At 33.2% G+C, this 144,179-nt stretch overlaps 4 protein-coding genes across 6 annotated transcripts; 3 read left to right on the forward strand and 1 right to left on the reverse strand.

Moving 5' to 3' along the window:
• Window positions 1–10,214: 10,214 nt before the first annotated feature.
• LOC142228858 (uncharacterized) lies at window positions 10,215–12,464 on the reverse strand. The gene is made up of 6 exons (XM_075299384.1): window positions 12,437–12,464; window positions 11,958–12,220; window positions 11,413–11,880; window positions 11,184–11,296; window positions 10,943–11,116; window positions 10,215–10,889 (listed from the first exon to the last, which is right to left on the reverse strand). The coding sequence occupies exons 1-6, from the start codon at window positions 12,462–12,464 to the stop codon at window positions 10,754–10,756; spliced, it is 1,182 nt and encodes a 393-aa protein (XP_075155499.1). The 3' UTR covers window positions 10,215–10,753.
• Window positions 12,465–18,423: 5,959 nt separating this feature from the next.
• Window positions 18,424–69,463, forward strand: LOC142229274 (uncharacterized). 3 transcript variants are annotated; one of them, XM_075299811.1, is made up of 3 exons: window positions 18,424–18,626; window positions 66,572–66,822; window positions 66,905–69,463. In XM_075299811.1, exons 2-3 carry the CDS (start codon window positions 66,682–66,684, stop codon window positions 69,305–69,307), a joined length of 2,544 nt encoding a protein of 847 aa, XP_075155926.1. In that variant the 5' UTR covers window positions 18,424–18,626; window positions 66,572–66,681; the 3' UTR covers window positions 69,308–69,463. The 3 variants fall into 3 exon arrangements, with proteins under 3 accessions (XP_075155926.1, XP_075155927.1, XP_075155928.1); XM_075299812.1 differs by lacking the exons at window positions 66,572–66,822; window positions 66,905–69,463 and adding exons at window positions 40,620–40,826; window positions 40,896–43,155 and having other exon boundaries at window positions 18,465–18,626; XM_075299813.1 differs by lacking the exons at window positions 18,424–18,626; window positions 66,572–66,822; window positions 66,905–69,463 and adding exons at window positions 27,762–28,062; window positions 40,620–40,826; window positions 40,896–43,155.
• A 7,406-nt stretch (window positions 69,464–76,869) lies between these two features.
• On the forward strand, window positions 76,870–100,696 carry LOC142230779 (uncharacterized). The gene is made up of 6 exons (XM_075301407.1): window positions 76,870–77,066; window positions 87,214–87,418; window positions 87,507–91,591; window positions 96,257–96,348; window positions 97,168–97,328; window positions 97,393–100,696. The coding sequence occupies exons 1-6, from the start codon at window positions 77,023–77,025 to the stop codon at window positions 100,447–100,449; spliced, it is 7,644 nt and encodes a 2,547-aa protein (XP_075157522.1). The 5' UTR covers window positions 76,870–77,022; the 3' UTR covers window positions 100,450–100,696.
• Window positions 100,697–107,435: 6,739 nt separating this feature from the next.
• LOC142229273 (uncharacterized) lies at window positions 107,436–112,572 on the forward strand. The gene is made up of 2 exons (XM_075299810.1): window positions 107,436–107,646; window positions 107,714–112,572. The coding sequence occupies exons 1-2, from the start codon at window positions 107,524–107,526 to the stop codon at window positions 112,382–112,384; spliced, it is 4,794 nt and encodes a 1,597-aa protein (XP_075155925.1). The 5' UTR covers window positions 107,436–107,523; the 3' UTR covers window positions 112,385–112,572.
• The last annotated feature ends 31,607 nt before the right edge of the window (window positions 112,573–144,179 follow it).

Genomic DNA, 144,179 nt, shown 5'->3' on the forward strand with positions numbered 1-144,179 from the left:
AATTTTATTTCTATGGAAAATTTTGTCATGATTTTTGTTCTGTAGAAAATTTTGTCAAAATTTTATTTCTATAAACTATTTTATCAAAAATTTAGTTTCAAAACAAATTTTGGAAATTTTTTTCGATTTTGTTTTTGCCATCATCGCTAGTGACAGAAAAAATTGCCAAACTATTATTATGTTATTGAAAAAAGAATTGGCCATTTTATTCTTATAGCAAAATTTATCAACATTTTTTGTTATAGAAAATTTTGTCAAAATATTTATTTCTGTAACAAATTTTGTAAAAATTTTATTTCTATGGAAAATTTTGTCATAATTTTTGTTCTATAAAAAATTTTGTGAAAATTTTATTTCTATAGAAAATTTTGCCAAAATTTTATTTCTATGGAAAATTTTGTCATGATTTTTGTTCTGTAGAAAATTTTGTCAAAATTTTATTTCTATAAACTATTTTATCAAAAATTTAGTTTCAAAACAAATTTTGTCAAAATTTTATTTCTATAGAAAATTTTGTCAAAATTTTATTATTATAGAAAAATTTGTCAAAATTTTATTCTTATAGAAAAATTGCAAAATTTTATTCTTATTGAAAATTTTGTCAAAATTTTAATTTCTGTACCAAATTTTGTAAAAATTTTATTTCTATAAAAAAATTTTGTCATAAGTTTAGTTCTATAGAAAATTTTGTCAACATTTTATTTCTATAGGATATTTTATCAACATTTTATTTTCAAAACAAATTTTGTCAAAATTTTATTTCTATAGAAAATTTTGTCAAAATTTTATTATTACAGAAAAATTTGTCAAAATTTTATTCTTATAGAAAAATTGCAAAATTTTATTCTTATTGAAAATTTTGTCAAAATTTTAATTTCTGTACCAAATTTTGTAAAAATTTTATTTCTATAAAAAAATTTTGTCATAATTTTAGTTCTATAGAAAATTTTGTCAAAATTTTATTTCTATAGGATATTTTATCAAAATTTTATTTCTTTAGAAAGTTTTATAAAAATTTTATTATTATAGCAAAATTTGTCAACATTTTCTTCTTATAGAAAAATTTATCATTTTAACATTTTATTGTTATAGAATTTTTTTCAAAATTTTTATTTCTGTAACCAATTTTGTAAAAATTTTCTTTCTATAAAAAATTTTATAAAAATTTTATTTCTATAAAAAATTTTGTAAAAATTTTATTTCTATAGAAAATTTTGCCAAATTTTTATTTCTATGGAAAATTTTGTCATAATTTTAGTTCTATAGAAAATTTTGTCAAAATTTTATTATTATAGAAATATTTGTCAAAATTTTTATTTCTGTAACAAATTTTTTAAAAATTTTATTTCTATAAAAAATTTTGTAAAAATTTTATTTCTATAGAAAATTTTGTCAAAATTTTATTTCTGTGGAAAATATTGTCAAAATTTTATTTCTATAAAAAATTTTATATAAATTTTATTTCTATAAAAAATTTTGTAAAAATTTTATTACTATAGAAAATTTTGCCAAAATTTTATTTCTATAGAAAATTATGTCAAATTTTTATTTCTATATAAAATTTTGTCAAAATTTTATTCCTATGGAAAATTTTGTCATAATTTAAGTTCTATAGAAAATTTTGTCAAAATTTTATTTCTATAGGATATTTTATCAACATTTTAGTTTCAAAACAAATTTTGTCAAAATTTTATTTCTATAGAAAATTTTATCAACATTTTATTATTATAGAAAAATTTGTCAAAATTTTATTTCTATGGAAAATTTTATGAAAATTGTATTTCTATAGAAAATTATGTCAAAATTTTATTTCTATAGGATATTTTATCAACATTTTAGTTTCAAAACAAATTTTGTCAAAATTTATTTCTATAGAAAATTTTGTCAAAATTGTATTTCTATAGAAAATTTTGTCAAAATTTTATTATTATAGAAAAATTTTGTAAAAATTTTATTGTCATAGAAAATTTTGCCAACATTTTATTTCTGTAGAAAATTTTGTCAAAATTTTATTTCTATAAAAAAATTTTATAAAAATTTTATTTCTATAAAAAATTTTGTAAAAATTTTATTGTCATAGAAAATTTTGCCAACATTTTATTTCTGTACAAAATTTTGTCAAAATTTTATTTCTATCGAAAATTTTCTCAAAACTTGTTTTCTGTAGAAATTTTTCCAAAATTTTATTTCTATAAAAATTTTTCCCAAATTTTATTTCTATAGAAAATTTTGTCAAAATGTTATTTCTATGGAAATTTTGTCATAATTTTAGTTCTATAGAAAATTTTGTCAAAATTTTATTATTATAGAAATATTTGTCAAAATTTTTATTTATGTAACAAATTTTTTAAAAATTTTATTTCTATAAAAAATTTTGTAAAAATTTTATTTCTATAGAAAATATTGGCAAAATTTAATGTCTATAGAAAATTTTGTCAAAATTTTATTTCTATAGTAAATTTTGTCAAAATTTTAGTTCTATAAAGACTTTTGAAAAAATTTTATTTCTATAAAAAATTTTGTAAAAATTTTATTTCTATAGAAAATTTTGTCAAGATTGTATTTCTACCAATTGTGGCAACCGTGGTTTCAATCCTTTGGACTTTTCCACAGAAAAATGTACAAGCCTCTCCACCCTAATGTTAGAACATCCATTTGTGTTTTATTTAAAATTGGCCAATCGTATTGTTGTTGTTGTTATAGTTAAGAGAAAGTGAAAGCTGTGTGTAAAGTTTGTTAATGTCTATTCTAATGCGTGATAGCGCGCGTGTATTTCCCACCATAGGGGGTACCTCTATGTCCGTCTATCAGCTCGTCTGCCCAATCAAGACTTCATATAGTGGGTGGTTGTCCATGAGCGCACATTTCCATTTCCGTTTTCGTTGTGTGTGTGTGTGTGAGTTTAATTTCAATAATAACATTACATGGGTGGTATGTGTGAGCACGCTTATACATTCACACATACATATTTATATATATGGGGATGTGTAGGCCTCTATTTATGCATGTGTATGCATTGTAAATTATTGTAATTTAGTTTAAAGTTTATGTTATGTTGAGAGTTTTCTGATAAAAATCATTTCAAAATACATATATGGTATGTAAGCGGATTACGAAAGGATTTCCATAGAGAATAGACTATTGCGAAAGTACGTAGGAAAACACATGGTCCATTCGAAACTATGGAATTTGAATATATGAGCATGTGTGTGGTGTAGTGAAAATATATGTGAGTGAAAGCCCAAAGGCTTGGTATAATCTCTCATCTCTCTTAGCGAATTTAAACTCTAATAGGTCTAATTTCCAGATATGGTTGATTTAATGACCCATCATACGGGCAACACAATTTTAAAAGCCAATTGAGATTCTTGTATTACAACGCATAGTCATGCAACGACTACGCAACCGTTAAAAGAAGTAATTTGTATTATTATAGCAAAAATATATAAACTTTATTTTAATTTTTACAAATGTGGGAAAATTATTCTTTTTTAATAATTTTTTGCTCACTTTAATGTTATTAACTAAGATTGAGAAAAAAAGTTTTTTTTTTTAATAAAGGGTGTTTTCTATGAGGGGTTTCTTAATATGAATCACTCTGTTGTCTGACAGCTGTTTTGACAGTTTAAAGTGACATTTCTATTCAGTATTGTTTGACAATCATCCTGAATAGGTTAAGTCCAGAACAACGCTTCCACATCGTATAAATTTATTTTCAAAAAAGTGTTCAATGTTTATAGAGCACTTCGTGAATTCAGTGTTGAGGCGTATTTTAGGTTGAATGAATATGTCAACAAACAAAATTGACGTATTTGGAGCAAAGATAATCCACACGCCGTTCAATAATTACCAATTAGAGTTGGTATTTATAGTTCCTTTAAGGGATCGCAAATTTTAGTTGAATGGGCGATCCCGCAATAGGAACTAGAACCTTTTTCTAGTTCCATTATTAATTTCGTTCGTCCTGCCAACATTTTTTTTTAATTTGACGCCAATTCTGAGAACCCCACAATATCGGAAACAGTCGTATACGATATCCAAAACTCGTCGCATAAGTGCCGTCACTATTGAGAAGTTGTACCACGCCAAGTTACTACAAACAAGTATATACAGCAGTAAGTTCGGCTACATCGGGAGATCGGTCTAATGGGGGCTATGCCAAAAACATGGAAAGATACATACAGTATTCAGCACATCTAATTGTAGTTCTAGAATCTAGATCCCAAATCGGAGGGCCGGTTTATAAGGGGGTATATCAAAAACAGTACCGATACACAATATATTCGGTACACCTCTTTATGGTCCTAGAATACCTCTAGATTTCCTATTTCAGGCAAATTTGATAAAAACTACGGATTCTAGAAGCCCAGGAAGTAAAATCGGGAGATCGGTCTATATGGGGGCTATATCAAAGCATGGTCGGATAATCACCATTTTCGGTACACCTCTTTATCGTCCTAGAATGCCTCTAGATATCCAATTACAGGCAAATTGGATAAAAACTACGGATTCTAGAAGCCCAAGAAGTAAAATCGGGAGATCGGTCTATATGGGGGCTACACCAAAACATGGACCGATACTCACCGTTTTCGGCACACTTTCAGGCAAATTAGATAAAAACTACGGATTCTAGAAGCCCAGCACCACAAATCGGGCGATCGGTCTATATGGGGGCTATACCAAAACATGGACCGATACTCACTATTTTCGGCACACCTCTTTATGGTCCCAGAATACCTTCATATTTTCAATTTCAGGCACATTGGATAAAAACTACGGATTCTAGAAGCCCAAGAAGTAAAATCGGGAGATCGGTCTATATGGGGGCTACACCAAAACATGGACCGATACTCACCGTTTTCGGCACACTTTCAGGCAAATTAGATAAAAACTACGGATTCTAGAAGCCCAGCACCACAAATCGGGCGATCGGTCTATATGGGGGCTATACCAAAACATGGACCGATACTCACTATTTTCGGCACACCTCTTTATGGTCCCAGAATACCTTCATATTTTCAATTTCAGGCACATTGGATAAAAACTACGGATTCTAGAAGCCCAAGAAGTAAAATCGGGAGATCGGTCTATATGGGGGCTACACCAAAACATGGACCGATACTCACCGTTTTCGGCACACTTTCAGGCAAATTAGATAAAAACTACGGATTCTAGAAGCCCAGCACCACAAATCGGGCGATCGGTCTATATGGGGGCTATACCAAAACATGGAACGATACTCACCGTTTTCGGCACACCTCTTTATGGTCCTAGAATACCTCTAGATATCCAAATTCAGGCAAATTGGATAAAAACTACGGATTCTAGTAGCCCAAGACCCCAAATTCGGGCGATCGGTTTATATGGGAGATATATCAAAACCTGGACCGAGATAGCACATCTTCAAACTTGTCCTGCGTGCGGACAAAAGACGATTCTGTGCCTAATTTCAGGACGATAGCTCTATTATTGAAGACTGTATCGTGATTACAACATACAGACAAACGGACATGCTTATATCGCCTTACAATTTCTCCCTGATCAAGAATGTATTTACTTTATTTAGTTGGAAATCGATATTTCGATGTGTTACAAACGGAATGACAAACTTATTATAACCTCATCACCATTTTATAGTGGTGGGTATAAAAAGTTTCGCATGAGTGTAATTATTACGTTTCTTTTTGATAAATTTAGAACGACGCCAATAAAAGCCCCTTCAAACTATTAGAAAAAGTGCATTTTAAGATAGTTGTAAAAGATCTATTGTGGTCAAGTAAAATACGATTGTTTCCCTGTCAAAATTTTAGGTTTTTTTCTGTGTTATCGATCCCATAAACACATGCAACAGTATCGATTATGCCTTCAGACTTAAGCGGACCTTAGACGGACGGATAAACACTACGACAGAGGTTCGCCTATTTGTTGTGTGTTCGTACCCTCACACTGCACGAACAATTATGATAACAACATGAAGAAATAAGAAGAAGCATAAACACAAACAATGAAGATGGACGAAAAGTTAGGTTTAAAGCCATTTTTTCAGTAAAAATGGAAGAAACAATAAAAATTCCAAGCTGAATTAGCGATCCCTCATTAATTTCATTGCAGAAATGCTTGTTTTAATTATGAAAATAAATTTGTTTTTGCTAATGTTTGGCGAACATCCCCTTACACGTGAAGATTTGTGCCTCCCAACCGGAAAAAATCAACGTTGTTTTGATTTTATGCCAACACGGCCCCGCAACACGCGAACATGGCCTTATACTAGCGGATTTGTCGCCGCAACGTGTTGTGTCGAAGGGTTTATCCGACCGTATAAGGTGCCCTTTATGCGCTTTACAGACTATCAGTTATTCCGGACGACAGTGCTCGTGTCGAATATATCCCATATATTGTGCACAATATAAGTTAAGTCCGAAGGCATAATCAATACTGCTGCATGTTTATGGGATCGATAACACATTTACCGATTATTTAGTCATCGCCGACAAGTCGCATCGATCCAACACACTGTAAGATTCCTTACACACACCGACATTCCTTCCGGAATAACTGATAGTCTGTAAAGCGCATTAAGCGGACCTTAGACGGTCGGATAAACACTCCGACAGAAGTTCGTCTATTTGTTGTGTGTTCGTTCAAGTTTTGCCCTTACACTGCACGAACAAATGTGATAACAACATGAAAAAATAAGAAGAAGCATAAACAAACAATGAAGTTGTATGAAGATTTATGGGTGAAACCATTTTTTACTGAAAAAATTGAAGAATATAATAAAAAAAAATCCTCGTATATGTGTCAAAACAATGATTCCTGAAGTAATCCACATTTAATGTATTACAAATTACATGATGAATTTCAAAATACTTGTCGCCTGGTTTTCCATTGATTGGAAGTAGATTTTTTCCACGTTTTTGCCACAATACTGGTTTAGATTTATATATTTATTTGATTTTTAACCAGAATTGGCGATCCATCACTAATTTCATTGCAGAAATGCCTGTTTTTAATGTAAAAATAAATTTGTCTTTGATAATGTTTGTCGAACATCCCCTTACACTCAATGATTTGTACCACCCAACAAGAAAAAATTAAAGTTGTTTTGATTTTATGCCAACACGTCCCCGCGACAACTGAACACGACCTTATACTATCGGATTTGTCGCCGCAACGTGTTGTGTCGCAGGGTTTATCCAACCATATAAGGTGCCCTTTAACTTATAACGTATGGGATATGTTCGACACGACCACTGCATGAGATATGTTCGACACGACGGATAAACTTATATGCCTGTATTCATAATAATTTATTAAAAGTTTATGGAAGGAATTTGTATGGTAATAGTAGGTTTAAAGTTGACGTTAACTTTTATGAATATGGGGGATAGTATGCAAGGCGCATAAAATTGTGAAAGGTATATTGGTGAACTATATTCGACTTTCCACATGGAATAAAGTAATAGTTTTTCAAATATTTTCCAGACACGCTGCCTCCATCAAGAATAAAAACTGATAGACGCTGGAACATCAGTCAAAAGGTTAATTTACACACCTTGCATCAATCCGTACATTGATGGAAGGGTTGATTTTTTTTTGTTTGCGGCAGACTATTCGAGCTTTTGATTTCAAACAGAAAAAATCAACCCTTCCATCACGGACGGATTGATGCGCTTTACAGACTATCAGTTATTCCGGACGGAATGTTGGTGTTTGTAAGGAATCTTACAGTGTCTCGGATCGACAAGACTTGTCGGCGATGACTAAATAATCGGTAAATGTGTTATCGATCCCATAAACATGCAGCACTATCGATTGTGCCTTCGGACTTAACTTATAATGTGCACAATATATAGGATATATTCGACACGAGTACTGTCGTCCGGAATAACTGATAATCTGTAAAGCGTATGACGCATGGTGTGTAATTCAACCTTAATTCTACCTAAATATAGCAGAATTGCAACTTATAAATCAACATAATCAATTTGTTAAGACAATGCTCAATTTGTTTTTATTCGTATAAATTTTATACCTCGAATAATTTATAAATTTTTATTCAAATTAATAAACATCTAAACAATCGTATTTTACTTGACCACAATGATTCTGTTACAACTATTTTAAAATGCACCCCTGCCAGCATTTCAAGGTTTGTTTTCATCGCTATCCTTTTCACGGACGCCCAACAGAAACGTTTGTCAAGATAATTCGCGATAATTCGAAAATTACAAAAACAAAATGTTTACAATCGTAATGGCGACTCATGTATGTATGTTTTCAGCACTGTCATTCCAGTAACTGTTATGTTCCCATTAATGTAATAAAGTACTTGGTTAGTGTTTCGATTTCATAGTGCACAATTTCTTTTATAAACGATTTCTTTTATAAACCAAAACCAACTGTAAGTATATTGTGAATATTGAAGTGTTTATTTTATACAAGTATAAGCAAAGAAAGCAATCTGGTGATATTTTAAACTAAAATTACAAAATTTGTGGTGTGCGTGTTCCAAAGAATAAAATTAAAAGAAATATCTTCCAGATGGAATTTACCTTTTCATCGTATTTTGTTCAAATGTATTTTATTAAGTGCCAATTGTTCATGGAAACAAAAGTTATAAAAAGTAAAAGACTAAAAATACAGCTTATAACATGAACTGATACACAACCAATATTTTCCCTTGTTTTATAAGTTAACACAAATTAAAAAGTTTGCATATTTCTTGTTGTTGTTATTTCATCAATTTCATGTAATACGCTTTGGTACATCAGCTTGTAGCCAGATCAAGGAACTCTGTGACTAAGGTGGGTGTGTCCAGAGCGATCTGGCGGTAAGTCGGGTTGGTTTAGCAGTACAAGAGAAAAGAAAACCTGCCAGCGTTCTGGCAGGTTTTTATGTTATTCCACTGCGTATCACTAGTTTGCGGTGTCCACACTGGCGCTGTATAGTTTACCACTGACCGGCCAATTGCCTTATAGGTAGCATAGTAAATTCAGTCTCTCTTTTGTTGGAGGTTTGGTCAATGGTGTGGCAGTAAGGACCTAAGGTTAATTTCATTTACATTTGACTTGACCCATAACAAGTTGTAGTAATCACACTTAATACTAGCCATGATAAAATTTAAAAGATATCAGTTTATCATAACATACCTGATCCCTCACCAACCTTTTTTAATAGTCCCATAGAAAAGGACCTATAACCTAAAATTTTGTAAATTAATAGTAATTTTGTTTTACTTAGAGCATGTGTTAAACCCTTTTCGTTTTAAGTCTTTCGTTGTTGTTAATAAAGTCAATAGATGGACAAAATTTCTAGTTTTTAAAATGTTTAAAAACCTAAAAACTAACTATATTGCAGTTCTCTAATATAATTAAAATACTCTGAATGCGACTAGCCAACAAAATGTTTGCAAAAATTTTGCTTGCTGTTATAACTTAATTTGAGAAAATTTTTAACAAATTGTTTTCTTATATTACAGATTAAGTTGTTCGCTTCATCCAAACTAAAGCATATTTTAGCGCAATTTCCTTGTTGTCATAACTTTATTAAAATATTAAATTCGAAAGCCGTTAATTTTACACAATTGGTAAGTACGATGTGTTTCATTTAGATTTTGTAAAGACTTAAGGTGTGTATTAAGGTCGAATTTAGCCGCTAAAAGCAAAAATAAATCTATAAAACAGAATAACATAACTTGTTTTTCAAATTTGATAATAACTTCAAGGTGAATGATATGAGGAAAAATTCATTCAGCGCGATAAAGCGAACTTAATACCGGCCTTTAAGTTGAACATGTTTGTATTCATGTATGTATGTATATAATATACATACCTATGAATATTGACAGTGGCAGCGAGAAGATATCAAAATTTTTTTGCCCAAAATGCAAGAGTTTGGCAAGCATGGCATGTGGTTTAAACAAGACGATATATATATCGTCTTGTTATATATATATCGTCTTGTTTAAACCACATGTCATGCTTGTTAAGCTCTTGCATTTTGGGTAAAAAAATTGGATATCTTCTCGCTGCCACTGCCAATATTCATAGGTATGTCCTGGCATTTGTAGCTTTTGCAATATGTCTGGTATTGTTTTCACTCCAAAATCGAAAATTTACATGTTCGTTGACGAAAAATGAGCTTTGTGCTGAACACAAATTTGAACTTCCTTACTTACTTTAATGAAGGTCGACGTATAAAAAGTTAGTAAATTAATTTTCCATTTATACATATATATTAAAAAATGATAAGTTTCATAAAACACGTGAAAATTGTTATTTTGCAAGTTGCGGTAGCTTGGATTACCAAATACTATTTACAAAGTAATACATTAAAGCATCAACATTGGGATTCGTATTTAGGTAAGGTGTGTGTGTGTAAAGTACATTATATATAATTTAACAGAGATATATCAACTTAAAAAGTATAGAAAATATTAAGTGTATAATTAAGGAAGCATTTCGATTAATAAACGAATAACTAAAATCTATATAATTTATTATTATTATTATGCATTAAAGTTCAAGTTTTCAATTCCGCCAAAATTAATCTATCAAAATAAGCAATGAAGCAAGAAACCAACATAAAACTATTCATTAGCCTGGTTGGATCTAATACGCCAATTATATTCGACCAATTATACAATTATATTGTGCCCTTATTTTACTAGGCTATGCCATCAAATGCATACTTGAACAAAGTAAATAAAAATAGGATTTGCGAAAGATTCGAGGCATCCAAAGAGTGAGAGTTACGATGTATGACCGTAGCCGCTGGGGGATTGTTTGTTGCAATTGTTGGCCACATTTGTTAGGCATAACATTCGATTGCTGTTGTATGTGATTAGCATAAATAGTGCGTAATGTAGAATCAATTGAAGTCGTGAACTGTTAAAAGCAAAAAAAATTAGTTTATAAAATCAAAATATTTTTACATTTACTTTTCTAAAGATGGTCTTTCTTTTGCAGTTTTTATGCGTTGAGAACCGTAGCCCGCTTGCGGTGGCTGCTGGTGTTGGACTTTAGCTATAGATGATTCATCTTTATTTTCATTATGAATACGGTTGCGATCATTGGGGGTGTTTTGCAAAATTTGACTGGGACAAGAGCCGGACCTGAAGATGTAACAAAAAGAAAAATTAAAGATTGTAATATTAACTTTATATGGGTAGAGAAAGTTACCTAACATGCACTGGAGTAATTGTTGATGTGAGTTGTTGTGTTCCGCTTTGTGATTGTTGGTGTTGCTGCTGCGTAGGTTTACTTGTGTTTGCTGTGGAATGCTGAAGCAGCCACTATTGCTGCCCCTGGCGAGTTTGATCTTGATTTTATGTGCGTTAAAAAGTTTTTTTCAATCCCGCCGAAGCGGATGATGTTGATGTCGATGATGATGATGAGGATGAAATACAACCTGTAGTTGTTGGCTTCTCTTTGAGGGCTTCTTTATCCGTGTTTCCTTTGAAGACAAATTTTGTTGTGGAATGTTTGAATTTCCAGTGCTTGCCCCCATATGATGTGGTGGTAGATCAGGCGGCAATGCTTGGGGAGGTGTTAAATTTGCCAAGGTAAGACGGGCGTTTATATTCTCCAAATCGTGACGCATTGAAGATGAATAATTTGATTGTTGTTGTAGTGTTGGATTACCGCTAAATGTGTGATTACTCATTTGCATATGGCTCGATATGGTGGCACAATTTGCAGGTGGAATTAACTTCCAACTATGCATTAGTTGCTGTTGATCCCTGGCTCTTAAGGGTGTCACATAGTTTCCCGGAAATATTCCACTCACATCTTTCCAATTCTTGCCTTTAAAGCAGCCATCCAAACATCTTTCAGTTACCATATAAACACAATCTTTTTTCAATTCCAATTCATCGTTCTTTCGTGGTTTGTATGGGTACAAAGCCAAATAGCCCCAAGGCAGGAAGGTGGGATGTTCTGTTGCACACACAAAACATTATGGCGCGGTGTTGATGCCGCAGTGTTTGATGCCTGCTGAGATTGATTTTGTTGCGGCGAAGTGTTTTGACTAATGTTAGCAGCTGATAAATGATGTTGTTGCTCTTGGGCTGCTGTAGTTTGACCTGTAGCCATTGAAGTACTTGGTCCCATTTCGGGTTCAAAGTCATTTGGAACACTTAAGATTTCAGCTGAATGTCGATTTGTGCTTTGCATAATATTTACGGCACTGTCATTATTTAATAAAGCATTTAGTGAACCTAATGAAAGAAATGGAAGCTTGTTAGATAAAATTTCTTCTAAGCCTTGGTGTCAACTTACCTGTACATAATTGATGGGAAAATTTCCTTCCACACCAACTTTCAATTGACCAACATTTTAACCGCATACATTGGGGAACAGACCTACTTATTAAATTTAACCATCGACAAATTTTCATAACTTTTGCTTCCTCCTTTCTTTCGTAAATATCATACCGAAATCCAAATAAATACTTTCATACATGTTTGAACCAAACATAATCAAATAAGAAGACGTGAAATGGGCATGTTGTTATTCTTTTTTCTCAAGAACCAGAGATTAGCCCCATACATGTTCGATAAGTAGTTACAACTTTTTTTCGGTTTCTCTTTTAATTTTGCATTCGTAACAAAATCTAATTCGCTTATTTTAGCAATTTTTTTAACTTTTAAAAGAACCAAAACACTTTATGAAACACTTTATTAATAATTTAGTGCAATCAACACAGAAATTTTCGGGAACTTTCGAGAAAATAGCAAAATAAAAATTGTCTACATCAAACCAGTAAGTAAGTATGGGGCTAATCTCTGGTTCTTGTCACTAACACTATCAAAGCCCAATTCATGTCTTCCTCTTTGATTGTCTTTGGTTTGAACATGAACTCATGCACCTATCGGCAAGAAAGAACAAGCGATATGTACATCTTGGGAAATAGATAATCTTTGGGCAACACCGCCAGTGAAACAAAACACGAAACGTACGTCAGTTGTCAGTTGTTTAAATCAACACAGATACTCCAAATACTCCAAATGGGATTTGGAGTATGCATATTTCCCTATAAACACGGGAATTCCAACTCCAAAAGGCTACAACAACAACACAGATGGGTAAAAATCACATTTTAAATAGAAACAGTCGTTTTCAACTGACATGTCCACAATTTATTTATTAACGGCAAGATTCTCATCCTCCGATTAATATTTAATCGGTTACTATTTTTTTTTGTATGGGATTTTATCGACACGATAAATAATAATAAGAGAAACTGGACCTAAGTATTTATTATACCCTCCACCATAGGATGGGGGTACATTAACTTTGTCATTCCGTTTGTAACACATCGAAATATTGCTCTAAGACCTCATAAAGTATATATATTCTGGGTCGAGGTGAAATTCTGAGTCGATCTGATCATGTCCGTCCGTCTGTTGAAATCACGCTAACTTCCGAACGAAACAAGCTGTCGACTTGAAACTTGGCACAAGTAGTTGTTATTGATGTAGGTCGGATGTTATTGAAAATGGGCCATATCGCACCACGTTTACGTATAGCCCACATACAAACGGACCCCTAAATTTGGCTTTCGGAGCTCTACGAGAAGCAAATTTCATCCGATCCGGCTGAAATTTGGTACTTTACTTTTAGTTAATTTTTTCTTCTATGAGAGGATGTAATTTCGTCAATTGCAGTTAAAAAGTACAACAGGCCATTAAAATTTCCGGGTTTTAACAACGCTTTGTGGAAATTTCAAAAAGTGGAGTAAAATTTAGTTCAATTTTCGTGCGAGGTAGTTCATTCTTCCTATAAAACAGCTCACTTTTTTTTCTGTGTAGTAAATTTTGTCAATATGTTATTTCTATAGAAAATTTTGTCAAAATGTTATTTCTATAGAAAATTTTGTCAACACTTTATTTCTATAACAAATTTTATCAAAATTTTATTTCTATAGAAAATTTTGTCAAAATTTTATTTCTATAGAAAATTTTATGAACATTTTTTTTCTATAGAGAATTTTGTACAAATTTCATTGCTATCGAAAATTTTGTCAAAATTTTATTTCAATAGAAAATTGTGTCAAACTGAATTATAAACGTATATAATCGGCCTTTTTTGTTTACCGCGGTTGGCCTAACTCACAATTTAGACGACGGTTCGATTGTGGATGGCAGTCTTTAGTACAAGTTTCTATGCAATCCATGGTGGAGGGTACATAAGATTCCTGACCGAACTTTCGGCCGTACATACTTGATTGTTATGGAATTTAATTTAAATTTTGCATTTTAAACTCCAATTTCTGCTTCGAAATATGACATTTTCTAAAACAAAAGAAAACACAGTGTTAAGGTGAGTATTAAGTTTGAGTTGAGCCACTGAAATCGGTTACTTTTCTCTAATATTACATTGTATTTACTGATTCGTTTTCGATTTTAGCGGCTAAACTCGAACTTAAACTCGGAAATGTTGGTATTTTGACCCTTTTTACCTAAATCAGAAAAACATATATGTACATGGAAGCTATATCTAAATCCAAACCGATTTCAGTCAAATTTGGCACACATAGTTACAAAGCTAATTCTACTCCCTGTGCAAAAATTCAAATTAATCGGAGAAAAAAAATTGTCTCTGTTGTCATATGACTGCAAATCGTGTGAAAGCTATATATGGGAGCTATATCTAAATCTGAACCGATTTCAATAAAATTTAGCACACTTGACTTAACTATTAATTGTACTCCTAGTGCAAAATTTCAACCAAATTGCGGTAAAACTCTGGCTTCTAGGTCCGTATAAATGCATATCGGGCGAAAGATATGTATGGGAGCTATATCTAAATCTGAACCGATTTCAATCAAATTTTGCACTCTTGACTATACTACCAATTGTACTCCTAGTGCAAATTTCAACCAAATTGGGGTAAAACACTGGCTTTAATGGCCGTATAAATTCATATGGGACGAAAGATATATATGGGAGTTATATCTAACTCTGAACCGATTTCAAAAAAAATTGGCACACTAGACTATACTACCAATTGTACTCCTAGTGCAAAATTTCAACCAAATTGGGGTAAAACTCTGGCTTCTAAGCCGCATAAGTTCATATCGGACGAAATATATATATGAGAGCTATATCTAAATCTGAACCGATTTAAAAAAAAAATTGGCACACTAGACTATACTACCAATTGTACTCCTAGTGCAAAATTTCAACCAAATTGGGGTAAAACTCTGTCTTCTAAGCCGCATAAGTTCATATCGGACGAAATATATATATATGGGAGCTATATCTAAATCTGAACCGATTTCAATAAAATTTTGCACATTTCACTATACTACCGATTGTACTCCTAGTGCAAAATTTCAACCAAATTGGGGTAAAACTCTGGCTTCTAGGGCCGTATAAGTGCATATCGGGCGAAATATATATATGGGAGCTATATCTAAATCTGAACCGATTCCTTCGAAAATCAATAGGGTTCTATTCTGACCAAAAACACATACTTGTGTCGATTGGGCTTAAACTGCGACCTAATCCTTTGATTACAAAAATGTGTTCACGGATAGACGGACATGGCTATATCGACTCAGAAGCCCACCCTAAGCATTTTTGTCAACGACGCCATGTGTCTATCTCGTCTCCTTCTGGGTGTTGCAAACATATGCACTAACTTATAATACCCTGTTCCACAGTGTGGCGCAGGGTATAAAAATTTAAATTTGTTTAATCATATCATGTGGAATTGCTAAAATATTTTAGTAAAACTTTTCTACTATAAACCTACATTCTCTTTTTAGGTGTAGTTTTTGTAGCGATAATATTAATTTATTTAATATTTATGCATTTTCAGAAAAATTTAATACAACGTGTTGGGGGAAGTGATATGCCTTCCTTTATGCGAGCCGCAATTAAATCTGGATAAGCGACAAACTAGCAGTAAATCTAACATGGCGTGGAACGCCAACTAAACCAAGTATACAAAATTTCGTTTCATTCAAAATAATTAAAGGTTTGTTGATTACTCTTTTTACTTAAAAACGTACTAATGTTTTGCTTTCTTACTTAGATATCTGCAACTTAAAATATACACATTGTACAATCACGGACATCAACAGAGTATGTCAGCAGCATGTTCTTCATGCGAGAGATCGCTTAATTAGCCGTAAAAACAAAAATTAAAGCAAATTTTTCAAAACGTCAAATCATGGTCCATTTCGATTCGTATATTTAGCAGTATTGATGCTGCTTGATAAATTCGTTTTTAAAAATTATATACATTTCAATAAAAATCTCATTATCATATTATATGCTACAGCCTTAACGTGAGTATTAAGTTCGAGTTTAGCCGTTCTGCCATTAGCCATTTTGTCAAATGACTTTTCTTTAATAACCAATTTTAAAGAATATAAACTTTACGAAAAGTTGTTTTGGACTGTTCCCCATCAAGTTATAATAAGATTTGCATCTAATAGTTATAACTTTATTATTTTTTACTGATTTGCTTTTGATTTTAGCGGCTAAACTTGAACTTAATACCCATATTTAGAAGAAATCTAGAAGTACAAATAATATTTAATTTAAGTACTGGTACACCGTTATGTTCAACGTGAGTTTATTCGTATAAATTGCAATAAATCTATTTTTATTCAAATTAATAAAAATCAAAACAATCGTTTTACTTGACCATAACGACTCCTTTTCAATTCCCCTAAAATTCACTTTTTAGACCCTTTTTAAACTCACCTAAACGATCCTTTCTAGCGGACCTTGTCTAACACTTTGAAGGGGCTCCTGTTGGCGTCGTTATAAATTGATTAAAAAAGACACCTAATAATTGCACTCATGCGAAACCTTTTTGTAGTAACTTTTACGTGGAACAACTTCTCAATAGTGACGGCGCTTTTCCGACGAGTTTTTGATATCGTATACGATTGTTTTCGACGTGGTGGAGATTCCCAGAAGTGTCGTCAAATTCCAAAAATGTTGGCAGGGACTTTGTCTAACATTTTGAAAGGGCTCTAATTGGCGTCGTTCTAAATGTATCTAAAAATGCACCTAATAATGGCACTCATGTGATGCTTTTTTGAAGTAGCTTGGTACAACTTCTCAATAGTGACGGTTCTTTTGCGACGAGTTTTGGATATCGTTAACGACTGTTTTCGACGTGGTGGGGATTCTCTGCAGTGCCTACAAATTCAAAATATGTTGGCAGGGGTTTGACATTTTGGAGAGTAGGCTTGCCACTAAAAAATACCAAAGTAATCTCAAGACGGCGCTTCTTGAGAAATGGATCAAGATTCTGCAGGCCAATATTAGTTAAATCGAAAAGATCTAAAGTAATTGAAAGAAAAAATAATGTTATTATAATATAACACTTTACTTTTGAACATTATAAACAATCAATTCTAAACAAAGTATTTGACAACAAACCATTTTTATTGTACAACTAATTCCAAGGCATATTAATTAAAGGTAAAGTCACGAGCAAACGTGTGTACACCCCATGATATTTAGAAAGTCAAACTAAAATGGCAGGTCACTTAAGTTGACATTTTGTGTATGTGTAGTGTTGTTGTATTGTAATATTTATGTACACAAAGAATGTAAACAAACCTACTAAACGTAAACAAAGCCTTTGACAAGATGAATGTCGATATTAGTCACCTGATTGCATGACTTTACCTCTTTAAGGCCGGTATGCACCTCTAGCGAAAAATTTCATTCCCATAAGATATGCATTGCTATTTATGCTAACGAAATTTTCGGTAGCGTTCAATTTCGTAAGCTGGTACGCACCTCTAATGAAAATAACAGGGTTGTCAAAAGCATATTTTGGCAGCAAACATATAATTTATTACAATCATTGTGTGCGTACAAGTTTTAAAAGGTCTGTAAATAATAAACAATTTATTTGAGGAATATTTGGAACATATATTAACAATTTTTAAAAGCGATTAGCTGGTTTAAAATTTGTTGTACACAGCCCTGTTTTTTTGTTGTAGACTTAAATAAATTTTTGCTACCGAAAATTTCGCTAGAGGTGCATACCGGCCTTTAATATGCCTTGAACTAATTCATTCTGTTGCAAAGTCGCTGAAACGCTGTCACTTGTTGCTTGCAATCGCTTTCGCATGGGGTTTCGATTGTGTTTGCCTTATGTGAAGACGGTAACAGTGCTGCCACGTTTTCATTTCAGTCGATTCTTTTGACATTGCATAGTGTTGGTCGATATACCAAGAAGTTCTCTCGCGGTTTCAGCAAAGTAAAGTGCGAAAAAAATATGGTAGAAATGTTTAAATATAAACAATTTATGGAAAAATTACACGTTTGATTGCAATTTCATACAAAGTGAGTAAAATTTAATGAATATTTCATCAATATTTGTAGTTATGGGTGATGGCTATATTTCAATAGTCGAGAAGAGTGTAGTGGAAGCTTTGCTTGGGTTCCAAATACAGAAGCCGTTTGGATAAAATTTTAACGGCGTTGTTAAATGCTAGCCGAAGACGGCTTACTACAAATTACAATTGGAGTAAAGTTTTGGTCCGTAGAAATTCCTTTAATAACTTTTAACAAATGTAAGGGTATACAAAATTCTAATGCTGTTGGCGTTATTTAAAATAGATCAAGGATTTTCTATGTAATTTTGGTATGTATAGTTTTAGTATATTACTCCATTTCTACCAACAATATGTAGTTGATGTTAGTTATCTACGTAATTGATGTGGGGATATGAAGTCGACCAAAAACCAAATGGTTATTTGAGAAACTTGTATTGTGCCATAACCTCCATCGGTTTCACTTCCTTTTGTAATAACGTGATTGACTTCTTTTGTTTTTTGGTATCTATCGTCTTAACAGGATAAAATTTGGGTATATTTCAATCGATAGATGTTATACGTATCCAAGGGTATCCTTTTCTCCCCCTTCACAATAAATTAAAAAAGTTTATTCTTTGGCAAATAATGGGAAGAATCTCGCGTTTTAGAAAGGTGTACAATTTAGTAGCGCAAAAAAAAAACGTTTTGACGAGATTCCCCAAACATAAGTACTAGTAAGATCGCCATTCTCATTGGCCAAATAATGTTGAAGTTTCTCATTAGTGCATACAATGAGCACAATATGCAGACTACAAATATGGCATGTTGTTGCATTGAACAAATTGCATTAGAAGATAATTAATAATTCCTCGAAAAAAAATTTCGATTTTGTTTTTGCCATCATCGCTAGTGACAGAAAAAATTGCCAAACTATTATTATGTTATTGAAAAAAGAATTGGCCAACTAATATCTTGGGAGGCATAACACAAAACATTAAAAAACGCTGGCCGATGATCTTCTTGGAATACTATGCCACTCATTAGATCACAGAAAGTAGATATATTGAGTGGTGAGCAGTTGCAAGATTGCTCCGGCCCTCAAAGCCCGACCACCGCCCATAGTATCGGGCAAAAGAGACCTTCTACATCAGACCTAAATAGGTTTGACCCATCTAATATCACGAAATTGCAACCACCTCACTTTTATATAGCAAGGGCTACATGGAATGTATCATCTTTTCGCTTGCCCAGCAAAACCTACCCAACTCATCAGATCACATTAAACGTAGTCGCAGAGTTCCTCGATCTGTACACAAGCTGATGTACCATAACCGCAACACAAAAATGGACACAACACAACAAACGTTACAACAACAGCCATCATTGCAGTCGGGTCTACGACCCGGGGCGTACACAGGGTCTAAGGACTGCAAACACGTATTTGGAATATGTTTATTTCCTGAAAAACTCAAAGATACAAACAGCACCAAATGGCTACAACAACAATAGAATCGATATTCAACCCCATTCATCAATTAGGGGTAAAAGTTAATAAAAATGTGGACAACGTAAGCAGTGATGAAAAGTTTACCATGCTAAAAATTTGCATCAAAGTCAGATGAACTACTGCTGGATAGGTCCAAAATTCTGACAGGGAGGAAACTCGGCACCTGAGAAAATAGTTTTCGGTTAATTACTCAAGTGGGAGGGCACGTTCTGAACGAAAACCGTCTGGCTGTGTGTATTTCAGTATTCCAGAATATGATTTCTTTTTATCATTCACGTTTTGTGAACAAATGAGACGACAACCTTGAGGAGACAGGACAACCTGTTGCCCTATAAAGAATATTATTTCCAGATATCGAAAGGTATATATTTCTTCTGAGTAGAGAATTTCAGAATGTAGGCCTACAAAATATTGACTCGCCTCCGATAGGTCTCAACAGCTAAACAATTAGCTTCCACTACGTTCTTCACAGTATTGAAATATTAGCAGCTTCACCCATAAAATATACAATAGATCTTAAGTCATACAGTGGGTGTCAAAGTAATAGAAAACTTTGCAAATAAAAAAATCACAAAATAATAATTAACATTTTTTGCACTTAAATAAAATCAATTTATAGATAAGGCAAATTTCTCCTACATTACAAGTGGGGTCGATTTTGGACAACATAATTTGATTATTTATATATATTTTCTGCTAAATCAGCAAATTTTTTATGCTAAAGACATAGAAATACTTTTTAAAGCTACTAAACATTATAAATTGTATTCATAATTAAATCTCATTTTACATATGAAGCTTTATTTTTTTAATTTATCGACTAAACTAGAACTTAGTTCCGTAGGTAATAAATAAAAGAATATATTATATGTGGAAAAAAATACGCCTATAAGAAAGTTCAGAAAAACACCAGGCTGTTTGATTTTTTTTTTAACAATTTGCAATCACGCCAGACGACAATCCCTTCACAAAAGGGTTTTCCTAGGTTAGGTTAGGTTGTAGAGGTGACATCAATGTTCTTGTATTGATGCCCACTTAGACCAGTATAGGTCCATTGTGATCCCTCGATGTGATTTTTCAATCTTTCTCCTTCCGATGCGGCCGCATTGTCCCAGAAACTTCCACCTGCTCGTTCTGGTTATGGTATCCTATAAAAAAAGCCACTATACCGTGTTAATTTTTATTGTCGCCATTATAATAAATTTCTATTATTTTTGGCAATAGGCTAAATACAGGGCAAGGCTGTGGAGCCAGAGACGCAGTTGGACTCTTGTAGTCGAAGTCTGTAGATTTTGCTGGAGTCGGAGCTGTAGTTGTATAAATTTTACACAACTCAAAAAAAAAAAAAAAAAAAACAAAATTTGAAAAACCTTTTTTGTAACTAAACAAATAGTTGCACAAATTAGATTCCAGTAAAGTCGACAATCGCACAACGAAAACGAAGTCGCGAAATAAAGCATTCCCTACTCCCCATATCGAAAATAGGTTTCATACCTATTGATATGGTTGAAATTTTATGGTGTTCTAAAAATGGTGGTGGTAAAATGCTGAAGTTTGTCGCTGTGCACAAAAAAAAGCGTTTTCTGTGTGGCACATAAATACAGATGGCAAAAAAATATGTATTTATATCTGTCCATTTTGGAACCCTCCATGATAGAATTGCCATTGTAGTGCTATTAGAATGAGAATTAGTTACATTTCCCAGAGTCGACTTCGGAGTCGAAAGCAAATGCGAGCAAAATTGGCCCAGATACAGGAAAATAAAATAGGCGAAATAGCAGGAATCGAAAGAACAGAAATTAGAGATATCGGACGCTACAAGTATGTTGGTAGGTTATGGAGGGGAGCCACCGTGGTGCAATGGTTAGAATGCCCCTCTTGCATACACAAGGTCGCGGGTTCGATTCCTGCTTCGACCGAACACCAAAAAGTTTTTCAGCGGTGGATTATCCCACCTCAGTAACGCTGGTGACATATCTAAGGGTTTCAAAGCTTCTCTAAGTGGTTTCACAGAAAGTGGAACGCCGTTCGGACTCGGCTATAAAAAGCAGGTCCCTTGTCATTGAGCTTAACATTGAATAGGGCAGCACTCAGTGATAAGAGAGAAGTTCACCAATGTGGTATCACAATGGACTGAACAGTCTAAGTGAGCCTGATACATCGGGCTGCCACCTAACCTATGTTAACCTAACCTAACCTAGGTTATGGAGATTGACACGAATCCGTGCAAGTAAGTCAAGCTGTCCTGTCAAATAGCGATAATCATAACATGGAAATTGTTTTATGCAATCAAAGAGATTAATCATTTGTTCAAAGATCCAGAAGATCAAAAACCATGATTAGTAATTATTAACATAAACAAAAGAATAAGGCTATGGTCACGCTAGGCAAATATTTGACCAAAATGAGTTGTTGTAAACATTTTACCAGAACCATTTTCCAAGTATCTGGATACGGTTTTTGAAAAATAATCCTACCATGATAGTATATATCAAATATGAGTTCACAATGTTTGCTGTGGTAACGGATTCTTTTTTGATTTATGTCAAATATTTGCCTAGTGTGACCAAAGCATAAGTCAAGCTGTCCTGTGAAATAGCGATAATCATAACATAGAAATTGTTTTATACTTAGCCATACTTACCACATCGAATCGAACATATAAAGGGTCAAATCCTAATTTGCATCTTCTATAATAATCCTACTTGCAGATTTTTTTTCCTTGAGGTCTGATCATTTTGTTTAATACTGTCTCTTATAAACTGATTCGACTTCTCGAGAATTTAAATGGTTTGTTTTAATTAGAGATTCTAATAACAATCAAAACAACAACTTTGGGCCTTTTTACTTCGATTAGTCGAAAACGTGACCAAAGCATAAGTCAAGCTGTCCTGTGAAATAGCGATAATCATAACATAGAAATTGTTTTATACTTAGCCATACTTACCACATCCAAGGCCGTAGCCAGGATTTTAATTCGGGGGGGGTTCAACTTTAAAAAAAAAATATTCATATAATCTCATGTGTAGAAAATTTTATTTATGCATAGGTATGTATACAATATTTTTATACCAACCACCATAGAATGGTGACGGGGGTATAATAAGTTTGTCATTCCGTTTGTAACACATCGAAATATCGATTTCCGACTATATAATGTATATATATTCTTGATCAGGGAGAAGTTCTAAGACGATATAACGATGTCCGTCTGTCTGTCCGTCTGTTGTAATCACGCTACAGTCTTCAATAATGAAGCAATCGTACTGAAATTTTGCACAAACTCGTCTTTTGTCTGCAGGCAGGTCAAGTTCGAAGATGGGCTATATCGGTCCAGGTTTTGATATAGTCCCCATATAAACCGACCTCCCGATTTGGGGTCTTGGGCTTATAGAAATCGTAGTTTTTATCCAATTTGCCTGAAATTTGAAACCTAGAGGTATTTTATGACCATAAAGAGGTGTGCCAAAAATGGTGATTATCGGTCCATGTTTTGGTATAGCCCCATGTTTTGGTATAAACCGCAGTTTTTATTCAATTTACCTGAAATTGGAAATTTAGAGGTATTGTAGGACCACAAATACGTGTGCCAAAAATTGTGAGTATCGATCCATATTTTGGTATAGCCCCCATATAAACCGATCTCCCGATTTTACTTCTTGGGATTATAGAAACCGCAGTTTTTATTCAATTTACCTGAAATTGGAAATTTAGAGGTATTGTAGGACCACAAATACGTGTGCCAAAAATTGTGTGTATCGGTCCATGTTTTGGTATGGTCCCCATATAAAACGACCTCCCGATTTTGGGTCTTGGGCTTATAGAAACCGTAGTTTTTATCCAATTTGTCTGAAATTGGAAATCTAGAGGTATTTTAGGACCATAAAGAGGTGTGCTGAAAATGGTGAGTATCGGTCCATATTTTGGTATAGCCCCCATATAGACCGATTTCCCGATTTTACTTCTTGGGCTTCTAGAATCCAAAGTTTTTATCCTATTTGCCTGAAATTGGAAATCTAGAGGTATTTTCGGGTCATAAAGAGGTGTGCCGAAAACGGTGAGTATCGGTCCATATTTTAGTATAGCCCCCATAAGAACGATCTCCCGATTTAACTCCTTGGGTTTCTAGAAACCGTAGTTTTTATCTGATTTGCCTGAAATTGTAAATATTCTGGTATTTTAGGCTCACAAAAACGTGTATCGGATTAAGTTTTTATCGATCCATTTGGCCTCCATATAGACCGACTTCACTTCTTGAGGGTGTAGAAGGCGCACTGATCATGAAAATTGCTTGTAACTCAATGTAAAATTTCCAGATTTTACTTCTACAGATTTAAGATTGCAAATCAAGACTTTATTTTATAATTTTCTTGCACACTTAGAAGAGATGTTAATGATTCCTTTAAAACTCAAACACAAATGGTTCTTATAAATCCAGAATCTGATATAGTCCTCATAGGTGAAATCTTTAAATTTATCTTCGGGAATATCCTCAAGTCCTCAAGCCCTCCTGAAATTTCAAAGGAAACCCTAATATTTGGTTCATGGGGGTGGGTATTTAAGATTCGGCCCGGCCGAACTTAGTGCTGTATATACTTGTTATAATATTAAATTGAGCCGACGGGCTTTTTGGGCAGCAAATAAATCAATGACTTCTTCAGTCGACACATTTATTCGGCGATGAACCGACATTAATGCCAATCCTTTGAGTCTACTCTCGCTAGTCGAATTTCTAAGATACATTTTTAATCTCTTCATTGTTGAAAATGAACGTTCGGATGAGCACGTAGTAACTGCAGGGATGGAAAATGCAGTACTATAGTACTTTTTCAAACCTTTTTCACCCCGGTCAATACCGTAGTACCCCCGCGAGTCGATATCAGATTTATGGTACAATAGCTTTGACAAAATATTTTAATATTTTGAGAAAGTCTTTATCAACCTTATTTGCTAATAGTATTTTACAAATATGGCAAAACAGACATGTTCATGTGGGAAGAAAATCTCGATTTTGTAAAAGACATAGTCAAAAACAGGATTTTATTGAACTTCAAGAAAGTTTTAGTCGAAAAAAGAATGGGATTCTATATTATCGATTTTTTATTTCGCTAGAAATAGTTGTCAACATTTTATTTCTATATAGAATTTTTGCAAAATTTTATTTTTATAGAAAATTTTGTCAAAATTTTATTTCAATTGAAAATTTTGTAAAAATTTTATTTCTATAGGAAATTTTTGCAAAATTTTATTTCTATAGAAAATTTTGCCAAAATTTTATTTTCTTTAAAATTCAGTCTCTTGACAATAATCTTCCAGTGACATTTTTGTTGAAATTTAGTAAAAAGTACCTTTCCGCTCAAAAAATACCTTTTTTGTACTTTCTTAAAAATTGTATTTTCCATCCCTGAGTAACTGGCAAAGTGACCAAAATTTTTAAAAGAATATGCACGTTTGGAAAAATCTCTATTGCTTCCATCGCTGAATTAGGCAGGTTCTTTTCGCAGGTTTTGAGCCATTTCATTTACACATGTGTGTTTGGCTGTTTCGTTGTTGTTGCTACGGCCAAACAAAGCGAGTCATGTTCACAAAAAGAACAACAAACACACATAAAAAGCAGAAATACATTTTCCAAAAATGAAATTTGTGGTGCGAGAACAAAAATAATTTGTTTTTTTTTCGACCGTCGTTTGACGGGCTTTTCAACTAGTATTCTATGATTTGTGCAAGTTTTATTGGGAAGCGTTTTTCAAAATAAAACCTCCAGCTTTTCTTCAACATCTTCGATAAGATTTTTCTATGCAGCTAAACATACATTTTTATTAATATAAAAATATTCATTCATTTCGGGGGGGGTTTGATCCCCCTCATCCCCCCCCCTGAATACGGCCTTGACCACATCGAATCGAACATATAAAGGGTCAAATCCTAATTTGCATCTTCTATAATAATCCTACTTGCAAATTTTTTTTCCTTGAGGTCTGATCATTTTTTTTAATACTGTCTCTTATAAACTGATTCGACTTCTCGAGAATTTAAATGGTTTGTTTTAATTAGAGATTCTAATAACAATCAAAACAACAACTTTGGGCCTTTTTACTTCGATTAGTCGAAAATGTGGACTAGAAATAAAATTTTGGCAAAATTTTCTATAGAAATAAAATTTTGACAAAATTTTCTATAGAAATAAAATTTTGAAAATTTTTTTTTGTGGAAATAAAATTTTGAAAATTTTTTTTGTGGAAATAAAATTTTGACAAAATTGTCTATATAAATAAATTTTTGAAAAAAAAAATATGGAATTTATTTTATGCAATCAAAGAGATTAATTAATAATTTGTTCAAAGATCCAGAAGATCAAAAACCCTGCTTAGCAATTATTAATATGAACAAAAGGATAACTTGAAAAGTATTAAAAGCTATTATTTATTTTTTTATTTTATTGCCGAATGAAATCATTAAATTTTTTAGCATTCTAATATTTTTGTTTAGAGATTTTAGAAATATAAAACGAGATTTTTTTTAATGTTTTCCTAAATCTCATTTTATGATATATTTTTCCATAAGAATTTTCTAATGGATTTATCCTTATAAGAAAATTTAAATTAGAAAAACGTTGTGCTTTTTTCCGACTTCTTATACCTGTTGTATAGCTCGAGAAAAGAATTGGCAGTTGGCAAAAAAATTATAATCGGTCACTAATCGGCTTTCGGCGTGATGAGGCCGATAAACCGAAACCGAAGGCTTTTTATTTTTTATCTCAAATATCCACGTCTGTCGAACTCTAATCTGTTATCTATTGAATCCACCTTAATAATAAAACATTTTAATGTACTAATTAAAGGAAACGTATTAGATATTTATCTCTTTAAAAAATACCTTGATACCAGTGTTGCCAGGCGATTTTTGATTCTTCCCCCCCCAAATCTTAAGAAAAAAAAACCCTAAATTGGTCTAGGCTTTTTTTAAAAACCCCCAAAAAATTTAAGAATGTAAAAAGTAAAAAAGGGGTCCCAAATTTCGTGGAAAAATTCTGTAGTGATACACTTTAAAAATTAAATTTAACACAAATATATATACTGAAAGAAGAGTTTTCTTTTCTGAGAAACTAAATTTTAGACAAACTAAGTTTTCGTTTGATGCCAAAAAAAATCTTCTTTTGACGTAAAAAAAAAATAAAATTTGCTCTTTAAGAAAATACTTTATAACAAAAGAAAATTTTGTTTGTATAAAATTTCGTTCGTGAAGAAATTATTTTTTCTTTTGATGTAATAATAAAATATGATTGTTTTTAATTGTGTCAAATATTAAAAATGCCCTTTCAACAGAAGCGTTTAAAAAATATAACGAAAATAATGCTCCACTTTACTAAGATATTGTTTACACCCAAAAATCCCCCGAAATAAATGTTACCCCAAAAAATGCCCCCAACAGAAGCGTTTAAAAAATATAACGAAAATAATGCTCCACTTTATAAGGTCTAAGATATTGTTTGCACCCAAAAATCCCCCTAAATAAATGTTACCCCTAAAAATGCCCCTAAACGTGAAAAACCCCCTAAATTTGGGGGGCCCCTAATCTGGTAACACTGCTTGATACTTGCATATATATTCTCATTACTTTGTCACCCACTGAATCAGTAGTAATAAATTTCTAAAGCCAAGATTGTAAAAGCAACTCATAGAACCATTCAAAAAAACAGAAATCGATTATTGAATACAAGTCTACTATTGAGTGGCCAGATGCTATGTAAATTTGATAAGGGAGATACCATTGTTGGCATTAATCCATTACCGCTCTCTGTCCCCACCGGGAGGACACATGTTTAAAGTCAAAAAACTACGGTACCTACCAGTTATTTTTGTAATTGTAAATACACATATGATAGCTTTGTACTGCATGTCTGATCTATAAACAAAGACACGTGGTTGCATTTAATAAACAAGTGTCATATTCAGTGCGTTGGTTTTTTGTTATTGATTTGGATAACTTTCGTCAAATACTTTCAATAGTTTTATGTGTACCAAGTGATCTAAAATCCAGATTTTTTTGCATAGTGTGTAGATAAAAATGTTAAGTTTATTGTAATAAAAAAAGTTTAAACTTTTACTAGCAAGTAATGTTTTATTGGAGAATTTCATACTTCATTTGCCCAATGTCCCCACATGAGGACACCCCTTTTTCTAAAAAGTGAACAATAATAATATGCCTTTAATAAAAACTACAGTTGTAATAAAAAAAGATTAAAATTTTACTAGCAGGTAATTTTTTATTGAAGAATTTCATACTCAATCTGCCCAATGTCCCCACATGAGGACATCTCTTTTTGTAAAAAGTGAACAATAACCCAGCAAAAAACCCGTCACTAAAAAAGTAATGAACATGTTCTTTTTGGATCCGGAAGTGGTGCAAAATTGACGCAGAAGCGATGAATTTAACATGGGCTTATCATAGGACGGAAGTCCTCCATTTCAACAGCAGTTGCACTGAATTTGCATCACTTCTTTAGGTGTGATCCGAATTCAATGTTTTGGATGTAAATTAAAAAATTCTGTGATATTTTGTCAAATAAATATTTTTTTATAATTTTTTATAATTTTTAATGGAGTCTAACGCTTGTCGAAAACGTTTGACCCCACAATTTTTTCATATTGGATTTAGCATTATTTCGACAAAATTTAAATGATTTGTACCATTTTATGAATTCTTACTCTGTTTTTAACCTATTTGAAACATAAGAAGTCAAAATTAACCATTAAAAGAAAAACTCAACATATAAAAAATTGAATTAAAATAACTTTCTGGGTAATTAAAATAAAGAACATCGTTGGGTGTGCATCTTCTGGAAGTGCTTTTAAAGTTGTGCCTTTGGAAGAACTTCCAAATTTTTTTGCTGGGAATATTAATGGCCTAGAATCAAAAAACAAAGGGTGTGAAGTTAAAGTTGTTTTTAAAGTTGTTTTTAGCCAAGACACAAACCACCAGAAAAATTTTTAATTTTCACTTTTCAGCGAAAATTCGCACAAAATCAAACGAATTTCATCTTGATTTGTTGCTGTTTGACTAAAAGCAATAAAATATGAACACATTTTGTTAATTATTTTATATTTAGACCTTTAAACAATAGGGAGTTAAAACCCAAAAATACGACTAAGCTGTTCAAAGCTGATTTTGGCTATTTCTGATAGACTATAATGAACCAAAGGGGGTACACGTTGGTTACCCCAACTGAGGAGCGTACCCCAGTGAAAAGCCCATGGGCGTACGTAACCTGTGAGTGGAGAAATCAGGGGGGGGATTCAAATCAACTTTATGTCTATTTTTGAACGCATTATGAATACAATTTCTTTTAAATTTTAAAACCAGTAGACAGCCCAGACTGAGTAGAAAGCTACAGTTGCATTTCCATAACCGTAGCGTATTAAATTTTTAAAAGGGGGGCTAAGTAATTTTAGTAAAAATTTCGATATGGATTTTCGCCTATTTACACCTCACGACAACGAACTAAAGTGGGTATACGTAGGTAGCTGCACTCTTGGAGCATCCCCCAGTGAAAGCCCCATGGGCGTAGCTCATCTGTGAACGGAGAAAAGTCAAAGGGGGTAAAAGTACTTTTTGTTACAATTTCAACTATTTTCAACACCGATTTTCACCTATTTACACCCCACGACAACGAACTAAAGTGGGTATACGTAGGTAGCTGCACCCTTAGAGCATCCCCCAGTGAAAGCCCCATGGGCGTAGCTCATCTGTGAACGGAGAAAACACAATGGGGGTAAATGTTATATTTGTCACAATTTCAACACTGATTTTCGCCTACTTACACCCCACGACAATGAACTAAAGTGGGTATACGTAGATAGCTGCACTCTTGGAGCATCCCCCAGTGAAAGCCCCATGGGCGTAGCTCATCTGTGAACGGAGAAAAGTCAAAGGGGGTAAAAGTACTTTTTGTTATAATTTCAACTATTTTCAACACCGATTTTCACCTATTTACACCCCACGACAACGAACTAAAGTGGGTATACGTAGGTAGCTGCGCCCTTAGAGCATCCCCCAGTGAAAGCCCCATGGGCGTAGCTCATCTGTGAACGGAGAAAAGTCAAAGGGGGTAAAGTACTTTTTGTTATAATTTCAACTATTTTCAACACCGATTTTCACCTATTTACACCCCACGACAACGAACTAAAGTGGGTATACGTAGGTAGCTGCACCCCTAGAGCATCCCCCAGTGAAAGCCCCATGGGCGTAGCTCATCTGTGAACGGAGAAAAGTCAAAGGGGGTAAAAGTACTTTTTGTTACAATTTCAACTATTTTCAACACCGATTTTCACCTATTTACACCCCACGACAACGAACTAAAGTGGGTATACGTAGGTAGCTGCACCCTTAGAGCATCCCCCAGTGAAAGCCCCATGGGCGTAGCTCATCTGTGAACGGAGAAAACACAATGGGGGTAAATGTTATATTTGTCACAATTTCAACACTGATTTTCGCCTAGTTACACCCCACGACAACGAACTAAAGTGGGTATACGTAGATAGCTGCACTCTTGGAGCATCCCCCAGTGAAAGCCCCATGGGCGTAGCTCATCTGTGAACGGAGAAAAGTCAAAGGGGGTAAAAGTACTTTTTGTTACAATTTCAACTATTTTCAACACCGATTTTCACCTATTTACACCCCACGACAACGAACTAAAGTGGGTAGACGTCGGTAGCTGCTCCCTTGGAACATCCCCCATTGAAATCCCCATGGGCATACCTAATCTGTGAACGGAGGAAAGTCAAGGAGCGCTAAAATATTTTTTTAGTACTCTATAGCGGCAAATTTTTTTTAACAAAGGTTTCATATGTGTACCAGTAATATTCGTTTTCGCTTAGTCATGATTTTATCGAATCTATATATTATTATCCTTGAATCATTTATTTAAAAAATTTAAATATTTATTGTTGAAAGTTTAATATTTCTACTCGATCATTTTTGCTAACAAAGTTCGCGAACCGAACTGTTGTCACTAGAGTTCATACACGGTGTAGATGCCAAGTAAGAAGAAGATTATTAAAATTGCGCGCTTTTGATACTGCGTGTAGTTTAATATAACTTTAAACGTGAAAGACAAGGATGGCAATATAGAGTACCATGCCGCCCTTTTTTGTTTTGAAACATTTCAATATATCCAATGTGCAAAACAAGGACGGAGGTATAATTATAGCATTTTGCCGCCCTTTACCAACATTTTAATGCGAATGCCAACCCAGTAGAATAAATATACTTTATCTTTGCTAATGAAGCTAATATTGTAATATCGTTTATGTAGTTGTTGTTTATAGGACTTCTATTATGATACAACAAAATTTCATTAACAAAATAAGATATGCATCTTTTATGGGCAATGGTAATTTCGCACGATATTCGACAAATCTGTGGCGTCTGAACGACACACAGTAAATATTTGATTTCCAAAATTTTGTCTCGTTTAGTTGGCACCACTTTTCACATGATTGTAACCTAGGGCACAAACATGCAAAGATAATCGAATTCTATTGCAAAACACCAAAAAGCCCAAAAATATATATATTATTTCATGTATTCTACATAAAAAGCCATAAATACAAGTAATTGAATTTTATATGCAGAATTATTAGGACGCGCACATCGTTATACGGAGGCAAACATGTATATGAAGAAGCGTTCACATTACAAGATTATTTGTACAAAATTTTGGGGATGCCATATAATGAGCCGTCCAGATTATAAGTTTATTATAAGTTTATCCCGGATTTTTAAAATATTGCTGAAAACTCTTTTGTAATAGAGAAGGGATCTATTAAACTAACCGACATAATTAAAGACCCTATTTTGCATGAATGAAATTTTCTGCTCATAACGTCAATTTATTAGAGAAAACAAACAACCAAAAAATCTTCGTGGTTTACTTAACGATGTATTTATTGTTATCTGCACAGAAAATAACACAGCTAACGATTGTAAATATAGTTTAAAACGTCTACCGAATAGCTTTGATGTTATTTTTCTTGTTATCCCATCTTAACTATGCGATTCATCGTTAAAATTGAATACAGAATCCCACAGAATATTGACAATACTTTTAATTTATGTCCGATATCATAATCGATACTGCTACTTGTTAATGTGATCGACAACACATTTATCGATTTTTTAGTCATTCTGTACAACAACATTGCGTCCTGATAAACTTATTATCTGGACGCGGTATAATGCACATGGTATTTCCAAAAAGTTGTACAACTAATCATGTAATATGAACGCTTCTTCATATACATGTTTGCCTCCGTATAACGATGTGCGCGTGCTAATAATTCTGCATATAAAATTCAATTACTTGTATTTTTGGCTTTTTATGTACAATACATGAAATAAATATATATATATTTGGGCTTTTTGGTGTTTTGCAATAGAATTCGATTATCTTTGCATGTTTGTGCCCTAGGTTACAATCATGTTAAAAGTGGTGCCAACTAAACGAGACAAAATTTTGGAAATCAAATATTTACTGTGTGCCGTTCAGACGCCACAAATTTGTCGAATGTCGTGCGAAATTACCATTGCCCATAAAAAAATGCATATCTTATTTTGCTAATGAAATTTTGTTGAATCATAATAGAAGTCCTATACAAAACAACTACATAAACAATATTACAATATTAGCTTCATTAGCAAAGATAAAGTATATTTATTCTACTGGGTTGGCATTCGCATTAAAATGTTGGTAAAAGGCGGCAAAATGCTATAATTATACCTCCGTCCTTGTTTTGCACATTGGATATATTGAAATGTTTCAAAACAAAAAAGGGCGGCATGGTACCTATATTGCCATCCTTGTCTTTCACGTTTAAAGTTATATTAAACTACACGCAGTATCAAAAGCGCGCAATTTTAATAATCTTCTTCTTACTTGGCATCTACACCGTGTATGAACTCTAGTGACAATAGTTCGGTTCGCGAACTTTGTTAGCAAAAATGATCGAGTATAAATATTAAACTTTCAACAATAAATATTTAAATTTTTTAAATAAATGATTCAAGGATAATAATATATAGATTCGATAAAATCATGACTAAGCGAAAACGAATATTACTGGTACACATATGAAACCTTTGTTAAAAAAAATTTGCCGCTATAGAGTACTAAAAAAATATTTTAGCGCTCCTTGACTTTCCTCCGTTCACAGATTAGGTATGCCCATGGGGATTTCAATGGGGGATGTTCCAAGGGTGCAGCTACCGACGTCTACCCACTTTAGTTCGTTGTCGTGGGGTGTAACTAGGTGAAAATCGGTGTTGAAAATAGTTGAAATTGTAACAAAAAGTACTTTTACCCCCATTGACTTTTCTCCGTTCACAGATGAGCTACGCCCATGGGGCTTTCACTGGGGGATGCTCCAAGAGTGCAGCTATCTACGTATACCCACTTTAGTTCGTTGTCGTGGGGTGCAACTAGGCGAAAATCAGTGTTGAAATTGTGACAAATATAACATTTACCCCCATTGTGTTTTCTCCGTTCACAGATGAGCTACGCCCATGGGGCTTTCACTGGGGGATGCTCTAAGGGTGCAGCTACCTACGTATACCCACTTTAGTTCGTTGTCGTGGGGTGTAAATAGGTGAAAATCGGTGTTGAAAATAGTTGAAATTGTAACAAAAAGTACTTTTACCCCCTTTGACTTTTCTCCGTTCACAGATGAGCTACGCCCATGGGGCTTTCACTGGGGGATGCTCTAGGGGTGCAGCTACCTACGTATACCCACTTTAGTTCGTTGTCGTGGGGTGTAAATAGGTGAAAATCGGTGTTGAAAATAGTTGAAATTGTAACAAAAAGTACTTTTACCCCCTTTGACTTTTCTCCGTTCACATATGAGCTACGCCCATGGGGCTTTCACTGGGGGATGCTCCAAGAGTGCAGCTATCTACGTATACCCACTTTAGTTCGTTGTCGTGGGGTGCAACTAGGCGAAAATCAGTGTTGAAATTGTGACAAATATAACATTTACCCCCATTGTGTTTTCTCCGTTCACAGATGAGCTACGCCCATGGGGCTTTCACTGGGGGATGCTCTAAGGGCGCAGCTACCTACGTATACCCACTTTAGTTCGTTGTCGTGGGGTGTAAATAGGTGAAAATCGGTGTTGAAAATAGTTGAAATTATAACAAAAAGTACTTTACCCCCTTTGACTTTTCTCCGTTCACAGATGAGCTACGCCCATGGGGCTTTCACTGGGGGATGCTCCAAGAGTGCAGCTATCTACGTATACCCACTTTAGTTCGTTGTCGTGGGGTGTAACTAGGCGAAAATCAGTGTTGAAATTGTGACAAATATAACATTTACCCCCATTGTGTTTTCTCCGTTCACAGATGAGCTACGCCCATGGGGCTTTCACTGGGGGATGCTCTAAGGGTGCAGCTACCTACGTGTACCCACTTTAGTTCGTTGTCGTGGGGTGTAAATAGGTGAAAATCGGTGTTGAAAATAGTTGAAATTATAACAAAAAGTACTTTACCCCCTTTGACTTTTCTCCGTTCACAGATGAGCTACGCCCATGGGGCTTTCACTGGGGGATGCTCTAAGGGTGCAGCTACCTACGTATACCCACTTTAGTTCGTTGTCGTGGGGTGTAAATAGGTGAAAATCGGTGTTGAAAATAGTTGAAATTGTAACAAAAAGTACTTTTACCCCCTTTGACTTTTCTCCGTTCACAGATGAGCTACGCCCATGGGGCTTTCACTGGGGGATGCTCCAAGAGTGCAGCTACCTACGTATACCCACTTTAGTTCGTTGTCGTGAGGTGTAAATAGGCGAAAATCCATATCGAAATTTTTACTAAAATTACTTAGCCCCCCTTTTAAAATTTTAATACGCTACGGTTATGGAAATGCAACTGTAGCTTTCTACTCAGTCTGGGCTGTCTACTGGTTTTAAAATTTAAAAGAAATTGTATTCATAATGCGTTCAAAAATAGACATAAAGTTGATTTGAACACCCCCCCCCTGATTCCTCCTCTCACAGGTTACGTACGCCCATGGGCTTTTCACTGGGGTACGCTCCTCAGTTGGGGTAACCAACGTGTACCCCCTTTGGTTCATTATAGTCTATCAGAAATAGCCAAAATCAGCTTTGAACAGCTTAGTCGTATTTTTGGGTTTTAACTCCCTATTGTTTAAAGGTCTAAATATAAAATAATTAACAAAATGTGTTCATATTTTATTGCTTTTAGTCAAACAGCAACAAATCAAGATGAAATTCGTTTGATTTTGTGCGAATTTTCGCTGAAAAGTGAAAATTAAAAATTTTTCTGGTGGTTTGTGTCTTGGCTAAAAACAACTTTAAAAAACAACTTTAACTTCACACCCTTCAAAAAACACAGTTGTAGATTTTTCTGACTTTCTTATAGCTGTTAGAGCTCGCTGAAGATTCCGTTTTTATTCAATAAAATAAATTAATATGAAAGGAAACCTCTCGAAAATTTTTAATTTATTCATAAGAACATTGGCTTTGTAACCATCCGAATATTGTGGAATGCCGCCTTAGGTTTCAGACAAAAATATTCAGCTATAAACCGTTACCTACTGTACCCGCTTTAACGCCTAATTTTCATAGCGTCGTCATATGACGACAGAAACATTGGCATGTTCAATGCACCAGTGTACCGTTATCGCTGCACAGAAAAAAAAAATAAAAAAACAACAAGGGTATTCTTTGTTAATTGCGTCACCCATTTTCCGGAAACCTAAACCCGATATGACAATTTTTTTCCATATATATATACTAAAGGTAGCCTATATATGCTGTGTATCAAACATTATTATAATCGGATGATTATTTTATAACTCGGGAGAATACGGTTTAATACTAAAAAAAATCTTGTTGGATATTTGTTGCCTAATGTTTATTTTATTACTATGACAAATTATAAACCTTCATGCCTATGTCCTATAGAAATGTCATAGAATATGATATACAAAATTTAATTAAAAGATGTATATTCTTATTACTTTGTCACCCACTGAATCAGTAGTACTAATAAATTTCTAAAGCCAAGATTGAAAAAAAAAACATTACGATGAACCATTCTAAAAACCGGAATTCAATTATTGAATACAACTCCGATGCTATGTAAATTTGATAAAAAGGGATACCTTTGTTGACATGCAAAATAATTTCCCTATTGTTTATGGATATTCTGCTCGCAAATAATAAAGAGGGATATATTGCATATCTTACAATATGGAGAGAACTAATGATCATATCTAAGCGGGAAGGAAAATTGAAAATTATTTATTTGTGGAGTTATAATTTAAATTCGATTTTTTTCGAGATTTATATAATGTTTCTCTAAATTCCTATCACTTATTATAGAGAAGATTGAATTGAATTGAAAACTATTTATTGTATAATTGAATTGAAAATATTTATTGTATATCTATCTACGATCTTGTAATGATAAACCTGAAGAAATAAAACTGGTTATCTGAAAAAATTAAGGAACAATTTTATAATTTTGCGACAATTGCGTTAATTCTATTTTAATCTATGGAGTCAGAAGACTAGAAATTATCTTATGTACATCTAAGTGCAGAATGAGAAATTTAATATATACGAAATTCTGCATCTCAAAATATTTAAATGTGAACTGTGCACTTTGTAATTACATAGAAAAAAAATATATATATTTTGCATTTTATCACAAAATTAATCGATCCAATTAATTTTTAATTGTAATTTCTTCAATTACAGAAATTATAGTACCAATTAAAAATTTTAATGAAAACAAATTATTTTTGTTTCAATTAAAAATTTAATTGAATCAATTTTTATGAATCAGTAAAATGTTGGTGATATACGATGTGTGTTTAATAATTTTGCCACATCGAATCGAATATAAAGGGTGATTTGTTAAGAGCTTGATAACTTTTTTTAAAAAAAAAACGCATAAAATTTGCAAAATCTCATCGGTTCTTTATTTGAAACGTTAGATTGGTCCATGACATTTACTTTTTGAAGATAATTTCATTTAAATGTTGACCGCGGCTGCGTCTTAGGTGGTCCATTCGGAAAGTCCAATTTTGGGCAACTTTTTCGAGCATTTCGGCCGGAATAGCCCGAATTTCTTCGGAAATGTTGTCTTCCAAAGCTGGAATAGTTGCTGGCTTATTTCTGTAGACTTTAGACTTGACGTAGCCCCACAAAAAATAGTCTAAAGGCGTCAAATCGCACGATCTTGGTGGCCAACTTACCGGTCCATTTCTTGAGATGAATTGTTCTCCGAAGTTTTCCCTCAAAATGGCCATAGAATCGCGAGCTGTGTGGCATGTAGCGCCATCTTGTTGAAACCACATGTCAACCAAGTTCAGTTCTTCCATTTTTGGCAACAAAAAGTTTGTTAGCATCGAACGATAGCGATCGCCATTCACCGTAACGTTGCGTCCAACAGCATCTTTGAAAAAATACGGTCCAATGATTCCACCAGCGTACAAACCACACCAAACAGTGCATTTTTCGGGATGCATGGGCAGTTCTTGAACGGCTTCTGGTTGCTCTTCACTCCAAATGCGGCAATTTTGCTTATTTACGTAGCCATTCAACCAGAAATGAGCCTCATCGCTGAACAAAATTTGTCGATAAAAAAGCGGATTTTCTGCCAACTTTTCTAGGGCCCATTCACTGAAAATTCGACGTTGTGGCTCGTTAGTAAGTCTATTCATGATGAAATGTCAAAGCATACTGAGCATCTTTCTCTTTGACACCATGTCTGAAATCCCACGTGATCTGTCAAATACTAATGCATGAAAATCCTAACCTCAAAAGAATCACCCTTTATAAAGAGTATATTTTTTTGATCTGGGTAAAATTCTAAGGCTATGTAAACGCAAATTTTACTTGCTGAAATTTATTCTTTGATTGGAGTTTGGTCATTTTCTTGATACAGTACCATGTTGTAAGGCTACGTACTTACATCTTGAATAATAATCCTACTTGCAGAACATTTTCAGTCATTTTCTCCCTAGAGTCTGGTCAATTTTTTGATACGGTCCCATTTGAACCAATTCATCTTCTTGAGAATTAAAAATGGTTGGTTTTAATTAAAAATGGTAATAAGAATCAAAAATCAGTTTTGAGAGATTTTCAATATTTGCGAAAGTCGATTTCTCGATAGTTTCAAAATTTGAAAAAATCGACTATCCGATTTATTCCAAAAGTCAATTTTTCGACTTTTTAAAATATGTTTGCACTTTCGACTTTTGCAGTTATTTGTTAGTTGATATTAGACGTCGATGGAGAAATAATATTCTCCATATATATGTGTATCTGATGTAATAACCATCATCAAAGTTACTTTTAATTTTTGGTTTCTTATGTTCTAATCTAGTAGACCGAATAAGAAGTGATTTTGCACCAATTTACCTTGAATGAAATAATATTCATTTGGATCCAGTTGTTCATGTAATTAATTGTGTGGAGATGTTGGGGGTGTAATAATTACTTACGTCCGGTGTAATTTTCGCCATTTTACACTTATTTTAATATATTCACCATATATATTTTTTTAGCATCTAAATCCATTTCTATAAGAATTACTTAGATTTTCAGTTTTATACCAATATTTTTTTTTTATATAACACTCATATGGAATTTCTAGTAGCCGGATTATTTATTTAAAATTGTTATTTTTATAAATACACAAGCGTAATCCGGCCCGCTTCGCTGTGCCTCCCGAAGCATATTATCGTTAATTTAGTCAACCATATCTTTCGATCTGAAAACAAATTCGAAAAGATTTGAACTCTTTTAAAGAGTAGTATCAGGCACAAAAACTGAAGTATTGATTAATCACTCCATGGTTTCCACACATGTGTCTCGTACATTTCAAAAAAATCGGACTACTTTCTTTTTAATTTATATACAGAAATAGGGCGTTATGCAGATGTAAAACGGACCGGCTTAACAAACGACGGGCAGGGGGTGCTCCCTTTCAACCAATGTTTTGTTTTTTTAATTGTCCTGTATTCAAATCGTGAATTTCAAGCGTGGTTTGTCAAGGGGAGGTATACATCTCCTCAACATATCGCCCAATAAATCGGAAAAAGTAAAAGTACTTAAAAATTGACCATATTAACATTTGTTAAAGTGTTGGACACGGAGAACATACCTTTCCCAAACATATACCGGAAAATGAAGCTCTCTCTACGTTGCCTGTCAGCTTCATGTAACTTGAAGTTTTTTACCTAAAAAAGTCTGGAAGAAGCCTGTGGAAAAAATCATAAAAGTATGTACAGAGTTCCCATTTATCGGCAATCCTCTAGTTTATATTTTAAAAAAATCGGGCAAAAGGGAACCCCCCTTCCTTCGCTCCTCCCGACCAGATATCGTAAATTCACGTACCCTATATTCATTTCATCAACTACTCAACTTCACTATTCCCCTTCCCCAACCAGACATCAAAAAATCATGTTCCCTGTATAAATTTACTCATCCAATTCATGTAAATTTCAAGTAAATCGGAGATGGTTAAATTTTGCTCTATTTTTTTTAAAGGGACGTCACTTTCTCTGCAATTTCCAAGAAAATCTGTAAACCTTTCTTCATTGTGTGGGGCAAGGATAAGGTTCCCGTCCAAATACCCAAAAATCAAATACACCATATTGATTTTATAACCTTCCCCATACGGCCTTTGTAAATTTCAAGTAAACTTGAGAATTCCAGTTTTTTCAGTTTTAGAGGAGGTCTCCCTCCTCGTCCCAAAATCGAAAAATTATACAACGTATATTGTGTATACGTCCCAGAAAATCTCAAGCACATTGTAAGCCCAATTTTTAAACAGCAGGGCAAGGGAAGGCCCCTCTTCCCTTCCGAATATCACAAAATTAGATATCCATTATAATAATATAACCTACCCCACATCCTCTGTAAATTTCAAGTAAATTGGAAAAGTTTAATTGTTTGTACTTGAGGATAAAGGAGGTCTCCCTGTACCCTTTTAGTTTTCCCAGACCAAATGTTAAAAAATTATATGCCTCATATAAATTTCATAATCTCCAAGTTCTCCGTAAAATTTCAGTAAGTCGACAAATTTTAGTTTTTTCACTGTACTTTAAAAAAAGTCGGACAAAGAAGAGCAATTATAAAAACGGAATTCGATTATTGAATGCAAGTCTAATATTGAGTGGCAGTGGAAGAATTTCTTAAATCTTTTTATTTAGTCGTTACTGAATTAATAAAAACCCATAAAATCAATTTTTGCCCAGCAGTTAAATTTGCTTGTTAATGTGTTAAATTCGAACTAAGTCCGGTATTATGCTCGTTTTATCTCGCTGAAATGACAATTTTTGAGGGTTACTTTTCTGAAATATTTATTTCAAAGAAAATAAACGCTTTTAAATATTGCTTTGGATCATTCCCCATCAAGTTATAATAAAAAAATTTATTCTGCTTTTACAGATTTATTTTAGATTTTAGAGGCTAAACTCGAACTTAGTAACCAACTTTAGTATCACGGATATTAGCAAAAAAAAATTAAAAAAAATCATTTTATGTGCCATTAATTAATATTTCAATTTCAGTTACCAACTGAAAACTATTTTCTCGCGAATATAATGATGTTTGTTATCCTTTGAGAGGGCCTTGTTTGCATTCCATTTCCCATATGTTAGTATTCCTCGCCGTCGTTTTGCAATTGATTTAGTACAGTAGTGGCATTTCTTCGCCAACTTTTCTCTCTGTGACATAACTAAAAGATTGTCATAAAAAAAAAAAATCTAATACGTTTTCTGTTCGTTTCAGTTATTTCCTACTTCTACTAAAACAAAGAAAACAATTGCTTGCAAGCAAGGCTCTCGATAGAAGGTTCACCAGTTTTCCCCCTCTGCAAACATGTTTGAATTCTGTCGTCTTTGTATAAAAATGTGTACCGATCACCAAAAGCTCTCTGATGAAAACGGGCACCCAAATGAAGTCTATAACATAGCAGTGAAATATTTTTCTCCAATGGTAAGTTCAACCATTTGAGATGCAAAATTCCCAAATTGATGATGACCACCATATTCCAATGTTTTGCAGTTATTGAAAATGGATGATAAAACCCATGTCACAGTCATCTGTATAAAATGCTGGCATCATATTTTCGATTTTCATTCATTCCAAGAGTCGGTGCATGAGGCCCAAAGAAATCTTGCTGTGGTCAATAGGAGATCGCAAATGGCAGCTGCCTTAAGTGGTGATGATAATGGCGGTGGTGATATTAATTTAGCTTTGGATAATGTTGAGATTAAAATTGAAAAAGAAGAGGAAGAAGAAGGGGAACATTTGGTAACAACTCTTGGGGAAACTGTAAATGTAAATTCCACCACCAACAATTTTCCCCATACCACAATTTCTACTCCTGATAATAATTGTAAAGATATTTCTAATGCCGAAGATTTTGAATCTCTAGTAAGTCCCTACATGGTTCTAAAGTCCACTTATTCGAACAATAATACTTTGGAAATGGTCAAAATTAAAGATGAGCCCATGGATAGCATCAGTAATGCAGGCAATGATATGGCGGCTATTACACACAACGATGTAGATCATGAATCGAAAAAATTTGATGAATTGATAGAAATTCTTGGTGGTGTTGGGGGGGCAGAAGTTGATATTAAACCCAATTTGGAAGTAATTTCAGAGGAACAAATTTCTAATGATGGTGAAAAAACTTGGCAAGATTTTGTAAAACTCGAAGAAGAAAGTTTAACATGCGATATGGAATTTATTACCTCAGAATCAGAGTTCATTCTGGACCATACCAATGATTCAAATCCCAGTACATTTTCCAATCAAAATTCCAATCCCAAATTTCGCTCAGAAACTGACACGGACTCTGAAGGTGAGGCCACAAATTTCCACATTGAGGGTGGACGAACGCTGAAGCAAAGTTTAAGGCGGCCACAAACTGTGGAAGAATTCGATGAATTTATAAGTCAATGGAGGCCCACTTTGGAATGTCTGATATGCCATACAGTATGTCCCAGCTTTACCCTACTACAGGAGCATTTCAAAGAAACCCATTCCCCAGAGAAATGTTACATTGAGTGTTGTGAAAAGAAATTCTATTATCGCTATGAAATCGAGGAGCATGTCCTCTATCACATGGAGCCCAGAATATATAAATGTGAAGTATGTTACAAATGCTTTACGGTGAAAACTTCCCTGAAGGAACATCTATTGAAAACCCATTCGGGCCGACGTAAAGAGGACCCCTTTAAGTGTCCCACCTGCGGCAAGGCCCATCTGTGTAAAACCACTCTTCGACATCACATGAAATTCTTTTGCGGTAGTGAAAATCGTCGAAAAGATGGCAAACATGTCTGCAATGAATGTGGCAAATCCTATTTGGGTATCAAAGGCTTGAAGCGCCATATTAATTTCAAACATTTGGAACGTAAATCATTCAAATGTACCATTTGCGATAAGGCTTTCATAGATCAAATTGATTTGCGTGAGCATATGGATAGTCACACTGGGCAAAAATCCTTAACCTGTGCCTTTTGTCCAAAGAAATTTCAATATCGCACCGTTCTTTATCACCATTGTCTGCGGGAGCATCGGGCCGAGTACGAGGAGAAAAAACGAGAGAAGAAAGAGCAAATAGCCCAATATAAAAATTCACTTACATGTGCATTTTGTAATAAGCAATATGCCAAGGCCTCAAGTTTAAATACTCATGAGCGAGCGAAACATTTCGAAGAATATCAAAAGCGTAAAGAGAGTGGTATATTAAAATGTCGAATATTGTCAAGGCCCAGTTAGAGATATAAGGAAAAAACAAAAGAATTTGAATATGTATAAATTTTAGTTTATCTCCCTCCCCACCCTCACATCGATCGTAAGCTATGCTATAAATGATTGTATAAACAGGAAAATATCATGAAAAACAAAAACGAAGATTTGAATTATCAAAATGGCATAAAGTAATTTTGAGTTTTGTAGGAATTTACAAGAAATTCTTATTTTCTTCTATAAGGTCCTAATTTAAGGCATATTTTATTATCTTGGTATGCTATGATATTTAGCTTGCTCTATTATGTTACTATTCGGATTTACTTATTTCTACCTATTGTTTGGTAATTTTCTTTTTTTCGGATAAGTATTTTTACCTTAGTTTTCAAATAATTTGGGCTCTTATTAAAAGTCCTTTTTTTAAACAAACAAAAAATGAATATGAAAAATTCCATAGACTTTTGTCACAGTAAATTTAAGATGCGTTATTGTTTTTATAACCTATAGCTATAAGCTTTGCCTATTTTAAATAAAAAAAGTATTATAAAATCTTAATAAAAAAGAGTTTATCATTAATTAACAGCAGAAAACTTTTCGACTAAGACTTTTTTTTTTTTAAATTCGAAAAGTTACTTTTTTGTAATATTCAAAATCGATTAACCGATTTTACAAAATTGATCAACAATCGATTTTTGATGTTGGTCAAAATTTTGACCAATGGGATTTTAAGGAAAAAATTGTCATGAGACGAAAAACTAAGCATATGTTTCTATGATGATTCTGAGGTTGTTTCGGACGATATCATTTATTTGCAAAACAATTCGAAACGGGACACATGGTTACTAGGGTTTATTTCAGCCCGGAATTAAATCGCGACAATTCCTGGGATTTTCCGGAATTAAGATCAAGGGAATTTTTCTTATTAATTGTTTTATATAAAATATTGCTAACAATACTACAATTTTAGTTTTTATTGTCACTTGGTTGATTTAAATCAAATTGTATTTCTATAGAAAAAAAATTTTTTGAAAATTTTATAACTATAGAAAATTTTTGCAAAATTTTATTTCAATAGAAAATTTTGTTAAACATTTTATTTCTAAGGGAAATTTTGACAAAAATTTTATTTCTGAGGAAAATTTTGTCAAAATATTTATATCCATAGAAAATTTTGTCAAAATGTTTATATCTATAGAAAAATTTGTCAAAATTTTATTTCTATAGAAAATTTTATAAAAAATGTATTTTTTATATAAAATTTTGTCAAAATTTTATTTCTATAGAAAATATTGTCAAAATATATGTATAGAAAATTTTGTCAAAATTTTTATATCTATAGAAAATTTTGTCAAAATTTTATTTCTATAGAAAATTTTTTTCCAAAATTTTATTTCTATAGAAATCTTTTTCCAAAATTTTATTTCTATAGAAAATTTTAGTTCTATAGAAAATGTTGTCAAAATTTTATTTCTATAGAAAATTTTGCAAAATTTTTATATCTATAGAAAATTTTGTCAGAATTTTATGTCTACAGAATAAATTTCTCAAAATTTTTTATATTTATAGAAAATTTTGTCAAAATTTTGTTTCTATAGAAAAATTTCTGAAAATTTTATTTCTATAGAAAAATTTCTGAAAATTTTATTTCTATAGAAAAGTTTCTGAAAATTTTATTTCTATAGAAAATTTTCTGAAAATTTTATTTCTATAGAAAATTTTGTCACAATTTTATTTCTATAGAAAATTTTGCCAAAATTTTTATATCTATAGAAAATTTTGTCAAAATTTTATTTCTACAGAATAAATTTCTCAAAATTTTTTATATTTATAGAAAATTTTGTCAAAATTTTATTTCTATAGAAAATTTTCTGAAAATTTTATTTCTAAAGAAAATTTTGTCAACATTTTATTTCTACAGAAAAATTTTCTCAAAATTTTTATATTTATAGAAAATTTTGTCAAAATTTTTATATTTATAGAAAATTTTGTCAAAATTTTATTTCTATAGAAAATTTTCTGAAAATTTTATTTCTATAGAAAAGTTTCTGAAAATTTTATTTCTATAGAAAATTTTCTGAAAATTTTATTTCTATAGAAAAATTTCAGAAAATTTTATTTCTATAGAAAATTTTCTGACAATTTTATTTCTATAGAAAATTTTTCAAAATTTGTATACCTATAGAAAATTTTGTCAAAATTTTATTTCTATCGAAAATTTTGTCAAAATTTTATTTCTATAGAAAATTTTGTCACAATTTTATGTCAATATAAAATTTTGCCAAAATTTTTATATCTACCCGTGTAAAAATTGGGGGATCTGATTTGATATGGTTAGATCTGAGCCAAGATATGGTCAGATCTGAGCAGATCCGAAAAATGGTTATATCTGGTCAGATCTAAATACTATGAAATTGGATCTGATCAGATCTCAAAAATGAGACACATCTAATCAGATCTAATTTGATATAATTGTATATTATTTGATACAATTGTATCTTTCGAGATCTTTCAACACATAAAAGCCCATAGTTTGTATATAAAATGAGATTAATTGTTTTATTTAATAATACAGACAAAAAGTATGTGCATAATAAATATGTTTAATTTATATTGATCCATCAAAGCTATTTAAGAGTATTGACAGTTGAGTTATAGTGTTGTCCAAGGGTTTTTTCGTTTGTTTCTTCTGCTTTGGACTTAGACACGCGACTAAAGTATTACAGCGTTAAGGCAATCTGCAATGAAATTAAGTTAAAAACCAATTATTAAACAAATATAGGAATAAAAAAACTGTGGGAATATATTGAACTATGTAAGCAAGTATTAGTATTGTTTTGGATCATTCTTCTTTAAGTTGCAATAAAAATTGCCATATAATTTTATGTTGCTTTTAATACTCACATTTAAAGTGTATTCGGGATTAGGTTAGGTATAGCGATAGGCTGTTATTTTAGGCTCATACATACTATTCAGACCATCATGACATCGCAGTGATCAACATCTCATTTATCACTGACTGCTGCTCGATTCAATAATTAGCTCAATAACATGGGACCTCCTTGCTATAATCGAGTCCTATCGGCATTTCACGTTGCGCTGAAACAACTTAGAGAATCTTTGAAGCAGAAATGTCACCAACATTACTGCGAGGAGATAATCCACCGCCGAAAAAATTTTTGGTGTTGGTCGGAACTGGGATTGAACCCGTGACCTTTTGAATGCAAGGCGGGCATGTTAACCAGTACACCACTGAGGTTTCCTTTTTTTCCAAATCTAGAAAATAGTAAAACAATATGAAAATGACTACTAAGGAAATAACAAATACAATCTACTTACCTACATAATCTCCGCAACAAAGGAAACGATATACACTTTATCAAAGGAACACATTTAAAACAATTATATTAAATTTCTTAATTTTCTCAGCTAGTCTTGCGTTAAATTTGTTTGGAAGTGATGCCCCTGACGGCGTTGACATTTGACATAATGACATTGAGGTTGTTGTTAAAACTAATGGATCGTTGACACTAAAAACATGAAGCACTTTTATAATGTATAGAACCCATTTATTAGTACGTATGATAGATGAAACAAGAAGAAACTTTTGTTGTTTGAAATTTTAAATTAAATTTACTATATAAATATTAAAATCATCTTGACTAATGAGACTCATTTCACTTCGGTGCCTGCGTCACCTTCTTGCTTAGAAAACCAAGAAGGTATTGAAGCCCCCATCCTCAAGGTACGACTTTTTGGTGATCTGGGCAACGTTTACTTTGAAGGAAACGTTTCCCGCGATTAAAAATGTTTTAAATAAAATGTAAATTACTATCTCCGAGTGGGACATATATTAAAAAGGGCGACTTGTTCAGAAATGTTAGTGCATAATCAAAATATACTAAATGTTTTTTAATGTTTGAAGTTCTATTATTTAAACAAACTACTAACTTTTGGGCAGTATGTCTGTTATTCCAAACTAACAGATTGTACTTTCGCAGAAAAACTGCGAAAACAGCACTTTTTTGTTTACCAAAAAAATCAGCAGTCAATGTTTCCTACAGCAGTCTTTTTATATGAGTATATTTCAAAATAAAAATTCATTTTGTAATCTACTTAGGATACTAAATAATGCTTTGGATGAAAGGTTAATTAAACTCCAAACGCATGGGAACGACAAATACTAAATGAGTGTTTTGATGAAACCCACATTTTTCTTACTACTCGAGGTGTCAAATGGATACAAATATCTACACATCCCTTTTATATAAAAATACCAAAACTAATATCTATACAGTACAATTAATAAAGAAAGGCGTTTCTTTGCGAATTTTCAACAATTTATTTTTATTACTCTTTTTGACGTCAACCAGCAGTACGCGATAAAACATTTAAAAACTGGCGTTGTTCATTATATCCATTTCCAAAACTGACTGTTTTAGATTGTTAAACCATCTGAAGTGAAGGAGCTCAACCATGTTCTGAAACTCGAAAAACATGTTTATAAACTGCCAAATACTTTAAGATGTATTATGTAAGTTCGTTAATTAAACAAAAGTTATTTTTCCATCTGTAACTTTGTGTATATATCTCGAATAGTTTTTTAGACGTGTATTTCAAAAATCTTTTTAACTTGTTCATGATTTTTATTATATTTTGGACCTTATTTAACCCCATATATAGTCAGATATGATGTTATATCTACCATATCTTATTAGATATAGTGCTATATATGATCCTATCCAAGCATATATTATTAGATATGCCAGATATAATTAGATATTATACTATATATGATGAGATCTGCAATTATATCTAACCAGATCTAGCACCATATATAGCATATCTGTGCATATCTAATTATGTCTGAACCAATATCTGAACAGATCCAATTAGATCCAATTTGATATTATTAGATAGGATTGGATCCTCCAATTTTTACACGGGTATAGAAAATTTTGTCAAAATTTTATTTCTATAGAAAATTTTCTGAAAATTTTATTTCTATAGAAAAGTTTCTGAAAATTTTATTTCTATAGAAAATTTTATTTCTATAGAAAATTTTCTGAAAATTTTATTTCTATAGAAAATTTTCTGAAAATTTTATTTCTACAGAAAATTTTCTGAAAATTGTATTTCTACAGAAAATTTTCCGAAAATTTTATTTTGTAAAAAAATTTTGTCAACATTTTATTACTACACACAAAAAAAATTTTTTTGATTTCAATCACGAAAATCGCGGATTCAATCATTTTTTTAATTGAAATGTCTTCAATCACGAAAATGATAGTATCAATCACCCATTTTGATTGAAAACCAACACGATTTTTAATTAAAAATTTAATTGACTTTTGTCACGGAATCAATTAATTGTGTGATTGAATCAATTAAAAACGTGATTGATTTTTAACATAAAATTCAATCACAGTTTTAATTGAATCAATTAAAATTTTAATTAATTTCGCGACAAAAATCAATCAACTATTTGATTCATTCAATTAAATAATTAATTGAAATTGGCTATAAATTTCGATCAAAAAATTTATATATTGCGAACCCAAAATCGTATTTAGTTTTTTCCTTTTGAAATAAAAGAAAATATGTGTTTCTTATAAAACATATTTAATATTTTATTATTTTTTGAATTATGCAATAGACAAATAAATTTTGTTCTTGTCATTTGTGTTTTGTTCTAACATAACTTACAAATACAACTACTATCAATAACAACTATGTGACCCCACCGACTTCTCCCGCACAACAATATTCTCCGCCGCAGCATCTTACACCGAATATTGTTGTACCAGTTCCGGAGAGTGCATCATTTTTGCAATTTAATTGCAACGGGCTCCGTGGTAAGATTAGTGAGATCGTAGACTTTATGAATCGGAAAAGGATAAGGGTCGCGGCGATCCAGGAAACAAAGCTGAATCCCACCTGCAGCCTACGACATTGTGATGGGTACAATGTCCTACGGAAGGATCGCACAAGAAATGGAGGTGGTGGCCTGGCTTTCATATTACACCGTTCCGTGCAGTATAGACCTATCACGCTTGTGCTAGACACTAATGACCCGTACATGGAATGTATGGGGGTAGCAGTTAAGTGTGGGGCTGCCGAGATAGAGCTATACAATGTGTACATACCGCCGGTTGGTAGCTGTGCTCCTGGTTATAGCCCAAACATTGAGTGGTTGTTGAGCGGGCATAACCGATTGGTTCTAGGAGATTTTAATGCCCACCATGAACTCTGGCATTCTCTCCTGGGTAATGACCAGAGGGGCATAGCTTTGGCAGAGCAGATAGACGACTCCACATTTTGCACGGTGAACGAAGAGGCCCCCACGAGAATTATGGGTGACTGCAGCAGTTCGCCAGACTTATCGTTAGCATCGCCTGGTCTGATAAATGACGTCTCCTGGCAACCCGTCATTTCATTGGGTTCGGACCACCTCCCCATAATTCTCACCATCAACCGACCCTCCGATTTCATAACCTCTGAACGCCGGACGTTTATTAATCAAAAGAAAGCCAACTGGGAAGGCTTCAGAGAATACACCGATCGCCGCTTCAGTGAGCTCCCGTCCCCCTCACATGTTCATGTTGCCCAGAGGGAGTTCCGGGACATCATCAACGCAGCAGCCGCTCGCTTCATACCCGCTGGTCGAATTGCCCAGGTGAGGCCCAACTTCCCAGCCGAAGCGGCGGGACTCGCAGACGAGCGTGATGAACGCCGTCGTGCTAACCCTGCTGATCCTAGAATCAGAGAACTAAATCTAGAGATTAGTAAGATAGTCGACGAGCACAAGCGGAACACTTGGTTAGAGCACCTGAAGCAATGTAACTTAGGAACAGGAACTGGTAAATTGTGGTCAACAGTTAGAGCCCTCTCGAACCCCTCCACAAGGGATGATGGGATTTCAGTCACATTTGGCGACGTGACTGTGACTGATCCGAAGAGGTGCGCCAAATACTTCAACCGACAGTTTGTCGAGCATCCCGAGAGTGATAGAGCGAAAAGGAGAGCCACCCGTCGTGTACGTGGTCTCCGAGCCGATGACACACCACAATTTACTGCAGTCGAAGTTACCAATGTCATCAACAGCGCGAAACCATCTAAGGCGCTGGGCCCTGACGGAATTTCAATGCTAATGCTGAAGCATCTGGGAATACTGGGAGTTGAGTACCTGACCAGACTCGTCAATTTGTCTTTGGAATCACACATTATACCCGATGTCTGGAAAATGGGAAGGGTGATTCCACTACTGAAACCGGGCAAAGATTCGAGCAAAGGTGAATCGTACAGACCGATATCCCTTCTGTCGCCAGTAGCCAAGACACTTGAGGCATTACTCCTCCCCAGCCTTGTGGAGAATTTTCCAGCTGCCCACCATCAACATGGATTCCGTAAGGTACATAGTACGACAACAGCCTTACATGCCATTTCGACACATATTAATAAGGGACTTAACCAGCCCAGGCCGTGTCACAGGACGGTCCTCGTGGCGCTTGACCTATCGAAAGCATTCGATACGGTCAACCATGCCACATTATTTGAGGACATCGAGAATACGTCCCTACCGGCAGGAGCGAAGCGTTGGGTGCTGAATTATATGTGTGGACGCCAGTCGTACGTGGAATTCAGGGACAGAAAGTCAAGACCGCGTAGAGTTAAACAGGGAGTTCCCCAAGGTGGGGTGATATCTCCGGCACTGTTTAACCTCTACATGTCCTCGATTCCACCCCCTCCTGACGGCGTCGAGATTGTATCATATGCGGATGACTGTACAATCTTGGCATCTGGGCCCAATGTTGATGACATTTGCGATCGGTTGAACGTCTACATAGCTAATCTTACCAGTTATTTCACTGCGAGAAACTTGAGGATATCCCCCACCAAATCCTCAGCCACACTATTTACTACATGGACGGCAGAAGTGCGCAGGCAGTTGAATATCAGAGTCGATGGAGTAATAATTCCGACCACAAATTACCCCAAGATTCTTGGGGTCACATTCGACAGCCTTTTTAGGTCATCTGCCCATGCCACTGCAATTTGTAATAAGCTCCGTGGTAGAAACAAGGTCCTCAAGTCACTAGCCGGCAGTACCTGGGGTGCGGACAAAGAAACCTTGCTAACTACTTATAAGGCAATTGGCCGGTCAGTGGTAAACTATGCAGCGCCAGTGTGGACACCGCAGACCAGTGATACGCAGTGGAATAACATACAAACCTGCCAGAACGCTGCTCTTAGAACTGCGACTGGGTGTCTCCGCAGCACACCCCTGGATCACCTTTATGTGGAGACAAAGATCATCCCTGTGCGAAGACACAACTACATGTTGTCAAAGCAGTATCTCCTGGGTTGTTATCGCAGTAATCATCCAAACCACCATCTTATGGATACACAACCACCACCCAGGAACGTAAGGGTTGATATACATAATCTAGAGCGCGAGATCCAGTGCTATAAAAGAGAGCCTCTAGATCAAGCAGCGTACCAGGCAGGTTTGAACAGGATTCATGAGGATACTGTAGCTGAAGCGGTGAGAAGCTACAAGGTTAATCCTGTTCTTGGAGTCCGACCACCGCCCATAGCACCGGAGGAAAGAGACCTCCCACGGCAGACTAGGGTAGTTTTGGCCCAATTAAGATCAGGCAAGTGCAGCCGCCTCAATTCCTACTTATCGGTGATTGATAGCAGCGTAGCTGACGTTTGTCCAATTTGCAACCAAGGGCCACACGACACGCGTCATCTTTTCTCCTGCCCAGCCAAACCAACCCGACTTACCACCAGATCACTCTGGACACACCCCATCTTAGTCGCAGAGTTCCTTGATCTGCCAACAAGCTGATGTACCAAGCGTATAACATGAAATGGATGAGATCACAATAAACTGTTACAACAACAACAACAACTATAGGGTGAAAAAATAAATTATATAAATCATTATCTTCCTTATAATAATAACCATGTTAGCATGTTCCTTCTAATATGTAGATGCGCCTAGATTTCCAATAATTCAGCAGCCTGTAAGCTAAATTAGTTTTTCTGAAAGTAAACAGAATAATTCGAATTTAATTTTGTTCAATTAAAAGTTAATTTTGTCAAACATTACCTGCATAGAATATCAAGTTCAATTCTTAGTTCCAGGTTGCAGATTTATAATCTTCTTTTGCAGTTGTAGTCTTTTAGCATAAAAAGGTGTATTAAGGAGCTCGGTAATTTAATTTTAGTAACAATTCCTTTCCAAAATTTCCACACATTAAAATCGTCTATTAAAATTTGAACCAATCAAAGACAAAAATAATTGGAAAGCAATGTAATATTTGGTATTATATTGATGATACTTTGCAAATTCTGGAAATAGAAAAAAATATAAATGGAAAATACATATATTTATTATTATCGGATATTTTTCATATTTTTAAATCCAAAAGAAAGAACTTTTTTACCATTACATAATTCAGCTCATTAGTTTATATACCTACTTGGGTTCAAACTGAAAAAGACAGGTAAAACAAAAATGCAATTTAATGCCTACGCTACTTCGCAACTTCAAGGTGAATCTTCCAACAAACCCATACCGCTCTTGGTTTTAAGAAAACTAGGAGTGAAAAAAATTTATAATTTTAAAAGATCAATACGGTACCCACTTTTTTATTGCAAACATATTATTATATATTTGATAAAATGATGGAGTTGATGGGATTGATTGGTCAATTTCACGAAATAAAATTGGTCACTAAAAGAAATGAATAAAAAATATATTATTTTAGTCCGTTTAATGTAAACAGGCTTCAATGGAAAACGGTATTCACATTTCACAATTTTTTACCTTCAATAAACGTAGATTGTTTTCCATTTTTACAATACCACAAAACACAAACACAGGTAATTTCAAATACGTTCTGTCATATATTTTTTCAAACCTTTACCACGTGTCCGTTTGTTGTTGCACACTTTATTTATTTCAACCCTTTGCTATGATTTGTTGTTGCGTTCAAAATATTTATGCACACATTTTGAATGCAGCAGACAGAATGTCGCCAATCATGTTTTTCAATTTACGCGAAAAACAAAAACCCAACCGTTCGTTACGAGTTACTTCCACAGACTGATCTCTCCATCATACATTGTTGAATAAATACCCATTCTCTTGTTCTCTTTTCGCTCTTTCCATTGCTCAAAATTATTCAGTTTCAATCACAAAGGTGATTGGATCAATCACATATGTAATTGGAAACGGAAAAAAATTCAATCACGTTTGTAATTGAAAATTATTTCCGAATTGATTAACAAATTGATTGACTCAATTAATATTTTAATTGGAAACGTAACAAATATCAATCATTTTTTTAATTGGATTTTATTCGGATTTGATTAAATAATTAATTGAATCAATTAACATATTAATTGAATCCGTTTCCAAATTCAATTAAGTGTTTAATTGAAAAAATGTTGGTGATAATTTTTTGTGTGTACCCGTGTAAAAATTGGGGGATCTGATTTGATATGGTTAGATCTGAGCCAAGATATGGTCAGATCTGAGCAGATCCGAAAAATGGTTATATCTGGTCAGATCTAAATACTATGAAATTGGATCTGATCAGATCTCAAAAATGAGACACATCTAATCAGATCTAATTTGATATAATTGTATATTATTTGATACAATCGTATCTTTCGAGATCTTTCAACACATAAAAGCCCATAATTTGTATATAAAATGAGATCAATTGTTTTATTTAATAATACAGACAAAAAGTATGTGCATAATAAATATGTTTAATTTAAATTGATCCATCAAAGCTATTTAAGAGTATTGACAGTTGAGTTAGAGTGTTGTCCAAGGGTTTTTTCGTTTGTTTCTTCTGCTTTGGACTTAGACACGCGACTAAAGTATTACAGCGTTAAGGCAATCTGCAATGAAATTAAGTAAAAAAACAATTATTAAACAAATATAGGAATAAACAAATATGGGAATATATTGAACTATGTAAGCAAGTATTAGTATTGTTTTGGATCATTCTTCTTTGAGTTGCAATAAAAATTGCCATATAATTTTATGTTGCTTTTAATACTCACATTTAAAGTGTATTCGGGATTAGGTTAGGTATAGCGATAGGCTGTCATTTTAGGTTCATACATACTATTCAGACCATCATGACATCACAGTGATTAACATCTCACTTATCACTGACTGCTGCTCGATTCAATAATTAGCTCAATAACATGGGACCTCCTTGCTATAATCGAGTCCTATCGGCATTTCACGTTGCGCTGAAACAACTTAGAGAATCTTTGAAGCAGAAATGTCACCAACATTACTGCGAGGAGATAATCCACCGCGGAAATAATTTTTGGTGTTGGTCGGGCATGTTAACCAGTACACCACTGAGGTTTCCTTTTTTTCCAAATCTAGAAAATAGTAAAACAATATGAAAATGACTACTAAGGAAATAACAAATACAATCTACTTACTTACATAATCTCCGCAATAAAGGAAACGATATACACTTTATCAAAGGAACACATTTAAAACAATTATATTAAATTTCTTAATTTTCTCAGCTAGTCTGGCGTTAAATTTGTTTAGAAGTGATGCCCCTGACGGCGTTGACATTTGACATAATGACATTGAGGTTTAGACGTGCATTTCAAAAATCTTTTTAACTTATTCATGATTTTTTTATTATATTTTGGACCGTATTTAACCCCATATATAGTCAGATATGATGTTATATCTACCATATCTTATTAGATATAGTGCTATATATGGTCCTATCCAAGCATATATTATTAGATATGCCAGATATAATTAGATATTATACTATATATGATGAGATCTGCAATTATATCTAACCAGATCTAGCACCATATATAGCATATCTGTGCATATCTAATTATGTCTGAACCAATATCTGAACAGATCCAATTAGATCCAATTTGATATTATTAGATAGGATTGGATCCTCCAATTTTTACACGGGTACAGAAAAATTTTCTCAAAATTTTTATATTTATAGAAAATTTTGGCAAAATTTTATTTCTATAGAAAATTTTCTGAAAATTTTATTTCTATAGAAAATTTTCTGAAAATTTTTGTTCTATAGAAAATTTTGTCAAAATTTTATTTCTATAGAAAATTTTCTTAAAATATTATTTCTATAGAAAATTTTGTCAAAATTTTATTTCTACAGAAAAATTTTCTCAAAATTTTTATATTTATAGAAAATTTTGGCAAAATTTTATTTCTATAGAAAATTTTCTGAAAATTTTATTTCTATAGAAAATTTTCTGAAAATTTTAGTTCTATAGAAAATTTTGTCAAAATTTTTATATCTATAGAAAATTTTGTCAAATTTTTTATATCTATAAAAAATTTTGTCAAAATTTTATTTTTATAGAAAATTTTGTCAAAATTATATTTTGATAGAAAACTGGCATAACCCGCCCGTTTCGCTTGCCTCCCAAAGCATATTTTCGTTAACTTAAGTCAACCATATCGTTCGATCTGAAAACAAATTCAAAAAGATTTGAACTCTTTTAAAGAGTAGGGTCTGGGAAAGTCTGGCACAAAAACTGAAATACTGGTTAATCACTCCATGGTTTTCATACGTACTTTAAAAAAAAATCTGACTACTTGCTTTTTCGTATAAATTCTGTATAAATTTAGTCATCTTCTTCCAATTTCAAGTAAATCGGAGAAGTTTATATTATGCTCTATTTTTTCTCTGCAAATTCCAAAATCTGTAAACTTTCCTTCAAGTTTGTAGTGTGGGGCAAGGAGAAAGTTACCGTCCAAATACCCAAAAATCAAGTCCACTATATTGATTTCATAACCTTCCCCAACGGCCTTTGTAAATTTCAAGTAAAGTTGAGAATTCCAGTTTTTTTTTCAGTTTGAGAGGAGGTCTTCCTCCCCGTCCCATTATCGAAAAATAATATAACGTATATTGTGTCTCAGAAAATTTCAAGCAAATTATAAGGCCCATTTTATTTTTTCCACTGTACTTTAAAGGGGAGCCCCACTCCGCCCTATCGAAAAATAAAGTACTGTCCTTTGCATAGACACTCCTTCAACCCTCCCTGAAAACTTCAAGCAAATCGGATAACTTTGTTCCAAGGGTCGGCAAGGGGGAGTCCCCCTTCCCAGCCAAATATTAGAAAATTATTTATATAGAAAATTTTGTCAAAATGTTATTTCTGTAGAAAACGTTGTCAAAATTTTATTTCTATAGAAAATTTTGTCCAAATTTTATTTCTATAGAAAATTTTGTCAAAATTTTATTTCTATAGAAATTTTTGTCAAATTTTTATTTCTATAGAAAAATTTTCTTCAAATTTTAATTTCTATAGAAAATTTTGTCAAAATTTTTAAATCTATAGAAAATAGTTTCAAAATTTTTATATCTATAGAAAAATTTGTCAAAATTTTTATATCTATAGAAAATTTTGTCAAAATTTGTATATCTATAGAAAATTTTGTCAAAATGTTTATATCTATAGAAAATTTTGTCAAAATTTTTATATCTATAGAAAATATTGTCAAAATTTTTATATCTATAGAAAATTTTGTCAAAATTTTTATATCTATAGAAAATTTTATTTCTATAGAAAATTTTGTCAAAATTTTTACATCTATAGAAAAGTTTTGCCAAAATTTTATTCTATAAACAATTTTGTCAACATTTTATTTCTATAGAAAATTTTGTCAAATTTTTATATCTATAGAAAATTTTTACATCTATAGAAAAGTTTTGCCAAAATTTTAGTCAAAATTTTATTTCTAGAGGAAATTTTGTCAAAATTTTATTTCTATAGAAAATTTGGTCAAAATTTTATTTCTATAGAAAATTTGGTCAAAATTTTATTTCTATAGAAAATTCTGTCATTATGCGCAATGGCACAAGTATGTGTGCGATTGCGCATAGTTCCATGCAATTCCATCAGATCCAGGCGATTTTCAAGTTTCTAAAAATATTTAAAGGCCACATTATTCACATTATTCTGGATTTTGATATAATGTTCAAGGCAGTGGATGGTTATTGAGGCCTCATGGTAATGCCAGTTTATGATTTTGAGGTTAGATATCTCATCACTAGACAATGTCAGAAGGCTATTGAGTTGTGAGTTTCGCTCCCTTTGATCTTTCCATGAGATTTATAATTGCCAGATTTCCTCTTCTTTCTTCTTTCCATGAGATTTATAATTGCCACATTTCCTCTTCGACCAGAAAGAGACTAAAAATTAATGCAAATATATTTTCTGTTCATTTCAGTTTTCGTATATGAATAAAAATCGCAAAACATTTTGTCATTCCATGACATTATCCCCCCTCCCATTCATTGGTAAAAATATTTAATGCATTAGAAAAATGTCGAAAAAAATGCCTTGTCGGCTTTGTCTAAAAACTGGCTTTAGACTTTATCGTTCCCTATTTGACGGAGACGGACTAAGGACTGAAGTATTTGAATTGGTGGTTAAATATTTTACTCTGGAGGTGAGTTGAAATAAGCAAGGGCAGCAAGCAAAAAATCACAAACTCATCTTAAAATTCGTTCTATTAGTTTTTAGAAAACGAAAATGGAAAACATTTCACACGGATTTGTAAAAAATGCTGGGATCAAATTTATAAATTTCATGCATTCCATGAGCTAGTACTGCAAGCCCAAACTAAATTGAAAGAGAAGGAGATTATTGGGATTCCAGAGCAAAGGGAAAGAAGAAAGACTGAACAAAATGAAAAGAAAAGTATGGCTAATTTCCAAGAGAATGCAATTGGGAATATCTCTAATGATTTAGCTACCCAAGATAATTCGATGGATTTATCATTTACCGAAGAAAGTGTTAAATTGGAATTTTACGATGAAATTCCAGGAACTTCAATTGCATTGAGCTCTACAAGAACCGAGGGAAATAAATCTGGAGAAGATTTCATTGAATCTAATATGGAAATAAGTTTAGAATGTTCTAATGAAACGGAGTGCAAAGAAAAAAATCGTAGGATTTCTAGAGATCTAAGGAAGGCTAAAGGTAAAAATCAAATCATGCAACAAAAATTCAGCCTTAAACCATGTTATGCTAGAAGCGATTGCATTGTGGTAATAGATGATGAGGAGGATAATGACAAAGTTGTAGAAATTGATGATGGCCATGACAATACTGAAAAACGGGATACCGAAAAAGAGGGCATTGTGGCTATTGTTGAGAGTGAAGAGAATGAAGAGAAAGGAAATAATCAAAATGCCAATATTGTCAAATTCAATAAAGGCATATCTCATAATTCAACACCTTTACATGGGGAATTGGCCCAAAGAACTTCCAAAAGATGTCGTAGTGGGATCGATGGATTACCGGTTACAGAAAATAATCAAAAAAGGAAAAATACTAGATCCTGCAAGGAAAAAAGTGAAGTCGAAGACTGTGACAAGTCTAGCAAAAAACTACGTTTAACCAGTGGCTATGATTGTGAAGATTCCATTGAGATTCTTAATGAGGAAACAAAAGCTGATAATGCTAAAGAGGAAATCCAAAATACACATAAAAGAAAATTAAATTTAATCCATACGAATAATAAGGAAAACTCCAATGAAATTCTTGATGGGGAAGATAATAAAACCGAGAATGATTTTTTGGTGCAAGATAACACAAACCATGATACAACTGATCGAGATTCCTGTTGCAACACTGATTCAGATGATAAAGACATAACCGACCCAAATCTCCATAAAGACCAATTTGATAACTGTGAAGATATTAAATATGATGCTATGACAGAAGATGAAATTTCTTCAGATCTTAAAGACACCAAAAAGAAACGTATTTACAAACCCACCTATATTCATAAAATCAAACATCCCAAAACTGTAGAGGAATTTGATGATTTCATATCGAAATGGAGAGAAAATTTGGAATGTGTCATTTGCAATCAACCCTATTCGAAATTCTCTTTACTTCTGCAACATTTTTCCCAAGAGCATCCCGCAGATCAATGTTACATTTCATGTTGTCAACTTAGATTATATCATCGTTTCGAAATTGAAAATCACATTCACTATCACAATCAGCCCGATGCTTTCAAATGTCAAGTTTGTTGTAAATGCTTTGCCACTAAGAAATCATTGCGTGATCATCTTTTGCAATATCATGCTGGGAAATCCAATGAATTAGAATTTCAGTGTTCTTCGTGTCTATCCACGTTTAAACATAAAAGTTCTCTCAATGAACATCGTTATTATTTTTGCAAGCAGCGAGTAAAACAGAACTCCAAAGGACAATTTAAATGTGATCAATGTGAAAGATCCTATTGTTCCCTCAAAGTATTACGCAGGCATTGCAAAAACATTCACACTCAGGTGGAAAAATTGAAAAAATTTAAATGTTCGATATGTGATAAAACCTATGATCTAGGCCGTGATCTCCGGGATCACATACAAACCAAGCATAAAGGACAGCCCGCGGTAACCTGTTCATTTTGTCCGAAATCATATTCTCATAAATCTACTTTACATGCTCATATCATCAAGGAACATCATCAGCAATATGAGAATATAAAACGGCAGAAGGCTGATCGTAGTAATACCAAAATATCGTTTGCTTGTAACAAATGTTCAAATGTTTATCAAACCCGACTCGCTTTGGTGGAACATGAGGATGTGATGCATGCGGGAAAATTAAGATATCCTTGCAAGTTTTGTTCCAAAGAATATCGATATAGTTCAAATTTGTCGTTGCATGTGAAAAGAGCCCACAAAAATCAGGAGACAAAACGGGCAGAGAATAAGGAGAATACCAATTCAAATTAAAATACCAAAGGAAAAATATGTATAAAAACCAGAACAATATTAGTTTTAGGGCCGATTACTCAATATCTTGTTATTATTTATTTTGTAGCTAAAATAGCTGAATGTAGAGTAACACTGTGACGCAAAATTCAACTTTTTGACTCCAAACAAAAAATCACTTATCCCAGCCGAAAGTACTCGATGAGATGAGAAAAGTAATTTCTGGATTTTGCTAGAATGCTTGCCGTTCGTCTTTTATGAGGCTCTAAAATTTTGTTGCCAAATTCGATTTTGAGCACCTTTTTGCAATTTTCGTATGGCCATAGCTCGAAAAATGCTGCGAATTCATTTTTGATGTATTTAGCAAAGTTGTAGCTCTTAACTCGGCCATGCTGAATACATTAGTTCGGAACATTTTCATCTTCATGCTCAAAATCGCAAAATTTTCGAAAAAAAATTACCACTTTTAGACCGTTTTTTCCCGTTTTCCGACTTAACTCATAAAAGACGAACGGCAACCAATCTCGCCAAATCCAGAAATTACTTTTCTCCTCTCATCGATTACTTTCGGCTGGGATAAAAGATTTTTTGTTTGGTTTTTTTTTGTGTTGCACTGTGTAATCAAAAGCGGTGCATAAAACCCCGGTGGATCGGTTTATCTTCTTAAACCCATTGTTGGTTTTTCATGAAAAACCCATTTTTCAATGAACCGGTAGAACCGGCTTTCGATTTTTATATGTTCATTGTAAAAATGCCAAATTTATATAAATACATCTGGTTATTTTAATAATCAGAAATCGGTGCATAAAAACCGGTGGACCGATTCTTACGCCCATTGTTGGTTTTCATGAAAATTCCATTTCCTCGGTGGAACGGTAAAACCGGCTTTCGATTTTTATATTTTCATTGTAAAATTGCCAAGTTAATGCCAAATTTAGGTAAATACATCTGAGTATTTTAATAATCAAAAACCAGTGGACCGGTTTATCTTCTTAAAAGGAAAAAATTATAAAAACCAAAATAATACCAGTTTTAGGGCCGATTTCTCATTGTCTTGCTATTATTTATCTTGTCAGCAAAATAGCTAATACAAATATTGCACTAACAGTAAAGCCATCAAAAGCGGTACAAAAAACTGGTGTACCGGTTTATCTTCTTACACCCATTGTTGGTTTTCATGAAAATCCTATTTTCGGTGGACCGGTAAAACCGCCTTGTAAAATTCCATAGTTAATGTCAAATTTAGGTAAATACATCTGGATATTCTAATAATCACAACCTGGTGTTTAAAAACCAGAGGACCGCTTTACCTTCTTACACCGATTATCGGTTTTCATGAAAATCCCAAAAACCTGTCTTTATATTTTCTTTATAAAATTGCCAAGTTAATGCCAAATTTAAGCAATTACATCTGGGTATTTTAATAATAAAAAAAACGGTACTTAAAACCGGTGTTTTCATGAGAATCCCATTTTCGGTGGACCGGTAAAACCTACTTTCTGTCTTTATATTTTCGTTGTAAAAGTGGCAAGTTAATGCCAAATTTAGGCAAATACATATGGGTATTTTAATAATCAGAAAGCGGTGTTTAAAAACCAGTGGACCGCTTTATCTTCTTACACCGATTGTCGGTTTTCGTGAAAATCCCAAAATCTGTCTTTATATTTTCATTCTAAAATTGTCAAGTTAATGCCAAATTTAAGCAATTACATCTGGGTATTTTAATAATCAAAAACCGGTGCTTAAAAACCGATGTACCGGTTTATTTTCTTACACCGATAGTCAATTTTCATGAAAATCCCATTTCTTTATATTTTGCAAAATTGCCAAGTTAATGCCAAATTTAGAAATACATATGGGTATTTTAATAACCAAAAACCGGTGGACCGGTTTATCTTCTTACACCGATTATCGGTTTTCATGAAAATCCCATTTCTGTCTTCATATTTTCATTGTAAAATTGTCAAGTTATTGCCAAATTTAGGCAAATACATATGGGTATTTTAATAATCAAAAACCGGTGCTTAAAAACCGGTATACCGGTTTATTTTCTTACACCCATTGTCGGTTTTCATGAAAATCCCATTTTCGGTAGACCGGTAAAACCGGCTTTCTGTCTTTATATTTCCATTGTAAAATTGTCAAGTTAATGCCAAATTTAGGCAAATATATTTGGGTATTTTAAAAATCAAAAACCGGTGTACCGGTTTATCTTCTTACACTGATTGTAGGTTTTCGTGAATTCCCATTTTCGGTGGACCGGTAATACCGGCTTTAGGTTTTTATATTTTCATTGTAAAATTCCCAAGTTACAATTTTTTTTTTTTGAGACAATAAAATACGACTTTCTTTCAAAATTACGTGTTTTTACGAAAACTGATTGAACCCGTTACGACGGTTATCTGTTTCAAAAAACTATCGTCCACCTGTTTTGGAAAAGAGTCCGGGTTTTTAAAACCGAGAAAACCCGACTTTTTTTATCACTCTAACATGAGAAATTGCACACAAAAAATTTTTTTTCTGATTCAATCACGAAATTAATTGATCCAATTAATTTTTTAATTGAAATGTCTTCAATCACAGAAATGATAGTATCAATTAAAAAATTAATTGAAGTCAATTAATAAATTAATTGATCCAATTAAAAAATTAATTGATACTATTAATTTGTGTGATTGATTTTTATTTCAATTAAAAAATTTGTTGATTCAATTAAATTTTTAATAGAATATTTTTTAAAACTCAATTAAGAATTTAATTGGAAAAATTTTCCTGAATTTTTTTTCTGTGTGGCCATTCGTTTTTTTCTGTTATTTTGAATTAACAAGAAAATATATGAAGTACTACATTCCATATGATTGTTTGTATTTAAAGTTAGTTAATGTTATATGAAATTTGTAATACCGAGTATATAATTTATTTCTTTTAAAATTTAAAAAAAGTCTAAGGAAATTCTCTTAAGACATTGTTCCATTTATGACATTTTTGTGTTTTGTGGCTTAAATTAGCGAATTTCTGAATTCTAAAGGCAGCGATACCTTCGACAATTTAGAAAAAGTGTCGCAATTGGTGTCATTTGCAGCGAAAAGTGTGGCATTTATGTAAAAACTTCAATTAAGTGACACGGATTTTCATAAAGAATTACAGTTAAATGGCTGAAAGTCCATTCTCAAAAATACCAACCACTGAGATTAAGAAAAAGTATCACAGATGGTGTCATTTCCTATAAAAAGTACGGTATTTATTTGAAAAAAAAAAACGTACCATATATAGTCATTTGCAATGAATAAATGGCTGAATGTCCATTCTCTAATTACCAAAGGCACGCTGCTGAGCACTGAGTTTAATAAAAAGTGTCACAGTTGGTGTTATTTGCAAAAAGAAAGTATCGCATTTATTTGAAAACAGTGGCATACATTTTCATAAATAAAAATTCATCTTAGGTAGGTGTATTTCCATTTTCTAGCATGGTGATTATTTTCCTTTTGAAAATACATACATTTCATGCTTATTTGATTTACATATAAATATTTACCACAGCTGGAAACTGTAGGTAATTGATCGTCTTTTACCGTCAATTTCTCTTATGAGAAACAAATCTCTAATCAAAAATCATTTCATATATTTGGATTGGATATGGATTACTTTTTTTTGTAGAAAAAAAATTTTCTTATTATCTAATTTTTAATTTCCTCAAAATTTATGATAAAATCTATTTTTGTCTGCATATTTTTTTGTTTTGTTTATTAATGTACACTAAGTTTTTTGGTTTGTTTATTAAAATATATTTGAATATCAATTATAATAATGCCATAAAAGAAATTGTAGCCATATTTCCGTTACGATTTTTATTTTTGGTTTTGTGTAATGGTGTATTCTAAGGTTAGTTTTAGGCAAAGCTTAATAAGAATCTAATTTATGTTAATAAAATTGAAGAAATAAAAAAAGGTTTATATTCTAAGTTTAAGTCTTTAATTTTGGATATCACAATAGTGGGTATGGTATGGGTGGAAAACATTGGAGAAGTTGGCTTGCAGAAGCAATACTTTAAAGAAAAAACTAAAAACCAATACTCAATTGAACCAGCACATTTTTATTTTAGCAAATAAAAGTCTGACAAAATTTTTTACAGAAATACAATTTTGAAAAAATTTTATTTTAGCGAATAAAATTTTGGCACCAGTTTATATAGACATAAAATTTTGATAAAATTTTCTATAGACATAAAATTATGACAAAATTTTTTATAGAAAAAAAAATTTGACAAAACTTTCTATAGAAATAAAATTTTGACAAAATTTTCTATAGAAATAAAATTTTGACAAAATTTTCGATAGAAATAAAATTTTGAAAAAATTTTCTATAGTCATAAAATTTTGAAAAAATTTTCTATAGAAATAAAATTTTGACAAAATTTTCTTTAGAGATAAAAAATTGACAAAATTTTTTATAGAAATAAAATTTAGACAAAATTTTCTATAGAAATAAAATGTTGACAAAATTTTCTATAGAAATAAAATTTTGACAAAATTTGCTACAGAAATAAAATTTTGACAACATTTTCTACAGAAATACAATTTTGACAAAATTTTCTATAGAAATAAAATTTTGACAACATTTTCTATAGAAATAAAATTTTGACAAAATTTTCTATAGAAATAAAATTTTGATAAAATTTTCTATAGAAATAAAATTTTGACAAAATTTTCTACAGAAATAAAATTTTGACAAAATTAAATTTTGACAACATTTTCTACTAAAATACAATTTTGACAAAATTTTCTATAGAAATAAAATTTTGACAAAATTTTCTATATAAATAAAATTTTGACAAAATTTTCTATAGAAATACAATTTTGACAAAATTTTCTATAGAAATACAATTTTTACACCATTTATCTATAGAAATAAAATTTTTTATTTCTATAGAAAATTTTGTATAAATTGTATTTCTATAGAAAATTTTGTCAACATTTTATTTCTATAGAAAATTTTGTCAAAATTTTATTTTTATAGAAAATATCGTCAAAATTTTATTTCTATAGAAAATTTTTTCAAAGTTTATTTCTATAGAAAATTTTGTCAAAATTTTATTTCTATAGAAAATTTTCTCATAATTTTATTTCTATAGAAAATTTTGTCTAAAATTTATTTCTAAAGAAAATTTTACCAAACTTTATTTCTATAGAAAATTTTGTCAAATTTTATTTCTATAGAAAATTTTGTCAAAATTTTATTCTTATAGGAAATTTTTTCAAAATTTTATTTCTATAGAAAATATCGTCAAAATTTTATTTCTATAGAAAATTTTGTCAAAGTTTTATTTCTATAGAAAATTTTGTCAAAATTTTATTTCTATAGAAAATTTTCTCATAATTTTATTTCTATAGAAAATTCAAAATTTTATTTCTATAGAAAATTTTGTCAAAATTTTTATTTCTATAGAAAATTTTGTCAACATTTTATTTCTATAGAAAATTTTGTCAAAGTTTTATTTCTATAGAAAATTTTGTCAAAATTTTATTTCTATAGAAAATTTTCTCATAATTTTATTTCTATAGAAAATTCAAAATTTTATTTCTATAGAAAATTTTGTCAAAATTTTTATTTCTATAGAAAATTTTGTCAAAATTTTATTTCTGTAGAAAATTTTGTCAAAATTTTATTTCTATAGAAAATTCAAAATTTTATTTCTATAGAAAATTTTGTCAAAATTTTATTTCTATTGAAAATTTTGTCAAAATTTTATTTCTATAGAAAATTTTGTCACAATTTTATTTCTATAGAAAATTTTGTCAAAATTTTATTTCTATAGAAAATTTTTTCACAATTTTATTTCTATAGAAAATTTTGTCAAAATTTAATTTCTATAGAAAATTTTGTTCTATAGAAATAAAATTTTGACAAAATTTTCTATAAGAATAAAATTTTGAAAAATTTTCTATAGAAATAAAATTTTGACAAAATTTTCTATAGAAATAAAGTTTGGAAAAATGTTCTTTAGAAATAAATTTTTGACAAAATTTTCTATAGAAATAAAATTATGAGAAAATTTTCTATATAAATAAAACTTTGACAAAATTTTCTATAGAAATAAAATTTTGACAAAATTTTCTATAGAAATACAATTTGGACAAAATTTTCTATAGAAATACAATTTTTACACCATTTTCTATAGAAATAAAATTTTGACAACATTTTCTATAGAAATAAAATTTTGACAACATTTTCTATAGAAATAAAATTTTGACAAAATTTTCTATAGAAATAAAATTTTGAATTTTCTATAGAAATAAAATTTTGACAAATTTTTTTTTTATTTTATTATATTTATAATTTTGCCTAAATTTTATTTCTATAGAAAATTTTGTCAAAATGTTATTTCTATAGAAAATTTTGTCAAAATTTTATTTCTATAGAAAATTTTGTCAAAATTTTATTTCTATAGAAAATTTTTCCAAAATTTTATTTCTATAGAAAATTTTTCCAAAATTTTATTTCTATAGAAAATTTTGTCAAAATTTTATTTCTATAGAAAATTTTTCCAAACTTTATTTCTATAGGAAATTTTGTCAAAATTTTGTTTCTATAGAAAATTTTGTCAAATTTTTTTTTTTTTTTTGTCAAAATTTTATTTCTATAGGAAATTTTGTTTGTTTCAGCCAAACTACAACAGGCTTAACTGTAAGTGACTGATTTCATTTAACATTGACTGCATTTCCTTTTTCTGCAGACTCAGTGACTTCTTTCTTCTTTTCAGTACACTGTGCTTTTTTAGCAAATTTTTCTGCTGTGTATACCAACAAATTTCTTTGGGTGTAGAGTTACTGAAATATGTCTTTTCGTTATAAATTCTCTTTTAGATCATATTAATAAACTCGGGATTCACTTTTAATGTCTAGAAAAGACATTGAAAGTGAGTCCTCAATAAAGACATCGCCTAGTTCATGCAATGCAGTCTCAATAGACCGCCGATGCTGTGGGTATGGAGGTGGTTGTTATGAGGGCAATTTTGAATTAATACTAGTTTTAAAAAATGAATCAGGATGCAAGTTCTATGGTTAGTAGCCATTCTTCATATTCTTTAAGTGTTTATAGATTTTTCTTTCTTTTTTATTCTGTATCTGTAATTGTTGACACCTCACCTCCAAAAGATGTAGATCTACATGGTCCATTAATATTCTCTTCTAGGATTTTCTCTAGGATTAGGCCTGAACTACAAAAAGCTCAATATACAATCTCACAAGCTTAATATACAATCTCAAGACCTTTTGTAAACATCACAACGTAACGTAAACGACATGTCTTCGGTCTTAATAAATTACCAGTCAATTTGCTGTCGTCTGTGTATAAATATTAGCAATGATCATCGATGTCTCTATGATGAAACGGGAAAAACCAATGAAATTTACGAACTGATGACTAAATATTTTAATCCCGCAGTAAGTTGTTTTCAAAACGAAAAAAATATTCTAAAAGAAATGGATTCTACAGTCCGAATGTTGTTAACCTCAATGATTTCAGATGTTGAATATGGATTTGGATAAGGATCTTCGAAATATCTGCGAGGAGTGTTGGCATCATCTTGAAGAATTTCAAAATTTCCAAGATTGTGTTATTGAGGCACAAAAAATTAATACAAACAGCTTAGGGAAATTGATGAAACGAAATTTAGACGATCGTGAAGAAATTGTGAAATTGGAAAATGATTCTTCTAATGTCTGGGCTAGCTCTGGAAGTGGGGATCATTTTCATATTGAAGTGAAGTCAGAGAATAATGCATCTCCTTCAAAACATTTTGAAATTATTAGTGTCAATGAAGACATGGACTTGAATTCTCAAAAATCCACAATAAAAAAGGAACCTGAAGCCAATGAGGAGTATGAAGATAATGAGGATTATAAAGATCAGTCCAATAACGTATATGATAACTCCTTAGGAGCTGCTGATGAAGATGTTGCTGTTAATACTAAAATCGATGTCCCAAATAAGCAAATCTCTGGCAAAAGTCTAAATTCAACAGATTTTATCGATCAGGAAATCTCTGATGCTGTTGTATTAAATCGTAGAAAACCCAAGGATTTAAATTTGCCTACAACAAATGAAGAATCCGATAGATTAATAGCTGAATGGAAATCAAGCTTGGCATGTGATCTGTGTGGGAAGAGTTTAGCCAGCTTCTCTTTATTACAAAAACATTTTCTCCATGATCATCCCAATGAGGAGTGTCACATTTTATGTTGTAAACGAAAATTCTTTCACCGCTATGATATTGAAAAGCATGTGAGATTTCATCAAGCTCCTCCGGAATTAAGATGTGATGAATGTTGTGAATTTTATAGTCGATCATATAATGCGCGCCGCCATAAACAGGAAAAACATTCGGGCAAACCAAAATCAGCTGATCCTCAATATCCTTGCAAGGAATGTGGAAAAACGTATAAGGGTTCATATTTTCTGCAACGTCATATTGATTTTGTTCATGGCGAAAAGAAAGACAAAGCTTACCGGTGTAGAATTTGTGACAAAGATTTTATATGCGTTAGTAATTTGCGTTATCATTTGATGACGAAACATGAAACCGAACCCAATGAGTACATTTGTTCGGTGTGCTCTCAAGGATTCCATACTAACCCAGAGTTGAAGGATCACTACAAAAAGCAGCATTTTGGAGAAGAAAACCGAGATGATAAATCGCCAACTGTATATGGAAATTCTATGGAGCAACAAAAGGAGGAGGAAAATGTTGAGAAAGAAATTGGTTCTTTTGATCAACGTAGTACCAATTCACCAAATCTCTTGAAAGAATCTCTTCATAGCCCGAAATCTTGTGATGCAGACCAAGAATCTACCACCTTTATGTCACATGAGGTGAAATCGGAAACTCCTCTTGATCTGGGTGAAGATTTGGAATATGAAACTCATAACAATATAGAAGAAATGGAGGAGGCAAGTGATGATGAATCTCAATTTTCTACCTTGCCTCGCAGAGGACCCTTCCAACCCAAAACCCAAGAACAATTCTATAAATTCATGGCCCAATGGAAATTTCGTTTAGAATGCGATATCTGTCATCAGCTGCTTTCATCCTATTCCCAACTCGAGGAACATTTCAATCATTGCCATCCATCCGAGGAATGTTATATACAATGTTGTCAGCGTAAACTTCAACGTCGCTATGATATTGTGGAACATGTCCACTACCACAAAGCTCCACAGAAACTTAAATGTACGCTATGTTTTAGACCCTTTCGAAGTGTTGCTTGTGCCCGTGATCATAAATCCAAGCATCATAATACGAAAAAACCAAAATCCAATATCACCAGTCAGCGCACCGCCAGCAATCCTTCGCACACTGAAGGTCATCTTCAGTGTGAGATGTGTAAAAAGTTTTACAAAACTATGGAAAGTTTGCGAGCCCATCAACATAAAATGCATTCGGGAAGACCTTTGAAACCTTATAAATGTGAGATTTGTGACAAAACATTTGCCACAAATATGCGTTTGCAGGAACATATGGCCATACACACTGGCGAAACTATGCATAAATGCTCCTATTGTCCGATGACATTTACGTACAGTAGTGGTTTGTACATGCATATGCGGAAGAAACATGGCGAGGAATATGAAAAACGACAAAAAGAGAAAAAAATGAAAGGAAATGGTCCATTTAAATGTGCATTCTGTTCGAAAATTTTTCGAACTTATCGTAGTGTATGGACTCATACGAAACAAATTCATAAATCCAGTATTATACACAACGAGGAGCAGCATTCCAGCAGTGAACCCACAAGAGAAGCTAATGAAAGTAATATAAAGACGGAAATTGAAGATTCGCAGGACGAAGATATGTTGGAATCGCGAGATGATCAAGTCTTGGTTAAAACTGAGAAACAATGTGCAGAGGAAGAAATTTTGGATTATTAAAATGTTGGGATTATTACCACAAAAAGAGAGATATAAAACACTCGGATTTCCTCAAGACCTTTATCGTTTTAATATTTTTTTAAAAAAATATTGTAACTTTTTCCTAATTTAAAGTTTTAAGAAATATACCATTAAAGCCAGCAAATTATATTGAAATTAATTCCTGTTTATTTTTAAATGACAACATATTTACTCAATGTGCAGGTTTATTGGGACTGAATTGCATGAACTACCCAGCAAAAAAAAAATTGGAAGTTGTTCCACAAACATTTCTTTTAAGGAGCATTCCGGAATCCTCTATCAATATTTGTCCACTTCCAATGCAGTTCTTTTGGACAAGTCCACAAACGCATCCCGGGATCCCTATTGATTTTTTTTTCACTTTTGATGCAGTCCTTTTGGATGAGTCCAAAACAAAATCTTTTAAAGCGCATCCCTGGATACCATATCGAGTTTTTGTTCACTTCCGATGCAGTCCTTTTCGACAATTCTTTGAAAGCATGGAATTTTATAAAATAAAAATAAAATCATCCCCGCATGGATTTGAACCTGTGCCGTTTGACTTTTTCACATCCAAAAAAAAATTCCTTTAGAAATTAAATTTTGACAAAATTTTCTATAGAAAAAAAATTGATAAAATTTTCTATAAAAATAAACTTTTGACAAAATTTTCTATAGAAATAAATTGTTGACAAAATTTCTATAAAAAAAATTGACAAAATTTTCTATTGAAATACAATTTTGACAAAATTTTCTATAGAAATAACATTTTGCCAAAATTTTCTACAGAAATAAAATTCTGACAAAATTTTCTATAGAAATAAAATTTTGACAAAGTTTTCTAAAGAAATAAAATTTTGACAAAATTTCCTAAAGACATCCAATGTTGACAAAATTTTCTATAGAAATATAAAATTTTGACAAAATTTTCTATGCCAATAAAATTTTGGTAGATTATTTTTGGCTCGAGTGGCACTCGTGATTTTTCTGTGATTGGGATCGGTTTATTTGGGAGCTATATATAATATAGATCGATACTGACCAATTTTGGCATGGTTGTTATCGGCCATATACTAGCGAAATGTACCAAATTTCAACCGGATCGGATGCATTTTGTTCCTCCAAGAGGCTCCGCAAGCCAAATCTGCGGATCGGTTTATATGGGGGCTATATATAATTACGAACCGATGTGGACCAATTTTTACATGGTTGTTAGAGACCATATACCAACACCATGTACCAAATTTCAGCCGGATCGGATGAATTTTGCTCCTTCAAGAGGCTCCGGAGGTCAAATCTGCTGATATGGGGGCTATATATAATTATGAGCCGATATGGACCAATTTTTGCATGGTTTTTAGATACCATATGTTATACTAACACCATGTACTAAGTTTCAACCGGATCGGATGAATTTTGTTCCTCCAAGAGACTCCGGATGTCAAATCTGGGCATAGGTTTATATGGGGACTATATATAATTATGAACCGATATGGACCAATTCTGGCATCGTTGTTAGAGGCCATATACTAACACCACGTACCAAATTTCAACCGGATCGGATGAAATTTGCTTCTCTTTGAGGCTCCGCAAGCCAAATCTGGGGATCGGTTTATATGGGGGGCAATATATAATTATGTGGACCAATTTTTGCATGGTTGTTAGAGTGTGCTAAGGCATTCTGTTGTGATGGCAATAGACCCGGGTTCAATTCTGTTTATTTTTACATTCACACAAACAATTTTTTTCTGATACAATCACGAAATTAACTGATCCAATTAATTTTTCAATTGAAATGTCTTCAAATTCACAGAAATGATAGTATCAATTAAAAAATTAATTAAAAGTCAATTACAAAATGTATTGATCCAATTAAAAAATTAATTGATACTATTAATTTTTGTGATTGATTTTTATTTCAATTTAAAAAATTGTTGAATCAATTAAATTTTTAATTGAATATTTTTTTAAAATTCACTTATGACTTGAATTGGAAAAATGTTCGTCAAATTTTTTTCTGTATGTACCACACTGGCAAACTTCTCTCGATTAATGCCAAAGAATCTGCTTTTTATAGCCGGTGAAATCACTTAGAGAAGCTTTGAAACACTGAGAAACGTCACCAGCATTACTGAGAGGGGATAATCCACGGCAGAAAAAACGGTCGAAAGTAGGGTTAAACCCATCAACCTTGTACTAGAATGGCTTCGAAAAAGTACTTTTCTAAGCCAAAATGTACTTTATCACCTTTGTGCCCATTTTCGTTCTAGTACTAAGACCAATTTTTGCACAAATAACTATTATACCCACTCTGCAAACAAATATTTTCGTGATATTAAAGATTACGCAGCTTAAATTTTAGGATGCGCCATTTACAAAATATTAAGAACAAATTTCTTTAAAATAATGCAATTTTAATTAAAATAAAGTTTATAATCTTTGCTTCAAAAAAAAATGTTATTAAATTTAGGACACACATTTTGGAATTTCGCTTCCCTTCGTGTCTTCGAACTAACGCAAATTTTTTTTAAAGCCTGATATATCGCTAAAAAAATGTCTTTATTTTAAAGAAGCCTCATCTTTGGCTCGTTATGACTACCAAAATCCTTAAGCGAAGGTCAAAATATTTGGATTCAAGTAAAATTTTTTGAGTGAATATGAAAAGCTAGTAAATGATTCCACAATCCAATTCATCCTATTTTTCAAAAACCAATTGCGAAAAAAATCTTTATGGCCCATAAATATTTTCTTCTAGGCATAACAACGATAAATCTATTAAATAAAACAAAACCTAACCTAAAAGCTGTATGAAAATCTTAATTTCCCCCCAAAAAACGCCCGTTCGGTTGCTTAAGATTCAACGTTAGGATTTCCGGACAATACATGATGCTACAACAAAGAAATTGCTGTCGTTTATGCCTAAACACTTGTAACAATCATCGAAGTCTCTATGATGAAGCGGGAAAGGCCAATGAAACATATGAACTGATGAGAAAATATTTTACTCCCGCAGTAAGTCTTCATCCATATGACAAAATACCAAATCTCGGATGTAAATGACAATCTTCAATGCTTTCAGATGTTGAATATGGAATGGGAGAAAAAACTTGTGCAGATGTGTGTGGAATGCTGGAATCACATCAATGAATTTCATTTATTTCAAGAATCTGTTATTAAGGCCCAGAAGACCAATCGCATTAATGTGACTAAAGGACAGCAGATTGATAATGAAGATCAGAGAACTTATTTGTCTTTTGGTGAGGTTCAGGTGAAGACTGAAATTGAAACTTCTACCATGGATCAGTTGATAGAAGTGGCGCCCAATTCAGTTGGTAGAAGTGGCGCCCAACTTGAATCTGTGACCTCAGGATTCAACATAAAAACTGAAAACTGTGACGAAATCGTAAGGGATGATGACTTGGATGATTTTGGTCATCAGATAGAAAATTATGAAGAAGTCCCATCAGATCTTTTAAAAGGAATTTTGAAATTGGAAAATGATTTGTCCGATGCCTTAACAGATCAAAGAAGTGGCGAAGTCACATTTGCCATATCAATGATTGAAGAGGAAATGGAAACAACAACTGAGCAAACTCCTGAATCATACAACAATGCCCAACCAACTCTCGAAGAACTCGATGATCTAATTTTACTATGGCGACCAAATTTAGAGTGTGAAATTTGCAATGCATCCTCAGGCAGATATACCCTCTTGATCGAGCATTTTCGGCAACATCATCCCAGCGAGGCATGTCACATTTCATGTTGTTCCCTGAAACTTAGTCATCGCTATGAAATTTTAAAACATATACGTTATCACCAGACCCCTAAGAATCTTCGATGTGATGAATGTTTCGAAGTTTTCACAAGAAAATATACATTGACATGCCATAAAATGCAAATGCATTCGGTGACACCTGTAAGCTTTGAGTGTCCAAATTGTCCGGCTAGTTTTAAGACGGCATTATCATTGAAAAGACATATGAGTGGTAATTGTCATGGTATAAGAAACGAGGGCGAAGGAAACGAATTTTCTTGTAAAGAATGTCATCGTTCTTACAAGTCCATACATTCCCTGAAGAGACATTTTGATATGATTCACGGGAAGAAGAGTAGTCTGGCCCACAAGTGCAATGTTTGTGGTAGAATTTTTAAATATAGTGCTGATATTCGTAAACATATGCGTACGAAACATCCAAATGAAATGAATGAAAAGGGTTTGGAATATCTAGAGGAAGAGATTGAGGATCCAAGACGACATATTGAATATTCGCCATTGAATGTTGAGGAGGAGTCCACGATGGAAAAGGCCAAAGAAGATGATCGATCTTTAAGAACAAAACAGCCAAATAAAAAGGCCATGGAATATCTAGAGGAAGAGGTTGAGGATCCAAGACGATGTATGGAATATTCACCATTGAATGTTGAGGATGATTTAAGCGGAAAGGCTAAAGAATATAATCGATCTAAGCTTAGGAAACATCCAAATAAAAAGGCCATGGAATATCTAGAGGAAGAGATTGAGGATCCAAGACGATGTATGGAATATTCGCCATTGAATGTTGAGGAGGAGTCCAAGATGGAAAAGGCCAAAGAAGATGATCGATCTATACTTAGGAAACATCCAAATGAAGAGGCCTTGGAATATCTAGAGGAAGAGATTGAGGATCCAAGACGACATATTGAATATTCTCCACTGAATATTGAGGATGATTCAAGCGGAATGGTCAAAAAATATGATCGTTCCATGATTTCCTTGGAAGCAAAATCGGAAGCATCTTTTGAAGAGGGTTTTAGGGGATTTGAAAATGTATCAATGGCCGACGATGATGAAGAAAATGAAAAATCCTTAACTTCGTATGGTATTTGGGATACCAAAGAATGGCAAATGGATGAAACAGTAGATTCCCATGGGTGCCCAGAGGGTGATGAGTTATCCTTGGCTATCAGCCGCAATCCCTTGAAATCACCCATAGGGGATTCCCCTAATTTAGATCACAAACATTTGGCAGAAAAAATAAAAGATCTACAACCCAAAAGTCATGAAGATTTCGATTATCTTATAGCCCAATGGAGACCTAGTTTGGAGTGTCTAATTTGTGGTGAAACATTTTCGATTTTCTCCAGATTGGACAAGCATTTCATTGAGCAACATCCCTCGGATGAATGTCATCTTCTATGCTGTGAACTAAAGCTAAGACATCGTTATGAAATCGAAAAACACATACGTTATCATTGTGCTCCCGAGGATGCCCGATGTCATATATGTTTCAAAGTCTATCAACTGGAGTCCAGTGTCAAAGATCACATGGAAAAACTGCATGGAGTCAAACCGAGAAGAAAATGTAAGAAAATCAAATATAAAGATGAGGGGGAATTAGCTTGCAATAAATGCGAACGCTCCTTTAAATCGTACAATAGTTTGAGGCAACATCAATATCATTTTCATACCAAGAAGGCACCACGGCAGCAACATAAATGTTCGATTTGTGATAAATGTTTCAATACCGTATGTCGACTTCGCGAACATGAGGCTATGCATAAAGGCGAAGCCATATATGCATGTTCGCACTGTTCGCGCAAATTTGTTTACCAAACTGATATTATTCGTCATATGAAAAAATATCATGTCCTGGAATGGGAGAAGAGAGTGATGGATCGTAAACGTACGAGAGAAGTTAATCGGGAAAATTTCCGCTATCAATGTACTCTCTGTACCAAAGCCTATAGTATGCGGCAGAGTGTGCGGGTGCATATTAAACGAATCCATAAGAAAGAACCTCTAACGGTTCCCATTAGGATTGTCCATAAGAAGGAGATAGCGTCGGAACCTTCGGAACACAAAGTAAAGAAGAGAGAGCGCAAGGATTTTGCTTGTGGCAAATGCCAGAAGTCCTATAAAACCTATAACAGTCTAAGGCAACATAAATGTTTGTCTCATACCAGAAAAAAATCGAAACCTTACAACTGTTCTATTTGTGACAAAAATTTCAAAAGCATCGGTCTCCTCAAGGATCATGAGGCTATGCACAAGGGTCTGAGAATGCATAAATGCCAGTATTGCCCCAAAGAGTTTATCTATCGAACCGATGTTAGTCGTCACATAAGAAAACATCATCGTCAGGCCTGTAATGGACGTAAACAAGAAAAGGAGCATGAACGTAAAAATCTCTTTTATGGATGTTCATTGTGTTCAAAAGTCTATAGGCTAAAGCAAACCTTAAAAGTTCACATAAAGCGAAAACATGAGAATGAGACGCAATATTTGGCTATCAGACGGGATGAATCGGCCTCATCGTTTATTGTGGAAGATGAGGATGGTGGCGTTGGAGATGTAGATTCACATCAAGTACATGAGGATCCCTTAGCAGACTGTGATGCAGAGGACTCCTCCCTTTTGGAAACTCTACATGAATCGATTATCACAACGGATGATGCGGGAAATCGTAATGTTGATGAGTTTCCAAGGACTACCAGACGTAAAACTTTTGTCTATAAACCAAAATCATCTGAAGAATTTGATGATTTAGTCTCAAAATGGCGATCTCATTTGGAATGTCTGATTTGCCACCAAAGGGAATTTCTTAGGTACTCGCAATTATTAGATCACTATAGCCAGCAACATGCTGGAGAAGATTGTTATCTAGAATGTTGCCAGTTGAAATTGCAAGGACGTTTTAATATTGAGCATCATATTAATTATCACAATGCTTCGCCCGAAGAGAAATGCAATATTTGTTGTAAGGTATTTGCCACAATTTCCAATTGCAGAACTCATATGAGGAAAATGCATGGCAAAACTTTTAAAAAAGTAAAAAATGAAAGGCCTAGATATAAAACTCGAAACACCTCCAATGATATCAAACCAAAACATGAACTTGATGAGATGATAGCTGAATGGATACCCAATTTGAAATGTTCCATATGTTCGGAACTGTTTCCCAATTATTCCCTAATGCTTCAACATCAGACCCTTAAACATCCCTTACAAGAATGCTATATTTCATGTTGTCATCAAAAACTAAAAAATAATTATGAAATTGAACGGCATATTCAATATCATAAAGCTTCCGCCGAAGAAAAATGTACGATCTGTTACAAGGTATTTCCAAGTCCTGTCTACTTAAAAGAGCATATGACAAGAAAGCATAGTGGGCAACTTAAATCCCATAAAAAATCAAACCACATACACTACTGTGCAATATGCAAAAAATTCTTTAAGACAAAATTAAGTTTAAAATCCCATCAGTTTTTATATCATTCCCGAAAATTAAAAACAGAACATGCCAGTACATTTTCCCACAAAAATATCGAAAGTGTGACAATACATTCATGTTCCTATTGTCCTGAAACATTTAAGAATAAAATTGAACTAGATTGTCATCTAACACAATATCATGGTGAAGAAGCAAATAGCGAAAATTCCAAAATGTTGGCAAAAGAGGAAAATCAAAACAAGTTTAAAATTCGCCTTAAAGGCATCCCCAAGATAAAACTGCAAATTCAAAAGCCAAATAAGGATGATGAAGCAATGTAACAGAAACAAAAAATTGCAATACGAACCGTTTTTCCCACAATTAGAAATTAATGGGAAAAATTCAATGGAAGACTGGCAGAAACTCCGGCAAATTCAAACTATAGCTATCATAGAACCAAATAGAACATAAAATCCTCCAACAATTGGAGAATCCAATAACCTAAAATTAATCAAACTTATGGCCAATTTCTTATTAATACTTAACCGGAAGATAGATTTCAGGTTAGTATCTTTTTTGGATGGGATCCACTGTTTTATCGACACGATAAATAATACCAACACAGAAAATGCAAATCGGACCAAAATTGGTTCAAAAGACTTAATTTTTAAATTTGGTCCAATGGTCGGACCAAATGGAATTTAGTTCATTTTGGTTTACCCAATTGTGTTTGCTGCAGATTTTAGATCTTTTTGGATAATTTTAAAGGGTGATACGGTCAAAATTTGGTCAAGGGAAAACGCGTGTAAATCGGTGAAATCGTTTATTTAAAAAATCAAATTAAATTTCTTTTTCAAGTTCAATTAGTATAAAATTCAGGAAAAATATTCCGTTAGGTTTTCGCTTTTCCAAATCCGAATTGCCGGGCCTCACGCTTGACACCTGCCATCAGATTTTGTACTGCCACCTTGTCCACCTTCTTCGCCGCAGAAAGCCAGTTTGCCTTGAACTGCTGCTCGTCCTTAGCAGATTTTTTGGTCTTCTTTAGGTTCCGCTTGACAATAGCCCAGTATTTCTCAATTGGGCGGAGCTCTGGCGTGTTGGGAGGGTTCTTGTCATTGGGAACCACCTGCACGTTGTTGGCGGCGTACCACTCCATGGCCTTTTTACCGTAATGGCAAGATGCCAAATCCGGCCAAAACAGTACGGAACAACCGTGTTTCTTCAGGAAAGGCAGCAGACGTTTATTCAAACACTCTTTCACGTAAATTTCTTGGTTGACAGTCCCGGAAGCTATGAAAACGCTGCTTTTCAAGCCACAGGTACAGATGGCTTGCCAAACCAGATATTTCTTTGCGAACTTTGACAGTTTTATGTGCTTGAAAATATCTGCTACCTTTCCCCTTCCTTTTGCCGTATAAAACTCCTGTCCCGGAAGCTGCTTGTAGTCGGCTTTGACGTAGGTTTCGTCGTCCATTACCACGCAGTCAAACTTCGTCAGCATTGTCGGGGATCGCGCTTTGGCCGTCGTATTTTGTTTATCATCGCGATTTGGAGTCACTACCTTCTTGTAAGTCGATAGTCCGGCTCGTTTTTTGGCTCGATGCACGGTTGTAGACGATACACCCAGCTTATTTGCGGCATCTCGGAGAGAGAGGTTTGGGTTTCGCTTGAAACTACCGGCAACTCTCTTTGTCGTCTCAGCGGCTTCCGGTTTTCGATTTCCCCCCGATCCAGACTTCCTGGCTGTCGACGAACGTTCCCCAAACACTTTAATTACATTTGTAACGGTTGATTTTGCAACTTTTAGCGATTTTGCCAGCTTTGCGTGCGAGTAGCTCGGATTTTCGCGATGCACGAGCAAAATTTTGATACGCTGCTCTTCTTGCTTGGACGGCATTTTGACAACTGAAGAGTGAATTCCAAAATCAAAATAGGAGCAACATTCTACACACACACACCTTCAAAATGAGGGGTGTTAAGGTTTTAAATGCAAAATTGAAAGAAATACGTCAAGTTTATATTGACCAAATTTTGACCGTAACACCCTTTACCAAAACATAGTCCAATATAAACCAAATACCTGTCTCTTGACGGCTTAATATCACGTTTGCCTCTCAAAAAAATTTTGTTTTGTCAACATTTTATTTCTATAGAAAATTTTGTCAACATTTTATTTCTATAGACAATTTTGTCAACATTTTATTTCTATACAAAATTTTGTCAAAATTTATATATCTATAGAAAATTTTGTCACAATTTTTATATCTATAGAAAATTTTGTCAAAATTTTTATATCTATAGAAACTTTTGTCAAAATTTTTATATCTATAGAAAATTTTGTCAAAATTTTTATATCTATAGAAAATTTTGTTTAGTTTTGTCAAAATTTTAAATTCTATAGAAGATTTTATCAAAATTTTATTCCTATAGAATATTTTGTCAAAATTTTACTTTTATAGAAAATTTTCTCAAAATTTGTATATCTATAGAAAATTTTATCAAAATTTTATTTCTATAGAAAGTTTTATCAAAATTTTATTTCTATAGAAAATTTTGTCAAAATTTTATTTCTATAGAAAATTTTGTCAAAATTTTATTTCTATAGAAAATTTTGTCAAAATTGTATTTCTATAGAAAATTTTGGCAAAATTTTATTTCTATAGAAAATTTTGTCAAAATTTTTATATCTATAGAAAATTTTGTCAACATTTTATTTCTATATATCTATAGAAAATTTTGTTAAAATTTTTATATCTATAGAATTTTTTTTTCAAAATATTTATATCTATAGAAAATTTTGTCAAAATTTTATTTCTGTAGAAAATGTCAAAATTTTATTTCTGTAGAAAATTCTGTCAACATTTTTATATCTATAGAAAATTTTGTTAAAATTTTATTTCTATAGAAAATTTTGTCAAAATTTTATTTCTATAGAAAATTTTATCAATATTTTATTTCTATAGAAAATTTTATTTCTATAGAAAATTTTGTCAACATTTTATTTCTATAGAAAATTTTCTCAACATTTTTATATCTATAGAAAATTTTGTCAACATTTTTATATCTATAGAAAATTTTGTTAAAATTTTTATATCTATAGAAAATTTTGTCAAAATTTTTAAATCTATAGAAAATTTTGTCAAAATTGTTATATCTATAGACAATTTTGTCAACATTTGATTTCTATAGAAAATTTTGTCAAAATTTTATTTCTATAGAAGTTGGTAGATTTCTACCACCTGTGGCAGCCGTGCTTGAAAAAGTCGAAAACTTGAAACGTCAAAGTATCTATCCTCCCAAATTAAAGAAAGCGAAACTTTCTGCTGATTTTTTTTTTGTCCTTTCTGGTTTAATTCAGCTTTAACAAAACTAATATGTACACCGATAAATTACTTTTCACGACATTATTCTTCGAACTTGGAAATTTGGTCCGCTGGAGGGAAATTTGGTCCGATTTAAGAAAAAATTGGTGCAAAATAAAATTGCGTTGTGGCAACACTGATGCATAACATCAATTGAAACTTTATTGCAAAAGATGTTGATAGATAACATTTTGGTGTAACAAAGAATAACTAACTCGAGACACTTTGTACCGCAACATTTTAATCAGCATCATTTTTAGCAACAATGTTTCATATATTGTTGCCAACATAAACTGAAACTATGGGGAGTGCAATAGTTTCACTACTTTTCTCCATCTGTCTGGATACCATGACGAAAAAATAACCGGTCTTTTGTCTCAATCTCCGAATCATCGACTCCATTTGTTATCTTCCTCATAAGAAAACACAAAAACGCTGATCAGCCAGGTCTTGCGTCATCGATTGGAACTAGTGGTAATCAGAAGGAGCATTATCTAGCCTATACGACGGGTGGGATGCGAACTTTTCATTTGTTTTTAACGGGTTTTGCAGTCATAATACTCCGAAATGTCATGATATAACGAGATACCCGATAATAAAGCAAAGAGCAGGCAAACTAGAAAAAGAACCAAAAATATATCTACGATAGTTTTGTTACTTGGAATTTCATCAAAAAGATGTTTCTTATATAACAAAATTCAATATCGTATAGAAGCGTTCATTTTTCCCTAACTAAAAATACCCAATAAAGAATAAAATAAAAGGAATTTTAATTATGAATCATTTGTCTTCTCTTGAAATTTGTGCAGGTCACTGATGTTGATGTAACTCGAAATTTATATTGCTGATATTGCATACACAAAAGAAATGTTGCTTATAACATTTCATGTGAAAAAATTGAAATATCCCATAGTTTTACTTCAATTTGAATATATAACTTTAATCCAGAACATAGTAGGTTATATTCCAACTTCACAAGTTAGTATTTTATGTTCTCATTTTTATATTATATTGTTCAATTATATTTTATATTATATTAGAAAAATAAAAGCTCAATAAACTATTATAAAAATTAAAAAAAAAATGGTTCATTTTTAATACATAGGCGAGGGGGTTTGGAGTTCAAATTTAATCTATATTAATTTTGATGGTTTCTTGATGTTATTGATACAAAAGTAGAAAATAATATTTCCTTCTCAAATTTTTAATAGAAATAAAATTTTAATAAAATCTTCTATAGAAATAAAATTTTGATATAATTTTCTATAGATAAAATTTTGACAAAATTTTCTATAAAAATAAAATGTTTACAAAATTTTCTGTAGAAATAAAATGTTTACAAAATTTTCTGTAGAAATAAAATGTTTACATAATTTTCGATAGAAATAAAATTTTGACAAAATTTTCTATAGAAATAAAATTTTAACAAAATTTTCGATAAAATAAAATTTTTAAAATTTTTTTTTGTTGAAATAAAATTTTAACAAAATTTTTGATAGAAATAAAATTTTGACAAAATTTTTTGTAGAAATAAAATTTTGACAAAATTTTCTATAGAAATAAAATTTTGACAAAATTGTACCATAGAAATACAATTTTGACAACATTTTCTATAGAGAAATAAATTTATTTCTGTAGAAAATCTATAGAAATAAAATTTTGACAAAAATTCCTATAGAAATAAAATTTTGACATAATTTTCTATAGAATTTAAAATTTTGACAAAATTTTCTATAAAAATAAAATGTTTACAAAATTTTTCTATAGAAATAAAATGTTTACAAAGTTTTCTGTCGAAATAAAATGTTTACAAATTTTTCTATAGGAATACAATTTTGACAAAATTTTCTATAGAAATAAAATGTTTACAAAATTTTCTATAGAAATAAAATTTTGACAAAATTTTCTATAGAAATAAATTTTTGACAAAATTTTCTATAGAAAAAATTTTTAACAAAATTTTCGATAGCAATAAAATTTTGACAACATTTTCGATAGAAATAAAATTTTGACAAAATTTTCGATAGAAATAAAATTTTGACAAAATGTTTATATAGAAATAAAAATCAGAAAAACATATATATATAGGAGCTATATCGAAATCTGATCCGATTTCAATCAAATTTGGCACACATGACTATATTACTAATTGTACTCCTAGTGCAAAATTTCAACCAAATTGGGCCAAAACTCTGGCTTCTGGGGCCATATAAGTCCATATCGGGCGAAAAATATATATGGAAGCTATATCTAAATCTGAACCGATTTCAATCAAATTTTGCACACTTGACTATACTACCAATTGTACGCCGTGTGTAAAATGTTAAGCTAATCGGGATAAAACTCTGGTTTCTGGGTCCATATAAGTGCATATCAGGCGAAAGATATATATGGGAGCTATATCTAAATCTGAATCGATTTCAACCAAATTTGGCACGCATAGCTATAATGCTAAATCTACTCCCTGTGCAAAATTTCAACCAAATTGGGCCAAAACTCTGGCTTTTAGGACCATATTAGTCCATATCGGGCGAAAGATATATATGGGAGCTATATCTAAATCTGAACCGATTTCAATCAAATTTTGCACACTTGACTATACGACTAAGTGTTATGTTTGCACAAAATTTCAAGCAAATCTGTATAAAACTCTGGCTGCTGGGTCCATATTAGTGCATATCGGGCGAAAGATATATATGGGAGCTATATCTAAATCTGAACCGATTTCTTCCAAAATTCTTCTATTCTGACCCAAATTAGGGACATGTGCCAAATTTGAAGGCGATTGGACTTAAATTGCGACCTAGACTTTTATCACAAAAATGTGTTCACAGACAGACGGACGGACGGAAAGACGGACATGGTGATATCGACTCAGGGACCCACCCTGAGCATTATTGCCAAAGACACCATGTGTCGTCTCCTTCTGGGTGTTACAAACATATGCACTAACTTATAATACCCTGTTCCACAGTGTGGCGCAGGGTATAATTAATTGGGGTTTGCATTCAAAATCAATTAAATTTTTAATTGAATCAATTAAATTTTTAATTGAATCAATTAAAAAAATTAATTGAAAATTGCTAATGACATCAATTAATTTTTTAATCAAGGATTTTTTCTATGCCCAATTAAAACCGTGATTGATACTATCATGTTCGTGATTGAAGACATTTCAATTAAAAAATTAATTGGATCAATTAATTTCGTGATTGAATCAAAAAAATATGTGCCACTAACCATCTTCTGGGATTTTGTATCTACATAAAATACAAAAATTAAATTACTTTTAATGTTCACAAATCACAATATTATTTTAGATATAATATATTAAAAATAACTAACGTGAGTTCGTGTGATGCTGTTCGTTCTGCAAGTCACCGTACACTAAGCTTCGTTTGGGTCGATGCTTATTTATGATATGTCGATACATTCTCGCGCATTCTTCCGTGTCTTTTTTGAAATTCATTCTCTTGTCTTGAGAGAGATCTATTATATTAAGCATCTCAAGAGTGTATCTACGCCTATGATTATTCTCTTGAGCAAGTATCTCGACGTCTGTGAAGTTGGGCTTGTTTCTACAGCTTTAAGGTCTGATTTATGCGATTTATCTATAGAAATAAAATTTTGACAAAATTTTCTATAGAAATAAAATTTTGACAAAATTTTCTATAGAAATAAACTGAAAGTCATCGCAGAAGGAGAAGACTTGGTGAGAACTACAGATGACAAAGAAGAGCAAGAAATAGCAAGAACAAAGTTCACAACACTGATAGATGACCATTTACACAAGACAAACGTAAACAAAAGAGATAAACTTATACTAGGTACAGTGGCTCAGACGAAGAAATATTTGAAAGACAACAAGGATGTTTTAATATTAAGCGCGGATAAAGGTGGAAAAACTGTTGCTATGGACAGCAAAGAATACAAATCCAAAATGCATGCGATAATACACGACAAGTGTAGTTACAAACGGTTAAAAATTGATCCAACATAATATATGTAAAGAATATATTATATAAAGAAAACCTAATCTGCATCGAGGAAAAGAATAAATTGACGAGTAAAACTGCTATAGCCCCAAGGATTTACGGCCTTCCGAAGGTACACAAGGAAGGAACACCATTGAGACCAATTTGCTCATCGATCAATGCACCATCGTATAAGATGTGCAGATATATATCTAGTATCTAAGAACATCACCAAAGATTCAAAATACAATGTAAAAGACGCGATTGATTTTAAAACGAAGATTAAGAATGTAAGGCTAACAGATGGTGAAATCCTGATATCGTTTGATGTTGTATCACTGTTTCCCAGTATACCGGTAAACCTAGCCATTGCAATGATTGAGAAGAAATGGGACTTAATCAAAAATCATACAAAAATACCTCGTGATATTTTCAAGGAACTAGCACTATTTTGCATCAAAGACAGTAGGTACTTCAAATATGAAGATAAGACATATGAACAATTGAAAGGAATGCCAATGGGATCTCCAGCATCTCCAATAATTGCTGACATCATCATGGAAGAGCTATTAGACGTGTCCTTAAGCAAGACAACGAAACCTCGAATTATAACAAAATATGTGGACGACATATTTGCGATAGTAAAGAAAACCGACGTGAAAAGTACTCTTGACGCATTAAACTCATTCCACAGTCAAATACAATTTACAATGGAGTTAGAGAAGGATAACAAGCTACCATATCAGATAACAAGCTACATCAGATTTTGTACAGCCACCTTCTTCGCCGCAGAAAGCCAGTTTGCCTTGAACTGCTGCTCGTCCTTAGCAGTTTTTTTGGTCTTCTTTAGGTTCCGCTTGACAATAGCCCAGTATTTCTCAATTGGGCGGAGCTCTGGCGTGTTGGGAGGGTTCTTGTCCTTGGGAACAACCTGCACGTTGTTGGCGGCGTACCACTCCATGGCCTTTTTACCGTAATGGCAAGATGCCAAATCCGGCCAAAACAGTACGGAACAACCGTGTTTCTTCAGGAAAGGCAGCAGACGTTTATTCAAACACTCTTTCACGTAAATTTCTTGGTTGACAGTCCCGGAAGCTATGAAAATGCTGCTTTTCAAGCCACAGGTACAGATGGCTTGCCAAACCAGATATTTCTTTCCGAACTTTGACAGTTTTATGTGCTTGAAAATATCTGGTACCTTTCCCCTTCCTTTTGCCGTATAAAACTCCTGTCCCTTAAGCTGATTGTAGTCGGCTTTGACGTAGGTTTCGTCAGCATCGTCGGGGATCGCGCTTTGGCCGTCGTATTTTGTTTATCATCGCGATTTGGAGTCACTATCTTCTTGTAAGTCGATAGTCCGGCTCGTTTTTTGGCTCGATGCACGGTTGTAGACGATACACCCAGCTTATTTGCGGCATCTCGGAGAGAGAGGTTAGGGTTTTGCTTGAAACTACCGGCAACTCTCTTTGTCGTCTCAGCGGCTTCCGGTTTTCGATTTCCCCCCGATCCAGACTTCCAGGCTGTCGACAAATGTTCCCCAAACTCTTTAATTACATTTGTAACGGTTGATTTGGCAACTTTTAGCGATTTTGCCAGCTTTGCGTGCGAGTAGCTCGGATTTTCGCGATGCGCGAGCAAAATTTTGATACGCTGCTCTTCTTGCTTGGACGGCATTTTGACAACTGAAGAGTGAATTCCAGAATCAAAATAGGAGCAACATTCTACACACACACACCTTCAAAATGAGGGGTGTTCAGGTTTTTTAAATGCAAAATTGAAAGAAATACGTCAAGTTTATATTGACCAAATTTTGATCGTATCACCCTTTAAGTGATGCAGAATTCCACAAGGAGAATGAAATAAAGGGCGTTTTCGTTTCGCAAAAAATATGTTGCCCTGGTGTTACACTACTTTTTCCCTCACTGTATTTTCGCTCAAATAATAGTGTCATTCCAAAGTTATTGTTAATACATAATATTGCGAGGGATACAGGATCCAAAATCTATGACAGTGTCCTTTATATTTGGCAATCAATTTCACAATCGAAATCGCCAAAAGATAAGACAAATATTGACCACAAACGATTTTCCAATAGAATAATAAGCAGACTAATAAATCGCGTTAAAAATAAAACACTTGACGAAAACATTAAAAATAAGACAATTGAAGAGCCGGAACATAAAAAGGATAATGGAGACAAGTCCAACATATGCCCAATGGCATATGTTGGCACTACAATGACAAAACTTAAGACAAGACTTTCGTCGCATAAATCAGACCTTAAAGCTGTAGACAAATCAGTAGAGCAAAAAACAGCACTTGCAGCTCACTACAAGACACAAGCCCAACTTCACAGACGTCGAGATACTTGCTCAAGAGAATAATCATAGGCGTAAATACACTCTTGAGATGCTTAATATAATAGATCTCTCTCCTGACAAGAGAATGAATTTCAAAAAAGACACGGAAGAATGCGCGAGAATGTATCGACATATCATAAACAAGTATCGAGACAAACGAAGCTTAGTGTACGGTGACTTGCAGAACGAACAGTATCACATGAACTCACGTTAGTTATTTTCAATATATTATATCTAAAATAATATTGTGATTTGTGAACATTAAAAGTAATTTAATTTTTGTATTTTATGTAGATACAAAATCCCAGCAGATGGTTAGTGGCACTAACCGAAATATTGGAAATAAATATTAAAACAAATCAATAATCGATTGTTTCTATGACCTCAAGCCGAACAAAATTAATAATCAGAATAAACATAAAATAGGTCAACAACACTCAAAAATATTTTTAAGAAATAAAATTTTGACAAAATTTTCTATAGAAATAAAATGTTTACAAAATTTTGACAAAATGTATTTCTATAGAAATAAAATTTTGACAAAATTTCTATTTCTATAGAAATAAAATTTTGTAAAAAAAATGTTGACAAATTGTCTATAGAAATAAAATTTTGAGAAAATTTTCTATAGAAATAAAATTTTGCTTGTCTAATGTTTTAGATGTATTTCTGTCGGCATGAAGCGGAAAAGAATCCACTTGCCTTCTAATCCTTATATAATTTTATTAAATATAGAATACTGGTAACCTTTAAAATTTATAATTGATTTTGATTGATTAATGAAAGATTTTTATCAAGATATGGCCAATTAAGAGTTAATCATGCAAAAGAAAAATATTGAATTAATTGAACTAGTTGATACCCTCGTTTTAAGAATACCGCGTACTATTGTTCTTGGTGATTAAAATTAAAACTAAAAAAATTACAAATTATTAAAATATCCAGATCAGCCATAAAACAAAACTATGAAGTTCCAATAGATCTACATGATCCATTCATATTCTCTTTTAGGACCTTTACTAAAAATTCCCGAAAGAATTTCCTCGTTATCGATAAAAATATGGCATCAAAAAATCCGGAAATGATGCAAATCCAATCGAATCAATGTTGCAGGCTTTGTATAAGCCCAGATAAAAGTCTTCAAAGGAGTCTGTATGATGAAAAAGGCCATGCGAATGAAATCCATCAGCTGATGACCAAATATTTTACTTCCACAGTGAGTTCTAAAAAAAACACAAATAATAATTAGCCCAAAAAAAAAACAATAGCATCATTATCATGAATACAAACTTCAATGCTTTCAGATGCTAAATATGGAATGGGAGAAATATTTAACCTATATCTGTGAAGATTGCTGGCATACTCTGAATGACTTCAATATATTCCAAGAGTCCATAATAAAGGCACAAGAAGGACAACTGAAGGATTTGGAAAAAATTAGCGAAAGTGGTGGGCAAGTGCCACAGGAGGACTCTGGAAGACAATTGAGAAAGAGAAAGGGCATAGCTGCTGAAATTAACATTCCAGAAATTAGAAAACAACTTAAGGCTGCCTTGGCACAAAAAATTAAAGAGAATAGTGGAGATGGGAAATCAAAAGAAGCTATTGTTACTGTGAAATCTGAGAAATCTGTTACTGTGAAATCTGAGAAATCTGTTACTGTGAAATCTGAGAAATCTGATGAACAGCCAGAGACATACCATGAATTTGATAATTCCCATAACGAAGAAGAAATGTCATTGCAATCGTATGGTTCATGGAATTATCCACAGAATACAGAGTTGATTACTTGCGATCGTAACTATGAGGATTATAGCTCTGATGATGAAAAACCTTTGGCCTCTATGTTTTACGAAAGCTATATCATTGATGAAGAAATCGAAGATCCCAATGATGAAAGTTTACCAACCAATTCCCAAGAAACGCCCAAGAAATTAACAGTGGAGGAATTCGATGTACTTGTCAGTCAATGGAAATCATCTTTGGATTGTGAAATTTGTCACATGACTTTTCCACGATATTCATCGTTTATAGAACACTTTAAAGAGCAACATTCGCGAACAGAACGTTACATAATGTGCTGTGGAAAAAAACTTCGAAATCGTTATGAAGTGGGCCAGCATATAAGCTATCACAATGCCCCGGACGAGTTGCGCTGTGATATATGCTGTAAATGTTATCGTTTGGAGAAATTTCTCTTGAAACACAAGGCCTTTGTTCATTGTACGGAAAAATCACAACCAAAGACCTCCACCAATGTGGACAAGGAAGGAGAGGGAGGGGACAATCATAAGTGCGACAAATGTGAAAAATCTTTTAAAAATCGCACTAGCTTACTCACCCACTGTCGCCTGGTTCATGGGCCCAAGGCTCGTGAATGTCCCTATTGCGATAAATCATTTGCCTCTGGCACTGTATTACGTCAACATTTGGATATACACAAGGGAGAGAAGATTCACAAGTGCCCCTTTTGCTCAGAGGGATTTACCTGTAAGCCTTATTTGAGGAAACATGTTCGTCGTTATCATCCAGTCGAATTGAAGAAGAAAGAAGAAGAAATTCCCAATCAGAAATCCTACGTGCGTATACAGATGGGAGATACGACGGTATTTCAATGTAAATTTTGTCCCAAGCAATATGAGAGGAAATATTCGCTACATGCCCATGTTCATAGGTTACATCGTGGTGAGAAACCACCAGATAATGTGGGCCTAAAAATCGTACAAGTTAAAGCTAATGTCAGTGTTCCTGATTTACCATCATTTTCAGAGACAATGCAATCGTTTGGTACCGAGACATCAATGGATTTTCAGGAAGCTATGGAAATAACGGAAAATCCAGAGGCACCATCATCCCCATCCAAGAAGGGAGATGATGAAGGTCTGAAGAAAGCAGACAAAGTTATAGTGAAAACTGAAATTAATATACCAGAAATTGAACATGAACTTGAAACTTCCTTGAAATCTTTTGGAGATAATAAGAAAGAGCAAAAACTTCAAGCATGTCTCACAGAGACTAACTTAACATCTTTTGGTGATCAAAGGAAAGACCTTGAGAAGGAGGATAAAATCCTTGATATCGCTATAAAGCCACCGAGTATTACCATAAAATCAGAGACCCCTTTGGAGATCTATCAAAATAGTGAAGAACTTATTACCAAATATGATGATGACGATGATGACGAAATTTCGGAATCCTCAAAAATGGATCAAAATATTTCAATGGATGATGAGATGTCCTCACAATCTTATGGTTTAAGGAAAACCAATTCACGAAAATCCTATGAAGAATATAGTTCAGATGATGATATGCCTTTATCTGCTATGCTTACGGAAAATGATTCCAGAAATAAAGAAGCACTAGATTCAAATGATGAAAGTCATCCATCCCCTGTCGATCTTCCCAAAACTCTAACAATGGAGGAGTTCGATACCGCGGTAGCTCAATGGAAATCCGATTTACTATGTGAAATTTGTCCTGAGATTATTTCTAGCTATTCATTGCTTGAAGAACATTTTACAAAGGAACATTCCCCAGACGAGGGTCTTTCGATCAAATGTTGTGGCCAAAATCTACAAAATCGCCTTGAAGTGGGTCAACATATAAGCTATCACAATGCCCCTGCCCATCTACGATGTGACAATTGCTGTAAAGCGTACGATTTGGAAATTTCTCTGCGGAAACACAATTGCAGCAGTAGCGCTACAAATGAAAGTAAAGAACCCAAACGAAGAGGCAATCATGTATGCGACCTATGTCTGCATCATTTTAAAACTGAACGATCTTTCCTCACCCATCAACGCTTGGTCCATGGCATAAAAACTACTGAGTGTAATATTTGCCATAAAGTATTTTGCAATATGCAAGTATTGCGTCAACATTTGGCCATGCATAAGGGCGAAAGAACCCACAAATGTCCCAATTGTCCAAAGGCATTTACATGTAAAGCCTACTGGCGAAGACATCTGCGAAAATGTCGTAAACAAACCTGGGATCCCAGCGAAGAAGTCATATTAAGCAGACATCGGACATACATATGTGTCCGAGTAGATAAGAAAATCGTCTTCAAATGTAAATTTTGTAAATTTTTCTATGAGAGTAGACATTCCCTAAGAACGCATACAAGAAAGTATCATAGGGACCATATGGAAACACCTAAACCTAAAGTAACAAAGGAATCTGTGGGTAGTGATGATGATGCTGCCGAAGGGCCCGAAATGGATATTCCTGAAGATATGTTGTACAAATGTTGCTACTGTTCGAAAAGATTTGAGCTACGTTGTACCTTGTACAGCCATATCTCTCGATCTCACCATACATTGCTGCCGAAAATTTCCGAGTTTGCTTCAACTATAAAAGTTCCTTTAAGAGTAGATGGGCCCACAACCACCTACCAGGAAATGCATCGTTGCAAGGTATGTCGCCGAGAGTATAAGGATAAAACTCCCCTATTTATCCACATCAAACGTATCCATGCCGATAAATTTCAACCACAATGTGAGGGTCCAAAATTTCCTATTAGTTTTACAATATCAGCAGCCCAATTCATAGAAACCACATTGGATACATCGGGAAATAAAATATTCAAATGTAAATTGTGTTTCAAAGAGTATACAAGGAGATATTCTCTTTATACGCATATACAACGTAATCATAAAAACAATCTTAAAGCTAATCGATCTTCGATGCTGGCTAACAAAAACTCCATTGACCCCAATCCACAAGAAAAAGACGACATTGCTGATGCAGCAAAAGCAAATGAAAGCAGCGATTCATTAATGGTATCGAAGGATGGCGTTCTACCCGTGAAAGATAAAGAACCTCCTATAGTTAATACGGATATAGTATTTGATAGTGAAATGTTGGAAAACATTGATGACATGGCAGCCATTGGCAATGATTTCGATAATTGTGTAGCTCAATGGAAACCCGATTTGCAATGCGAAATATGCTTCACCACATTACCCATGTATTCATTATTAGCTCAACACTTTAAACTAAAACATCCCACAGTGGCATGCTATATTTTATGTTGTCAATTTAAATTGTATCATCAAACGGAAATTGAAGAACATATTGAATATCACAATGCTCTAACGAAACTTAAAGGTAAACGTGAAAATGAATTAGAAAACCCCGAAACGGAGTTACAAGCAACGAAAATTAAACAGGAAATTCCGGATGCTTCTAAATCTTATGATGATGACAATGATGGTATATATCAATCTCAAGACTTTACACCAGATAAATCGAAATCCTCTAACACAACATCAGCATCGTCATCACCAAACAGTCAACATGTGTGTTTTGAATGCAATAAATCCTTTAAATCACATGCATCTCTAAAACTCCATATTCATATATCTCACAAGGATAAAAAACCATTAATGTGAAATTGCCACAAAAAAAAAATTTAATACACAGCAGAGAGAATAATAAAAAAATCAAACATGAAGTGAATAAACTAAAAGGAAAAATATATTTTTTTGGTAATTGTAACAGATTAAAGCAGATTGATTAATTAATATTAGGGCTGTCACCCGGAATTTTTTATTTGAATCCCGGGATTTTTCGGCATCCCAAAAAAAAAAAATAATTCCAATTTGTTAAAATTGATAATATGTTGAATTAAACTAAACTAAAAAAATAGAATACAAAGCAGAAGGAATAAAAAAACAATCAAACATGAAGTGAAATAATTAATACAATAAAAGAAAAATATATATTTTTTGGTAATTGTAACAGATTAAAGCAGATTGATTAATTAATATTAGGGCTGTCATCCGGAATTTTTTATTTTGAATCCCGGGATTTTTCGGCATCCCAAAAAAAATAATTCCAATTTGTTAAAATTGTTAATATATTGAATTAAACTTAATTGGTGTAATGTACAACAAAATCTCGTGATCACGAAAAAATCCCGGAAAATCCAGGGATCCCGGGATTCTATATTTCGAAATCGATATGGAATGACATCGCTAATTAATATTCGGGATCACGAAAAAATCCCGGAAACTCCAGGGATCCCGGAATTCTATATTTTGAAATCGATCTCGAATGGCATCCCTAATTAATATTCGGGATCACGAAAAAATCCCGGAAACTCCAGGGATCCCGGGATTCTATATTTTGAAATCGATCTCGAATGGCATCCCTAATTAATATTAATATATGCCTGATATAGTAATCCTTGATCAGCAGTGAAAATTCGACGATTCAGTATGTTACCATAACGCGATAGAAGATGATTTTGAATAATTCATAAATACACACACACACGCACATAGAAACGAAAGCAGCAGTTTGAATTTCATATTCTTAATAATTCCAATTAATATTTAATATTATAAAATATATCAAATATATATAATTAATATTATATGCTTTATATATTCAATATTTTTATTACTTAAATATCTTTAGTCGCACATGAAAAATTATGCTTCAATGTATTTGTATTTGAAGTCAAAGGGATGCTTCTCTTCAATAAAGTTGTTCTAAGAAAGCGAAAATTGCATGTTTTATTATTCAAATTCGTGTCCTAAAATCATGGAGTTTTTATCCATGTTTCCAAAAATATAGGTAATATCATTCCGGGAATCTATGATAGATCTGAATCTGATTGAAATCTCAGTTTTAGACAAAAGACAGCAGGAACCCTTGACATGCAGGCTAAATGCTCAGTGTTTAAACTTCCGAAAATTTCAGCTTCAAAACTTTAGAAATAAATTTTGGCAATATTTTATATAGAAATAAATTTTTGGCAAAATTTGATAAAATTTTCTATAGAAATAAAATTTTGGCAAAATTTTCCATAGAAACAAAATTTTACCTAAATTTTCTATGGAAATAAAATTTTCGCAAAATTTTCTATAGAAATAAAATTTTCGCAAAATTTTCTATAGAAATAAAATTTTTACAAAATTTTCAATAGAAATAAAATTTTTACAAAATTTTCTATACCAATAAAATTTTGACAAAATTGTCTATACAAATAAAATTTTGACAAAATTTTCTATATAAAATAATAAATATAAAATAAAATTTTGATAAAATTTTCTATAGAAATAAAATTTTGACAAAATTTTCTATAGAAATAAAATTTTAACAAAATTTTCTATAACATTTTCACAACATTTTCTATAAAAATAAAATTTTGATGAAATTTTCTATAGAAATAAAATTTTGATAAAATTTTCTATAGAAATAAAATTTTCACAACATTAGAAATAAAATTTTGTTGTTTTTAATTTCAGCTTAAACCCATACATTGACTAAACTACACGTGTAGCTTAACCAACAGAGGAAAAGAATGTTTGTCAAATTTATTTGGGCAAAGCCCTATAGACTGCAAGATGGTTCGATGGACGCACGTTTCGGAATTACCACATTCCTCATCAGCATCCTCTACTTGCAGCAAAACTATCAACCAATTATCAGAATAAATTCAGGCAGTTCATTAAAACCAACAATGAACCACACTTGAAAAAAGGTTTTGCATGATAGCCAGCTTATGCCGAAATAAATTCGTAAATAATTTTGACAAAATTTTCTGTAAAAATAAAATTTTGACAAAATTTTCTATAGAAATAAAATTTTGACAAAATTTTCTATGGAAATTAAATTTTGACAAAATTTTTCTATAGAAATAAAATTTTGACAAAATTTTCTATAGAAATAAAATTTTGATAAAATTTTCTATTGAAATAAAATTATGACAAAATTTTCCACAGAAATACGATTTTGACAAAATTTTCTATACAATTAAAATTTTTAGAAAATTTTCTATAGAAATAAAATTTTGGCAAAATTTTCTATAGAAATACCATTTTTGCAAAATTTTCTATAGAAATAAAATTTTGACAAAATTTTCTATAGAAATAAAATTTTAACAAAATTTTCAATAAAATTTTTGCAAAATTTTCTATGGAAATAAAATTTTGACAAAATTTTCTATAGAAATAAATGTTTTTTTTTTCTATAGAAATAAAATTTTGACAAAATTTTCTATGGAAATTAAATTTTGACAAAATTTTTCTATAGAAATAGAATTTTGACAAAATTTTCTATTGAAATAAAATTTTGATAAACACCCATGTTTGGATATCCACTTCCACTATTCACGTCAAATCCACGAACGTGAAAATTTGGTGTTTTTAATTCCACGTTCTTTTTTGAACTTTTCTGTAACCAGCTGTGTTGCACAAATCACCCAAAAATTCACTAAGGCGGAAATCAAAATAAGTGGAATCAATAGACTTATTATAATTTATTATTTTTTTAATTAAAAATGACGCAGTTGTAATAAAACTCATGTATTAAATATAAAACATTTCAAATTTTCTACGCGAGTACTTTTTTTAACCGGAAATACACCCATCTTGGACATAATTCAACTTTCACCAAGACTTTAGCAAGTGAATTGATTTCACGAAAATTCCGGTGAAAGTGGATTGTAGGACACGAAAATCGTGGAATTGATTCACATTCACCTGGAAGTGGATTTGGGAACATGGGCCAAAATCTTCTATAAAAATAAAATGTTGGCAAAATTTTCTATAGAAATAAAATTTTTGCGAAATTTTCTATAGAAATACAATTTTTGCAAAATTTTCTATAGAAATAAAATGTTTACAAAATTTTCTATAGAAATAAAATTTTGACAAAATTTTCTATAGAAATAAAATTTTGATAAAATTTTCTATAAATTTTGACAAAATTTTCTATGGAAATTAAATTTTCTATAGAAATAAAATTTTGGCAAAATTTGAAAAAATTTCTATTGCAATAAAATGTTGATAAAATCTTCTATAAAATGTTGGCAAATTTTCTATAGAAATAAAATTTTGGCAAACTTTTCTAGAGAAATAAAATTTTGACAAAATTTTCTATAGAAATACAATTTTGCCAAAATTTGATAAAATTTTCTATTGAAATAAAATTTTGATAAAATCTTCTATAAAAATAAAATGTTGGCAAATTTTCTATAGAAATAAAATTTTGGCAAACTTTTCTAGAGAAATAAAATTTTGACAAAATTTTCTGTAGAAATAAAATTTTGGCAAAATTTTATAATATTTTCTATTGAAATAAAATGTTGATAACATCTTCTATAAAAATAAAATTTTGGCAAATTTTTTATAGAAATAAAATTTTGACAAAATTTTCTATAGAAATAAACTTTTTTCTATTGAAATGGAATTTTGACACAATTTTCTATACAAATAAAATTTTGACAAAATTTTCTATAGAAATAAAATTTGATAGCAAAATTTTCTATAGAAATAAAATTTGGCAAAATTTTCTATAGAAATAAAATTTTGACAAAATTTTCTATAGAAATAAAATTTTCACAAAATTTTCTATAGAAATAAAATTTTCACAAAATTTTCTATAGAAATACAATTTTTGCAAAATTTTCTATGGAAATAAAATTTTGACAAAATTTTCTATAGAAATATTTTTTTTTTTATAGAAATAAAATTTTGTCAAAATTCTTCTTCTTCTATTGTTGCAACTTAATATACCAAAAAACAGCTTATCGAAGAAATTTATATGATAAAGGTACTCTTTTTAATTTTTTTTTTCATATTCGTAGACAGAGAGTAAACCTTCAATAAATCGACTAGAGAGTAAACCTTGGCAAAAGTCAGTCAGTTGATGTTTCGACGAGATCGCTTTTGATTTAAGTAACATGAGGTATTGGGACGTCTACCAAATTAACTTTATTTTAGTTCGTTGAAATTATTATGGTTTAGTCAAAAATTCTCTCAACATGAGAAAGTTTTCTTCACTTCAATAATTGTGAATTTTATGTTGCGGGAAAAAAGAAGTTTATGAAGGACTTTGGCATTCCATAAGGAAGAATAATAAAAATCAGATTTGTGCCGTAGTATAAAGTACTTTTTCTTTATTTGCAAATTTGATTTCCGAATATTTGCGACCAATACAATTATTTAGTTACATTTCAAACACAAATATACATATATTTCTTCTATCACAAAGTATTCAGCAGATCCGCAAATCCCTGTCTGTCTCTCTCCATGCTTAATAGATTAGTGACATCTCCTATGCCAGTCCATTCCGTGATGTCAGGCCATGTTAACTCTTCTTCCTCTAATAGATTTTCCTTCAATTTTTATGCGGGTTATGTTTTGTAATAGTTTATATTTTTGATTCCTCATAATATGTCCCAAATATGCAGTTTTTCTCCTTTTTATGGCTGTGATGAGTTCTCTTTCGCAATGCATTTTCCTTAATACTTCAGCATTTGAGACATGGCCAGTCCAAGTAATTTTTAATATACGCCGATAAATCCATATTTCAAAAGCTTCCAACTTTTTAGCATCAGTAGATTTTATAGTCCACCTCCATTGCATACAGTAGTACTGGCCAGACATATGCTTTGGCAAATCGAATCTTCGTTTCAAGATTGATGTCATGGCTTGTAAAAATTTTCTTGTACCTTAAAAATGAATCCCTCGCCAATTCTATTCTGCATCTTATCTCTTTCGAGGAGTCCCATTGTTCAGTAATTGTAGCTCTGAGATTTTTAAAACGATAAACTTAAATTTAAATCTGAATTGCATCATAAATATATCATTAGTTCTATTCTCTGCTTCTTTGGATCGGAATCAAATCATTAAAGAACAGACACAATCTTTGGAACCGGGGAGCATATACATAATCCAAATGTGCACTACTTCCAGGATCCAAATCACTTCCATCAAATTAATTTGTATGCCGTCACATATAACTGATCCTTACAAACTATAAGCAGTCTGTCACTTAAAATTAATGTTTTCTCTCCTATATTATAACAATATAGCAAAAAAAAAAAAGAAAAACAACTCCCAACTTTGCTTTAAGGCCCCATTATATCCCCTCTCAATATCTTGCAACAGATCTACATAAGCCATTTATATTCTATTTTAGGCATTACTCCTTTTAAACGCTACCCCTAAGGTTGCTCGAACATCGATCGATCGTACTCAGAAATGTTACATCATAAGTTAATATGCTGCCGATTGTGTACAAATATTTGTAATGATCATAGATCACTGATTGATGAAGCAGGACAACCAAATGAGACTCATCAATTGATGACAAAATATTTTACTAACGCAGTGAGTTCACAATACGCAATTGATTGAAACCCAAAAACTTCAATGCAATTCCAAATGTTTTCAGATGTTGAATATGGAATGGGGAAAACGATTTACACATATCTGTGAGGAATGTTGGAATCATTTAAATGATTTTCATAATTTCCAGGAGTCCATCATATTGGCACAGAAAATTAACGAGAGCAGAATACAAATGTTGGATAAAACATTACGGGAAAGGGAGATAACTGAACAGGATGATGATGATAATTTCTCTGCATTGGATGGTCAGAGTGAAGTAAGAACTATCAAAGTTGAGAAGGATGATAATACACAGCAGGAAACAACTCATCTGGAAATGGGAGAAATAGGAAATATCAAAGTTGAGAAAGACGACAGTAATCATCTGGAGATGGGAAGAGTGGAGGATATCAAAGTTGAAGTTGAAGAAGATAATATACCAGTCGAGACAAATATGCAAACTCAAAAGACCACCGTTTCACAAACTCTGCCAGCAACAAAAAATATTGATAATGCTATTCCAACAGATGTCCGTATAAAAAAAGAAGTTCCTGATGATTTAGACCACAACGATTCTTCCGAGAAGCTTCAGACGACTTCTGATTCCATTGAACTCTACGATGAGGAATATAGTGATGATGATGAGATAAACAATGAATCCGATGACATCGGTGGATATATGGATACGGATGAGGAAATATTGGAGACATCAAAGCGAAATTCAATGGATTCTAATGAAGAGTTCGTTTCGGATGGGGATCTGTCACTATCTCACGAAGAAGATAAACAAAAATATTTGCAAGAATTTGATAAACGTGTAGCCCTATGGAAATCTTCATTAGATTGTGAAGTCTGTCATGAAAAATTACCCAGTTATTCGTTACTGATGCAACATTTCAGTCAATACCATTCTTCGATAGTCTGCAAAATTGTATGCTGCCAGAGGGAACTGCAAACACGTCATGACATTGATACACATATTCGTTATCATAATGCTCCCGCAGATCTGAGATGTGATATATGCCGTAAATCTTATCTAAGGAAAAATTGTCTAAAAGTCCATGTGGCTAAAATACACAGCGAAAAGGTAAAGGATTCCGTCGTTCAACAGCCGTATCCCTGTGACAAATGTGATCGATCCTTTTCAACGAGTCTTGCCTTATATCAACATAGTCAAACTATCCATGGGCTTAAAAAATATTCGTGCTTTATTTGTGATAAAACATTTGCCCGTCCTTGTATTCTAAAAGAGCATCTGGCCTTGCACAGGCGGGAGAAAATCGAACATTGTCCATTATGTGATGAGGCATTTGTGTGTAAAACTTATCGTAATAGACACATTCGCTGCGAACACAAACGAGAATGGGAAGAGAAACGCAATTTGCGACAATTGACAAAGAAGCCCATGCGATTTACAGTCATTGATCAAGGTGAGGAGAAAATTTTCAAATGTTTGGAATGTTCGAAAGAGTGTCGTCGTAAACCTGCCATGGATGTTCATATACGAAGAAAACACAGCGGTATAATACAAAATTTTCCTTGTCCTTATTGTCCCAAGGAGTATAGTGAGAAGGCGGTATTAAATGCACATATTAAGAAAAATCACAAAGATCAAATACAGACGAATAATAAAACTCCTTTAGTCTTAGAAGGACCGAAGGAAATAACTTCAAGTTTGTATAAAAATTGGCAGGTTCAAGAAGGTCCTGAGCCGAATAAAGATGAAAATTCAACTTTGCGTAAAAGTTGGCATACTCAAGCAGATGCCGATCCGAATCAAGTTGAAAATTCAACTTTGCATAAAAGTTGGCAGGCTCAAGCAGATGCCAATACGAATCGGGACGAAAACGTAATTTTGCAGTGTACCACGAATGAAACTAAACCTACAATACCATCCAGATGCCTGGCCCAAGAGTTGGTTTCCAATCAGGATGGAAGTTTAGCAAGGGAACCAATTATCGATGATCCCAAAAAGCCAGCATCTTGGGAATCTCCTAAACCACCTAAAACTGAATCTTCAATCCCACAGACCCAGGCGAATGATCATAAAGAGACTACAACATCAGGTCAATATGGTCATTGGACATCACCCGAAGTTCTTGCCCCAATTATACCTGGAAGCTCTATGTCCCAGGCCATTGCGGAAACCCCAAAAGGGATACCCCCCACCTCTACTTATACTTGGCATACTCAAGATGTCCCTTATGCGCCTGGAAGTGGAAGCTCAATGGTCTCCTATGATCCTAATTATAATTGGCAACCTTTAGGAAATGTTACCAATTCAACCTCAACTACTACTGGAGAAATATACTCAACTTTTAATTGGCCATCTCAAGGCGATACAGCGTCATCACCCTCAAGTATCGCGAAACCGAAGACAACTCGTTCGAAAACCTCTACAAGATATACCATTGTGGGCCAGGGCGATGAAATGGTCTACAAATGTCTCGAATGCTCTAAAGAATGTAGTAAAAAACCTGCCATGGAAGTTCACATACGAAGAAAACACAGTGGTATAATACAAATATTCAAATGTTCCTATTGTCCCAAAGAATATAACGAAAAGTCTGTGTTAAATATGCACATCAAACGCATCCATAAAGATGTAAGCCGGAATCAAGTGGAAGCTACAACCTCTTCGAATTCTGCTCCGGCAACAATGAGTGGATTCACTGATATATCCACACAACAACAGTCTAATCCCTATAGTTGGCAACCTAAAGATGAGGCAACAAGCTCTAATAGTGCGGCGAATAGCTATTACTGGCCATCTTTGGGGCAAACGGAATCTGCAAATACTCCCCCATTTAATGGACCTTCCGACATAAGCTCTTCTCATGCCAACTATACTTGGCATCATCAAAGTGATGTGGCACCTTCTTTTGCTGGTCCATCTGTGAGTGCATCGACAGATCTGAATCCACATCAAAATTATTGTTTTTCATCGCAAGGTGTCCATTCGGAAATGTATAATTCTGCTTCAAATATACTTCCGGCATCAAATTATAGTTGGCAACAACAAAGCGTTTCACAGTCAATGCCTGCATATTCTTGGAACTCTGGCAACACAATCATAAAAGAAGAACCCTGTGTGAAACAGGAGCCAGAAGATCTATCCTAAGAAAAAGTAAAGTTAAGTGAATGGCTTGCTTGAATTGATTTGTGACCATGACAATAGGCTGATTAATAAGACAGTTTGGAAAGGATTTTTCCTGAGAAATTGATTCGAGAATTTTTAAAAATTAACAAATTCTTTATTTGGAGTTTACCTATTGTAAATTATTTATAATTTGTAAGCTTAATGTTAATTATGAATATTGCTAACATTTAATAAACGTTTTTTTTTTATTAAACTAATCCAATAAAAATTGTGAAAATGATTACAAGTAAGGGAATCTGAAGATAGCAGAGGTGTTAATAGTTATGATAATAGTTAAACAAATTGCTTCATGTGATACTTTAATACTCCCAATATGATACACTCCAATCTATTCTATACTTGCTAAGTAAAATGCCACAGATCTTGATAAAAATCGATCCTCGATTTATAAAAAATTGTACTACCGTATTAGTTGATGTTGTTGAGAAACTGAAACAGAATATTGAGTTGGAGGGTAATGAAGATGTTGTTAAAATTCATCCAACTGGAAGAGAGCGAGGATAATTCCCACACAATCAAGTTGAATGGAGAATAGAGATCAATATCAATTTTACAAGAAGAGAGCGAAGATATTTCTCACACACCCAAATCAAATGAAGAATACAGACTAATATCAATTTTACCATCTTTGTCAAAAACTTGACGGAGAGGTAATAAGGATTTCGATCTGTTCATAGCTGTACTACCATATTAGTTGACATAGTTGTGGAACTGAAACACAATATTGAGCTGAAGTGAAATGAATATGTTGTTCATATTCCTCCAGTTGGAAGAGATCGAAGATATCTCCTCCAACACACCCAAATCGAATGGAGAATACAGACCAATATCGATCTTACCATTTTTTATCTTGAATGGAGAATAGAGATCAATATCAATTTTAAAAGAAGAGAGCGAAGATATTTCTCACACACCCAAATCAAATGAAGAATACAGACTAATATCAATTTTACCATCTTTGTCAAAAACTTGACGGAGAGGTAATAAGGATTTCGATCTGTTCATAGCTGTACTACCATATTAGTTGACGTAGTTGAGGAACTGAAACAGAATATTGAGCTGAAGTGAAATGAATATATTGTTCATATTCCTCCAGTTGGAAGAGATCGAAGATCTCTCCTCCAACACACCCAAATCGAATGGAGAATACAGACCAATCGATCTTACCATTTTTCTTAAAGCTTGACGTTCTGGTTCTAGCTGCGCTACCGTATTAGTTGATGTTGTTGAGGAACTGAGCAAGAATATTGAGCTGGAGGGAAATGAAGATGTCGTTAATATCCCTACAGCTAAAAGAGAGCGAAGATAATTCCCACACACCCAAATCGAATGAAGAATACAGACAAATATCAATTTTACCATTTTTCTCAAAAGCTTGACGGAGAGGTAATATGTATTCCGGTCTGCTCATAGCTGTACTATTGTATTAGTTGATGTTGTTGAGGAACTGAGACAGAATATTGAGCTGGAGGGAAATGAAGATGTTGGTAATATCCCTCCATCTGGAAGAGAGGGAAGATAATTCCCACACACCCAAATCGAATGGAGAATTCAGACTAATATCCATCTTGCCATTATTAGTTAACATTGTTGAGGAACTGAGACAGAATATTGACTGTAATAAGTATTTCTTAGTGATTGTGGAACACTCAAAAGCATTCGATTTATCTTTTATTCTTTTACCTCTTTGGAAAAAGACAAGTTATACACTCCAGGGGAACAGACTCGCAACCAATAAACCTAGCAAAAGGTTTTAGGCTCCATACCCTTCTTTTTATTGTTGTTACACTATTTTATTGTAATACGGATTCCGATCTGCTCATAGCTGTACCTACCATATTAGTTAACATTTTTAACGAACTGAGAGAGAATATTGAGCTAGAGGGAAATTAAGATGTTTAGCCCAATTCTCAATAACAACTCCATGGGAATTTTTTTCCCTATTCCCCTATTCTAAACAAAATCTCCCTGGGGAATTTTTCTTTATTCCCTTTTCCCTTATTCTAAACCAACTTCGAAAATGGAAAATGTTTCCCTTGGGGAAAAATTGGTATTACAAATGACAATAAAAAGGGAAAAACGTTGACATTTTTTGGGAATAATTCCCCCAAAAAAATCAAGGGAGTTGTAACCAAAATGCATCATTTCTCTGTAATTTCCGGTCAAAAACCTTAAATTAAAATTGATGATGGGATGCATCCAACTACCGAATGCTCATCTCATGGTCACAGATCTGTACATATTTTAAAAATTCTTTTATATAGAAAATAAAGGTTTTACATTTAAACTATAATATCCCTTCCTGTTTTAATGTAGGTGTTTGTTTCTTAAAGGAGCAATAATGCGAACATGTGTCCCGCGTGGCCTAAAAAGCTGAAGAAATTTACTAGTTTTCTTCTTCCGTTTTGATGAAATATATCCAATTAGGACATAGGTGTTCTTGTAATATATTTATGACTTCTTTATGAACTTTGTTCAGGCTACTCTGGGCCACAGATATGTCTCGATTTTTCCTATGCCCTTTTTGGTAGCCACCTTCGACAAAGAAGCGTAGCACCTAATCTTACTAGTGGAGATAATCCAAAAGACTTGCGTTGAGGTGGAATGTGGGCTGCTAATACATCCAACAGGTATTTGAAGGCTGGATTATTTACCCTATAATATTGTATCACAATGGACTGAATGGTCTAAATGAGTCCGAATCAAGTCGGGCTGCCACTTCAACCCTATAAATCCCATGAACTAAATAACAACTCTTCATGTACAAGTAAGTAGTTACAACGTTTCAGGTAACTCAAGTGGGTTAATGGCATCGCGTAGCTTTCTCCTTTCTATCCTTTAGATCTTGTTACGTTGATACGCCTCTCCTCAGCTACTCCCATAAACACGGCACTAAACATTTTCGCGTTTAACTCAACTTTTACATCAATTTAATACAATTTCAATTCAAAATTTTAATACTAAAAATTTATTAAAATAAAACCGTTGAAGTAAAACAGCTGACTTCGAATACTCTGAATTATTTCTCCCAGTTAATTCCCTCCCCCTACTGTTTAGAATAGGAGGATTTTATTCCCAGGGAACACATTCCCTAGGGAATATTCAGAATTGGGCTAGTTATTAATAACCCTACAGCAGGGGGAGTGCGAAGATAATTCCAACAACCAAATCGAATGGAGAATACAGACAAATATCGATCTTACCATTCTTCTCAAAAGTTTGACGGAGATGTAATCAGTATTTCGATCTGGTCATAGTAGTACTACCGTATTAGTTGACATTCTTGACAGTAATACGTATTTCTCTGTGATTTTAGACCACTCATAGATGGTCATAGCTGTACTACTGTATTAGTTGACATTGTTGAGGATCTGAGACAGAATATTGACAGTAATAAGTATTTCTTAGTGATTTTGGAGCACTCAAAAGCGTTCGATGTATCTTGTATCCTCTTAACTCTTTGGAAGAATGCAAGTTAAACTTTCCAAGGCGACTGCAGCAGAGATCGGTTTTAGGTTTTATTGCCTGTAGCCGCCACACGGTCTCAATGTGCTGTTTGACAGAGAGTTTGATATTAGAGAGTTTTCCATCATTTTATATAAGATTGGGAAATTTTGCAGTAGACTATAAAATTTTAACCTTTCTGAAATCGATTTGACAGCGAGAAATTCTCCACAAATATTTAAAAAGTCACCACCAATTATGTGTCTGTTTGCATCGGTCTGAATAAAAGTCCATTAAATCTACTTTAAATTTGTTGACTTTTTGTGAAGCAAGAAAGAAATTTCATAATCCTTGCTTTAACAATTGTTGTCTTTAAATTTAGAATACGAATCTTTGAAATTAACGTCCCTCCGTTAAAGTCTTAAGTTTTTGAAGTAAGGACAATAATCTTTAAAATAATTGGAGATTTTTACTCTTTGGATTAGTGATAGCAAAAGGTTTCAAAAATAGACCTATATTTATTTTGAGGGTTTTCAATCTTTGACTTAAAGTTTTATTGAAATAAAGAAAACAACATTTGACTTTGAAATATCTGCTGTAATTTGGATTTTTAAGTTAACATATATTTGTAAATGAATACCTTCGATAAATGAGATCTGTATTCTAATTTTAAATTTAGATAGCCTAAATTTAAAACTAGACAGCTCTCTAAAAAATTACTTAATTTCCAACAAGCGGCATCTTTGGCTCGGAATCAATACCAAAATCCTAAAGGGAAGGATTAATTTCTTTGGCTAGGAATCAATACCAAAATCTTTGAATTCAAGTAAACTTTTTTTTGAGGGCGGGACCAGTCACCCGTATTAGGTGAATATTGTACTGCTCATCCATCCCGTTGAGAGATTTGCGGCCGTCTATGGCCGTTTTCTAGTTAAGGAACACAGAGTCCAAGGATTTCATAGCAGGAACTACCCGAAGCAGCATCTTTGGCTCTGAATCAATACCACAATCGTTAAGGGAAAGTTAAATTCTTTGAATTAATTTGTTTTTTTTTTTTAATTAAAGTTACTAGAAGGTTCCCCTAGGGGAAATTGGTGCAATTTGCCACTAACGGACCTATCACAGGACTGGTAACAGAGCAATTTTCATATAATGTATTGATTTCCATACTTTCTTGATATTAAAATCTTATTGGTATATACACATTGATTAGAAGATAATTATCGAAATAATCTATTGACAAAATATTCCAAAAGATTGGTGCGTTTCGGATGCTTAAAATTATCTTGTCCCATACTGGTTCTTCGAAACTTTTCTATAGAGTAGTTTTACTAAATTATCGCAGGTCCTTTGCAATGAGTCCAAGTCGTGTCCTAAAATGTAAATTTTCCCCGTCAATAACGAACCCATGTTAAAGTGGCCGGTCCCTTCCATACGCCTTCACCAGAACTGGGATTGGCCCATCCATACCTGAGACTAGTCCCAAGTCCTGGTCCTCGAATTGGTCCATCTCCTCTAGGGTCGCTACTTATGGGTAATATAGCTTGGGCTTGTTTAGGTAGACGCAGGTCCTTTGCAATGAGTCCAAGTCGTGTCCTAAAATGTAAATTTTCCCCGTCAAAGGGTGATACGGTCAAAATTTGGTCAAGGGAAAACGCGTGTAAATCGGTGAAATTAAATTTATTTAAAAAATCAAATTAAATTTCTTTTTCAAATTCAATTAGTATAAAGTTCAGGAAAAATATTCAGTTAGGCTTTCGCTTTTCCAAATCCGAATTGCCGGGCCTCACGCTTGACACCTGCCATCAGATTTTGTTCAGCCACCTTGTCCACCTTCTTCGCCGCAGAAAGCCAGTTTGCCTTGAACTGCTGCTCGTCCTTAGCAGTTTTTTTGGTCTTCTTTAGGTTCCGCTTGACAATAGCCCAGTATTTCTCAATTGGGCGGAGCTCTGGCGTGTTGGGAGGGTTCTTGTCCTTGGGAACCACCTGCACGTTGTTGGCGGCGTACCACTCCATGGCCTTTTTGCCGTAATGGCAAGATGCCAAATCCGGCCAAAACAGTACGGAACAACCGTGTTTCTTCAGGAAAGGCAGCAGACGTTTATTCAAACAATCTTTCACGTAAATTTCTTGGTTGACAGTCCCGGAAGCTATGAAAATGCTGCTTTTCAAGCCACAGGTACAGATGGCTTGCCAAACCAGATATTTCTTTGCGAACTTTGACAGTTTTATGTGCTTGAAAATATCTGCTACCTTTCCCCTTTCTTTTGCCGTATAAAACTCCTGTCCCGGAAGCTGCTTGTAGTCGGTTTTGACGTAGGTTTCGTCGTCCATTACTACGCAGTCAAAGTTCGTCAGCATCGTCGTGTACAGCCTCCGGGATCGCGCTTTGGCCGTCGTATTTTGTTTATCATCGCGATTTGGAGTCACTACCTTCTTGTAAGTCGATAGTCCGGCTCGTTTTTTGGCTCGATGCACGGTTGTAGACGATACACCCAGCTTATTTGCGGCATCTCGGAGAGAGAGGTTAGGGTTTCGCTTGAAACTACCGGCAACTCTCTTTGTCGTCTAAGCGGCTTCCGGTTTTCGATTTCCCCCCGATACAGACTTCCTGGCTGTCGACAAACGTTCCCCAAACACTTTAATTACATTTGTAACGGTTGATTTGGCAACTTTTAGCGATTTTGCCAGCTTTGCGTGCGAGTAGCTCGGATTTTCGCGATGCGCGAGCAAAATTTTGATACGCTGCTCTTCTTGCTTGGACTGCATTTTGACAACTGAAGAGTGAATTCCAAAATCAAAATAGGAGCAACATTCTACACACACACACCTTCAAAATGAGGGTGTTCAGGTTTTTTAAATGCAAAATTGAAAGAAATACGTCAAGTTTATAGTGACCAAATTTTGACCGTATCACCCTTTACTTGTCCAAAAGGACTGCATCGGAAGTAGAAACAAATCATTGGGGGATCCCAAGAAATGTTTGTGCACTTATCCAAAAGGATTGAATCGGAAGTGGAAAAAATCATTGGGGGATCCCACGATGCTCTTTAGAAGAAATGTTTGTGGACTTGTCCAAAAGGACTGCATCGGAAGTTGAAGAAACTCGATGGGGGATCCTGGGATTGGCTTTAAAAGAAATGTTTGTGGAACAACTTCCAATTTTTTTTTTTTTTGCTGGGATGTTAACTAGTCTTTGTACGATATTACCCATTATCCATCTTATCCTCGTTCTAAGGGAACTGTTGATCCAAGGGAATGAAAACAAGCTTGGGGGAAGCAATTGATTCAAATTTTTGGATTGTAGCCATAATTCGTCACCACCAACAACAAGCATTTTCACTGAAGTAATAATATTGGGTCCGGGAATTGAAAGCGCCTAAAATAATTTAAGATTGTGGCGACTACAAGGTCAGCCTATTGGAAAAATGCCTCTATAGAAATCTCCCTGAATACTGACTCAAGAAAAACCATGGCTTACAGATATTATTTTTTAGGTTTTTTTTTCGCCCCAAAATCAACCTCAATATAACGTTGTCTACAAACGGAGCTGATGTATTATGTTCAAATATCTTCAAGTGCTTATGAAAAATGTCTCAATCAATGTGCTGTTGTTTATGCATTGAAACATCCAATGATTATCGAAATCTCTACACAAAAGATGGTGAAAAAAATGAAGAATATGATTTGGTGATAAAATATTTCTCAAATTCAGTAAGTCTATAATCAATAACGAAAGGAATATTATGAATAAAATGCAACTTCATTCAATGAATTTCAGATATTGGAATGGAATGTAGAAGATCCTGCTGTTATATGTATTGACTGCTGGACCACAATAGAGCAATTTTTCATATTTCAAAATTCTGTCATAGCTGTTCAAGAAAGAAAACGGAAACGGAAGGTGGATGTTGGAAATAAAGAATATGAAGATGAACCCCTAACTGACCTGGCTGATAATGCTGATGGAGAGTCTACAGAGAAGATATTGCAAACACAAAAAGCTGTAACTGCGAATGTAATCCCGGCAAAGGATTTTCGAAAATCTTCTAAGGAGGATCTTTTAGTAATTTCGAAAAATGTTTCGGATATTGAATTGGCTTTACGTTTTTATAGATTGGAAAACCATATATCTCTAACCCTTAATAAGGGCATCAATGAAGAAGGAGATATTGAACAATCAATAGTTTCTTCTGGAGAAAATCTAGATCTTGATAATAGCTCTTGCTCTAAAGAATCTCCAGAAATTAAACAATCCGCCGATATGAAATCTTTTGAGAGAGCTTGTAAATCTTTTGATAAATCTCTGATTAAATGGCTACCCCAATGGAAATGTTTACAGTGTCCCCTATTATGTACCAGCTATTTCTTGCTATGTCAACATTATCGTGAAAAACATCCCCATGAGATGAATCATATTCTAAGTGATCAACAAAAAAATCGTTATCGTTATGAAATCGAAAAACATTATCGTCGTCATTTGGCCTCGATGCAAGAAAAGACTAAAACCCGCCAACAAGTCTATGAGAAATATTTTTCAGAGAATTCTAAAGCCCATCAATGTCCAAAATGTTTGATACTTTTTCCATCTAGCAAACATTCAAGGCAACATATTTTGCATAAGCTCTGCAAAAAGGATGATAAACCTCAGTCTTATACATGTCTGGTGTGTGATAAAATCTATCGAAATAGCAAAGATCTAAGGCTTCACAATAAATTGATACATGAAAATAATAGAGAATGTGAAATTTGCCATGAACAATTTTACAATGATAAAAGTCTTCTTCATCATTTGCGTAATCATAAAGAATTTCCAACTTATAGTTGTGATTTTTGTCCTAGGAAATTTCTTTTCCTCGGTAGTTTAAAACAACATTTTCAAGAAGATCATCCACTTGCTTGGAAAAAATGTATTAATAATACTGCTCATTTTTGTAATTTGTGTAAACGTAAATTTAACGATCGATTACTTTTAAAAGCTCATCTCCTAGAAATGCATCCCACAAGAGGTCTTAAAGAAATTCGAAGATTGAGTCAATATTCTAAAATGTCTCAATCCCAAGGATTATCTCAAAACAAAGAAGAAGTAGTGCCTCTGATAGAAATTTCAGATACGAGCAATTCATCTAGTGATGAAGATATTCAGAATAATACTGAAGCTTTTTATAAAAATGTTAGGAAGAAGAGGAAGAAGAAATTGTTCGATGTAGAAGCTAACAAAGCCTTAAATCCCCACGAATTGGATTCATGTACAGAAAGTTTATTTGCTGGCATAAATCATCAACAACCAACGAAAATGACTAGGAACCAGGAACCACGAAATATAAATGATCACTTTGATTCTGATGATACAAATAGATCTTCTGATCTCTTAGCGGATTATTGGAAAGCGATTTCTGCTCGAAAACCTAAAGATTTTAGCCATACAAGACAAAAGGACATCATTAAACTTCAAAGTACTGAAGATAATTTGTGTAAAAAATCACCTCAATCAAAGAGATCACTCACCGGAGAATCCTTGGCTAAAAAACCAAAGAAAGATTTAATGTTAGATTTTTCGGATGCAGGGGATTATACAACATCATCTGCAGAGCCATTGATTGATCTATTAAATTATGTAGATAGACAAATCACTCCAAACGAATCCTTAGCCACAAGGAATACAATGACAGATATTTCAGACACAAACTCAAAAGATCAGACTTTTGCAAGAGAAGCTTCAACAAAGGCGTATGAGAAAACCCGAGAACCTTTAAGGAAGATAGGCAAATTGAATAGTCCTAAAAGAACTCTAAGCTATGGAAAGCAATCTTATGCAGATGATAAAAAGACCTCGCATTGTCAAACCAGTGAGTCCAATATGGACAGCAAAGATAAAATGTTTTTGCCTTTGCGACAACAATCAAATGAAAATCCAATAACTGCAGTTTCTCCACATATTGACGAAGATACCTTTTCTGTTGAAGAAGAACTAAAAAAACTGAATGATTGGGAGCAAGAAGCCAGAAACATTATAGAGGTGTCGGATAGAGATAATGTAATAGGAAAAACAGCTTCTCAATTGGCCTTAAAATCAAACCAAGGTCTAAGGACTCACATATCAATTAAAGATGCGGAAGAAACCTTGGAAACAAATACTGAAGAACTAGTGAGAGATAGTTCTGCAAACGAAAACTCTAGAGAAGCTCCAAGCTCATTTGGGAAGGGTATACTAAAAAAATTACAAAACCAAGAACGTAATAATAAAGAGATATTCGAAATTGACGACCATCTTCATAAGCCTACTGAATCCTTAAGTGACCCGAATATCATTGAGAATCTTAGTGATAATTATTCGGAAAAGTCGCTGGAACTATTTAATATGTGTATAAGTGAAGAATTTGAAGATTGCATTGATAGACTAGATGATAGTTTATCCTCGTCGGTTATCTCTCTTGATAGCAATAAAGAAGATGACAATCTTCAGGAAATAATAGAAGAAGTAACCGATCATGAAATGAACATTGAAAATGGGAAGAAGACTCAGGAGATCACTGAAGGCAACAATGCAAACTTGGATATTGAATGTGTAAAGAAAATCCAAAAGTCCTCCGAGACCCTTAAAAGGTCACTAAATAAGGGATTCCAAGAGATCAACAATAAAACTAAGAAAATCAAGGCTACCCTTCAGGATCCCAGAAATTCACACCCTCAGCCAATGATGGCGACAGATATTGTAATGGATGTTGTAGATAAAGATCACTTGGCAAAATCTACTGATATACCCGAACTTATTAGAGAATTTAAATCAGAAATTCCTCTTGATATTGATGATAATTGGCAAAACAGGGAAACAGAAAATTCTAACGAAAGTATAACAGAAAAAATCGAAGATATTGCAGATTCCCACAAGATCGTTGATCGAAAAGAGAATAAAGAACCCATCAAAGTCTATGAAAATCTTGAAGACAATAATACTGAACAATATCCTCAAAATTTTATTGTATTGAAAAATAATAATAGTGGACAAGAAATGGGACAAACGAACGAAAGCGATTCAGAGAAGAATCCACACCAAGTTGATGACATGGTGAAGAGTTTATCAAACGAAACTGGTAATGTAACACAGAACCTTGAAGATGCTGAGATGAATCTACACCAAGTTGATGACATGATGAAGAACTTATCAAACGAAACTGGTAATATAAACGAGAACTTTGAAGATTCAGAGAAGATAGTTGTAACCCTTCAAGAATCAAGACACTTTGAATGTATGGACATTCCCAAAACGGAAAAGAAAGTGGATATTAAAAAGGAAGCTCCAAAGAAATTAGAAGATCAAAAGCTACAATCTAATTCATTAGTTTCATCTTCAAGGCCCAAACAAATTGAAGTACCCAAAGTGATTAATAATTCTGATGATATACGTCTAAAATCTTATGTAGATAATCCTCGGAATATTCCCTGTGAAATCAAAACTGAAACTCCTTTAGATATTAATGATGTTTGGGATAATCCGGAGGAACCAATTATGGACGATATAAATTTAAGATTGAACTGTGATGAATCGGAAAATCAGCTGGTGGAAAAACAAACCATTGTTGATTCAGTAAATCCCGCTAATTATAATGAGATCCTTGATAAGAGTATAAAAAAGACATTAGAGACCTCCTTCCAAGAACTCAACAACGAATGCCATAAAAAGCTAACACAAAAACATGATGTTATTGGCTTCCCCAAGACTAGAGTTATCAAGTCCGGAGAAACAAATTCAACAGTTTCAGCTTCCAGCCCTAAGGTTAACAGATATCTGCTGGAATTATTTGATGATACTCCAACCAGTTCAAATAGGGAAGCATATTATGATGCTGAAAAAGACAGAATTATTATTACCCCGAGAAATGAATACAAGATGGGAGATACATATCATAGATCTTCAATTAACCAGAATCCAACAGATAAAGACGTTGAACTTCGTAGTACCAATATTTCCGATACCAATACAAATATTGAACCCCAAATTTCGAAAGATCTCACTGCAAGTACTGACTTTGGTGTAGATAAATCCCATGAGAATTTAAGTGATACAGAATCCGAGATATCTGTGGAATGTATTGAAGCAGCAATTGATGTAATTAATGTTGACGATGATTCCTCCGAAGATAAATCCCCTAAAGAAGAAAATCCCTCAGGGGAACAATCGTATGTTAATTCTTTGGATATATCTCCGGATGCCATGGACGAATGGGAGGATATTTCAGAAGAATGTGATGATGAGAATAAACAATCTTCGAAGTTATCTACATCAACACGAAGTAAAAACAAGCTTCAACGGTCAACTAAGACATCATCACCAAATAAATCTCAGAAAATTACATCAAAGGCTAAATCTTCTAGTGGTAGGAAATTACCATATGATAGACAACGAATTAAACTTATTTGTGGTACCAAAAAATACAATAGAAACAAATAATAAAATTGAGCGAAAAGAAGATTGCTATGAAGGAAACCATGGACTTAATCCTTCGACTTGGATATCCCCTTTGAAAGTTTATACAATCTAATTGACAGAAATATTTTTTGTAATAAAAAGCTACTAAATTTAAGAGATGTATAATTGTATACAATTTATTATTAAATTACTATTGACGAAAATTTAAATTTATTCTGTATTTTTTATTTTAACAAAATGATCCATTTTATATCTGTTTTACAAAAACAGGGAATTTCGAAATAAAAAATTACCACTCTAAGGAAAGTAACCATTCATATAAAGGCTTCTTCATTCATGCTCAGGGAAGCTTATTATAGATGTAGCAAAAAATTAGTCTTTATCATAAGGGTGCTGTCGAAACTAGAACATAGCTACTCCAACCACAGATCCTCTAAGACCCCCAACAGCTCTCAAGCTTTATTTGAATCTAATTTCAGTCAATTCTTAATAGAAAATTGAATCCAACTTAAAAAATTGTTGACTTCAAATAATAATCATGGGATAAAAATGCTAATGGACTATGAGCAGACGTATTTTAGTCACTCTATGAAAGCCAAAAATATTCAATGATTTGGGATAGACCAATGGCTTGGGTTCTTTCGGATGAAGACATGATCCCGTTTTTCCTAACTCTTGTCGGCTAACATAATCTAATATTTGGCACATTTAACGATTTGCATGAGTCTTTAGATTAAATTAGGTTGAAAAGAGGAGCCGGTTTTTCCTATCTAATGTCGGCTGACACTCTTCATTAATTAATTTGTTCATCCTACCAGGAACTCGAAGACTTTACCGAATTCCTCAATTTGTTTCCAGTCCGTGTTTTCAAGTTGGGTTAGATACTGGATCTCCTCTTCCCCGATATTGTAGGCTCTATATGGTAGCGCTCCTCAAACACTGGTCCAGATGTGCTCCCAACTCATTGTTCACGGTCATAATTCCAACTGCCCTTCTGACTTTTGCCTACTCTCTTTCAGTAGTTTTCCAGTTTTTGGGAAAGCGAAAAACCATTCAAAGATTTGGCACAGATCAATGACATGGGTTCATTAGATTAAGTTGAAATGAATATCCCTATTTCCCTGTCTCATGTCAGCAGATATACACATAAGCTTATATTCAACTTGTGTAAACTCTAAATTCTTCTTTTCATTATGGCAGGAAATCGGGTCTTTAGCGAATTCCCTAGTTTCTAGTTTACGGTACGGATGTGCTCTCAACTCAGTGCTACCTGCAAGCTCATGCTGCGTGAGTAGCTGTTATGATGGCAAATGTTCGATGGGAGAATTGCAAGGGTTGTAACGACACCAAACAAATATGGCCCCATTTCAACTTAAACCGCACACTAGATATGCTAATGTTCTCGAGACGTCAGATATCACTCCTGATATCTGCTATAACGGGTCGCTGTATGATAGGCGATTTTGCAAAAACTATTGGCACGAAGTATAATGACTATTGTATGAGCTGTCATGATGCGGAGGAAAAAGAATCAATTAAAGACCTCTTGTGTGAGTGTCCTGCATTTTGTGTAAAGCGCAAGCAACTTTTAGGAGCATATAGCTTCAGATTACTGGCGGATCTGGAAAACGTTAACTTAAGCAGTCTGCAAATGTTTTTGGAACAATCCGGTTGGTTCAACGAAGAAAAATAATCGAGATGGTGCAGCGGTTAAAACTAGAAGTGCCCATATGTAATAGGCACTTTTAGTTAATGTGGTATCACAATGGACTGAATAGTCTAAGTGAGCCTGAATCTTAATCGGGCTGCCACTTTAACCTAACCTAACCTACTCAGTTTTTCTGGTCATAATTCCAACTGCCCTTCTGACTTTTGCCTACTCTCTTTCAGTAGTTCTCGAGTTTCTGGGAAAGCGAAAAACTATTCAAAGATTTGGCACAGATCAATGACATGAGTTCTTTAGGTTAGGTTGGAAAGAGTTTCCTGTCTTATGTCGGCTGTAAGCTTATATACGATTCGTTGTAAACTTCTTTCCATCATGCCAAGAACTTGGGGTCGAATTCTCGAGTTTGTTTCCAGTTTGCCAAGTACAGCATAACCTAACCGTTCCCATATGACAGGCTCTATAGGTAGTGCTCCAATGACATAGATAGTGATCCAAAGTTCCCTGTTCCTCAACCACTGGTCCTATTCGGTCTCAACTCTATGTTCCCGGTCAAAATTCCAATAGCCCTTCATACTGTTACCTACTCTCTTTCATTAGTACTCCAGTCTCTGGGAAAGCGAAAAAAAAACATTCAACAATTTAACACTTACCAATGCCATTGGTTCATTAGGTTGGCAAGAAGATTCTGATTTCGAATCTCCTCTTTCCCCATATAGCAGGCTCTATAGGTAGTGCTCCAGTGAGATAGATAGTGCTCCAAAGTTCCCTGCTCCTCAACCACTGGTCCTATTCGGTACAGATGTGCTCTCAACTCTATGTTCCCGGTCAAAATTCCAACAGCCCTTCATACTGTTACCTACTCTCTTTCGGTAGCACTCCAGGCACTGGGAAAGCGAAAAAACATTCAAACGTTTAACACATACCAATGCCACTGGTTCATTAGGTTGACTAGAAGATTCTGATTTCCCTGTCTCATGTCGGTTGTAAACTTTTATTCGACACGCTGTAAAATTCTTTCCTTCATGCCAGTAAATCGGCGTCTTTATCAAATTCCCTAGCCTGTTTCCAGTCTTTATTTTCAAGCTGGGTCAGGTACCGAATATCTTCTTTACTGATATGGTAGGCTATACTTCTCAATCACTAGCCCTAATCGGCACAGATGTGCTTCTGACTCTTGGCTACTCTCTTTCAGTAGTTCTCCAGTATGTTTTAATGACACTTCTAACGGTCTGACTGTTAGACATCGCTTTATGCCCCTCTCTTGCGTTCCGTGTAGGCTTCGCATTTATGTTTCTCCTTATTCCAGCATGTCCAAGCACACGTAAGTTGAAGATCCCATCGTAATTTTTGTCATTGTCCTTTAGCACTCCGTAAAAATGTTTACCTTCTCTGCACTCAGAGAAGGAATATGATCACCTCAAATATGTTTCAAGAGCACCATGTTATTTTTAGATGATGACCATGTAACATGTTTATCGCAAAAATGTTGTTTTTTCGCCAAACAACATGTTTTCCGAAAACAGATACATGATTTCCCAGAAAATAAAATGGTTGCGATAAAAATGTTACATGGTCACCATCCAAAAATAATATTTTGCTCTTGAAACATGTTTGAGATTATCATATTCCTTCCCTGGGTGTGGTCTCGTATTATTTCATAGTCATTCAACACATTCCGTTAACTCCTGAACTTCTGACTGCAGTTACTCCTGGACTATGCTGTCTGGGTCCACACAACCACTTCTGTCCCATCTTCGATTCATCGGTAACTTTTGATGTCGTCATGACACTTCCAACCGTTTGACAATCGTGCCCATTCATCTAACTCGCATCACGTAGCCTCTGTATCGGTTTCGCCTTTAAGTTACCACTTATTCCGTCTTGCCCAAGCATACAGTTTATGCTGGTCTTGCGGTATAATTTCTGAGACATTCAATACATACGATTGTAGTCCGTACTTCTGACTGCAGGAATGTGCTCTTTGGGTTCGTCACATATTCATCCAGCGCCATCCTATCACCCATCTTTCATTCATTGGTGTTACTTTTATTTCTATTTGTTCTGGGGTCGCTTTCTCCCAGCACCGCATTCCTTTGTGAAGTAGTCGACATTCTGCAGGTCGTCAAAAGAATCGGCATAGACTGTTCCGCTATAATACCTGGATCAGGCTGACAAGCAAATTTGATTTCATTTCTATATGACATTTTTGTAAAATTTATTTACTTTCTATAGAAAATTTTGTCAACATTTCATTTCTATAAGAAATTTTTATAGAATATTTTGTCAAAGTTTCAATTCTATATAAGATATTTATACCCTCTACCATAGGATGGGGGTGTATTAACTTTGTCATTCCGTTTGTAATACATCGAAATATTGCTCTAAGACCCCATAAAGTATATATATTCTGGGTCGTGGTGAAATTCTAAGTCGATCCGTCCGTCCGTCTGCTGAAATCACGCTAACTTCCGAACGAAACAAGCTATCGACTTGAAACTTGGCACAAGTAGTTGTTATTGATGTAGGTCAGATGGTATTGCAAATGGGCCATATCGGACCACTTTTACGTATAGCCCCCATATTAACCGACGCTCAGATTTGGCTTGCGGAGCTTCTAAGAGAAGCATATTTCATCGGATCCGGCTGAAATTTAATACATGGTGTTGGTATATGGTCTCTAACAACCTTGCGAAAATTGGTCCATAATTATATACAGCCCCCATATAAACCGATCCCCAGATTTGGCTTGCGGATCCTCAAAGAAAAGCAAATTTCATCCGATCCGGCTGAAATTTGGTACGTGGTGTTAGTATGTGGTCTCTAACAACCATGCCAAAATTGATCCACATCGGTCCATAATTATATATAGCCCCCATATAAACCGATCCCCAGATTTGACCTCCGGAGCCTCATGGATGAGCAAAATTCATCCGATTCACTTGAAATTTGGTACGTGGTGTTAGTATATGATCTCTAACAACCATGCAGGAATTGGTCCATATCGGTAAATAATTATATGTAGCCCCCATATAAACCGATTTCCAGATTTGACCTCCGGAGCCCCTTGGAAGAGCAAAATTCACCCGATCCGGTTGAAATTTGGTACATGGTGTTAGTATATGGTCTCTAACAACCATGCAAAAATTAGTCCACAAGATTTTATTTCTATAGAATATTTTGTCAGAAATTTATTTCTATAGAAAATTTTATCAAAATTTTATTTCTATAGAAAAATTTGTCAAACTGAATTATATACGTATTTAATCGGCCTTTTTTTGTTTAATATATACCCCGTATGGACTAACTTACAATTGAGAAGACGGTGTTAAGAAGTTTTAATATACCTTGCCATCAGTAAGTGTTACCGCAACCCAATTAATTCGATTGTGGATGACAGTCTTTCGTACAAGTTTCTATGCAATCCATGGTGGAGGGTACATACGATTTTTTTTAATTTTCATTTCTTTAGGAAATTGTGTCAAAATTTCATGTCTATAGGAAATTTTGTCAAAATTTCATTTCCATAGGAAATTTTTGTAAAAATATCATTTTTATAGGAAATTTTGTCAAAATTTCATTTCTATAAGAAATTTTGTCAAAATTTCATTTCTATAGGACATATTGTCAAAATTTAATTTCTATAAGAAATTTTTTTCAAAATTTCATTTCTATAAGAAATTTTGTCAAAATCTCAGTTCTATAAGAAATTTTGTCAAAATTTCTTTTCTTTAGGATTTTTTTTTTTCAAAAATTTATTCTATAGGAAATGTTTTCAAAATGTTCTTTCTATATTTTGTCAAAATTTTATTTCTTTAGAAAATTTTGTCAAAATTTCATTTCTATAGGAAATTTTGTCAAAATTTCATTTCTATAGGAAATTTTGTCAAAATTTCATTTCTATAGGAAATTTTGTCAAAATTTCATTTCTATAGGAAATTTTGTCAAAATTTCATTTCTATAGGACATATTGTCAAAATTTAATTTCTATAAGAAATTTTTTTCAAAATCTCATTTCTATAAGAAATTTTGTCAAAATCTCAGTTCTATAAGAAATTTTGTCAAAATTTCTTTTCTTTAGGATTTTTTTTTCAAAATTTTATTCTATAGGAAATGTTTTCAAAATGTTCTTTCTATATTTTGTCAAAATTTTATTTCTTTAGAAAATTTTGTCAAAATTTCATTTCTATAGGAAATTTTGTCAAAATTTCATTTCTATAGGAAATTTTGTCAAAATTTCATTTCTATAGGAAATTTTGTCAAAATTTCATTTATATATGAGATTTTGTCAAAATTTCATTTCTATAGGAAATTTTGTCAAAATTTCATTTCTATAGGAATTTTTTGTCAAAATTTCATTCTATAGGATTTTTTTTTTTTCAAAATTTCATTCAAGAATTTTTTTTCAAAATTTAATTTCTATAAGAAATTTTGTCAAAATTTCATTCCTATAGGCAATTTTGTCAAAATTTGATTTCTATAGGATTTTTTTCAAAATTTCATTTCTATAGGAAATTTTGTCAAAATTTCATTTCTATAGGAAATTTTGTCAAAATTTCATTTCTATAGGAAATTTTGTCAAAATTTCATTTCTATAGGAAATTTTGTCAAAATTTTATTTCTATAGGACATTTTGTCAAAATTTCATTTCTATAGGAAATTTCGTCAAAATTTCATTTCTATAGGAATTTTTTGTCAAAATTTCATTTCTATAGGAAATTTTGTCAAAATTTCATTTCTATAGGACATTTTGTCAAAATTTCATTTCTATAGTTTTTTTCAAAATTTCATTTCTATAGGGAATTTCGTCAAAATTTCATTTCTATAGGGAATTTCGTCAAAATTTCATTTCTATAGGAAATTTTGTCAAAATTTCATTTCTATAGGAAATTTTGTCAAAATTTTATTTCTATGGCAAATTTTGTCAAAATTTCATTTCTATAGGAAATTTTGTCAAAATTTCATTTCTATAGGAAATTTTGTCAAAATTTCATTTCTATAGGAAATTTTGTCAAAATTTCATTTCTATAGGAAATTTTGTCAAAATTTCATTTCTATAGGATTTTTTTTTTCAAAATTTCATTCAAGAAATTTTTTTCAAAATTTAATTTCTATAAGAAATTTTGTCAAAATTTCATTCCTATAGGCAATTTTGTCAAAATTTGATTTCTATAGGATTTTTTTTTCAAAATTTCATTTCTATAGGAAATTTTGTCAAAATTTCATTTATATAGGAGATTTTGTCAAAATTTCATTTCTATAGGAAATTTTGTCAAAATTTCATTTCTATAGGAATTTTTTGTCAAAATTTCATTCTATAGGAATTTTTTTTTTCAAAATTTCATTCAAGAAATTTTTTTCAAAATTTAATTTCTATAAGAAATTTTGTCAATATTTCATTCCTATAGGCAATTTTGTCAAAATTTCATTCCTATAGGCAATTTTGTCAAAATTTGATTTCTATAGGATTTTTTTCAAAATTTCATTTCTATAGGAAATTTTGTCAAAATTTCATTTCTATAGGAAATTTTGTCAAAATTTCATTTCTATAGGAATTTTTTATCAAAATTTCATTTCTATAGGAAATTTTGTCAAAATTTCATTTCTATAGGACATTTTGTCAAAATTTCATTTGTATAGTTTTTTTTTTCAAAATTTCATTTCTATATTGAATTTCGTCAAAATTTCATTTCTATAGGAAATTTTGTCAAAATTTCATTTCTATAGGAAATTTTGTCAAAATTTTATTTCTATGGCAAATTTTGTCAAAATTTCATTTCTATAGGAAATTTCGTCAAAATTTCATTTCTATAGGACATTTTGTCAAAATTTCATTTCTATAGAATTATTTTTTTCAAAATGTTATTTCTATAGGGAATTTCGTCAAAATTTCATTTCTACAGGAAATTTTGTCAAAATTTCATTTCTATAGGAAATTTTGTCAAAATTTCATTTGTATAGGAAATTTTGTCAAATTTTAATTTCTATAGGAAATTTTGTCAAAATTTCATTTCTACAGGACATTTTGTCAAAATTTAATTTCTATAAGAAATTTTTTCAAAATTTCATTTCTATAGGAAATTTTGTCAAAATTTCATTTCTATAGGAAATTTTGTCAAAATTTCATTTCCATAGGAAATTTTGTCAAAATTTCATTTCTATAGGAAATTTTGTCAAAATTTCATTTCTATAGGAAATTTTGTCAAAATTTCATTTCTATAGGAAATTTTGTCAAAATTTCATTTCCATAGGAAATTTTGTCAAAATTTCATTTCTATAGGAAATTTTGTCAAAATTTCATTTCTATAGGAAATTTTGTCAAAATTTCATTTCTATAGGAAATTTTGTCAAAATTTCATTTCTATAGGAAATTTTGTCAAAATTTTATTTCTATAGGACATTTTGTCAAACTTTCATTTCTATAGGAAATTTCGTCAAAATTTCATTTCTATAGGAATTTTTTGTCAAAATTTCATTTCTATAGGAAATTTTGTCAAAATTTCATTTCTATAGGACATTTTGTCAAAATTTCATTTCTATAGTTTTTTTTCAAAATTTCATTTCTATAGGGAATTTCGTCAAAATTTCATTTCTATAGGAAATTTTGTCAAAATTTCATTTCTATAGGAAATTTTGTCAAAATTTTATTTCTATGGCAAATTTTGTCAAAATTTCATTTCTATAGGAAATTTTGTCAAAATTTCATTTCTATAGGAAATTTTGTCAAAATTTCATTTCTATAGGAAATTTTGTCAAAATTTCATTTCTATAGGAAATTTTGTCAAAATTTCATTTCTATAGGAAATTTTGTCAAAATTTCATTTCTATAGGAAATTTTGTCAAAATTTCATTTCTATAGGATTTTTTTTCAAAATTTCATTCAAGAAATTTTTTTCAAAATTTAATTTCTATAAGAAATTTTGTCAAAATTTCATTCCTATAGGCAATTTTGTCAAAATTTGATTTCTATAGGATTTTTTTTTCAAAATTTCATTTCTATAGGAAATTTTGTCAAAATTTCATTTATATAGGAGATTTTGTCAAAATTTCATTTCTATAGGAAATTTTGTCAAAATTTCATTTCTATAGGAATTTTTTGTCAAAATTTCATTCTATAGGATTTTTTTTTTCAAAATTTCATTCAAGAAATTTTTTTCAAAATTTAATTTCTATAAGAAATTTTGTCAAAATTTCATTCCTATAGGCAATTTTGTCAAAATTTGATTTCTATAGGATTTTTTTCAAAATTTCATTTCTATAGGAAATTTTGTCAAAATTTCATTTCTATAGGAAATTTTGTCAAAATTTCATTTCTATAGGAATTTTTTATCAAAATTTCATTTCTATAGGAAATTTTGTCAAAATTTCATTTCTATAGGACATTTTGTCAAAATTTCATTTCTATAGTTTTTTTTTTTCAAAATTTCATTTCTATATTGAATTTCGTCAAAATTTCATTTCTATAGGAAATTTTGTCAAAATTTCATTTCTATAGGAAATTTTGTCAAAATTTTATTTCTATGGCAAATTTTGTCAAAATTTCATTTCTATAGGAAATTTCGTCAAAATTTCATTTCTATAGGACATTTTGTCAAAATTTCATTTCTATAGAATTATTTTTTTCAAAATTTTATTTCTATAGGGAATTTCGTCAAAATTTCATTTCTATAGGAAATTTTGTCAAAATTTCATTTCTATAGGAAATTTTGTCAAAATTTCATTTGTATAGGAAATTTTGTCAAATTTTAATTTCTATAGGAAATTTTGTCAAAATTTCATTTCTACAGGACATTTTGTCAAAATTTAATTTCTATAAGAAATTTTTTCAAAATTTCATTTCTATAGGAAATTTTGTCAAAATTTCATTTCTATAGGAAATTTTGTCAAAATTTCATTTCTATAGGAAATTTTGTCAAAATTTCATTTCTATAGGAAATTTTGTCAAAATTTCATTTCTATAGGAAATTTTGTCAAAATTTCATTTCTATAGGAAATTTTGTAAAAATTTCATTTCTATAGGAAATTTTGTCAAAATTTCATTTCTATAGGAAATTTTGTCAAAATTTCATTTCTATAGGAAATTTTGTCAAAATGTCATTTCTATAGGAAATTTTGTCAAAATTTCATTTCTATAGAAAATTTTGTCAACATTTAATTTCTACAGAAAATTTTTTCAAAATTTCTTTCTGTAGGTTTTTTTTTTATTTTTTATTTAATTTCTATCGGAAAAATTTTCAAAATTTCATTTCTATAGAGAATTTTTTCACAATTCCATTTGTATAGGAAATTTTGTCAAAATTTATTTTCTTCTGATCTTTCTTAGTTTTACAATGCATTTAAATTATACGCGATCCTTTTAATTGAAAAAAAAGTAAGGAATCCTTAGTATTCCAAATTAAGCGATAAGACAATATTACATAACTAACCAAATCGAACCATATGGGTAACTCAATATTAATTTTCTAGGATTTTTTATTTTCGATTTATGCCTACAACTTGCCAGAAACATCTTAAGTTGTGATATCAGTTCATTTTAAAATGTTCCCTTCGATTTGCTGTCGCTTGTGTATAAATATTTGTAATGGCCATCGAAATCTCTATGATGAAGAAGGTCGCCATAATGAAGTCTACGATTTGGTGGTTAAACATTTTTCGCCATCGGTAAGTAGAAATTTAGCATTCAGTTAAGTATTAAGTATTTTTTTTATTCCTTTTGCAGTTGATTAATATGGAATATGGGAAAACTCTTACCAAGATTTGTATGGCCTGTTGGGAACATTTAATTGATTTTGAAACTTTTCAACAATCAGTAGTTTTGGCTCAAAAAATTCATCGAATTAATGAGGATACAGGATCGAATAAGGAGAGTGATAATGTATTTGAAGAATTGGAAAGAAATACAAATCTTGAGAGTCTTCAAGTCTCCCATATCAATGATGAGGAAGATCAACAGGAGCAAGAAGATTTAGCAATAAAAACGGAAGATCCAGAGATCTATGAGTCTTCTCAAACTATTGAACACAGAGAAGAAGATAGAAAACTATCCAGTGTGGAATATAATAAAGATCCAGGTGAAATATTTGCCTCTTCCTCACCTAAGAACTCCGATAAGAAGATAGTTTCTACCCAGTCAGACGATGAATCATATATCATTAGCAAAATCAAATCAGAAAATGATGAAGTAGGGGATCCAAAATGCCATGAGTTGCCCAAAAAGAAATCTTCATCCTTAAAACGGCATTTAAAGGAAGCTTTAAGGGATAATCAAGCTATGGAAGAGTATCTAAACAATAGTGCTTTAACAAGCCTTCGAGAGGCTACTCCATATCTAAAGGAGCCAGCACAAATTACGATGGATTCTGACTCTACAGTTATCAATATCGAAGGTACAAAAGATATACCAACATCATCGAAGAAGGCATCACACCAGAATAAGCTACTGGAAGCGAAAGGTCATAGTCTACAAGTTCAAGAGTTATCCCTACCCAGGTCTTTATCCCTAAAACAACATCTAAAAGAAGCTTTAAGGGATAATCAAGCTATAGAAGAGTCAAAAACTCATAATTTACGTAAAGATGGCAACCAAAATCCTAGGAAGCAAATCGTACAGTCATCGAGGACCGTTGATCCCATATTTGCCAATATTGATGATACCAAAGATTCGGAAATTATTGATTCCTCTTCTGCATCTAAAAGCTCACCCCTCAAGATGAGTAGTGATAAGATGATGATAACAACCTCAACTCATAAAGAGATTAAATCAAAGAATTTGAGGCTACATGCAGCAGATATTCATAATCGGGAATTTAAAGAGATGCCTAGAACTAGATCCTTATCTTTAAAACGCCATCTCGAGGAAGCTTTACGGGATAATATATCTGGTAAAGAAACATTGAATAACAGTTCTTCACAAAGTCAACATGAAATCCACAAAGAGAAAGAGGAACAAGAATTATTTCCCATAATTAATGCTGATAGTGAACTTACGAAAGACACCGAAGTTGATGATTCTACAAATCAAAATGAATTATATATAAATACGGATATCAAATTAGAAAATGAAAAGCTAATTGAAGAAGAATGTTATGATCCCACTGAATCTAAAATTTTATCCCTAAACCAACACCTGAAAGAAGTATTAACCGAAAGTTTAGTTGTCAAAGAGGCACCTAATACAACTTCATCAGGTCTTGATCAAGAGGACAAAGCAAATAAATCCCCCTATTTTATAAAGGAAATCAAAAGCGAGAGGCCACTACTATCAGATACGGAAGAGTTTCCCTCTACTTCCCATGCAATTAAATCTGAAATCAATATTGATTTGGAAGCAAGTCCCGCCAACTCTTCAGCCGATGAATCAAGTACCGAAATTAATTTTTCCCAAAAATCCTCTACATTTTTGGATAATGATCTTCTACAAGCAATGGATTTTGAAGGAAACTCTTCCTCAGAAAATGAAAATGGCCCAGAGCAAATAAAAAAATCAAAACCTTCGAAGACAAGAAATCCCAAGAAAAAACTACCGCGTTCCATTGAAGAATATGATGACTTTATTGCCGAATGGAGACCGAATTTGATGTGTTCGGTATGCCAAGAAAATTTTTTCAAATACTCTTATCTAAGTAAACATTTTGCGGAACAACATCCCTCGGAAGAATTCTACATTAGCTGTTGTCAACGGAAATTGAAACATCGTTTTGAAATAAGGGAACATATCTACTACCATGATGAGAAGAGGCAATTCAAGTGTCACATATGCCTGCTATCTTTCTCCAAGAATAGCGTTCTCGAAGATCATCACTTTCAGAAACATGTGGAGAAACTCAAAAAAGCTCCCTATAAATGTGAAAAATGTGGAGCAGGCTTTTGGCTCGAAGCAAGACATGAACTTCACCTGAAAAACAAGTGCAATCATTTCTGTGATGAATGTGGCAAAACCTATAAAACCTTGAAACTTCTGATAACCCATTATAAACACATACATTTACCTGAAAAGCGTCCAGATGCCGCCAATTATCAATGTACTATTTGTGATAAGTTTTTTCCCTCAAAATTTCGTTTACGCGAACATATGGGGGCCCACACGGGACATCGGCCCTACTCCTGTCCTGTGTGTCCCAAAGCATTTAAGTATACCACCGATTATGGGGCCCATCTAAAAAAACTACATCCCGATATTTGGGAAAAAGAACAAAAAGCCAAAGCTGAACAGCGTAAAAACAGAACCGCCAAATACAAATGTCCGCACTGTGAAAAAGCTTTCACAAAATCCATGGATTTACGTGATCATACAACGGTGCATACAGGAAAGAAGTTAGTTTCCTGTCCGAATTGTGGAAAAAAATATCCCAACGAAACTTTGGAGGTTCATATCAAACGAATGCATTCCCATGGATATATTATGAAGACTAATTGATGGAAGGCGAGAGCCATATCTCATTTATGTTTTAATTTTTGTGACAATAAAAATATTAAAATCCAAAGATGTTGTCTATTTTATTTCTGGGCTTTTAAGATATTGAGGTTAGGTTAGCAAGGTGGGGCTATAAGTGACGTGGGTGGGAGATACTGGATGTGCGGGATATACTGGGTGTGCGGGAGCACACCACCCCCATCCTTCCAAACACGGACAATTCGATAATTCCGTTAGGAATAGTAGACGTATAGTGTCAATCCATTGAGATTAGGTGGGGCTATAAGTGACGTGGCTGGGAGATACTGGGTGTGCGGGAGCACACCATCCTTCCAGAGACGGACAATTCGATAATTCCGCCAGGAATTGTAGACGTATAGTGTCAGTCCATTGAGATTAGGTTAGCAAGGTGGGGCTATAAGAGACATGGGTGGATACTGGATGTGCGGGAGCACACCATCTCCATCCTTCCAGACACGGACAATTCGATAATTCCGTTAGGAATAGTAGACGTATAGTGTCAGTCCATTGAGATTAGGTTAGCAAGGTGGGGCTATAAGTGACGTGGCTGGGAGATACTGGGTGTGCGGGAGCACACCATCCTTCCAGAGACGGACAATTCGATAATTCCGTCAGGAATTGTAGACGTATAGTGTCAGTCCATTGAGATTAGGTTAGCAAGGTGGGGCTGTAAGAGACATGGGTGGATACTGGATGTGCGGGAGCACACCATCTCCATCCTTCCAGACACGGACAATTCGATAATTCCGTTAGGAATAGTAGACGTACATTGTCAGTCCATTTAGTCCGTCCGTAATCCACGCATACGTGTGTGTGTGGACGGGTACGGGAGGCCCATACTGGGGACCCACGTCACTCCCATACTCATTATGCTAGTCCACAGATTAATATTTAAGCTTTGGATAAATTACTTAGATCCCATTTCTCTTGTTTGTTTTTTCGCCACGATAAATCATAACCGGATATTGAGAAATCGGCCCTTAGAGAAGCTTTAAATCTCTCAGTTATAATACCGGTCGTAGTAAGAAGAAGTAACCCATTGCTGAATACTGGCCTAAAATTAGATATAATCCATAACTGTTTGCATATTTTTAGCTGAGTTCAAAATGTGTGTTGCATTATGTGTGAAATCACTTGAGGAAGCTCTTGAATCTCTCGCCATTTTTACTGAGAAGAGCGTATTAATCCAAATGTAGCGATTATGGGTATGGGAACTCCTGTTTATGTCAAAACAGCAACAGAGTGATGCATATTAAAAAAATTTTAAAAAAGCGCCCTTTAAAAGTAAATTTCACCACATTTTTGGGAGTCAATATATTGAGCCAACGAATTCTAACTAACGCCATTATTTTTTGTTCATTATGCGCTTTACAGACTATCAGTTATTCCGGACGGAATGTCGGTGTTTGTAAAGAATCTTACTGTGTGTCGGATCGATACGACTTGTCGGCGATGTCTAAATAATCGGTAAATGTGTTATCGATCCCATAAACATGCAGCGGTATCGATTATGCCTTCGGACTTAACTTATAATGTGCACAATATATGGGATATGTTCGACACGAGCACTGTCGTCCGGAGTAACTCATAGTCTGTAAAGCGCATTAGTGCCACAGCGATTCCACAGACAATTTTTTTTCGATCTTTTACACGTGCTGTGGAGTGAGAGGTTTAACCACTAGCAGTTACAAGAAATTGATCCATTTACCTCCATATAAAGAGCCCTCTTGAGATTGGGCTCGATACGTGGTGAAAAGTCTACTTGAAGAAACATTTTAGGATCTTCAGTAGCAAAGCTAGCAAACTGGCAAAGCTTAACGATGAAGCTAGCAAGAATAATATCACATCCTCGACAGACAATAAGAAAAGTACTGGCGAAAGAGCATATGCCCAAGTACTATACGCCACTCCTGCTTTGAGTAACGCGGTGGAAATTAGTGCTGGCCTCAAAAAAATTCTAGACAAGGTGCAAAGAACTCGTACTTTCCTAGTGATATCTTCTTACCATATAATCTCCACATCCGCCTCATCGGTTCCCATTTCCTTCCTTCCAGCATCAGAGAAAAGGCTGGCGAATGTAGCATACTGCGCGTATGCTGCTTTACTCAGCTCCTGCTTTGAGTAAAGTGAAGAAATTAGTCCTGACCACAGAGAAATGCTGAACAAGGTGCAAACAGTGTATACTCTCCGAGCGATATCTTCTTACCATACAATCTCCACATCCACCTCATCGGTTTTCACTGTGATCCCTTCATTGGATTTGCTGATAACAGAAAGGTCTGAGATCAAACAGCAGTAGGAAAAAGTTGGGAAATGGAAGCACACGAACGATTACTGAATAAATGGCAAAGGAGATGGAACACAGATGACGGATGTAGCGATATCCGCATCTTCGGTTCACACTGGAATTCCTTCATTGGATTTGCTGAAAACGGAAAGGTCCAAAACCAACCAGCCCCAGAAAAAATGTACCTTATGGTGTAGGACATTTCTATCTATGCCAGGGGCATAGCATGCTATTAGCTTTACACCCGTTACACGATGATAGACTTCTTGAGCGTACTGGAGACATTTTAATCTGATTCGCTCGATACTAAACGCCACGTATCGAACGAAGCTTCTACTTCAAGAAGCATTTTAAGATCGTATTTGGCAAAGCTCTATGGAATAGGGAAAACTAGCAGGAATAATGCCAAATATGAGATCCTGGATAGACAATAATAAAAGTACTGGCGAAAGTAGCATATGCCCAAGTAACAAATACGCTACTCCTGCTTTTAGTAACGCGCTAAAAATTGTTCCTGGCTTCAGAAAAATGCTTGACAAGGTGCAAAGAGTATGTACTCTCCGAGTGATATCTGCCTACCGTACTATCTCGACATTCGCATTATCAGTTCTCATTGGGGTCCCTTCATTGGATTTGCTGATAACAGAAAGGTCTGGGATCTATGCCAGGGTCTTAGTAGCAATCTATAAACCGAAATCCTAATTTGACTTCTTGAGCATACTGGAGACTCATCCTAATACGCTTTGCTCGATACGTGGCGATCAGTCTACTTCAGGAAGTATTTTAGAATCGTACTGGACAGACAATTAAAAAAACTACCGGCGGACGTAAAGGGTGATAGGGTCAAAATTTGGTCAATATAAACTTGACGTATTTCTTTCAATTTTGCATTTAAAAAACCTGAACACCCCTCATTTTGAAGGTGTGTGTGTGTAAAACGTTGCTCCTATTTTGATTTTGGAATTCACTCTTCAGTTGTCAAAATGCCGTCCAAGCAAGAAGAGCAGCATATCAAAATTTTGCTCGCGCATCACGAAAATCCGAGCTACTCGCACGCAAAGCTGGCAAAATCGCTAAAAGTTGCCAAATCGACCGTTACAAATGTAATTAAAGTGTTTGGGGAACGTTTGTCGACAGCCAGGAAGTCTGGATCGGGGGGAAATCGAAAACCGGAAGCCGCTGAGACGACAAAGAGAGTTGCCGGTAGTTTCAAGCGAAACCCTAGCCTCTCTGAGATGCCGCAAATAAGCTGGGTGTATCGTCTACAACCGTGCATCGAGCCAAAAAACGAGCCGGACTATCGACTTACAAGAAGGTAGTGACTCTAAATCGCGATGATAAAAAAAATACGATGGCCAAAGCGTGATCCCGGAGGCTGTACACGACGATGCTGACGAAGTTTGACTGCGTGGTAATGGACGACGAAGCCTACGTCAAAGCCGACTACAAGCAGCTTCCGGGACAGGAGTTTTATACGGCAAAAGGAAGGGGAAAGGTAGCAGATATTTTCAAGCACATAAAACTGTCAAAGTTTGCAAAGAAATATCTGGTTTGGCAAGCCATCTGTACCTGTGGCTTGAAAAGCAGCATTTTCATAGCTTCCGGGACTGTCATTCAAGAAATTTACGTGAAAGAGTGTTTGAATAAACGTCTGCTGCCTTTCCTGAAGAAACACGGTTGTTCCGTACTGTTTTGGCCGGATTTGGCATCTTGCCATTACGGTAAAAAGGCAATGGAGTGGTACGCCGCCAACAACGTGCAGGTGGTTCCCAAGGACAAGAACCCTCCCAACACGCCAGAGCTCCGCCCAATTAAGAAATACAGGGCTATTGTCAAGCGGAACCTAAAGAAGACCAAAATACTGCTAAGGACGAGCAGCAGTTCAAGGCAAACTGGCTTTCTGCGGCGAAGAAGGTGGACAAGGTGGCTGTACAAAATCTGATGGCAGGTGTCAAGCGTGAGGCCCGGTAATTCGGATTTGTAAAAGCGAAAGCCTGAATATTTTTCCTGAATTTTATACTAATTGAACTTGAAAAAGAAATTTAATTTGATTTTTTAAATAAACGATTTCACCGATTTACACGCGTTTTCCCTTGACCAAATTTTGACCGCATCACCCATTAGCATACGAGCAAGTTCTTTACCCAGCTCCTGCTTTGAGTAACACGGTGTAAATTGGAAAAACTCTAGCAAATAGACAAAGAGTGTGTACTCTCCGAATGATATCTGCTTACCCAACAAATTCGATATTCGCATCATCGGTTCTCAGTAGGATCCTTTCACTAGATTTCCTTCTAACGTAGAGGCCCAAGACCAACCAGCATCAAAGAAAAGACTTGTGAACGTAGCATACGCGCAAGTACTTTACGCAGTGGTGGAAATTATTCCTGGTCTCCCTTCATTGTATTTGCTGATAAAAGAAGGCTTCGAGTCTACTTCAAGAAGCATTTAAAGATCGTAACTGACAAAGCTCTACCGAATAGGGCGAAGTTAGCAAGAATAATGCAAGACATGAGAGCTCATGGACAGACGCGCAAGTACTTTACGTAGCAATGCGGTGGAAATTAGTACTGGCCTCAGAAAAATGTTTCACAATGTTTAAAGGGCGTGTGATATCTGCTTACGGCACAGCCGAGACATCCGCATCATCGGTTCTCCATGGGATTCCTTAGTTGGATTTAAAATCATAACTGGTAAAGTTCTATCGAATAGGGCGAAGCTAGCAAGAATAACGCAAGATATGAGGGATCCTGGACAGAAAATCAGAAAACTACTGGTGAACGTAACATACGCAAGTGACACGATGGAAATTAATCCTGGCGTCAGAAAAACTCTACCACACATTCTCGACATCGGCATCATGGGTTGTCTTTGTGAGCCGGTCATTAAGTTGCTGATAACGGAGAGGTTCGATACCAACCAGTAGCAGAGAAGCACGCGAAGGATTACTTGGTAAATGACCACAAAAATATGAAACAGACAAGGGACATGGTGAAGTAAATTTCTATCTATGCCAAGGTAGGAGCCTCCGTAGTACAATGGTTAGCATGATCTTGCATACAAAGTGTCGTGGGTTCAGTCGCAGGTTATTGTGAAGTACATTTCTATCTATACCAGGTGCTTAATGGCCATTTTGTTATCTAAGCCAGGAGGTTACCGGTGGGAGCCACCGGTGGGAGCAATGGTTAGCATGACCTTGCATACAAAGGATCGTCCCCTCTCAGTAATGCTGGTGACATTCTGAGGGTTTCAAAGCCACTATACCTAACCTAGTGGCCATGGGATATTTGGTAACTATCTCCATAACACGATATAGGTGACATTGAGGAAGATACGTTTTCTGGAACAACACAAGAGAAGAAATATCTTCGACATGGTTGATAGAAACCTTCTTCGACATTGTAGTACTGAAGAAGTTTGAAGTTTGTACCATGGAGAAAATTCCAAGAAAAAATAATTATGATTTCAAAATTGACAAATGGCAAATCCGTAATCTATTACGAAGGTATATAGAACAGCAGAATAGACAAAGGAAATACTGACGGACGCAGGAAATGAATCCTACCCCGAAGTATTGCTAACGCAATGCAGGGGGTAGTGGTTCCTGTAGGGACCACTAGATGATAGTGCAATATCACCACATCAAAAATAGGATTCTTTACGTTGTAAGAATAATGACCATATTCTGGACTGGAAGGATATACCTGTTTAGTACCAATGGATAGTACACTTCTGTGCAGAAAACATCGTCGTGTGTATCCTTTACAACCCATTACAATACTTGACTGGTAAGAAGAAATGGCCTACTGAGCCCTTACCGAAATGGACACCATCATTTTCTCAGTTGTTCCCATTCCCATTCGTTAGTATCGTCCATCAGGCCACACTTTTGGAGAAGTTGTTACAAGGCTGAAATGCCCGGACCTATTACCATTATTTTCGAGGAGTTTAACTAAGAAATTGTCTTATGAACCACTTTTGTATTTGCCTCCATTATTCACTCATTCATACTCATTCTCAGGTTAGTGATCGATTTGGAGGTCCAACACTGAAGTCGAACCGGATGGTGTTGATCCTTACAAGAGTCAAAACCCTAGGTAGGATTGATGAAAGCTTCACTGTGACATCAACGTATTAGGTCAGATTGTTATAAGGCTGGAATACCTGGAAATGTTGCAAGCAATACTGATCTATGGGCAAGGGTTATGGGAGTCTCATCAATCCGTCTCCTGTAAATGTTTCTATCTGTTGTGTTTGCCTTGTATTTTCTTTCTTCTTGAAAACCTTTTTGTCTTATTTTCCTATATCTATTTGCAATCTTTAAGTTTTCATACCGCCCCTATATCTTTGTAGACTAATTTGAAACATTATTTGCCAGATTATTTCAGGTTATTTCTTAATAGACATCAAAAGAAAAACGACAAAACATGTTCGAGAGAAGCTGCTGCAGACTTTGCATAGATAACTGTAGTAATCAGTATTGTCTCTATGATGAAGATGGTCATAAGAATGAAACCTATCAACTGGCAGCCAAATATTTCACTGCAGAGGTAAGTTTATGGAATCCATAACACCACAGATTTTAAACTCATGTTTTGCGAAACTTTCAGTTGCTGGAAATGGAATGGGTTAAGCATCTTAGATATTTATGTGAGAATTGTGGACGTCACATAAATGATTTCGATAATTTCCAGCAGTCAGTGATATTGGCACAAAAGATGGCTGTGTTTAATAAGCTCACCGAAGCGGCTGGGAAATTGAAAAAAGTGTCGGATAATATTAATAAAATGCCGGAAAGAAGTGCGTCAGGGAATCAAGGGCTTACACAAGCCATAAGAAAGGAACTCCAAGTTTTAGGAACCCATAATCTATCAAGATCGCTGGGAAAACCTTCAAGCAATTCAAATAAAATTTTGGTTGGAGCTGCTACTAAAACTAGGAACATCATTCGAAAAGTACCCGCTACTGTACTATCAAAATCGGTGGGAAATTCCTCTAGCAATTCGAATAAAATTTTGCTAGGATCTACTACCAAAACTGGGAACATAATACGGAAAATACCGGGTACTGTAAAATTAATTTCCAATACAAGTGGTAAAATAGTTCTAAAACCTTGCACTGAAAAGAAATCGACAATTACTAATACTCCGAGAGAAAATAGACGCAATGTTTCCCATATTCCAGCACCATCCCTCAAGTCAATTCCAATTCCAGTAGATATTGATACTGATGAAGAAACTACAATTGATGTTATTGTAGAAGAAGCCGAAGAACATTTTGCTGAATCTATATCGAATGTATTAGCAGATGCCTCCATGCCTCCAAAGAAAAAGGACCAGTCTCCGGAAATTCAACAAGTTAATGATGCAAATTTCCAAAAATTTCTACAATTTGTTGAAGAATTGGAAGCTGTCAGTGATAGTGACGAACAGGCTGTGCAAGAATTTACCAACCTACATAGAGTAAAAGCTAAGGATATTACACAGAAAAGTCCAACAAATTCTACCCAGGTCCCTGGAAATACCACTGGATCCTTTAAGAAATTGAATGTTTGTTCAAATTCAGCTTTGGAAGTTCGCAGAGATCCTATAAAGGCAATATCAGTGAAGAAATTCTCCAATGCAAAATTGATTCAGGGATCCAAAACGAATCCAAACGCATTGAGGGCGTACCCTGTACAAATGTTAAGAAAACCCGAAGATCCTCGAAGCCAGTTTTCCGGAAATGTTCCTAAAGTTTTGGGAAAATCTACAGATACAAATGTGGACTTGCGTATGTTTTGTGAGGACAAACGAAAACCAACTCAGCAAACCTCTGGACAAACGCCGATTGGCCTTATAGTACCTTGTCAGCAACAAAACCCAGAGAGTGCTAATAATGTGGATAACTTTGAAGATCTGGAAACCATAACCATAGAAATTCAAAGTGATAATCTCTTTAACCTTACTGAGAATGAAGTACGAAGGCTTGAAAATGACTTGGTGCGACAATTGGAAGTTGCCAAGTCTGGATCTCAGAATTTAGAAGAAAATCCCCCGGCCCGCAACATGGAAACAAATGTCAAGATTCAGGAAAATCTTCTATCACAAGGAGAATTCCCTATTCCTATTATAAAGGAAGAGAAATTTTCCATTGAAAGTGCTGGAAAACAGAATACTTTGGTACATACAGGTGATTTTGAAAATACTGAAAAGGAATTTGTGGACTGCAAACCTCATATTCAGACAACATCCCAATTGGCAGTCGGCATTTCTTGTACCGAGGAAGAACTTCAATCAATCGGCCTGCAAGAAACAAATGAAGATCACATAGAGTCTTTAAATCAATTCGATCGTTTGAGAAGCAATGATACTTCTGTAAGAGAAAGCAACAGCAGTTCACAGAAACAAACTATGAATCCTTCTAGTTCGGTGAGCAATGAAGGGAATGTTACAGAAATCAATTCTTCTTCCTTAGAAATACAAATGAAATCAGAGAATACTCTTGAAATTCCTTCCAACGATGAGGAATTTAAATCTACGACTTTGGATTTGCAGAGAGAAAATTCAACTGTGAACTCTAGTTTGGAAAGCACTGAAAATACCAATAGTTTGAAAACTCCTGGAAAGCAGAAAGATATACAGACCAAATCAATATGTTTAGATTTACAAGGAACCACGCTCATCATAAATGAAGCCAGTGTTCCTACGACGGATCAAGATGAGAACACTAGTTTTAAAAGCACTGATATTAAATTAGCTGGAAGTTGTCAACTAGAGAGGACATCCAACGATGCAGAATTCAACTCAGTTCCTGTGGATAACCAAGATACAATTTCTAAAAGAAAATCAAGAAAACGCAGATTAGATTCAGAAATGTCATCGGATCAAACTGAGGATTCTTCCAAAGATAGTGAATGGGAAGAGTATAATAACGAAGATGCTAGTTCTGACAGTGATTGGGAATTCGATACAAATAAATCCCAGGAAACCAAAAGCAAAAAACGTAAACCTTCTAAGCCTTCCCCAAACTATAAACCTAAAATTAGCTTTGGAGGGCAAAAATCCGTGGAAGATTATGATAAACTCATAGCCGATTGGAGAAAGCATTTGCAATGTGTGTTATGTCCCGAAGTATTTGGCAAATTCTCTCTACTGCTACAACACTTCAGTGAAAAACATCCCACCAAGAAATGTTATATTCTTTGTTGTCAACATCGATTGTATTATCGCTATGAAATTGCGAAACACATTCAATACCACAATGACCACAGTCTGTATACATACAAATGTGAAATTTGCTATCGCAGTTTCCGCAAGCAATGCTATCTTAAGGATCACATGTTAGCCAAACATTCCGGTAAGCCTCCGCCAAAACGCTACAATTGCCCCAAATGTGATGCCAGCTTTCCAGAGAGAAGTAGTTTCTCGAAACATATTAAATGGTCATGTGATGGCGGCAAAAGTAAACGAGAACGATCTTATGTTTGCGATATATGTGGTAAAGCTTACCGACTAGCCATAAATTTGGCCTATCATCATAAAGTCGTTCATTTGGGCTTTAAAACTAAAAAACACAAATGCGAAATATGTGACAGAATATATTCATCTGCACCACATTTGCGTGAACATATGAATAGTCATACCAGAGAGCGTACATTCCGATGTCAGCTTTGTCCCCGAGCATTTTTGTATTCTTCTGATATAAACAGACATATGAGGAGAGAGCATTTCGTTGAATATCTGGAGAAGAAGAGGCAAAAGGAAGAATATCGTAGAAATCGCAAAAGGGTTTATAAGAAGAAGATTATCAGTAAACCAGAGGATACAACGAATGACAAAGATCAAGAGCAGAGAGATGCAGGACCTCAAGACTCTGTAGCATCTGAAAGGGAAATAGGACAAGTACCCATGGAAGTAGCAACTCCTAGGGAAGAAATGCAGTGCCAAAAGGAAGTAGAACCTCAGAAGGCTCAAGGCAAGGAAGATCAGCCAGATGTGGAAAGAGACTCTCAAACTGTTTCTGTAGCAAAGATAGAAGAAGAAAAGCAACCAGAAGAAGAAAAACAACCAGAAGAAGAAAAACAACCAGAAGAAGAAAAGCAACCAGAAGAAGAAAAGCAACGCCAAGAAGAAAAACGTCCCGTCGAAAAAAGTCAATCGGATTCAGAGAAACTCCAACAAAAGAAATATTCAAACCAAGAGAAAACTCATGACGTTGAACAACCTCCAATCGCTGAGGATAATGCCAAAAGAAGTCATCCATCAAAAGTAGACTATCAGAGACCAGAAGAAATTTTAACATGTGACATTTGCTATCGAACATTTAAGTTTAGCGCTTATTTAACAGCGCACATGAGAAGACATTTGAAAGATAAAAAGTCCTATTCGCATGACGCTGCAGACGAAAAAATTTAGACGTCGTAGGACTACCATATGTTATGTACATACTATATAATTTGTAATATTAATGTTATGTACTAAATAAAAAATAGAAGACAAACATGTTTTATTTTTCTGTCCTGATTTTTTGTAGCAACATAGGTTAGATTGAATAGAGGAGGGGAAACTATTTCTTATCATGTCGGTAGACATACATCTGAACCCGCTGATTGTCGTCTAACGCTCATTCAATGCTTCCCTGACTTTGATCCTTTTGGATTCCACACTAATGTTCTGGTTCTCGCTGTTCCAAACTCCTACGAGTGCTCCCTTTCGTTTAACTCGGACCGCATTGGATATATCGACCTTGTGTTCTCCAAGTTTGCCCACAGACTTGTGCCGCCACGTTATTGGCTACTTGGTTTCTGGTTTCTCTGACATTCTGATGATGCAAATCCTATTATGCTAACCCTGGGGGGTGGGCTCAGGCTACGATCGGGGACAGTAGGTGGTGCGTCGCTGGACGACGTCTAGCATCAGCTGTGAAAAATAAGCAGCCCTCAACCAAGAGCGGCAAAAACTGAGGACGTCCTATAAAAGGCAATTATATCCGAGCACGTCTCTTCTACATGACGATGCCTCCAGTTAAATAAGCATACTCCCAAAAGGATGCCCTTTAGATAGTTGCTGTAAGAGGAGTGATGGCCTCTAATCAAACACAGAGAACATAAGAACGGCATTGACGCGGAATTACGGTCCGACATTTGAACCATGGATCGGAATAGAAGCAACGAGCCGACAATTGTGGAATTCTGTTACCTGAGTAACAGGGAGTGACATCTAATGGAAATGACTTTCTATTAGATGGCATGGCTTGAAGAACACTTTGTGTCACGTAAGCATTAAGTTGGCAATGTAGGTTCTGTTGACCCAACATCCAGATTAGTGACCGACCTGGTTTTGAACACAAATACCCATAAGGTCTTGTATCAACTCTCGCGAGGACCTCACTCTTTGCATAGGGACCCTTCAAAGAGTAACTACATTATCGGATTCTCCAAGTTGGGATCCAACAAACAATTCAACTGATGGGAGAGTAGGATATAGGGAGCTGGCATCGATCTTTAGAAGCAGCTCTAAGATAATGCGGTCGCCGGTAAAAACGACGCGTCCCACCGGCACGGTATCTGCTAATGAAGGAGTGGCTGGTCTAGATACACCACGCGGGATTATAGTAGACCCCAACCCTAAGGGAAAATTACAGCTCGCCAATGAAATGAGAAAGTAAGAAAAAAAACCCCTAGCTAAGTGTCACTTGACACACCACAAGATGAAGATAAGTAGACAAAATAACATTAGGTGGGATGTTCAAAACGGAGTCTCCGATATAGACGAATTAGCAGAGAAAGATAGGGAAGCGGGTATACCGAGAACGATACATGAGGATCCTGCGGCAGATACCCCAACACTAAGAACAAGCGAAGTGCTCCTAGCCCAGCAGAGACAAACCCAGGTAAGTGCTCAAAAAGAGATCGAACGTAGTGTTGTCACCCATGGGGGTAAATAAAGCTTCGGACGTAAAGTTTCCCAGCGCGAAAAGGGAGAAACCGAAGAAGAAACCACAAAAAGTGGCCGTGGGCCGTCTTACAATCTTTTTACATACTTTCCCGAATTTGATTCCTTCGGGTTCGCCCCCGGTTATTATTCCGTCCTTCTCAATATTCCACACGCCTGTATAAGCTCTCTTTAGTTAGATCGTATTGACTATAACGACTTTGTGTTCTCCAAGTTTGCCTACAGACTTGCACCATCACGTTATTGGCTAGTTTTTAGTTGCTCTGACATCCTAATGATGCGAATCCTACCATGTTAAGAGTAGCCCTGCAGTACACCCAACCGTACTAATTTTCGTCTTACTGCACTTACACTTTTTAAATACTTCCCTACATTGGTCTTAGGCGGACTCTCGGTGGCCAGCATTGACCAGGCTAATGCCATTTCAAAATGATAAAACTGGCCTGGCTGAGACCTTTTATATCCACAGGGTGCTAAAGCGATTCCAAGGTGATAAAGTGACTTATATGGTTCCATTTTAATAAGCGAATATTTTTCCCTTGCAATTTGATATTCTTTTCCATAAGTTAGGTTTGATTTTCACATGGCCTTTAAAATCAAAAGTAAAAATAAGCCCTAATTTCATTTTGGGGTCGATTTTCATGCTTCCGTTGCGACGCTAGGAATCAAAATCCCCACAAAAATTAGCCACAAAACCTAAATGAAGTATAACCCCAAAATATTTTATGCAAAACAATAACACAAAATTTTTATGTGTATTGCGGATTAACTTTATTTTATTATGAATATGACTCCCAAATTTCCTTTTTGGGATTATGCTTCATGTTCACATTGTGGGATTTGAGTTTTTCTTGTTTGTCAAAATTTTATTTCTATAGAAAATTAATCAAAATTTCATTACTATAGAAAAATTTGTCAAAATTTTATTTCTATTGAAAATTTTGTCGAAACTTTATTTCTATAAAAAAATTTGTCAAAATTTTATTTCTATAGAAAATTTTGTCAAAAATGTATTTCTTTGTCAAAATATAATTTCTATAGAAAATTTTGTCAAAATTTTATTTCTATAGAAATTTTTTTTAATCAAATTGTATTTCTATAGAAAATTTTGTCAAAATTTTATTTCTATAGAAAACTTTGTCCCAATTTTATTTCTATAGAAGATTTTGTCAAAATTTTATTTCTAAAGAAAAATTTGTCCCAATTTCATTTCTACAGAAAATTTTGTCCAAATTTTATTTCTATAGAAAATTTTGTCAAAATTTTATTTCTATAGAAAATTTTGTCCCAATTTTATTTCTATAGAAAAGTCTGTCCAAATTTTATTTCTATAGAAAATTTTGCCAAAATTTTATTTCTATAGAAAATTTGGCCAAAAATGTATTTCTTTGTCAAAATTTTATTTCTATAGAAAATTTTGTCAAAATTTTATTTCTATAGAAATTTTTTTTATCAAATTTTATTGCGAGAGAAAATTTTGTCAAAATTTTATTTCTATAGAAAACTTTGTCCCAATTTTATTTCTATAGAAGATTTTGTCAAAATTTTATTTCTAAAGAAAAATTTGTCCCAATTTTATTTCTATAGAAAATTTTGTCCAAATTTTATTTCTATAGAAAAGTCTGTCCAAATTTTATTTCTATAGAAAATTTTGTCAAAATTTTATATCTATAGAAAATTTTGTCAAAATTTTATTTCTATAGAAAATTTTGTCAAAATTTTATTTCTAAAAAAAATTGTCCAAATTTTATTTCTAAAAAAAATTGTCCAAATTTTATTTCTAAAAAAAATTGTCCAAATTTTATTTCTATAGAAGATTTTGTAAAAATTTTATTCCTAAAGAAAAATTGTCAAAATGTTATTTCTATATTTTTTTTATCAAATTTCATTTCTATAGAAAATTTTATTAAAATTTTATTTCGTTAGAAAATTTTGTCAAAATTTTATTTCTATAGGAAATTTTCTCAACATTTTATTTCTATGGAAAATTTTCTTAAAATTTAATTAATTTATTTCTATTTCTATTTGTTTTTTGTTTTGTATAGAACATTTTATCAAATTTTTATTTATATAGATAAAATTTTGACAAAATTTTATTTCTGTCAAAATTTTATGAAAATTTAATTTTTATAGAAACTTTTTTAAATTTTATTTCTATAGAAAATTTTGTAAAAATTTTATGTCATTTTATGTTTGCCAAAATTTTATTTCCATAGAAAATTTTGTAAAAATTTTGTCAAAATTTTATTTCTATAGCAAATTTAGCCAAAATTTTATTTCCATAGAAAATTTTGTCAAAATTTTATTTCTATAGAAAATTTTGCCAAAATTTTATTTCCATAGAAAATTGTGTCAAAATTTTATTTGTATAGAAAATTTTATCAAAATTTTATTTCTATAGAAGATTTTGTCAACATTTTATTTGTAAAGAAAAATTGTCAAAATTGTATTTCTAATGAAAAATTTTCAAAATTTTATTTCTATAGAAAAATTTTGCAAACTTTTCTCTCAATAGAAAATTTTGTCAAAATTTTATTTCTAAAAAACATCTTGTCAAAATTTTATTTCTATAGGAAATTTTCTCAAAATTTTATTTCTATGGAAAATTTTCTTAAAATTTAAGTAATTTATTTCTATTTTTTGTATAGAGCATTTTATCAAAATTTTATTTCTATAGATAAAATTTTGACAAAATTTTCTATAGAAAGAAAATGTTGACAACATTTTAAATATTTCTGTCTAAATTTTATGGAAATTTTATTTCTATAGAAAAATTGTGAAGCACCTCTTTATTTGGAGATGAATTTTACCGCAGGTGGAGTACTTCTCTCTTATCACTGAATATTGCTCGATTCTATATTTAGCTCAATGATAGGGGAAGACCTCCTTATAATCAAGTACGAATGGTGTGTTACGCTATGTGTTTTAGTCCAACTTAGTTTGTACATACATAAGTGTGAATTTGTTCACATATTCTGATTACGCAACACTTTTAGAATATGTGTCCTGAGGCCATAATAAACATAACTTAATATATGGTGGTGTTTCCAAGGGGAGAAATGGTATGTCAAGCTATGTTAAACAAAAAGGGTTAAATTTTTTGATTGGACCATTGGCAAGTCAAAAATAATTTACGCATAAATTGCTGCTTCATTTGTTCAATTGCTTCGCTTGATTGCAAAAGAGGCTTTCGCAGGTTCAACGAAATTGTTCTAAGTTTCATGAGTTGATTTTGTTATGACTTCATCAAATTTTCTTTGATGGGGGAAATGTAAACAAACCCCCATTTTCATAAAGCTCGGTTAGTGCTACATTAACTAAGGAACTTTTAAACCTTTCTAAGACTATATACATATCTGTCATCTTGTCTATATATTTCAGATGCCAATTAAGAACTTAACTGATGAAAATTTCTCGGTTGAAGTTAACCAGAGATAAGATATCTGGCTTCTGCTACTTTCTGTTAACTGGCAGTTAAAGCCTAACGGAGCTACATGAAAATCGCTCTAAGACTAATAAAAACTATGACCCCACATGTCTCGTATGAAGCAAAGCCTTTCCTTTTTTTCTTGGCCTTCTTAAGGTTGCAGTAATATTCAACTAGGCATAATTTGACTGTTCCCGCTGATTGCCAAGAAAAGGGATTTCTCATGTGATACAGAAAGAGAAGGTGGTGTGGACATTTTTCACATGAAACTCCCCTACGGATATATGCTAACAATACAATAAATTAACAGTTTTTGAAATAGAAATATGGTCCAAATTTATAAATAGCAGATATTTCTGCTGGAAGTGTTTAAGGGTCCGCTTATGGGAGTTTGGACTCTTTTTTGTACTGTAGGTGACTGATATAAGCAAATTATATATAAAAAATCGCTTATAAGAATGTGACTTTTTCATAATAAAATGTTTCTAAAATTTTTAACATACAATCAACCATTAGGAAAGAAAATGTAACCTACATTTTCTTTCCTAATGGTTGATTGTATCGTACAAAATCTAAGTAAATGATACTTTCCGGACGTCTTTCGTGCCTATTGGAAATGGGCATATACATACATTTACATTTAGTGGGATTTTCCCACAAAGTGTTACAATATCAGTGTTACCGCAGTGCCAAATTTTAGTCGCAAATTTTTACACATTTCTATAGAAATAAAATTTTGACAAAATTTTCTATAGAAATAAAATTTTGACAAAATTTTCTAAAGAAATAAAATTTTAACAAAATTTTCGATAAAAATAAACATTTTAACAAAATTTTCTGTAAAAATGAAATTTTCTATAGAAATAAAATTTTGATAAAATTTTCTATAGAAATAACATTTTCTCAAAATTTTCTATATAAATAAAATTTTGACAAAATTTTCTAAAGAAATAAAATTTTAACAAAATTTTCGATAAAAATAAAAATTTTAACAAAATTTTCTATAAAAATAAAATTTTAACAAAATTTTCTGTAAAAATAAAATTTTAACAAAATTTTCTATAAAAATGAAATTTTAACAAAATTTTCTGTAAAAATGAAATTTTCTATAGAAATAAAATTTTGATAAAATTTTCTATAGAAATAACATTTTCTCAAAATTTTCTATAGAAATAAAATTTTGACAAAATTGTCTAAAGAAATAAAATTTTAACAAAATTTTCGATAAAAATAAAAATTTTAACAAAATTTTCTATAAAAATAAAATTTTAACAAAATTTTCTATAAAAATAAAATTTTAACAAAATTTTCCATAAAAATGAAATTTTCTTTAGAAATAAAATTTTAACAAAATTTTCTATAAAAATGAAATTTTCTATAGAAATAAAATTTTGACAAAATTTTCTATAGAAATAAAATTTTCTGTACTTCTCTAATTCTTCTTTTTAGACATGCGAATGTGTATCCGTATTTCGCGTGCACAATACTATATTTTTTAGCAATTTTCCATTCGAAAATCATGGTGCTTTCAAGTGGAGACATATAGCGCCTGAAAGTATGCACGTACAATAACATATTTTCTCCTCCATTTTTTGTAACACCGTTGACTTGTTGTGCAACTTGTTAATTAATTTCTTTTGTACTTCAAAAATAATGGAGTTTAAGCGTTCAATACAAAATTTGGTGGGCAATTTCCCATTCGCAAAACATGGTGCCTTTCAAGTGGAGACATGTGGCGTCTGAAAGTATTCATGCCAAAGAAATGTTCTGTACAGAGAATTTTTTTTCAAAAATTTCACCAAAAGTTTTGCAATTAGGTTTCATGGAATTTTAAGAAATTTTCAATCGAAATGTTGATTGATTCCACTGCTTTTAAAATAAATAAATAAAAAACAAACAAAAATAATATATTTTAAATTAATCGTTGATCATTGATGCTACCATTTCTGTGATAAATTTCAATTAAATATAAAAAATTAATTTCGCGTTTGAAGTCATATCTGTTTTCTCTACTTTTTTAATTAAAACAAAACAATCACAAAAATTAATTTATTAATTATTTTTTTTTTAATTGGATTTTTGATTGACGTTGATAATTGATGCTACCATATCTGTGATTGAATAAATTTCATTTAAATATAAAAATTAATTTCGTGATTGAAGACAAACAATATTTTCCCCTACTTTTTTAAATAAAAAAAAATCCAATTAAAATTTTATTTTTTTAATTGGATTTTTAATTGACCTTGATAATTGATGCTACCATGTCTGTGATTGAAAAAAATTCAATTAAATATAAAAATTAATTTCGTGATTGAAGACAAACAATATTTTCCCCTACTTTTTTAAATAAAAAAATTCCAATTAAAATTTTATTTATATTTTCAAAAATATTCAATTAAGAATATATAATTGGATCAAATAGTTTCGTGATTGTGTCCAAAAATTATTTGTTTGTGTATACACACTCAGCTACCCACACAAAAAAAAATAAAATTTCATGACCTTAAAATACGAATGCAAATTCTGCTTAGCATATAAGACGCATTTCTCTAATATAACGTTTTTTAGCCTTGTCCAAAAGTCGATATTCTTTTCAATAAAGTCGGTTTGTTCTTAGAGTTAGGTGATTTGACTTAAAAATGGGTATTTATACATGAAAGAAAATGTTGTTTGACTAAGGTCAACTTCACTTTAATAATTTTGAAAAATCCCTGAAATCGTCTTTAAATTTGTAGACTTTCTATATCTTGACTACAAAGCAAAATACGTTTAAAAATAGGAGATGTTTTGAAATTCTTTATTTTAAAGATTTTTTTACGGTAGCCATCGTGGTGTAATGGTTAGCATGCCCGCCTTGCATACACAAGGTCGTGGGTTCGATTCCTGCTTCGACCGAACACCAAAAAGTTTTTCAGCGGTGGATTATTCCACCTCAGTAATGCTGGTGACATTTATGAGTGTTTCAAAGCTTCTCTAAGTGGTTTCACTGCAATGTGGAACGCCGTTCGGATTCGGCTATAAAAAGGAGGTCCCTTGTAGAGCTCGACCGAAGCGGGTTTTTTGGCCG

Source organism: Haematobia irritans, chromosome 3 (assembly GCF_050003625.1).
Source record: "Haematobia irritans isolate KBUSLIRL chromosome 3, ASM5000362v1, whole genome shotgun sequence".
Taxonomy (NCBI): domain Eukaryota; kingdom Metazoa; phylum Arthropoda; class Insecta; order Diptera; family Muscidae; genus Haematobia; species Haematobia irritans.

Excerpts from the sequence above, each read along its gene's own strand:
- LOC142228858 (XM_075299384.1), bottom strand. The coding sequence starts at position 12,464 with ATGTATGAAAGTATTTATTTGGATTTCG. Across the intron at positions 12,221-12,436 it reads AAGTATTTATTTGGATTTCG|GTTCACTAAATGCTTTATTA; the intron begins GTATGATATTTA and ends TTCTTTCATTAG. Across the intron at positions 10,890-10,942 it reads GAAAGACCATCTTTAGAAAA|TTCACGACTTCAATTGATTC; the intron begins GTAAATGTAAAA and ends TGCTTTTAACAG.
- LOC142229273 (XM_075299810.1), top strand. The coding sequence starts at position 107,524 with ATGTCTCAATCAATGTGCTGTTGTTTATGCATTGAAACATCCAATGAT. Across the intron at positions 107,647-107,713 it reads TAAAATATTTCTCAAATTCA|ATATTGGAATGGAATGTAGA; the intron begins GTAAGTCTATAA and ends AATGAATTTCAG.
- LOC142229274 (XM_075299811.1), top strand. The coding sequence starts at position 66,682 with ATGTCTTCGGTCTTAATAAATTACCAGTCAATTTGCTGTCGTCTGTGT. Across the intron at positions 66,823-66,904 it reads CTAAATATTTTAATCCCGCA|ATGTTGAATATGGATTTGGA; the intron begins GTAAGTTGTTTT and ends CAATGATTTCAG.
- LOC142230779 (XM_075301407.1), top strand. The coding sequence starts at position 77,023 with ATGGCCAATTTCTTATTAATACTTAACCGGAAGATAGATTTCAG. Across the intron at positions 87,419-87,506 it reads CCAAATATTTTACTTCCACA|ATGCTAAATATGGAATGGGA; the intron begins GTGAGTTCTAAA and ends CAATGCTTTCAG. Across the intron at positions 97,329-97,392 it reads CAAAATATTTTACTAACGCA|ATGTTGAATATGGAATGGGG; the intron begins GTGAGTTCACAA and ends AAATGTTTTCAG.